Below are 144,179 nucleotides of genomic sequence, written 5' to 3' on the forward strand. Positions count from 1 at the left end.
CTCCGAAGCTACACTACCCCATGGTGCAAGGGGAGGGGCACATCGCCCCCCCCTCACTGCGATACCCCCCAGCAGGGAAGAGCAGCAGCCATTTTGGGGACCAGCTCGCCTACAGTTGCTATAAATCGCTTGTGCTCAGCTCTTGACTGCCCACCGAGCAAGGCTCCCCCCACTTAGCTCACTCTGACAGGGCTGCTCTCAAGCAGCCAGATACACAAACTATGCTCAAAACAAATGTTCCTACCTTCTGAGCCATGCTGCCCCAGGTAGGGGTGCAACCTGCCCCAGAATTGCACCCCCAAAATGTTACCAACTCTCAATTTTATGATCTGCCACAATATTAAGTGATTCTTAAAAGCCCTGTACTTGGAAGCTCATAGTTAGGTGGTATCTCAAGCTTTCATTTTCATTCTCATGGTGGCAGAGAAGAGCTTGAAAATGTGATCCAGGTGTGCCTTACTAGCTCAAAAAACAGAAGGCAAATAATCCAACATTTTTTATTTAATAATCATAAGGGGGGAGAGAGTAAAGCCTATTCATTTGGGAGAAGGGGTAGACTCATGATTTTTAAGCAGTTGGATTTAGCAATGCTGAAAAACCTGCTTCCCTGCAAGATCTAGAATTAGCTTGACCAGATTTACATCAAAGAACAGGCCACTTGTTGGAGAGAGAGGAAGGAGCTAGATTATAGGTCCCTGTATAGGAGAGTGTTGTGATATCAGTAAATGGGGAAGAAAGGGGAGGAAAGAATGCCAACTGCAGGTGTTCAAGAATGATGAGTCAGGCCCAAAACATAAGATTAAAAAACAGGAGATGTAGGATGTCTTATTTTGCTTTCTGTTTTTTGAAAATTTAGGATGGATGTAGTTCAGCTTTTCTCTGCAACCAGGAGGACTAGATTTTTTTTTAGATGAAACCTCAGCTTTCATTTAATCACAAGCCTCCAGGAGCTGGAGTTTTAAGAGAAGCAACAAATGAGTTGGCATCACCAACTGGGTGCCTATTCCTCCTTACTTTCAAGCCAGCCAATATTCCTTTTTGCCCATGATCACCTTCCCCCTTTAGAACAAGTTAAGTACAGGGTGTGGTGAGAGAAAATGGCATTTATGCCTCTGTATTTGCTTTTGTGCTTTATCCCAGTCCCAACACCTTTTCCATATTTTCTAGGCTGTATTTGCAAGCCTTTTTTTTTATTAAACAAACAAGTATTTCCTGGTTCAAGTCCTACATTATTTCTTACTCTTCTAGTTTTGGCTCTTCCTCTTGTTGCCTTCCTCCTTTATCTGCACTGTCTAGTCTTAAGTTCCTCTTTACATCTTTCACACTTCCTTTTGTCTATTCCTCCCCCTTTCTCTCATACTCCCTTTCCCATTCCCTCCTTATCTTGCTCACTCTTGCTGTTGTTTTTCCATCCGAGAGCAATCTCCTTTTTGTCCTCCTTACCTTGCCATTATCCAACACTCACCTTGGCAAGACAAAAAAGAGAAGCTTAGTCACCGGCCCAGGCTGCAACAGACACAAATTACAAACAGAGCATCTGTAGACTTACCATTTGCAACAGCAGCTAGAGACAGAACAAATAATATTTCAAATACATTACTATATTTATTTGGTGAGAGTCAGCTTGCTTGAGGACTTGTGCAGTGCAGGGTTCAAAGGGAGGGCTTGGAGGAGACATGGCAGCAGGACTGCACTATTGAACAGGCAATTTAGGAGGTAGTTCTTGAGGCTTTCATGCCTTTATCTGTTCCACTAGCTAGCAACTTCCTCAGATAAACAGATCCTGTAAGATCGGAGGAGAGGGAATAAAAAAAATAGGACAAAATATTTCTTGAAGATTCAGCTAAGTTGCTTGTACATTTCTATTATCTCATGACCACCAACACTCCTCCAGGTTACATGGTCGCTCACTATTCTGCAATTGACTTGAAGTTTCTCCCTGACAATCAGTCTTTCCCCTCTTCTGCCAAGGAAAGGTCATTAAGGAACTTTAATAAAAGTTCATTACCTTACTTTTGTATGACATTGCTTCTATTTTTATTTCCCCATTTCTTTTTAGTCCGTATTCACTCTTCCCATCTTCCACTTTCATTCTCTCATGTGAATAACTCTTCCGCACCCACTCAATTTTCTTTCCATTTTTGTAGTTCTTAGCACTTTAACCAAACCTCCAAAATTCCCCTGGCTTGAGGGCTCATCAGAACACTGCTGCTATTCCACTTAGAACTGGGTCCTGGGTCATCCTTTAAACAAGAATAGAAAAGAAAACCAAAACACATTCACAAAACAACAACTTCCTGCACCACCCAACTCTCCAGGCTGTATATCCAAAAATAATCTTTACATTATCTTCTGACAAGGTGGTTTAATCAAACAGTCAACCAAGATTTCCTCTGTTGGCAGGGTGATACCATAATCCCAACCCTCCTTTGTCTGGAGGAATAAAGAGAGAGATCCAATCTGTCCACAGCCTATGATTGTTCCTGACTGGAAAGAAGCTCTACTCTTTCTGAGTCCGCTGCACTCCTAAACATTTTATAACCTCCCTGCTCATGAGGTACAGCTGCTGGATGCAGCATCTAGCCATCTAATAGACCACAGGTGTTAGCTCCAATCCCTAAGTCTGACTCCTCAGGCAGTCCCAATAAGAAGGGCTTTTCTTAGCCCAGTAAAGAGGTTTAAATCCTCTTAGGGTTAAGTTATAGAAAGAATGGGCTTCACAAAACGACTTAGACACCATGATGCTCAGCATTACAACACCTAACTTTTAGGAACCTAGAAAAATCACAGGAACAACACTTTGTGTGTATGTAAAAAGATCTTCTACACTTTCCACAGTATGCATCCGATGAAGTGAGCTGTAGCTCACGAAAGCTTATGCTTAAATAAATTGGTTAGTCTCTAAGGTGCCACAAGTACTCCTTTTCTTTTTAGGAACAACACTGTGATCCACAAAACTGAGTTAGGAGCCTAAGCTTCCTATGTGAAAGGGGAGAGATAGGTGCCTAAGAATATGATCCACAAAAGCAAGCACTTTTGGCAGGGAGATGCCTAAACTAGCCAGTGGGAGATGCCAAAGAAAGGGGTATGTGCTAAGCCCCACCACTCTCTCAGAGATAGGAACCTGAGTCCAGGCTGCAGAGAGGAAACATGGCTCTGCTTAGCATTCCACCTACAGTGCCCACCTTAATGTTTTTATCCTAGTGGTTAGAGTACTTGCCTGGGATGTGGGAGACAGAGGTTCAATTCCCCTTTCTCTGCCAGACCTGTCAAAAGGGTATAAACAGGGCCCACCTACCTCTCAGCACGGTGCTTTAACCACTGAGGCTTTGTCTACACGATAAAGTTTTGTCAGCAAAAGCTGCCTTTTGCCGACAAAACAGGGAGGGGGTACAAACTACAAAGCTACTTTTGGTGGCAAAACTCTGCTGTTTTGCTGACAAAATAAAACCACTTCAACGAGAGGCATAAAACTTCTTGTGGCAAAGTTAGTGACAAAGCATCAGTGTAGACACTGCTGTTTGTTTTGTCGACCTCCAATGGATCCAAAAAGGATCCATTCCCAATCCAACCTAGATCTGGTATTTAACTTAATGATTTGAATAAGGAGGTAAACAGTGAAGCAGTAACAGTCACAGAGGGAGGGATAGCTCAGTGGTTTGACCATTGGCCTGCTAAACCCAGGGTTGTGAGTTCAATCCTTGAGGGGGCTATTTAGGGATCTGGGGCAAAAATAATTGGGCATGAGTCCTGCTTTGAGCAGGGGATTGGACTAGATGATCTCCTGAGGTGCCTTCCAACTCTGATATTTCATGATTCTAACTGGCTTCTACCAGTATCCCACAATGCCTGTCATGACCACTATGCTCACAGTTTTGATCTCCACTGCCCTGTAGGCTTTCGCCCCTCCCCTTTCAAAGTTCTGAGAAGTACAAGACAGCTGAGAGTGCTGCTCTGCTCCAGGAACAAAGAGCAAATCATTAATCTGGAATGCTCCTTTTCTACTCTGTTCTAGGAACACAGTGGCCTGCTGGGGCAGGACGACAAGACTGCTGTGCTGCTTTGACATTCCTCAGCACGGAGAGCTCACAGAGCTGCTCAGGATGCTGCTCCCCGAACTTGGAAGGAATTGCAGTACCGCAGGCAGAGCAGGCTGATTGGGAAAGACTGCTGTGCTGAGCAGAGCTGGGGGCTGACATGGGGAGGGGGTGTCCCCCTCCCTCTCTTTCAAGATAGGTCGGTCAGCCTACTGTCTCCCCCGCGCCAGACACACCACTCGCCTCTTCCTCCCCCCACATACCTCGGTTGAAAAAGCAGCTGACAATCTACTAGGATGCCCCTGGAATGATGGATTGAGAAACCTGCAACATCAGATGCTGTACCTGCCCCTTGAGAAATTGCAAATCCCTCCCAAAGCACCCTGCGGCCAGTTGCACAGTGAGGCAGCTACCCACAGTGCACTGCTCTGTGTCGATGCAAGAGTTGCTAGTGTGGATGCACTCTGCTGACATAAGGAGCTAGTGTGGACATGCGACAGCGATTTTAATTAAAGTGCTTTTATTAAAGTGGCATAACTTTTGCTGACAAAACTTTGTAGTGTAGTGATTTAAGGGATATTCTGATGTAGGACTCCCTCAATCTCTCCTGTTAAAGCTTATCCACAATTAGGGTTGCCAGGTATCCAGTTTTCGACCAGAACACCCGGTTGAAAGGCGACCCTGGCGACTCCGGTCAGCACTGCTGACTGGACTGTTAAAAGTTCAGATGGCGGCACAGCAGGGCTAAGGCGGGTTGGCTAAGACTGTGAATCACAGACAATGGGAGCTGTGGGGGTGGTGCCAGTGCATGGAGCCCCTGGCCGCTCCTCCGCCTAGGAGCCAGAGAGACATGTCACCACTTCCTGGGAGCTGTCTGAGGTCAGCGCTGCCCAGAGCCCGCACCCCTCACCTCCTCCTGCACCCCAACCCTCTGCCCCAGCCCTGAGCTCCCTCCCACACCCAAACTCCCTCCCAGAGCCTACACCCCAACCCCCTGCCTCGGGTGACCATATTTCCCAAAGGGAAAATGGGTCACCATGTGGGACTAGCCCTCACCCCCCTCATCTTCCCCCCATGCGGGGATGGTCAGAGACGCTTGTCTGAGCTCTCCCTCCCCTCACCCTGCAAGGCTGGGGTCGCTGCTTGCCCAAGCCCAGCATACCCCCCCACGTGCAAGACTGGGGCTGGCATCACTGCTCACTCGAGTTCTGCCTGCCCCCCACCCGAGCTCTGTCTTTGCTCCCTGCATGGGGCTGCCATCGCGGCTCACCCCTTGCACTCGATTTTTTTGACAGAAGTAGGCATTTGTCCCGTTTGTTCTTGCTAACTGATCAAGTTGGCAAGAGCAACCAGGACAAATGCCCACTCTTGCCAAAAAATTCCAGAGGGCCAGAACACTGCTTAAAAAAGGGACTGTCCTCGCCAAAACAGGACATATGGTCACCCTACCCCTGCCCCAGCCTGGAGCCCTCTCCACACCCCAAACTCTTCATTTCTGGCCCCACCCTGGAGCCTGCACCCCCAGCTCAGAGCCCATAGCCCTTCCCACGCCCCAACTCTCTGCCCCAGGTTGGAACCTCCTCCCACACCCCAAGCCCCTTGGCCCCAGCCTGGAGCCTCTTCCTGCACCCCAAGCCCCTCATCCCTGGCCTCACCCCAGAGCCTACACCACCAGCTGGAGCACTCACCCTCCTGCACTCCAACCCCCTGGCCCAGCCCAGTGTAAGTAAGCAAGTGAGGGTGGGTGAGGGACAGCAAGGGACAAAGGGAGGGGGGATGGAGTGAGTGGGGGCAAGGTTTTGGAGAAAGGGCAGGGTGGGGCCTCAGGAAAGGGGTGGGGCAGGGGGCGGGGCAAGGGTGTTCAGTTTTCTGTAATTAGAAAGTTGGCAACCCTACATGAGAAGTTTCCTCTGCTGACACACCTGACAGACTGTTTGGAGCTCCTATACCATGAGAAGTTTTCTTGCATCATAACCCAGAAGTGGAGTAAAATTCAGGCTGGTATAAACAAGATGCTGAACTAGAATGCAGCAGTGTAGCACCTCCCCAGATGTGTCTTTGTAACCCAAATCCCTTCCCCCCATGGCAGCTGGACCTGTATTTCCAGGAGACTTTATAGATATGCTCAGGACTTAATATCACCACAGACCATGCAGTGGACTTGGTTCTAAACCAGTCTAAATGCTGACTGCCTCTAAAAATGCTATCTTGCTTGAGAAAAAGCATGGTTATATGTGACTCCACAACTATGCTTGTCCCATTCCTGCAAGCTCTTGCTTTGAAGTACTGTAATAATCCCTGTTTTGTACACATGCAGCACTATACACCACTATAAGTCACCGCTTGCATGTTTAAAACATTTTCTCCCCTGCTTGGAATCTGTCTTGGACAGCATGTGCATGAGGGGAAGAGCGGAACAGGGCAATTCTTTTGTCCTCAAGTGAAGCAATAATATGCATTGTATAAAAAGCCTAGTCTCCAGCACGCAACATGTCTCACTCCAGAAAGAGATTGGTCCCACAAAGGTAAGGACAGCCCCCTTTTCTCATATTTCCTCACCCATAACACTGATGAGTCACTTCTTTACTCAACAGAGTTGATGCTGATTCCTCTGCTGTATCCTCCCCCATATGTTCTTCTACCTCCTCCCTGAAGAGGGCCTGAGAGGGCTGGATAAGGTTAGACAGGCTATACCTAGAAGTTGTGAGCATCTGCTCCACCCTCAGCTGAGATTAGCTCCAGTTCCTCTGGCTTAGCCCTTGACCACCCATGTACATTGCCCAGGACCCTTGAGATATGAAGGGGTATTCAGGAGCTCTATGTTTGAGGTACTGTTAATCTCCTGGTCCAGCTCCTCATAGAACAGTGATGTTCTAGGGGAGTTACCAGAGCAAGAGTTGTAGTCCTTTGCCCAGTAGTACAGGCTCTTCAGAGGTTTTATCTTTCCCTGGCAGAGGTCTAATGTAGTGGATCCCCTTGTCAGCTAGCTTCCTAGACATATCACTTATTGCTGGCCCCAGACCCAAAATCTTAGGTCTTGGTGGCCTCACGCCACAGGCTCACGAAAACATTGATAGGTTTCAGAGTAACAGCCGTGTTAGTCTGTATTCGCAAAAAGAAAAGGAGTACTTGTGGCACCTTAGAGACTAACCAATTTATTTGAGCATAAGCTTTCGTAAGCTACAGCTCACTTCATCGGATGCATACAGTGGAAAGTGTAGAAGATCTTTTTATACACACAAAGCATGAAAAAATACCTCCCCCCACCCCACTCTCCTGCTGGTAATAGCTTATCTAAAGTGATCACTCTCCTTACAATGTGTATGATAATCAAGGTGGGCCATTTCCAGCACAAATCCAGGGTTTAACAAGAACCTCTGAGGAAGGAGGGGGGGAGTTGGAAAACAAGGGGAAATAGGTTACCTTGCATAATGACTTAGCCACTCCCAGTCTCTATTCAAGCCTACGTTAATTGTATCCAATTTGCAAATGAATTCCAATTCAGCAGTCTCTCGCTGGAGTCTGGATTTGAAGTTTTTCTGTTGTAATATCGCAACTTTCATGTCTGTAATCGTGTGACCAGAGAGATTGAAGTGTTCTCCAACTGGTTTATGAATAATTCTTGACATCTGATTTGTGTCCATTTATTCTTTTATGTAGAGACTGTCCAGTTTGATCAATGTACATGGCAGAGGGGCATTGCTGGCACATGATGGCATATATCACATTGGTGGATGTGCAGGTGAACGAGCCTCTGATAGTGTGGCTGATGTTATTAGGCCCTGTGATGGTGTCCCCTGAATAGATTTGTGCTGGAAATGGCCGACCTTGATTATCATACACATTGTAAGGAGAGTGGTCACTTTAGATAAGCTATTACCAGCAGGAGAGTGGGGTGATGGTCACTTTAGATAAGCTATTACCAGCAGGAGAGTGGGGTGAGGGGAGGTATTTTTTCATGCTTTGTGTGTATAAAAAGATCTTCTACACTTTCCACAGTATGCATCTGATGAAGTGAGCTGTAGCTCACGAAAGCTTATGCTCAAATAAATTGGTTAGTCTCTAAGGTGCCACAAGTACTCCTTTTCTTTTTGTGAAAACATTGATGTCAGCCTCAGGCCAGCTAGTCACCCAGTGGGAGTATATGCTCCCAGAATAACAGGTAGATTATTTTAACCAAGGTAATTTAAAACACAGATTTTAATCATTATTTAAATCAGCAAACAGGAACCTTGATTTAAATATTTGATTTTAATCTTGTTTTGCATTTGTACTTATTTCCCTTAAGGAAAGTTGATTCTCATTGGGTGGTATCCATTAAAATGTTGTTTGCAAGTATAGCTTTCACACTAACTTTGGTATTTCTTTTGACTGACCTACACGTACATTGCATATATTTATACATATTTAAGCAATTATATAGTTTAACATGCATTTATCCGGATTTTTAATTTATATTTAGTATGTTAGAAAATGGTGAATGATGCATTTCTTATTTACTAGATTATTTTTTCACTCATGATTTGCATTAAGTTGCATCTGGATGGAAACAGAAATTAAATTAAAATTCACAAAGACAGCATTTTAAAATTGTTTATTATTTAAAACTTATTAAATAAAGGAAGCAACTGTGATTAGCTAGTTCAATTAATTGCTTCTGGTCATCCTATCCTTCAAGATTTTAGAACTAGTAGATCTCATCCGCCTCTATTTTTATTCACAAATTGAGAGAAGAAAACAAGCTTTCCTGGTTTTTCAACTCCCAACTAGTTTCTTAACTTGGAATGCGTTAGTCACTGACTTAAACTAGTTGAATAAAATGAAACGAAGGAAATATTGTGTGTCTGCAGAAGAGGCTACTGCTGTCAAATGTTGTTTTAGCACTTCAACAAGTTCTGGTTCCAGGTGCTTAGCACAGTGACTTCCACTAGTTCAGTAGTTTGACTTTCAAAGAAAGATCAGAAGCTACATGTACTCTTAATATTAACTTAAATATAATACATTCAGGCTCTAACATAGGTTGTCATAATTTCAAAGAGGTTTATCTTAAAAACAAAAGAATATAATTTAAATCAATCAGGTTTAAATAAAAAAAAGTTTAAGTGAATTTTTATCCACACTGCCAGATGTACTTGTTCAGATCAGATATCCATAAGAGTACTATATAAATATTACTAGTACAGAAAACTGCATGCTGAGGTGGGGTCTGAACACCAAAGCAGGCTATTTATACTGTCTGGAAGAAACTTCCAGTCCAAAACCAGGAAGTAGGTAGGTAGACAGACAAAGGCCCCGGGGACTTTTGAGAAGATAACTCTGGGGTAGAGGGCAGGAAGGGAGGGAGACTGTACTTAAGTGACAGGTTTCAGAGTAGCAGCGGTGTTAGTCTGTATTCGCACAAAGAAAAGGAGCACTTGTGGCACCTTAGAGACTAACCAATTTATTTGAGCATAAGCTTTTGTGAGCTACACCTCACTTCATCAGATGCATGCAGTGGAAAATAAGAGTCATTTTTCCACTGCATGCATCTGATGAAGTGAGCTGTAACTCACGAAAGCTTATGCTCAAATAAATTTGTTAGTCTCTAAGGTGCCACAAGTACTCCTTTTCTTTGTACTTAAGTGGACTCTATATGCATTCACACAGCATAGTAGGTTGAGCATCAGCAGCACCTGAGTTCAACCTATACTCCCTAGCTTGATTGATTTAAAGGCACCATCACTCAAGCCAGAAATTTTTGTATATGGACAGGAGTTCGGTTAGGGGCAACACTTGAGCTATAATTTGAGTTAACTTTGCAGAGAAGACAAGCTCTTAGTGAAGCATTTAGTCCAGGCTGTATGCAGTTTAATCGTGAACTGTGTGCTTACATTAGCGTTCCCACTTAATGAACAAGTTTTCAGTTACAAAACCAAACCAAGAAACTTAATTTTTCAAAACCATATTTTTATTTTTTTAAAAGGCAACTAGAAGTATTTCAGAACTATATTTCTTAAGCAAAAAAGAATTCACATCTCTTTCCATTTTGCAAGGTTATTAGTATGAGAAATAAAGCATTTGGGGTGTGTGTGTGTGTGTGAGTGTGAGATTTTTGCATCTGTTGTTGAGTTCCTAAACAAGTCCAGATTTAATTAAAAACAGTGATATCCATTATGGCTTAAGACACAGAATTACAAGATCACTGGACAGAAAGGCTTTCAGAAGACCCAAAAGTGACCAAAAGCTAGTTATGATAAACTTTCCAACATGAGCAGGAGGCAATGTTTAGTAAAGACAAAAAACAAATGGAAGCAGCAAGAACATACCAGCAAAGACACACTGTTCAAAGGATACCCATGCTGTAAATTTACAAAGTGTTAAAAAGTATGTGCCATCTGTGCCAACTAATCCACCTTCTCATATTGATCCCAAATCCCAAGAACCATGAATTGAACTGAAGTGTTGACCACTGGGACAGCATCATATTAAAAAAGAAAGTTAAAGATGGAAGACTGGGGTGTGCGATAGTAGGAAAGGACTCGACTGCTCTGACTGAACTGACAAGAGGACAGAGACAAAAGTTGAAAACTTTGGCCACGAGATTTCATCTGTAAGCATATTAGGACTCAGACTCCCTCAGAACCCAGAGTTGCTCTATTGTGGGATTTATTCTGCCTTTAACTGATAGTAATAGAATTTACACACCATGTTCAGGATAGCTTGCCCACTTAAGGGGACAGAGGTGATGGTAGGGACAAGTTTCCTTCCTTCCAATTTTCAAATGGATGAAGCCTGGCAAGAGTTGCCTCATCAGGAAGAGTACAACTAGTTAAAGACCAGCCAATCAGGGAAGATGCACTCCCTTATCCACCTGGACAGAGATAATACAACAGTATTACAAAAATATGTTGGACGAGAATATAGCAAGTAACTTACCTAACCTCAGTGGTATTTGCAATAAAATGTGTTTCATGCCAGAATGAGCAAAGGATAGCCACAGAGCAGGGGACAATCCTAAGTTTTAAACAGTGTTGGCAGTACTGCCAGAAGTTCCAGTGTATAAGTAGTTAGCATATTGGTGACCCTTATTGGTTTTGCTCTAATCACCATCTAAAGTCAGCCACATGTCAAACTGTAAAGCAAATAAAAGGGTGTGTAACAGAACCTGTGGACACCTCCTTCATCCAGTTAATACTTTAAAATAATTGTCCTCACCATACCCTCTCCTACAATTAGACCAATCTTCCTGTCCCAGATGGATAACACAGGATCCTGGTGTTACAATTCCTGCTTCTTTACTTGCTGGGAAGTGAAAGCCAGGATGACAGTTTGATTTAAAACGGCTTTTTTTGTTAAATCAGACTACCTATAGAAAGATTACAATCTATTATAAGCCTTAATTCAAAGGAAACAGTATTTAATACTTGTAACAAATGGTTGCAACTCTTGGGTAGAGAGGGAGGATTGAAAGTGTATGTTACTGGGTATAATTTGAGTAACTAAACCAATCTTTGCAAAAAGTTTGATGCATGGGGGCAAGAGGCGGACTCTCTTTAGAGCACCCGAGTGCTCTTCATGAGAAGATGAGAGGTACAATGGTTTGTGTTATTGCAACACCTGCATTTGTTAAGTAATCAATTCTTTTTTCCATACATTTGTGATTTTATTAAAAGGGAATTTATGGTTGACTTCCAAATTTGGCTGACAGTTTGCTGATGAGGTTCATGACCTTGGGGTTGTTCTGGTACTTGGACATGTTTGCTGGGTTCTGGGCAACATCTTGGAATGCGACCATAACTTCGGGATCCTGCAACAGCAGAGGAAAGATGTTATTGTAGCTTTACTCTAATACAAAAAGCCATAAAACATTTCAAGTAAATATAGCACTAGACTGACTGCTCTGGAGATAAGGAGTCACACCACCTTTGGCTTTAAAGTCTATCTAGTTGGGTCTTGGATGAGAGACCTCTAAAGAAAAATCCAGGTAATACAGGACGTGAAGCTGGCAATTCTTTAGGTAGAATGTGAGTCAGTACTAAGCTCATCTCACAACAAGGTTCAAGAGGTACCATATTTTGGATGAGATGAAACTGAGTCTGACTTGAAGATATTACAGACACCATGTCACTTGACATGGGTAAGGATGTCAAGTTTGACAGTATTTGAATTTTGGTGACTATGTTCTGACTGAATGTTCCCTCTGCAGTTTTATTTAGGTATACAGAACTTTCACTTTCTTTGCTGAAAAGTTCTTTAAGTATGCTATTAGACAAAATAAAACTCTTAGAAGTGGGAAAAGCAAAACTCTTCCATGCACATTAAGATTACAAATACCATGCTCGAGCTTACGTAAAGTATATACTTTATAAAGGCACTGGTGCAGTACAAGAATCACTCTGGAGGCCTCAATGAAGTCAGCACAGGAGCAGATTTTGGACCTTAACCTTGCATAGGAAGTGAAAGCCATCTATTTTAATGTCCTAAAGACTCAGGTACTCTGGGGTGTAAAACCCAGAGCACAAGGAGTTTGAAATAAATATGCAATCTAATGTCTTCATATTCCAAGGAGTTTGGGGTTAAAACACCCATATGAAGATAGCAAAGTTGGACAAAGTCTGTCTTCTTTCTCAGCCTATTCAAGAGCTGTGCAGACTTTCCCAGGGCACATTCCCCCATCTCTCCCCCAACTTCCACCTGGTAGGGCATCAATGTGGAAGTGTGATTTAAAACTTATGAGAAGTTTCATACTGCAATGATTCGAAACAGAACTTTCATATGCTAAATAGATTTTAGACCAATCAGTTCTATTCTGAGGTCTATTTGCATGCTCAGTTTGACATTTCAAAGTCTGCCTCAGATTTTTCCCTTACAGCTATAGGGATTTCCCTCAGATTTTCACTTTTGGGCTGAGATTGAGCACCGATTGTATCAGCCCAAGAACAAAGAGAAAGTTATGAAAAAAAGAGAGGGAATTTTATTAGAAGGTACTTTGCTATTTTAACTAGTGTGTTTACTGCTGAAAAACAAGATTTTTATCTACACCAATTTTAGCTTCACTGCTTAGCATGGAGTCATAACTAAGATATGTACATTTTTCTGTACTGAGTGCAACACCTTTGACATTTGCACTATTGGTCTAAGTGGCTCTTTTCACATTTAACTCTATGGTGGGCTTCTGAATGATGTTATTGAGCATCTGGGCAGGCACATATTACAGTATGTGGCTATCAGTGCTATGGTTGGAAAGACATTTCCATGATAAACTTCTTATACTTCAGCCATATCTGCACTAGACAACTGAACTGTTCTTAACTGAACTAGTGAGAACACCAGCTTAAATTCAAAAGCAGGAAGTGACAATGCCCAGATAGAGACAGTTAAATACAAGAAAATAGAAATGTGATAGCCACTCAAATATAGCTTCAGAAAAAACAAACATTAGGCAAGCCATTTTCCTCCCTTTCCCTCAACACCCATCTCAGCTGATTCTTTCAGAGACTAAAAGCTCAACAGATGTTGGCTAAATAAAGTTTATTAGAAACAATTTCAACAAGTTGAAACAGTAGATAAAAGGAAGGCTAACGCAGGCCTTGAAAAGATGAACACAGTAACAAGTTTGTGGTTTTGATTTTGTGTGTGTGAGTAAGGCTAATATCACTCATTACAGGACAACTTCAATGGAGACAACCCTAAACAGGACTGGACTTTAGGGGCTATTGAAGTTTATGACTTAACAGGAAACAGCTTCTATAAACATGGAAGACTAAACTCCTATCTAGGTGTCAATATTAAGTATTACCATTTGCTAAATGTATGCAGAGCCAGTCATTCCAGCTACTTTGCAAGTCACCTATACATTAGAGAAAGGCAGCCAAAGGCCTGCCATGTGGTAGTACTCAAAAGCCTAGGAATCTTTTCCCATTAACTTGCAGAGAATGACTTAAAAAATCAGCACGTGAAAGAAGACCATCACCAATAACTAAGGACATCAGGGCAAAGTTTTGACCTAAAAAAATTTCTTCCAGTATTATTCATAGACGTCCTGGAAGCCAATACTGCAGATCACACCAGTTCAGGTAAAGATTTGCTCCCAGGTATTGTGATCAGGAAAATTAAAGATGTCTGCATGGGCCAAAGGCATTGTACACATTTTCCAAGCTTAAGGCATTCCAAACAATGATTTCTTGCTATGCTTTTGCTTAGCATAGAAGGCTTCAAAAAGCTATGAAAAGCTGTTTCAGTAGGTCAGTGTGCCCAGGGTACTAAGTATTTCACGTCTGAAAGCCATCTGGGACTAATACCCAATTTACTTGTTTAAATAAAAAGATCAATAAGACACCTTTATACCTGCCCATGTCAACTTGTCAGAGTGTCTCAGTTTTGTTTCAGCCCCACCCATAATTTTTCTTCAACAACTGCCAACAGATTTACCCTAGGGCCAGCTAGTGGGATGCTTCTCTGAACTCCAACACCATAACTGGTTTAACAGGTATGGAATATTCTTAGCATGGGAAAAATGGGCTTTCATATATGGTAATATGGAATTTGCCAGATCAGTTCATCCAGCCCAGTGTTCTGCCTTTCAACAAGATTTATCCATACACATTCAAGAGACAACAAGCCTTCTCATTCACAACTGGGTCAGATCTAGTAAAAGTAGTGTAATGAGAGTCCCACAAAACCATGCAAGAGAGGGAGAAAATAGTTCCAAAAAGCTAGAGTGCATGCTGTACTGTACAATTCTAGGTTTGTCTAGAATATCTTGGTGCAATGGAAGGTCAGGAGTATTAACTAACCACAACCAGCTAGACAAATAGCCTACAAAGTCATCCCAGAGTGATGCCACCCACATTTTTAGAGTTTCATTGACTGCTTGTCATTTGTCTTAAGGGGGGAAAAAAAGCTCCCAACTTGGATAAGAAAGATTTTTCCTCTCCCTGTAAGTGAGAAGAGAACATATGTTGTGTCCTCATTGTGCATGTTTATGTTTTATGACTACAAGTCCTCACCTGCATGGCTGCAAGAACCTCTGGGTCGCTGAGAATTTCATTGAGACCAGGCATCCCTGCCATGCCTGGCATACCTCCCGGCATACCTCCCGGAAACCCACCTGCAAATAGAAAAAGACAAGAATACAGAAAGGAAAAAAGTTCAGTCATCTATATATAAGCACATGCACATAGCCCAGGACAGCCCCTGTCTTTTACCAGACCCGGTCAGGAAGGTGAACAAACAGGTCTTCCACAAGGCTACTGTTGTTCCCCCAACTAGAAAGTAGGGGGTTCATCACCTTCTCTTCCTGTGAATATATGCATCTCATTTCATCCACATTTTTGGAATCTAAGGCAATAAGAGGCTCATAACAATGGCTGCAGTTATTTCGGGTTTACTCACCAAACCAGGTATAGCCTATCAGCTCAAATTCAGTAGCATAAAAAGGGTTTAAGTGTCTGAGGCAGAAGTAATATGGGGCAGGAAGTCAGCAGTGAGACACCTCATGAACAAAGCACACTCAGTAGAAATCTTGGGCTGAATGCTTAGTCATATATTAACAAAATAAGCAAAGTGCCATAAGAGATGCCAATTTTGGACACTAAACCAGAATACATCATGTGTGTTGTGCTGAGCATGGGGTGGGGTTCCTGCCTATTCATCAATTTCCTAGCAGAACTGATTCGAAGCCAGCATGCACTTAGTGTACCCCACCTCCAGGAAAGTCTTCTCATGTACTGACACAGAAGTCCCAATTTCTCCCCAATACTCATTGCAAACAAAATATAGTGCCAAGAGCATGCAACTATTATTGAAGGCTTATTATATTCCAATGCTGGGAAAGAGATGGCTTCTCTCTGAATAGTACAGAAATTATGTCTTATTAAATGAATTCTACTACTCAATGAACCACAGCTCTCTCCCAGCACATATTTCCCAGTATTCAGTCTGAATTTCCCTTCACCAAGTCTCCTCATATTACTCTTCAAGAGAGCCCTCCAGGCCACCCTGGACAACTCCTTTCCTTCCTAAAAGTATTTTTACAGAGTTCTATTCCCCACTTCTAGCTGGCTAAGCAATACATTATATTCATATTCTTCTCATACACAACTCTCTTCAACCCAACGATCTTCACTGTTGAGCTCTGAATACTCTCACATTTATTTACTACACACCATGAGTCACTCAGTAGTTCGTAGAAAGAGTACCTCTCTCCTTCATCCCTCCAAAAACTAAAGTCTTCTCAAGTTCCTGATCTCACAGCCTTGTCCTTTCACTGAAGGGTATCGAGAATAAATGAAAGCTTTGGCCCTGCCTCACATGAAGAAGCCAACCTCCTTCTGTGCCCGATTAGGATTCCCCAAAAATGAGGTACCTGGAAAACCACCAAACTGAGCTCCTCCTGCCTGTCGCCGGGTTTCTTCCTCCTGCAAATGAAAGCACATCATTCCAGAAAGAGCAATGAAATGGCAGACAACCTCCTACTACCTAAATGGCCTTTTGTGAAAAAATGTCAGCTAAATTCGAGACACTTAAGAGCTGGGATAGTCAACAGGCAGACCGCAGGCCAAATCCATACTGCCAGATGCTTTTGAACGGACCACAAAATCTTTTATTTACTTATTATTGTAGGGCTTTGTTTTTTCTGTTTTTTAATTATTATTTAAACTTTTCTCTGGAGTCTGGACCCTGACTATACCTTGACCAAGAAATTTTGAACTAGCCAAAAAAATAATTGGACTACCTCTGCTTAAGAGACTAGTGATGAGGGCCCACATACAACAGAACTGAGAGGAAAACCAGATGGCAAGGTGGAGAGGAGGGTACGTGAGAAACTAGGAAAAAAAAAAGGGGGGGGGAGAGGAAGTTAAAAATTAGAATCATGTTCAGCAAAAAACCTTTGTGCTGAGATCCTACTTACTGCTGCTCAGCCGTGGATACGGGCAACTCATATGCTTCAGTTACTGTTAAAAGTTGAATTTTTAAGAAAACCCTTGCCCTGCTGCATGGCCAAAAAGGAAAGTGAAAAGTTACACGGTGGTAGAACTGGTAACTCTCATTCCAGATTCAATAGAATCCGAGGATGCACAATCCACCTCTGATTTCATTGTCTCAGCTAGTCAAGTAACCAAGACACAGCACCTAGCACAATTGGGTCCTCGTCCATGATTAAGACTCCTAGGTGTTATCGTACTACAAATACTAAAACTCCATTTTAAAAAAATATTCATGGAAGGGGTTACATACAATAGAATTTCTACCAAAAAGGTTAACCTTGCATCACTCCCAAGATTATGCAACACTTTTTAAAAAAAAAATCAAAAGCTCACCCTCTGTGCTCTCTCATGTTCCTCTCGGGCCTTCTTTACTCTCTCCAGCCTTTCCTTGATTTCTTTTTCTTCACGCTTTCGTTCATACTTCCTGCGATGTTCAGCAATCTTCTGAGCCTGAGGCAGGAAGAAACAGTGAGTATTCTTGTGCATTTCCAATAGAGCCATCATAATATGGAAGTTTTCCTTTGAGATACAGCATAAATTTAGCCACTGAACTAGTTTCAGTGAGTTTTTAAAACAAGTGTTGACGACTTCATCATGTAGCATTAATTGACTTTAGAGATTACATCTATCACATAGCCCTTACAAATACTGTCAGCAGTACTGGGGCCTAACAACATGGCTAGGCTAGTCAAAATATGCACTTCCCCAACATACTCCCTTTCTACATGAAGCTCTGGGATTTACCAGTCCCCCTATCATATCATCCACATCATAGAGCTCCCCAACCCAATACCCTTTGGCCAGCAAGAACAGGCAGAGAAAAGCCTGGCCTCTTCCACAGACAGTCAATACCAGTTGTTTGCCATACAAACAGGGAGCTTCCACAAGAACAATACGAAGAACATTTTTGTTGCTTCCAAAACCACCACCACTGTGCATGCAAAATTTGATCATTAGGGCAAAAGGTCACTTCCTGATTCTACTTTTGTAAAACGTTGGGCTTTTTGTCTTCTAGAGTGTCTTTATACGTAAAACACTTACATGAAGTTCCTTATTAAACCAGAGCTTCCCTGAACTCAAGCAGGGAAGGAGAGGTGGAAAAGAAGTTGCTTCTCACAAGCGGCTTGTTCTCCAAATATATTGCCTCTACAGAGTCCCACTGCGGAAGACTAGCTAGCAGTGATCTCCTTAAGGAAGGGAAACAAGTGAGGAGCCCTACAAGTGGAAAAGTAATTGAAGCACTGCCCTCCTGAAACCAGGTTCCTGTTTTAAGTCACTGAACTCCACATAACAACCCTGCAGATTTCAGATAATGGCATGTATCTATAATTTGCCTGAGGCGGTCATTCCTCTGGCTAAAAGCTCACACCCTGAGACTCAGGCACAAGAACACTACCTAGTACATACATGACTGCATATACTCTTATCCTTTTATAGAGAGCCCTTGAATTGAGATGGCTTAAACCTTATATTTCTCTCGAGGCCACACATGGTCAGCCTTTCTACACAGCTTAGTCCTATATAGTAAACATTCCCTCAGAATCCAGAGTACACAGCCTTACCTCTCCAGGGGTTTCTGGGGCTTTGACAAATACAGAGGCAGTAATATATTGATGTGGAATATGAGAATAAGTGTTTGCTGTTGAGGTCTGCCATTCCTAGATTCTCCTGCCATGGTAAGGACCATGAAAAACAAGGGGTAAGTTTTCAGCAGAACTTAAGTCTCATTTTCAGAAATGACAGACGCTTCGCCCCGGTCTACACAACGAGTTTAAATCAAATTTAACAGCATTAGATTTAACCCTCACCTGTCCACACAGTGAAGCCATTTTTGTTGACTTGAAGTACTCTTAAAATCGATTTCTGTACTCCTCCCTGACGAGGGGATTAGCGCTGAAATCGACATCCCTGGGTCTAATTTGGGGTAGTGTGGACACAATTCAACAGCATTGGCCTCCGGGAGCTATCCCAGAGTGCTCCATTGGGACTGCTCTGGACAGCACTTTCAACTCAGATGCACTAGCCAGGAACACAGGAAAAGCACTGGGAACTTTTGAATTTCATTTCCTGTTTCACCAGCATGGTGAGGTCATCAGCACAGGTGACCATACAGTCCCAGAATCACAAAAGAGCTCCAGCATGGACCAAACGGGAGGTACTGGATCTGATCGCTGTATGGGGAGACGAATCCATGCTATCAGAAATCTGTTCCAAAAGATGAAATGCCAAAATATTTGAAAAAAAATCTCCAAGGGTATGAAGGGCAGAGGCTATAACAGGGACCCGTAGCAGTGCTGTGTGAAACTTAAGGAGCTCAGGCAAGCCTACCAAAAATCCAAAGAGGCAAACGGCCGCTCCGAGTCAGACTCCCGGACATGCCACTTCTATGATGAGCTGCATGCAATTCTAGGTTGTGCCCCTACTACTACCCCACCCCTGTACGTGGACTCCTGAAAAGGGGGGGGGGGGAGGAGGAGGAGAGGTTGTCTCATGCAACAGGGATGAGGATTTTGGGGACGAGGAAGATGAGGAGGAGGAGGATGAAACCGTTCTCCCCGACAACCAGGAACTGTTTATCACCCTGGAGCCAATACCCTCCCAAGGCAGGTTCCTGGATCTTGAAGATGGAGAAGGCACCTCTGGTGAGTGCACCTTTGTAAATATAATACATGATTTAAAAGGAAGCGTGTTTAATGATTAATTTGCCCTGAAGACTTGGGATGCATTCGTGGCTAGTACAGCTACTGGAAAAGTCTTAATGTGTCTGGGGATGGAGCGGAAATCCTCCAGGGACATCTCAGCGAAGCTCTCCTGGAGGTACTCCCAAAGCCTTTGCAAAAGGTTTTGGGGAGGGCAGCCTCATTGCGTCCTCCATTGTAGGGCACTTTACCACGCCAGGCCAGTAGCACGTAGTCTGAAATCCTTGCATAAGAAAGCATGGCAGCGTATGGTTCTGGAGTTTGCTGGCATTCAAGCAACATCCGTTCTTTATCTCTGTGTTATGCTCAGGAGAGTGATATCATTCATGGTCACCTGGTTGAAATAGGGGAATTTTATTAAGGTGACATTCAGAGGTGGCCATTCCCACTGGGCTGTTTGCCTGTGCCTGAAAAGAAATCATCCCCGCTGTTAGCCATGCGGTGGGGGGAGAGGTGAAGCGATCATCCCAGAAAATTGGTGGGGGGAGGAAGAGAAGCGACCTTGTACTGAAAGCACATGTGCTATGTAATGTTAACAGCTTGGTTCACCATGAAAGAGTCTTCCTATTGTTCTCTAAAATGTGTCTTTTTAAATACTACTCTCTTTTTTTCCCCTCCCACAGTTGCAAATGTTTCAACGCTCCCCCACCATCTCTAGCCCAGAGGCTAGTGCAGATAAAGCGGCGAAAAAAACGCACTCGTGATGAAATGTTCTGAGCTCATGCAGTCCTCCCGCACTGAAAGAGCTCAGCAGAATGCATGGAGGCAAACAATGTCAGAGTCCAAGAAAGCACAAAATGAATGCGAGGACAGGAGGGATGCCTGAGAGGAGAGGTGGGGGGGGATCAAGATGATAGGTGGCGGCAGCGTGATGAGAGGAAGCAGGTTGCAATGCTGAGGCTACTGGAGGATCAAACGGATATGCTCCGGCATATGGCTGAGCTGCAGGAAAGGCAGCAGGAGCACAGACTGCTGCTGCAGCCCCTGTGTAACCAACCACCCTCCTCCCCAAATTTCATGGCCTCCTCACCCAACCACTCCACCCCAGAGGGCTGCCCAAGCAACAGAAGGTTGGCATTCAATAAGTTCTGAAGTGCAGTGTGGCCTTGTCCTTCCCTCCTCCACCACCCCACCCAGGCTACCTTGGCAGTTATCCCCCTATTTGTGTGACGAATTAATAAAGAATGCATGAATTTGAAACAATGACTTTATTGCCTCTGCAAGCAGTGATCGAAGGCGGGAGGTCCGTTGGCTTACAGGGAAGTAGAGTGAACCAAAGGGGTGGGTTTTCATCAAGGAGAAACAAAACAGAACTGTCACACCGTAGCCTGGCCAGTCATGAAACTGGTTTTCAAAGCTTCTCTGGTGCACAGCGCACCCTGTTGTGCTCTTCTAACCACCCTAGTGTCTGGCTGCACGTAATCAGTGGCCAGGCGATTTGCCTCAACCTCCCACGCCGCCATAAACGTCTCCCCCTTACTCTCACAAATACTGTGGAGCACACAGCAAGCAGTAACAACAATGGGAATATTGGTTTCGCTACGGTCTGAGTCAGTAAACTGCGCCAGCGTGCTTTTAAATGTCCAAATGCACATTCTACCACCATTTTGCACTTGCTCAGCCTATAGCTGAACAGCTCCTGACTACTGTCCAGGCTGCCTGTGTATGGCTTCATGAGCCATGGCATTAAGGGGTAGGCTGGGTCCCCAAGGATAACTATAGACATTTCAACATACCCAACAGTTATTTTCTGGTCTGGAAAGTAAGTCCCTTCCTGCAGCTTTTGAAACAGACCAGAGTTCCTGAAGATGCGAGCGTCATGTACCTTTCCCGGCCATCCCACGTTGATGTTGATGAAACGTCCCTTGTAATCCATCAGTGCTTGCAGCACCACTGAAAAGTACCCCTTTTGGTTCATGTACTGGCTGCCAAGGTGGTCCGGTCCCAAGATAGGGATATGCGTTCCGTCTATCGCCCCACCACAGTTAGGGAATCTCATTGCAGCAAAGCCATCCACTATGACCTGCACATTTCCCAGAGTCACTACCCTTGATAGCAGCAGTTCAGTGATTGCGTTGGCTACTTGGATCACAGCAGCCCCCCACAGTAGATTTGCCAACTCCAAATTGATTCCTGACTGGTAGCTGTCTGGCATTGCAAGCTTCCAGAGGGCTAAAGCCACTCGCTTGTGAACTGTGAGGGCTGCTCTCATCTTGATATTCCTGCGCTTTAGGGCAGGGGAAAGCAAGTCAAAGTTCCATGAAAGTGCCCTTATGCATACGAAAGTTTTGCAGCCACTGGGAATCGTCCTCTACTTGCAACACTATGCAGTCCCACCAGTCTGTGCTTGTTTCCCGGGCCCAGAATTGGCATTCCACGGCATGAGCCTGCCCCATTGCCACCAGGATGTCCAAATTGCCAGTGCCCGTACTTTGAGAGAGGCATGTGTTTATGTCCTCATCACTCTTGTCACTGCGCTGTCGTCGCCTCCTCGCCTGCTTTTGCAGGTTCTGGTTCTGACCCTGATCATACTACAGGATAATGCGCGAAGCGTTTACAATGCTCGTAACTGCTGCGATGATCTGAGCGGGCTCCATGCTTGCTGTGGTATGACGTCTGCAGGAAAGCAGAGTTGCAGCGGAAGCGGGAGCCCATGACAGCCAAACATGGAGAAATTTGCTACTGAGACAATAGCAGCACAGCAGAGTTGCAGCAGAAGTGGTGGATGACGACGGTTAGCACCGTGCATGTTTGCCGAGGAAGAACACACGTACCCGGGAGCCTATGACAGACAACATGGAGAAATTTGCTATCAAGACAAGAGCAGGAGAGCAGAGTTGCAGCGGAAGCAGTGGTTCAATGACAACGGTTAGCAGTCCTACTGCACCATCTGCTGAAAGCAGTATGGCGTCCACACGGAAAAAAGGCGCAAAACGATTGTCTGCCATTGCTTTCACGGAGGGAGGGACGACTGACGACATGTACCCAAAACCACCCGCGACAATGTTTTTGCCTCATCAGGCATTGGAAGCTTAACCCAGAATTCCAATGGGCAGAAGAGACTGTGGGATACCTACCCATAGTACTGTGGCCGTACTCCGGAGACTTAATGTGCTTAGTAGGGACACACAATCAACTGTATAAAATCGCTTCCTAAAAAAAAAAAAAAAAAAAAAAAACCTACCTAATTTCGTAGCGTAGACATACCCTTAGAGCCTAAATCTTGCACCTTCAGCCAGAAGTATTACTGAATGCAAGAATCCATGGCTCAAAAGGGCCTTTTCATGAATCTAGCAAATAGAGTCTAAAAAATCAATAGGATTTTAGATGAGAACGTACACATTTGTAAAATGTTTTGAAGTCTCAGGATTGACAGATGTTGTGGTCTCTTTCACAGAGACATAGTAAGCAGATCACCAGCCATGCTGCTGAGTAAAGGAATCTGAGATCCAGAAGCATAACCCTGTTTCTCTGCTGGGTGAAGGAACACTTGACTCATGAGAAGAATGAATGGACAGGCTGGAAGCTCTGAGAAATAGGTTTGCCATGTCCTGAATGACATGATTAAGACTACTTTCTCTCAATATGGTAAATGAGAGAAGACAAAGCAGCTTTCCCTTAACTCCCAGTGTAAAAGAAAGACATTCATTAAGCACTGTGGCTCCTTGCCTGCTCAAGCAAAACTTCAGACACTTATTGTACTGATTTGTAGCAAAGAAATCCATATCTGGATGAGTCCACAAGGCAGATAACAAGATGAGCCACCAAGACTTTGAGTCGCCACTGGTAATGATCAGCATCAGATGTACGCTTAAAAATGTAGCCTATAACCTAATAGGATAGAGCAGACAGGTTCTCTTCATTTTGGATGCTCAATTCCTACAGAAAGGCTGCCTCCTGATGGAGGCAACGACTTCCACTTTCTCAAAGTAATATATCATAACTAAGGCTGCAAGTCTTTCACAGAGGTCACAGATTCTGTGACCTTCTGGTACTTCTGCAGTGGCCAGTGTGGCTGACCCTAGGGTTGCCCAAGCAGTTGGGGTGGCCCCAGGCATCTGGTCCCAGGGGCCGCCAGAGCAACAGCAGTCCTGGGTTCTGCCTGGACCAGCAGCAGCAGGACCCTGGGCTGCTGACATCCTCACTCATGGAGTAGCAGTGGCAGGACCCTGCCCCTCCTTCCCAAGCAGCAGCAGCACCCCAAAGCCCCCCAAGATTTAGTCAGGAGTATTTATAGTACAAGTCATGGACAGGTCACAGGCCGTGATTTTTTGTTTATTGTCCATGACCTATCCATGACTTGTATTAAAAATATCTGTGATTCAATCGAAGCCTCAATCATAACCATGTTATCTGTAGGAATCTACATTAATTACCCTTCAATCTGTGGAAGGATAGATTTATGATAGAGTCTGATGGCTCCTAATTCAAGGAAGAGCATGTGAAGTTTCATTCCTGAGGCTTCCACACACCATGATTAAGTTTGAAGAGTGCTTTTAAGATCTCTACTGAGACGAGTCAACCAAGACTATTATCTGATTAATCATCCAATTAAAACCTTGAAGATTGCTGTGGGTAAATACTGCCAAAGAGTGAGTACTGGACTTTCTGAAGTGGAAACACTCACGTCCAACTGTGATTGTTTGGTTTTTACACCAGATTCAGCCACCCTTGCAAGGGTTGTACACCTGAAGCCTTGCAAAGTTGGAGACAAAAGTGCAGTAGACATCAGGCTCACTCAGATAATTTCACTGGGCCTTCTAATCTAGACTTTGCTACCTCCATTCTCTGGATGAATTCTTGGACCATTTCCCTAGGCAGTCAAGCTAGAGCTCACAGAAGGTCCCCTCAGATTCTGCAGGAAGACTAGCCCTTGAGCTGTAGCCAAGACATATTCAGTTTACTGTATAGATAAGAAGCAGCAAGGCACAGCATGGTAACTCTTGCCTTGCAGGAAAGACTGATCTTTTAGCAGACAGTCATCCAGGTATGGATATACCTAAGGCCCCCCCATACAGATTAACTGTGAACACTGCCAAGCATTTGGTGAATACCTTTAGGGGTGCTGCCAGTCCAAAGAGAAGAACCTTATATTAGTTGTTGCCGAAGATACTTCCTGTGCTTTTGCCTTATCAAGGTGTGGAAGGAGAAGTCTTCAGAGGTAGGGTTTCATACCAGTCTTGAAGATTGAGAGGATTATACTCCCCACAAGAGACAGATAGAATTTTGTTTTCCTTAGGTAATTTCTTCAATTTGCAGAGGTCTAGAACAGAGCCTTTCCCAGTATGGTTGCCAAGACCTCCTTTTGCAGCAGTTTCTGACAAGAATGCTTGCAAAAAATAAATGGAGTTGAGATATGGTATGGCTTGTAACTGGAAGGAATACCCGTTTATGGGATCTAGGACCCACTGATCCTCTTGCATACGCAGATTCTGAAGCAGAGATTTCAGGAACTTTTTGGATAAAGCCTTGTAGATATTCCAGCATTTGGCAGTGTCCCTCTCTGAGGCATTTCACGTCTATCTGAAGCAAGAAACAGCGTGTGCCGAGTCAGAGGAACCTACCCTACAGGCTTCCTAAGTGGCTCCATGACCTTAAGCAAGACCCACGGCAACTAAAATGTAACACTTGATCCTGGTCCATACCTATTAAAACAGCACATGAACTATTTACCACTATGTAAAAATAACAAAGGAGAAAGGGATAGAGTGGTCACAGAACCAACCTAACACGTGAATGAAAAGAAACAGAGGAACCATTAGACAAGATATTTATACCATCAATTTATGCAATGTCTAACTTGGAGAAATATTACACACCTTCCAACTGTTAACTACTGCTCAGAAATGGCTCACTGATCACATGACTCAGCATGGAATGTCTGCAGCGGTATTCTGCAAAGGCAAATTCATAAAGGAGAATGATATCTGCTTTTAAGGAAAACATATGCTGCCCCCCAGTGGTAGAATAGTGGAAGAAATTTACTATAGAAATCATGGGCTGAGAGAACATTGCTGCTGAATATTCACACTAGTGAGAGGAGTCCATGGTGTCTCTGAGCCTTAGGAACTTTCTGGAAAGCAGGATCCACTGCAGCTATCTGAGTGTCCTCCTCGATTCTGAATACTCAGAGCTGGGGTTACAAAGGGATGCAGGACTCCAACTGTCTCAGCTCTTTCTGCTAAACTCAGATAACTCCAAAGAACAAGAGGGAAAGTGACAGGTAATTATGAATATGCAGAAGCACCACACTCAAAGATCCAGTTACCCACAACTGGAAATGGAAAGAAAAATCAAGGCATTTAAACCACAGAGTTGTTTTAGAACCTCATCTCTGAATGTTTGATACTGCAAGAGCACTTATGTAGCCCCAAAGGAAAATGTCTGCAACCTTCAGAAGCTTCCAGAAGTCTAACAAGCAAGAGTAGGCAGAAGCTACCATGAAGAAGCCAATTTATTCCATTATCCCACCCTCACTTACTCTTGGCTGCACCTCCTTCAGCATGGCACTAGCCTCATCATCATAATCCAGTTTACATGCCAACGCAAGGTCATGTGCCGCCTCCTCCCAGTGACCGAGGAGTCTGGAATTGAAGACACCAATATGGGGTTAGTAGTGCTTGCTCGTCTCATCCTTCAATTCGCAACAGACAAGGTGGTAGTCAATGTCCCTTTACATGGATCCACATGAACCTTGTATAAGTGGACACACAAATGCACACCTGAATGGTCACAGAGAAGTCAAGACTTGGTGATAATTACTGTAGGTCATGGAAAAAGAGCCCCAGGAGCATGAAACACTTAGGGGATACTTCCCTGCTGCTTTATACTCCTACAACACAACTGCCACTTTTGCTTCAAGAGAAGCCAAATGGGTGCTGTGAAGCCAATTAGTGCCATTTCTCTGAACAGCAGAAAAGAAGTTGCTGTTGTGAAAAACAAGGTACTCCCTACCCAAAGTGGCAAGGTATTGTATAGTCAATTAAAATTTTTAAGTAAATAGTATCTATTGTCAAAGAGTTTGTTGCTTCCATAGGCTGAGCTGTACACCCGGCTAGGCCCTTGTCCGCCCACTCTGGTCAGAACACCTTGTTGATTTTGGTGGAAGTCAGAAATCCAGAAAAGCTTGCTTTTCTAGTTTTCACCAAAATCAGTATGGTTCTGATCAAAGCGGGGAGGGAGCCGAACGGGCCTAGCTTGAGGGGCTTTCAGCAACCTGATTTCCACTAAACTCAGGCCCACATAGTGTCCATTTGGTGGTGCAGGCAGAAGCAGCTCCCTAGCACCCTAACCACTATTTTCTAACCCTAAGGTCACTGCCTCACCACTATATCATGAGTAACCAAATGGTTATTTTAGTAGAAGTTAGGCTTTTTCAATTTTCCCCAAAATCAATACGGTTCTGCGCATTGATACACAGAGAATTTCCTACAATTTTGGAATTGTTCAGATGCAGTTTTCAAAAGTTATCACATTACATACCGACAGAAAGAGGACAGAGAAGTGCCATTAGTTTGAGTTCAGAGCCCTGAGCCTCGTTTTGCTTGGCCAATTATATTAAGGATAACACCACCCGACTCTTACACAGCACTTTTTGCCTATAGATCTTAACGTGCTACACAAAGATGGCAAATATCCCCATTTTATGGATCGTGAAAATGGAACTGAGATGCAATAACTTAACCAGCAGGCTAGTGGCACAGCCAGGAACCGAATCAAAGCATGGAAATTCCCCCACTCTATCAGGCCCTCTAACACTACTTCAGGGTGTATTAGAGTCAACCACATCAAGGAAAGTTTTAATATTCTGATATGTTAAGGGGAGAGCCTCCATGGTCTTGTAAGTAGTTCTTAAGTTAAAACATTGCAGAATGTGATCTGACCAGATCTCATAATTTAGCGTGATGCTCTTAGTACTGAACCAGTGCCCCAACATGATTCAAGGGAACACTGGAATCATGACGTTGCTAAAGGTGCAATTTTTAGGATGATGAAAAACTCTGGTCCTGATGACCAGAAATCCTTAAAGAGTCTATAATACACTTTCCAAAGAGCAGAGTTCCTGAATATTCATTAAATGAGAATACATAGTAGACATTTTCAAAGTCCTTTAGAAAACTTTGCTAATGTTTCATTACCAGTTCTGCAAATAGGATTGTTAGCCTAGTGATGGTCTGCTACCTTAAGCAGATACCATCCACGATGGACCCTGTTAAGAGATGTATTGTAGAACCGATAAGCTTGCCCAAAAGCAAGCAGCAAAACTTGTGCTTCACTGTTGTTTAAGTAGCTCTTTTAGTAACAGTTTAGTTTGTTCCGCCTTAACTGTTATACACCTCCAAAACAAGTTTAAAAACTTTAGAAGATCATCATTCTTGAGATGTGTGGATGCAGAGAGAATAAGACCGTTAACCAAGACAACACCATAGAAAGTAATTACAGAATTTACTAAACTTTGCTTAAAATGGCCAATTTTCACTACTTGAATAGCAAAACTCATTCTTTATCCTGTTTTTTAAAAGGTTGTCATAACACCTACCCATTTAATTGTTAATTCCTTATTACATTTAATACTTATATTACAAAAAGTAACTTAATTTACAAAAATTATAGTATTTCATTACAGGTTTTTGGACATTTTAGAGAGGAGCCTTCATTACTAGTCCTAAACAAATTTACTTTTACTAGTATAAAGTGTGTTAGGATTCTTTGGCATGAAAGACTAGCAAAATTCAAGTTATACCAGTTCATGATTCCAAATCACACAGATAAAAATCATATCCCTACAGTTAAGAATGTTCAATGACCAAACAGAAGATTTTGGTGATGGCTAATAAAAGGACATTTAGTACCAGAAACATTTACATTCCCATTAAATCATCTCCTTCCTCCCCACAAAACATCAGATAGGATAGATAAACAATTCACAATCTGTAATGGATGATATTAGAAAAAACAAAAATTGCCTCCCTCACTAATGAGCGAAGGGAGAGGTGAAACATGGCTGCAATTCTTTACCTGTGAGCTTTCCCTCGCCACTTGTAGGTCTGTGCTGAATCTGGGTTTATTTGAATGGCTCTGTCACAGTCTCTAATGGCAGCATTTGGCTTCTGTAGTTTCACAAAGACACTGACAAAAAGGACAAGATTTATTGTACATATTTAAAAACATTTTCCATTGCCAACACTCACAGGCAAGAAAACTAAATGGAATATATTTAAAGAATTCTAAAGACGAAAGATTTTGCACTGGTGAGAATTCTGTCTTGGTTACTGAAGTTTGCCATGTAGCTCCTGGACACGTGAATCATGAGAAAGGGTAGTGCAAGCTTTCATCAGTGTGCCTCAGTCTTGATCAGCAAGAATCACTTGAGGGTGGAAGGAAGACAAAGAAATACAAGGATGCAGAGAGTTAAAGTTCTATGTCCTGTGTTAAAAAGGTTTCCTAGTCCTAAACACACAACTCAGATGCACTGTAAAGTTGGGATCAGCAAGGGAAGAAATTTGTCAATTGGTGGTAGGAACCAGACAGAGATGGTGCGAAGGGCCAGGTCATAAAACAGTGAACTGAGAGGTTAACAGGGATGCTGGGTTTGAGGGTAGACTACATGGAGCACTGCCCAATGACCCAGACTGGACAGAAAGTTGTGCTTGGATGAATGACTTATGGTAAGTCAGTGTCCTTAAACTACTGATGTTTTCTATGTGGTTTTTATTCAGAGAGTAATTTCAGTATTCAAAAACCAATCTGGATTTTGTTTACTCTAATTTTTCTTCTGAAAGGAACCAGACCAAAAAAGCTTTTGGCAGGCCTATCCCAAAGAGGCAGAAAACCATTAGCGACGGAAACAGCGGGTATTTAAGGAATAAAGGCCTAATCCAGGTTGGGTACAAGAAATTAAGACTTTCAAATTGGTTTTAGTATTATGGTCTAGTTTCAGAACATGATAATAATTTATAGCTTGTCGCATCAGTTATAACTAGATGGCTGTGGACAAATGAAGGGCCTTATGACCAGTACTGCATGCGAAAAGATGTTTTTGGCTAAATGGACATACGATGGGACCAAATAGAAACCTTGAAGACCATGTAACATTTTGGGTCTCCAACATGGAAAACTGGGACAGAAACCTTTAGGCCAGAGGTGGGCAAACTACAGCCCACAGGCCCCTCCTGCCCGGCTCCTGAGCTCCTGGCCCAGGAGGCTAGCCCCCAGCTCCTCCCCTGCAGCCTCAGCTCAGTGGGCGGCAAGGCTCTGGCTGTGTGGTGGCATGGCTGCCTGTCCTGGTGCTCTGCACGGCGCAGCTGTAGAGCCGCCAGCCACCAGTGCTCCAGGCAGCGCAGTAAGGGGACAGGGAGCAGTGGGGTTGGATAGAGGGCAGGGGAATTCAGGGTGGTGGTCAGGGTACGGGGGTGTGGATAGGGGGCAGGGTGGTCAGACGGTGTGGAATAAGGGGGTTGAATGGAGGCAGGGTTCCCGGGAGCGGTCAGGGGACAGGGAGAAGGGGTGGTTGGATGGGGCAGGAGTCCCGGGGGGCTGGGCCACACCTGGCTGTTGCCTCCCCAAACCAGCCCTCCATACAATTTCAGAAACCCGATGTGGCCCTCAGGCCAAAAAGTTTGCCTGCCCCTGCTTTAGGTTATAAGTACATAGGATATTTTCAGCTATACCCCATAGGTAACATTTTGGTATTCTATAAACTTTAGCTTTGGGACTGCTTAGCAAAGCTTTTTGTAATATTCATCTAAGAGAGCACGTTTTATTTCACAATTTTTTCTGTTTCAATAGTTGCAATTTTGTCCTGGACACTGCTGCATAAGGACTATGACTGGAAGGTACCTTGGACTAAAAATGACCTTGGGGAAGGCAGAATCAAGAACATGCCAATGGCTACAAAATCCTTTCTTAGTGTCATAAGGAGGCTGTCAAGAACTAGTGCAGAAATGGGGAGAGCCAACCGTGAAAAGTAAGAAGTTCTCAACTGCGGTTGTTAACAGAAAAGTCATTTTCAAAAGCAGCAGCTTCTCCCTGTAGTCCATGCATCGTATAAAGCTTTAACCTTTATACTGCAGCCAGCTCCTATCCCTCCTCATAATCTACCATCAAGAAATTCACCAACTCCTGATAGTCTACTGCTACACCATGTAAATAACCACGCATTTTATAAAGTTTAAGTTTTATCAAATTAATTAGTGATTAATTAGCAAGGAAATAAGTTATGTGGTGTGACAGGGTTAGGCAAGAATGCTACAAGAAAGTAGGAGAAGGTAGATATATATTAGCCCCAGATTAAGCAGGTCCCTTTCCCCTGAGTAAGATAATGGCTGTTCCAGAACAATCAGGAAGTTGATGGAACCAATTAAGGCAGGCTAATCAGGGCACCTGGTTTTAAAAAGGACCTCACTTCAGTTGGTGAGGCACGTGCAAGGAGCTGGGAGCAAGACGCTGAGAGTGAGTAGGCATACTGCTGGAGGACTGAGAAGTACAAGTGCTATCGGACATCACAAGGAAGGTCTGGTGGTTAGGACAAAGATGGTGCTGGGAGGAGGCCATAGGGAAGTAGCCCAGGGAGTTGTAGCTGTCATGCAGCTGTTACAGGAGAGACACTATACACAGCTGCAATCCACAGGGCCCTGGGCTAGAACCCGGAGTAGAGGGTGGGCCTGGGTTCCCCCCATTCCCCTATTTGATATAAGAGGAGTTGATCTGGACTGTGGGGAAGGTCTCTGGCCTGTTCCCCAACCCATTAGGTGGGGCAGCAGAGACTGTGGGGGAGTGTTCTACTTTTCCCCATGCTGGCCAGTGATGAGGTTAGCCAAGTGAACAGCAGGTTTGTGCCACTAACAAAGGAGCCAAACTGAGGACTGCTGTAAACGTCTGAGGTGAACAAATCCGTCAGAAAGCGCAGAACCCACCAAGGCAGAGGAGGAACTTTGTCACAGTACTTATGAGCCACTTAAAATTTCCACCTCTCACACCATTTTATCAAAAGTGTTGCAGGAAGATTTTTAAAAATGTTGAAGAATTAAGAGTGTGTTTGAAGCTATACAATTCTGTGTGATACTGTAAGAGTCCCACATTTTCATAAGCTAGGCTGGAAATACAGTGCAAGCCAGATAGAAAAGGGGAGTTGCATTTGCCCGATCAAGATCTGGTCTCAAGCAATGAATTATGGACATACCTGGTAACCACTCCAGAGTTAATGACTGTATTCTAAAACAGGGTATAAATCCGTTTATTTCTCCAGAAGTAGGCAACCAAGTGATGTTAAGTTTCATACAGTTTTATATTTTCTGTGCAGTCTTTTTGTCTCATTTCTCTCCATAAATTTATAATATGAATCTGGGCCTTGGTCGAAATTTTTCCTTGTTTCTTACTTTTCATTGTTGACCAATCCAGACAAAGCTTGATAGAGGTGGATCCTGAGGATATTTAATGCAGCTAGTAGCTTTAAAAAACCCCAAATGCTGTATCTGGGGACATCTTTAGCAGCTACTCATGTTATAATTGGAAGTTTGTGGGCTACACACACAGACTTGATTGATACAGAGGTGTACAAAAGTGATTTTCTGAGGTAGAGGAGACTGGGTGCACAGAAGCCTGATCAATAAGGCTACGTCGATGTAAAACCTTCGGTCAGGAGGTACATTTTTCTGTCAGGTTTTACCTTACAGCAGGAGAGTTCACATGCAACTTCTGACACAATGGTTAATACACAGCTTTTGACAGACAGTATTCTTCATCTACTACCCACCACAAGTCCACCCCACACTTTGTAGAACCCCACCTACAACATTAAAAAAATATACAAGAACTTCATTGAGTAGTTAGGGTCGATACATCCACCATACCAGACAAAACCACCAGGGTTGTGCGTTGTGTGGTCTATAACATATTATAATGGCAAGACATGCTTATTGATGGATAAATGGAGAGTATATACTGTTAAGTTATTTAACTTCTAATTTATTTGGTTTTCTATAGCAATCTCAATGATTTCACAATGATGGGCCACACATACAGCTGTACACATGCACACAGAACAATGCTCAATTGGTCAGAACAGAAAGTGACTGTTAGCTGGACCGGATGACCCAGGAAGTAATTTTCATATCTAAGTGAGGAAAAAAAAATCTAAACAAAGTTAATTGCAGATGGTCTTCTTGTTAACTATAACACAAGAATCTTTAGATTTTCCTTAGAAGTAAGGCCCTACCAAATTCACAGTCCACTTGTCAATTTCACAGTCATAGGATTTTAAAAACAGTAAATTTCATGATTTCAGCTATTTAAATCTGAAATTTCAGGGTGTTGAAATTGTAGGGATCGTGACCCAAAAAGGAGGGGGGCAGGAATAGAAGGGGTCACAAGGTTATTGGGAAGTGGGGGGTTGAATTACTGCCACCCGTACTTATTTCTACGCTGCTGCTGGTGGCAGTGCTGCTTTCAGAGCTGGGCAGCTGGAGAGTGGTGGCTGCTGGCAGGGAGCCCAGCTCTGAAGGCAGAGCCATTGCCAGCAGCAGCACAAAAGTAAGGATGGCATGGTATAGTAATGCCACCTTTACTTCTTTGCTGTTGCCTGCAGAACTGGCCCCTTCATCAGCAGCCGTCACCCTCCAGCCACCCAGCTCTGAAGACAGCAGCGCAGAAGGAAGGGTGGAATGGTATGGTGTTGCTACCCTTATTTCTGTGCTGCCGCTGGCAGGGTGCTGCCTTCAGGGCTGGGTATCTGGCCAGTAACTGTAACTCTCCAGCAGCCCAGCTCTGAAGGCAGCACAGAACTAAGTGGCAATACAGCAACCCCCCTAAAATAACCTTGTGATCCCCAGCAACTCTTTTGTGCCAGGACCCCCAATTTGAGAAACGCTGGTCTCCCCTGTAAATCTGTATAGTATAGCCTAAAAGCACACAAAAGACCAGATTTCACAGTCCGTGATGAGTTACTTATAAGAGTTTGTTATCCTGCATCTTTCAAACTGGAAGTCCCAAAGAAGGCATATATTATCATGTTTCACAGAGCAGACAAGCCATTTCAGCTATTCCAGAAACCCTTCATATGGCTGCTCTTGCAACTACAAATAATGCATTTCCTCTTATGATTCATCCATAACCTTCCAACCACGTGAGGAATGGAAAAAATAGTGACTGAACAATGTAATAGGAGACAGTCTATCACATCTGGCTTGCAGTCCAATAACTCCCACGAATGATGTGAAACTAAAAGCTATTTTGCTCCCCCCCACAATCTTTACACAGATTCATAATGTCCTTTCCTCCTTAAGCCTCCCTTCAAATTATAAACAAGCTGGAATCTCAGCTTTCCAGTCCATCATGACCCCTTTAAAAAGACCAGGTTATATAGAGGAAAACAAATCCCTGGTCTATATAGCACTCACCTGGCTCGCTTAGCATACAAGATGGCTAAATGAGGATTCAACTTGATTGCTTCAGTGAACAAGTCAATGGCTTTCTGAAGTTCACCTGAAAGGCAAGTACCAGTAAAGCTTCAATAACCCCAGAGTGAGATAAAAAACCAGATTTCCGTCATCTACTGGGTGTTGTGTACCATCAACATAAGAAGAAAGTCACATTTGTCTTAAAGTTTACTGGTATTGCTGAAAACCAACACAACCCAAAATTACAATGAAAGAGATTATCTCAATGTACTTTGCACATCTGACTTTGACTAGTCATTTATTCAGTTTCCCCTTTTATTTATGTGGGTCTTCCACACAGCAACAGGGGAAAGAAAAACACTTAAAAATTGGAAGTGCAATGGTAAAACAAAAACACGCATGGGAACTCATGGATGGATGTAGTACACAAAACCAACTTGAAATTTAGTCAATTTTAAAATAAAAGTTAAATATATCCATTTAACAATTCCCTATGGAAAATCTAACGTCAGATGTTTTGGACAAAAATTAATAATCCCTAGAAAGACAGCCCAAATTTACTTTTAACCACTATTAAAATGGAGAATTTTAAATTTAATGTGTTTTTAGTAAGAAAGAAATACCTCCTAAAATACTCTTAAATTCAAAGGATCCCTTTAAATAAGACTATTTGCATGTAAGGCAACTTTGAGATTAGCAACAAAAACATTCCAAAACAGTGGAAGGCAGCAGAGCAAGGAAATCATGAAGACATCAAGATTCAGAGCTAAAGCATATGGACTGCCAAGGACACAACACATGCTGCTGTTAAAACAGACTTGGGCAAGATGGACACATGTTTTTTAAAATGGACATTCCATAGAACCACATCAGGATCCCCAACAGAACACAACCAGGCTGCAGAAATAGAGTACTCTCTTCATCAGTTTGACCAGTAGCAATTTTACCAGTGTGGATTTAAGAGCTTTGTTCTCTGCTGGTTTCCCCCCCATCCACCCCACCTTCTCTTCTTTTCCTGGGCTAATCCTTCATTTGTTTATTTAACTAAGGTGTTTCAGAATACAATTTATACAGAATCTTATATACAAAATGAAGTTGTGTTGTGCCAGGATACCAATGAGGGAGTGGAGAGTGTAAAACAAGAAGTTCTGGCAGGCAAGAAGAGTGGTATCCACAACCAAAAAGCAGGGTGTGCAAACCAGGGCTCCCCCATTGAACTTCAGTATTACCATGCTTCTAGGCATCTCTCATTAAGACAACAAATTATATCTGGAACTCAATACAAGGAATGAATTCCACCAGCAGAAGCTTTTAAACAATCCATTACCTAGCCCCACTCCTTCCTGCAGACTGGAAGGATTCCAGGATGCTTTAAGTCAGATTTTCCAGACTTGTCAGTGAAAGCAAGTGAAAACAGCAGACGATAACAGCTACACCCTCCAAGGTATGTGCTAAGGTACAGAACCCCTCACCTTCACCTAGGGCATGAATGCCCTCCATCTTCTTCTCATTGGCCTCGTCCATCATCTCTTCAGTTACCTATGAAACAAAGGAAATAAAGTCAAGACCAAAAGCAGCAAACTTAGATGGGGGTCAGGAAAGGGAACTAATGTTCTCTAACTCTAGGGTCTTCTGCCTAATTTGGGCTAAATACTCACAGTTAAGCAAGCAGAGACTCCCAAGTATATTTAATTCAATTTCAAAAAGGAAGGGAGGAGAGCAACACTGCTCATACGGAATAGGAGGACACTCAAATATTATTTTTCATTTGTTAGTGTGGGATTTCTATATTTAGTTTTCAAATCAGACATTTTAAAAATGTTTAGTGGCTCATTTTTATGTCCAGCGATGATTCTCAAAGATAATGGGAGTTTTGCTAATGTCTCTGATGGAAGCAGGCTTTTAATTAGGAGAGACCTTAACTTTCAATGGATGAGTTTCCTGTTCAGGAGAAGGGAAGAGGGAGAACTGAAGGCATTAAAAGCAATGACTGGCTGTCTAACTAATGTAGGTTTCCTATGAGTTTGATTTTCACTCAACTCCTCCCTCCCCCCAAAAAACACAAAACCAAAAATCATACAGAAGCAGCAACTCCTCCAATGCAATGGAAGTTGAAGATGTTGTGTTTACCTCCACATTTTCATCTCCCATTTCTTGGGGATCATCCTTGTCTGGTTCAATCACTCCCTCGTTATCAATTTCTGCAGAGAGAAAAGTAGTGTTCAAATCCTTAAATGTGGAAAATTAAATTCTTCCACCTACAAATACGATAGTGCTACATTCATGTTCAAATTGATGAATAGTTGCAGTACAGTTACTTCCTCACCCACGTCACTCTCTTCACTCTCAGGCTCTGGTGGCTTAACTGGCTCCTCTGGCTGCTTCTCCGTTTTGTCCTAATAAATGGAGGACAGAAATCTGTAAGTACATGTTATCTATGGTCAAGTACTCCTTTTCCAGGCGAACAATCCCAAGGCATCAGAAAACTCCACTACAAAGTCTTCAGCAGCTAAAGGATATCCCATGTATGGCTAAGGAGTTTTATTTGTAGTTTTAAAAGTATGACATAAAACCCTTCTCCTCACTTTCCTGCACTAATGCCAACTTCTGACCTGTAAATTGCTGTTTGTCAGACTTTCCTTCAGAGTTTATGTTTTAATAACTTTGAAGTAAGTTGGCCCACATAGTATCATCCACATCACTAGAGCCAACATTGCAATGAACACTAATTTGCCCCTTACTTCCAGTCTCAGCAGAACCAAGGTTTGAATGAACCACAGAAACTGGATTTCTCTTGCCCACAGATGTGCTGATTTGTGGTCAGAGATCCTCTTTCCATACTATCTAAAACAGCTTTTCCTATCCATCCGTACAGCTAAAACTCAGCTTGTGTCTCAATTACTGCAGCATCCTTTTCTATGTCTTTGACAGTGTAATCATGCTCCACTCATATCCATTCAGAATGCTGATGCAGAGATCATTTTCTTAGTCTGTTGCTCAGGCCATAACATCTTTTTTAGCATCCCTCCACGAGCTTCCCCCACTGCTTATGCATCAAACATAAGTTCTTTGGCTTCACTTTCAAGGCCCTTCATGGCCCATTCTCCACCTTATCTTTTTGTACACTGTCCAGATGTTGATTCCAGGCTCCACTGTGTACTGGTTACATTTTCCAACAAGCACCTTTGTGCTTTCTCCCACGCTGCCACTCATATTTGGGAAAAGCTCCTAATAAAAATCTAAAGCTACCTCATCATCATCCGCCAGCTCTCCTTTGCCATAATGCCTACAAAAACTTGATGATATGTAAGTCACTGGTGCACCGATACCACTATCTATCAAGCTGACCAACACTGTCTCATTGTGTCCTTACATTCCTGTATGTACTCATCTGTGGTCTCTTCTCTTATACTTAGATTGTAAGCTCTTTGGGGCAGGGACCATCTTTTTGTTTGTACTGCAGCTGGCACACTGGGGTCCTGGACCATGACTAGAACACCTAGGTACTGTGGTAATACAAATAATAAATAAGAGGTCAGGTACATTAGACAGAATGGGGTGTGGCAAGTCTGAAGGTACTTTTAACAAAAGGCACATAATAGCACCCTTCAACCTCTGAAATTGTCACAAGCCAGCACCAAATATACAAAATTCCTTGATGTTTCCAGTTACCTTCTTTGGAAGTTTTAAACAAACGCACTTGTCCCATTCTTCACGCAAATTCTGACAGCAAGTTGTTTTTTTTTGGGTGGGTGGGGGGGGCACAGAGTCCTTATGTTTATCTCTTACCTTCATTGTTTCTGCAGGGGCATCGTCCGGAGCAGGTGGTATCGTCCCTCCCATGCTTTTTTTTAAAAAAGGAGGGAAACAAAAGTTATTGAAGTGCAGCCTTTTCAGCAGGGTTTTAGTGAAAGAGAAAGGACTGTCCCAAGAAAAGCTGAAATGGAACCAACCCACCACTTAACATCTGTCAAAGGGAAAGCACCAAACAGCAAAAAGAAGATGCACACCAGCCCTTGTATCTACCTTAATGCAGCAAGTTAGTTTTGACTCAGTTAACCCCTGCATTTTAAGCTCTATTTAAGACACTCATTTTTAAAAAGAAATGCTGCTTTTTTTTTAAAAAAAAAGGCAGAAGTGGGTCATGCTGCTCTCTGACCTATAGATAAGTTTTGGAGAAAGTTGGATATAATTTTGTTAGATCCTTTTTGATCTTTAGATAATGCAGCATTTAAAAAAATGCTAGCAGTTTTCACCCATTAAGAACACAGACCTCCTGATGGAAGGAACCAGGTAATGAAAAACTAGCCATTTGAAAAGGGTACACTAAACCCATTCATGCTTTGCTATATAAAAAACCCTCAACCAAACAAAAAATCGTATGTGAGATGTCCATACAAATAAAAGAAACTAACAACAGAAATATTGCCATACACAAAATACTATCAAATGCAAATGAAACACTGGATACATATCTGCTAGAGTCCTCAAGTGTTTCTTTAACACTAGATTAGTAGTATTTACGTAGCATAAACACGCTGCATAAGACTTTGGATGAGCAACAGAGAAGGAGAACCAGTGTTTGAATGATCTAGCTCAGTGTTTCTCAACCTTTTTGTGCTGGCAACCCCTTTGGACTTAAAAAAAACAACCTGTGACCCCCCACCTCCCTGAAAAAACTGCAACCCCCTACCTTAAGCTCAAGGTGAAGGGCTTCTGCCCTGCTCAGGGGTCCAGGCTTCAGCTGAGAGCAGGGCTGAAACATGTAAATTAGCTATGCAAGTTCCTCTGTGACATGGGGATCTAGGCAATTGCCCTGCTTCCTACTCCCTAATGCTGGCCCTGCTTGTGACACCCCCCACGACCACCCTTGGGATCGCAACCCCCAGTTTGAGAAACACCGCTTTAGCTCAATAAGTAGTAATAGGGCACGTAAGTACATTATATAACAAACAGTACTGTATACAGTACTGGGGACAGGTATTAGTGCCTGGTGGTATGGGCCCCCGGTGAGGGCCTGAAACACAAATTGCACCTTCTTCAACAAGGAGGAGGAACAGCTCAGTGGTTTGAGCATTGGCCTGCTAAACCCAGGGTTGTGAGTTCAATCTCTGAGGGGGCCATTTAGGGATCTGGGGCAAAAATTGGGGATTGGTCCTTCTTTGAGCAGGGGGTTGGACTAGATGACCTCTGAGGTCCCTTCCAATCCTGATAGTCTATGATTCAGGGCCACCCTTAGGGAAAATGGCACCCTGGGTGAACTTGTATTTTGGTGCCCCTGGGGGTGTGGTGCCCCCCCATTACCCCAGCCCCACAAGGCTCCCGAGGCTGCCCTCCCTTCGCCCCAAAGGCTCGCTCTCCCCCCATCCCCCAACTCCCTTCATTCTTAACTCCTGCATCCCCCTCCTGCACCCACAAGGGGAAACTGACTTAGATGCATGAAGCAGCTGGCATTGCTGCTTGCCCCCCTGGACTGCTACTCCTCTGCCCCACACACCCCTACAGGGCTCTGAGGGGGGAGGAGCAAGGAGCAACACCAGGGCTCCCTGCATCCAGGTCACTTTCCCTGCCTGGGCTGCATAAGGAGAAGGCACAAGAGAAGCAGCTCCTGATACTCACAGCACAGCCCGCGTGGCGAAAGTGACCTGGATGCAGGGAGCCCTGGTGTGTATGTTGGGTCAGGAGAGACTGTGTGTGTGTGCGCACGCGCGTGCGGGAGAGGGAGGGAGTGCGTGTAAAAACAACTAACAAAAGCCAAAGCCGGCCAAAACACCAGCCATGTGCTGCTCCCACTAAAAGGGAAATATCACACTATTTCTCATATGAACTACCAGGGCTTGAATTAAATGTTTGTATGAAACTGGGGTGAATTTAAAAACTGTTTAAAATGTTTTAAAAATAAAAAATATGAAAAACTTAAATACATTTTATTTACAGTGTCATTATTCATACTAGTCTTGCTAGTCCTTTCCCACCCCTGCAGGCCGAGAGGCACACAGAGACAAGGATCAGAGCCAGCTGGGCCCCCAAAAGACCACGCTGACCCTCCAAATCCCTCCCCAGACCAAACTGAACAGGACCCGACCCACATCCCTCCCTAGACCAGGGGCACTGGTGGAGGGGAATGGGGCAGGGAGAACTGGTGGAGATCCAAACACCCCCAGGGGAACTGGTGGGAGGATGGGGCAGGGGGCACTGGGTCTCCCTTAAGGGTGCTGGAGAGAAGGGACTCCAGTTGCTTCATGGGGCCCAGGCAGAGGGGGCTCACCTGGAGAAGCAGCACCCACTGGTTGGGTTATCTGTCCACTGGGTGCCGGTGCTGCCTCCTACCCAGCACGATTTGGAACCCCCACACTCCCCAGCCTCCGCATTCGAATAATGGCAAGGATGGGACAGGCGCACAGGGCGGGGAGAGCTGCATGCACAGCACCCTCCCACCAGTGCTGCCCCAGGGCTGGCAGGGGCCTGACAACCCAGGGAGGAGGCAGGAACTGCGCCATTTGGCGAGCCCAGCTGTCTGCAGCGCACAGCAGCCAGAAACCCCCGGGGGCCTGCTGCTGAGCCCCTCCCCACCAAGTGGTACAAGCCTCTGGGGGAGAAGCTGGGGCTGGAGCAGGGCAGCAGCGGCTAAGGGCTCCCCTTCCCTGGTCACTGGCAGAAGCCCTCAGCTCATGGCCAGAGGAGCCAGGGGGAGAGGGGGCAGGGAGAAGGCAGCCCTTGGCCCACCAGCTGAGAGGAGCAGGCGGGGAGGGGCTGGGCTGGGCGGAGAGGAACCAGCACTGCGGCCACTTGGCAACGGCCAAGTGGAGCGCCAGGGTGGGCCAGCACACAGCACCCTCTTTGTGCATATACCCTTGGGTGCAACTACTTTGCTCATTTTATGTTGAGGTGGGAATGCAGTGCATATGGCAACAGTACCTTCTAACCGGCTTTCAGACTTCAGGTTCAACTTCTCTTCTAAGCATTTCTTTAAGCACAACCCAGAGAGATTTCACCATAACTCCCTTAACAGCCAACAGTTCAGCAAATGTGAGCAACACTAATGACTAGTTGAGGCTACACTGCATGTGCCTACAGCCCACAGGGACGCTTGCTTGCTCTTCTGCACAATCCGTGAAACAAAGCCATTAGTTGAGTTCTAAATAGCTCGAATAATTACAGCACCAACATGGACCACACCAAAAAATTAAGATCCACGTGCATCCATCTAATGCTTTTTACAACATTTTAATGCCACTACAATGCTTAATGAAAAAAGGAAATGTGTTAGAAACATTTTCAAAGACTGGTTCATTTGCTCAAAATATGTGAAATGCTGTAAAATGTAAGTAGTATACTAAAAAAATGTTTTTCATTTAGTCTTCTACATGTTATCTTAGATGTTACCTGTAAAAATAGTGGGCAAAATATTATCAGAAAAGAGTGTGCTTTTTAAAACTGTGTCTTTTTTACTTACTGACAGATTTCAAATCAATAATTCTTTCTTCCCTCTCTGAGGAAAATATCAGCAATGACTTATTTTCTTCTTCCCAAGTTCTTCTGTAGCATCAAGAGGGAACTAGCTGTTGGAACCAAATGGGTGCGTTCCATAGATAGATTTCTTTGTATGGCAAAAGTCACTAGACTTTGGTAGACCTTATATTTCTTGTCTTCTGTTTCCAAACAATCAGCACTTGTATTTTCATTGTGAGATGCACCTGTCTCAGATCCATTTTATTTCCAGCCAGATCTACAGTGCACACATACTGCACGTACCTTACTATGTGGAACCTAGATTGATGGTTGCAAAGGAATAAATCTGCCTCTTGCAAGGGGTACTGGGAGCACTTTGTATTGTAAACCACCACACACACTTTTGGGACTGTAAAGTCGGACCACTTGGGCTTTCTGAACCAGGAAGTGGACCGGTTTGGATGGTGGAGGACAGGTAAAGTTCTGGCCGTAGGAGCTGGGGTTTGAAGGAGTTTTAATATGTGCTATACGGTGGATGCCCCTTGCTGCTAGTTACTCTTGTAGCGCTGAACTAGCCAGTTACACCGTGGGCAGATTTTTTGAGCCAGACGGACAACTGCTGCAGCTACGCGGGGCAAGGCATGGGTCATCCCACAGCCCGGGTTAGACCCTAAGCCGAGCGCCCCGTGGCTGGAGGGAGGGGGGGGGGCAGACACGGCCAGGGCTGCTCGCCTTCCCGCCACGCGCCGCGCCCCGTTACAGCGCGGAAGAGGCCGCGCCCTGGCCCCGCGGCGCCCCGCCCGGCACGCGGCGCCGACTCACCTCTCCACCCACTCGCGCAGGAAGCGCAGCTCCTCGCTGTGCAGCAGGCCCGGGCTCTCCTTGCAGAGCTTCACAAAGGCCCGCAGCTCGCTCACCTTCCGCGGATCCATGGCCGGCCGGGCCCACGCAGCGCCGCGCTGGAACTGCCCAGCCCCCGCTCCCCGCGCAGCTCCGCCTCCCGGCCCCTGCTACTGCTACTGCGTCCCGCGGCTCCGCCTCCAGGGTCCGCGGCCCCCCGCCCCCGCCGAAGCCCCGCCTCTCGGCCCCTCCGCGACGCGGCTGCCGGAACCTTCTAGAAGGCGAACGTGTGACTGTCCGTTACATGCCCTGCCTCCACGCGCCCGTCCGACAACCCCCCCTTCCCCCTCTGTTACGTCATCAGCCGCCTCCTCGATTCACGCAAGACCCTGCTCGGTGTTGGCCGGGTAGCCGCTAGCAATCGCCTGAGGCACCTTCTTTATAGACCGGCGGCGGTTTGTGTGGCCACCTAAGGCTTGGAACACGCAGGGGAATGGGCGCTTGTAGATGATGTAATCATCCAGGGTCGTCGGCTCAGAAGGCCCCGCAATGTGTGAGCGGTCTATCCGAGGCGGCTGGGAGCGCTGCCACGTGTGGGGGTGGGGATGGCAGCCGCAGTAGCGCAGAAGATGTGGGGCGCTGGTTTCCGTACAGAACCAGGCATCCTGCAGTAGCGCGGTCCCGGCGCGGGGCGCAGTCATGCCGTGGCTCCCAGTTCAGAGGCTTATCCCGGCCGTGAGGGGCTTGTGCAGCTTATCAGGTCAGAGATTTTAATTCCTCCTAATGGCGAATCTCTCCCCCCTCCTGGGGGCCTGGCACTCACTGCTGCGAGGTGCCCGCCTCGTCGCTCGATAGCCCGTGTCTGTCTTCCCACTGCCGCCACCTTTTTTCCTCCATGCATTTAAGGACCCAGAGACTATTTGGCCTTTCCACTGTATCTTTAATAACCCAGTTCAACTAATTTGATTGTCATGGTAAAGTGTAAAATAGACCGCGGGGGGGGGGAATTAGAAATAATAATCACCAGATGCATTTACCAGATGTTCAAGATGTCATTAACGCACATGTTAATTCCCTTTTTGTGACTAATAATGTGAGTCAAATATTTGTTTTCTTTTTATTGGTAAAATTGATGTTAAGGAAAATACAGGTACCTCACTTCTGCTTTCAAAGTTGAAAATTTCAAGGTTTGTAAAGGTAGGATATCCACTGCAATACAAAACAAAGTGTGGCTGAAAGCTGTTTAAAAATGTATTTTACTTCCCATTTTAGAAGACGGTTAAAACCAAGTATCAGTTTTTGGCATACTCCTGCAGTTGCACATAGCTCCTTGAAGGATCCAGGCCTTACTTATACAGCACACGCATAAAAGGGTCAAAGCACTTTACAAGCACTAACAGGTTGCTGGCAGACCAAGAATCATATTTTTGAAAAATGTATAGATAAGGAAATGATAAATGTATAGATAAGGAAAGAATCTTAAATTAGTAAAACTGAAAGATTTTAAAAGTCAAATTTTTGTGTCCCCCCTTTATACTTTATATTTATGTACATATAGGTCCAGATCCTCAAAGGTACTTAGAGGCCTAACTCCCATTGAAACCTTTGAGGATCTGGGCCTTTGTTCTTAGCTTGGAGAATGAAGAAAGACTAGTTAGCTTTGCTTCCTGATACTCCCACTTGCACCATGAAGCAGTATTTAGTTTCCAAAGACTGGAGGAATAAGTCCAATCGAAAAAACAAAAGCTTTTCTTCCGGGGCGCAGCACAGTGTCAGAACAGGTAGGGACTAGCCTGCCTTAGTCAGGCAGCACCGCTGACGGGACTCTTAATGGCCCAGTCACCGGTACTGACCAGAGCCACCGCAACCCAGCGCCTTATATTCCGCGACTCAGTACTGCTCTAGGGGGCTATTCCAGCATAGCTATGTTGACGTAGAATCTGTAGTGTAGATATAGACCACATCTATACTGTGGGGTGTATAGTGGCGTAGCTACAATAGCATAACCCTATGGTGTAGACACAGCCTACAGTGAGGGAAGGTGTTAATTCACTGCTGTAGGAAACACATGTCCTCCCCCCTCCCCCGCCCCGCAAGCAGTAGTAGCTAGGTTGATGGAAGCATTCTTCTGTTGACTTAGCTGCATCTACATGAGGGATTCGGTCAGCATAGCTATGGTGCTTGGTCTGGATTTTTCAGACCCTTGAGCGCCGTAGTTTTGTGAACCTAAATTTTAAGTGTAGACCAGGCCATAACCAGGATTCTTTATACTACCCTAGCAGTATAAAAGGACCTTATAATGGGCACTGCATGAGGGCATGTCTACACTAGAAACTTACATCCACCTATGTTAAATCAACTTACAACCACAAGTCATTACTGCAGTGGTTCATGTCCACACTACCTTCCTTCTCTCAGTAGTGTGCATCCCCACCAGAAGTACTTCCCTGACTTAAGAGGGGTAGTGTGGGGGGCTGAGAGCCTGGGCTCTCAGCTCCTCAGGCAGCTCCCTGCTAGGAGCCTCCCCGCCCCAGCTCTCAGCTCCTGCTCACCCTGGGCCCTCAGCTCCCTGCTGCCAGGATTCTGGCTGCTCCTGGCTGGGAGCTCTGCACCTGGAGTCCAGGTGGCTCCCAGGCTCTCTACAGGGAGCCACTGGGCGGGCCATCAGAAGCAGGGTGGATGCAATCTGGCAGTGAGTGGGGAGACTGGGCGGCAACTGGCCTCTAGCTGGAGCTCCCACATACCCCATGGTGACAGCCCAGCTTTCTTGTCAATTTCACTGTTCCATGGAGTGGTAAAATTGACAATAATGACAGCTAACAGTCGATATAAGTAACCTGCAGTGTCTGTGTAGACACTAACTAAGCCCTACGTCTCTTGTGGAGGTGGAGTTATGATGTCTGTGTAGTAGGGCACTTGTGTCAGCAGGAGCAAGGGTGTAGTGTAGACACTGACATAATTAGGTCGACGTAAAATGCCTTGCTTCGACTCTGTGGTGTAGCTCAAGCCTGAGTGATGTAAAGGAGAATTAAGGTCAGAGGGTCTAGTTGCTGGGTGCAGGAGGTGGCTGTGACTGGGGAACTCAATTATTTAGTTAAGTCCCAACTAGCATTTGGCAGTCCTGTAGCCAGGCACCACAGCAGTTATCCAGTAGTGAAGGACTGTGATACAGACTTGCTAAAATAATAATTAAAAATCCAAATCTAGAAAGTTGTTTTGAGGATAAATAGATAAGGGATATTCAGTGATATTAAAATTATCATGTTCTTGTTTCTCTCTTCCTATGCAGTTCCCCAACCTCTCTACACACTGCTAGTTCTTATTGTAATTGTCTGGGCTCTTGGGATTGGGATAGGCTATGGAGACTTTCACTTCTGAATGACTAGTTCCAATTCAGTTTAGGATGATAGTAAATAACTTAGTTAAGTACTAAGAGGAGACTCTGAGGCAGCCTCCATATGAATACGTCTATCACAACAAATGTCACAATGACACTCGCTGCCCTTTCGTTGGCAGTCTTCGTACAAAGATTGATTGCAAAGGCCATAAAAACTAACTACCCTTTTCCCCCATAAGGTGGGCCTTTGAGTACGTGATCAAAGTATATTGGGAGGATGGTGGGGGTGGGGGAGGTTGGTTGACCGTGTTGGCGCTAGTGCAATCTTTTTTTGTGGGTAAATTAAACATTTCATTTTCCCTACATGGCATTGTACACAGATAGAGGAGATTAATCACACACAAACCAGCACAACTCTCCTCTTTCAAGCATGCAGTCACTGGTTTGTCAATGCCAATGTACCTTAACTTTATGTAATTTATTCATCTTAGTCCATGGTTATAACTGCTATATTTATTTCATCTGCAAATCATTATTTGAGTTTGTATTTTAATAGTTTTATAGTCAACTATGCAAGCAACAAGTTGAAAAGTTAAGGAGAGTTATCATTGCAAGAAAAGTGGGATGAACGGTGCTAAGAGTCAGATCTTTAGAGGGTATGTAAATTTGCTGTATGATACTTGGAAAGGTCTTTCATCTTCAAACTGTGCAATTCTTTTGCTTTAGGATGCAAGTCCTGTTTCTTTCGGAGATTATCCATCCAGCCTGCCCAGCAGAGGAAGATTCCAAACAGGTACCTGGGACAGCCCAGCTCCTTCACACATCCACACCTTCTCAAACCAGGTAAGGGCTCCTGAGCCGTTGGTAGTTAACCAGTGGCACCCCTCGTATGTTTCTCTGAGAAAGTACCTTAGTTGCCCACATCATATAAAAGGGTCTGTAGCTTGGCACTATCATTTATATTTACTTTATTCCAGTAATTTTATTCCTTGTGGAATTCTCTGTTCTGAGACAGCATCTGATTCCAGAGAGAGGCTATACCCTAATCACTAGATTCACAAATTCCAGATTTATTTTCCTTCCTGATGCAATCTTCCTCTTGCCACAGACAAAGTACTATAGACCATTTCTGTCAGTGGCACTTCCTTAGCTGGCTACCCTGCCAATATAATCTAATTCATTTTTAGAGTCCTTTGCACACTCTGTATCACAAAAATGTTTCATAGACAATACTCTGTGAATCAGAGAGAAAAAGAAGGTTTTAAGAAGTGAGATTTAAAGAGGGGATATGTCTCAGTAGAAGGGGTTGGGAAGCAGAATTCCAGATTAAACAGAGCAGCACACATTTAAAGAGCACTTCCCTCCTCTTCCCTCAATTATGGAGGGGTGTGTAGAAGGAAGAAAGGAAGACACCGGCATAGGTGACTCTAAAATTAGAGAGGTACAGTAGGGAACAGGAGAGCAGATTAAGTTAGTGCACCATTGTGAGATCAGAAAGGTGGGCTGGAAATCAGTGAAAGTGAGTAAGTCAAAGAAGTAAGGCATTAAGCAGATTTATAAGAGTAAAAATATATTTTTAATTTATTACATACAGTCTAGAAAAGAGATTATGAATAAAGCTAAGAATTCTGTTATTGGTTAACAGTTCCACATAATCAAGGCTGGTATTGGGGAAAAATAAATTTATCGAATAGTTAAGAATTCATAAAACTTATTAAAACAGCTAGGATTGTAAATGGGTATTGATTTATTTAAAATAATAAATGAAAATTTGCAGTCATTCTGAAAGCCTAAAAATGAATAGTTAAGGCTAAAAGAGTTTACAAACTCCGTTGGCACAGCCATAATGCTAGTGGAACTCCCAAATTACACCAGCCACTACAAACAACTTTTAAATGTCACCAGACCTGCAGTGACATATATGAAGCCCACTGGAATGAGATGGAGCATTCAGAATTTCAAAATTCCATAGTGGATAACTCCAGAATTCAGTATCTGACCATAAAAGAAATAGATTTGTGCCCTTTGCCTCTTCTAGGGCTATAGAATAAAACTAATATGAAGTTTCTTAGACCAAACAGGTTTTAAGATATGTTTTTATTTTTTTTTAAAGTTAGAATTTAATGAAAGTGAAACACTAATTTTTCAAAGTCCCTTTCCTCAGAAAAATAAGTTCCCCCAAATTCTTAGAAACCACAAATACAAATTTTTTTTAGAAAGCCGTTGTTGAAGGAGGCTGAGGAGTGAGCTTATACCTCAAAATGAGTTGCAGTTTTAATCATTGAGTCATTATAATATAGATCAGTATAGTATAGCAAATAGGAAAAGAATTATAAAAATAGACATTAGAATATGAAAAATATATATATCTCAAAATAGGAAGGACATTAACCAAAATACCCTTTAAGACCTGAATAATTTTAGTTTAAATCAGGGGCGGGTAAACTTTTTGGCCTGAGGGCCACATCGGGTTTCCAAAATTGTATGGAGGGCCAGTTAAGAGAGGCTATGTCTCCCCAACAGCTAGGCATGGCCCGGCCCCCAGCTCCTATCTGACCCCCCCCACTTCTCGCCCCCTGCTGGCTCCCCAGGGACTCCTGCCCTATCCACCCCCCTGCTCCCTGTCCCCTGACCACCTCCGGACCCCCCCACCCCTGACTGCCCCCTGCCACCCAATCCAACCCCCCCCCCGACTGCTCCCCTGGGACCCCTGCCTTATCCAACTCCCCTGTTCCCCGCCTTCTGACTGCCCCGACTGCTATCCACACCCCTGCCCCCTGATTACCCCCTCCACCCACCTCCAACTTCTCTGTTCTCTATCCATCCCTCCCTGCCCCCTTACCGCGCTGCCTGGAGTATCGGTAGCTGGCAGCGCTATGGCTGCACCACCCAGAGCACCGGGTCAGGCCATGGCTCTGCAACTGTGCTGCCCGGCTGCCCAGAGCATTGCGTCGGCAACGAGCTGAGGCTGCGGGGGAGGGGGAACAGCAGGGGAGGGGCCTGGGGTGAGCCTACCAGGCCAGGAGCTCAGGGGCTGGGCAGGAGAGTCCCGTGGGCTAGATGTGGCCTGCAGGCTGTAGTTTGCCCACCTTTGGTTTAAATCATAGTTAAACTAGTCTCCAGTATTTTTAAAATACTTAGGCTGTTCTTGTGTCCTCCCTCTGGTTTCAGTGACAATCTCTTGTTCTCTGTACTTCTTATTCTTTGCTAGTGAAGGTTGGTAAAATGTGAGGTCCCGAGAGCGAATTTGTATCCTTGGTATCATTGGAAGTGTAGCTCCTTTTTCATGTTCAAAAGATCCCACCTTATTAATCATTGGGAGAAATTAGGTCTTTTATGGAGGAGTTTTCTTTGCTCAATCAAATAGTCTGACATCATCCTGGAAGGCTTGGCTTGTTTCTAAATTGAGCCCCTTGATTGGTTAAATATTCAAGGACAATCTCTCAGTCTCTGATCTCATGTGGTACCTGTAAAACTGACTTTGCCTTTTACACTTTAGAATTAATTCATATATGACTTGACATGGCACCAGAATGTCTGTCCAAATACAACCTTATCTGCTGAAATTAACACTAGACTTAGCACCACAGTCTTCTGTTCAATGTCCAGATGCCATAAAAGCTGATGGTTTCCAGCAGAGTTAAAGTTTAGTTTGCTTTGCCACCACTTTTCCCCCTCCCCCGCCCAGTAGTTGTTGTCTGGCTTTAGTTTGCTCCCAGAATGCTTTGGGTTTTTGTCTAAGGCTGCTTGATCAAAATCTTTGCCCAGAAGTTTAAAGCAGAAAAGTTAATTGGTTTAAAAAAGAGTCTTTTTCCCTGCACAGTGTAGGAACAGAGTGAACCAAGGATGTGGATATCCGAGGTCAAAGAGGCAGGATGGAGAGCAGAGGAAAGTGGATTCTGAGCTCTGAAAGATCAGGGGAGTGGGAGAGCCGTGGAATGGGGGGATATGAGGTTAGCGAGCTAGCATGGAGTTTTAAGGAGAGCCCTGAGTAGGATGGGGAGAAAGTGATTATGAGATGAGAATGTTACTTCATCCATTTTGTTTTTCATTCATAGGGGAGGTAACACCGGGATTGTCACAGGTGGAATATGCTCTACGCCGACACAAGCTGATGACTTTGATCAAGAAAGAGGCGCAAGAGTGGGGTGGGGTGGACCACACAGTGATTCTGCTATCCAACCCCACCTACTACATGAGCAACGACATCCCATACACCTTCCACCAGGACACCAACTTCCTGTACCTGTGTGGGTTCCAGGAACCTGACAGCATCCTGGTGCTGCAGAGTTTGCCTGGCAAGACACTGCCATCCCACAAGGCCATGCTCTTTGTACCACGGCGAGATCCAAGCCGAGAGCTGTGGGATGGGCCACGGTCAGGCACAGATGGGGCAGTAGCTTTGACAGGAGTGGATGAAGCTTACCCCATAGAGGAGATTAGACACCTTGTAACCAAACTGAAAGGTAATGGAAACGAGATGAGATGGAACCCAGGTTAAAGGGACTGGATGACCCAAGATTGGGAAGCGTTCTCTGTCACTGGTTCCAACCAGACCCTGTATTGGGAGGCACATAACACTGGGAATGGAAAGAGATTTTTCACATCTAAGCTATGGATTGTAATCTGTCCCCAGTTTGGTCGTGATAGAAAAAAACCTGTCTGTGGCTCTTTAATGGCTTGTGGATTAGAGGTCTGTATCCAGATACTACTGAATTGATATCACTGAACACACAAGTGGTACTAATTGGTCCTTTGTTGTCAGTGTCAAGAGAAATTAAGTATTCATTGGGCCACAGAGACTGACCTTCCTCCTCTCCCCTAAATGTGGCCCTTCCATGTTACCGGGGCAGTACAGTACCACAGATATTGCCTGTGGGAAGCTTGCGCTGCTGCTGCCCATACTGTATTGATCTTTTACTAGAGGACTCCAATGTCTAATGGCTCTCAGCCCAGCATCTTCACCTGCATTAAATTCACTTTAAAAACCATATGTGGTGATACACAAACCCATCTTCACAATTCTTCATTTCTTGGATTGTGTGGTATATTTGCTGCGTTATACCAGATTCTGTTACACAGTGAAGCTTATAAAAAAGATCACTCTTGTTAGACAACCTCCTGTCTTAACCTCCCCAAAATGTGCCCAAATATATTAAGTACTTTTGCTCCACCTTTGTTAGAGCATCTGTTTTCAACTGGGATTCTGCGGTCCCCTGGCAGACTGTGAGCCCTTTCAGGGGGACCACAGGGCCCCATGGCTGAAACCCAGTGCCCCCGATCCCCGCCTCTCTCCCGCCCGGGGCCTGAAGCCAGGAATGGTGGGGCTGAAGCTGGGAGTCCCACCCCGGGGCTGAAGCCCCAAGCTCCCCCTCCCCACCCCAGCTGAAGTTGGGAGCAGTGGGGCTGAAGCCCTGTGTCCATGAGAAGAGTTGGGACAGCACAAGGTTGTTGCCCTCTCAAACTGCAATGCCTTACCCAGAGTGGGGCAGTCCTGGGGGCAGCTCCCCCCCACACACTTCCTCTACCCCAGCCCTCCTCAGGCCCTGCCCTCTGACCAGGTAGTAGGCAGGAAGCCAGAGCCAGGCAGTGTGGGACAGCTGCGTCTGTGACTGGTGATGGTATGGAATGGTCAGCTGTGGCATTTCCCCATCTGCTGCTGGTTCCTGGGGTTGCAGCTTCTCCTCAGCTCCCAGCCCCCTTTGACTGCTCATGCAGCTGGTAAGAGCCGCCCAACTAGCCTCTGCCTGCACCCTGAGCTACCCCCTGCCTGCACACAGTCCCTAGCTACTCCTCTCCCTGCAACCTGAGCTACCCCCTGCCCGCACACAGCCCCTGGCTGCCCCTGCCTGGACTCTGAGCTGCCCCCTGCCTGCAAATAGACACTAGCTACCACCTGCCTGAACCCTGAGTGGTTTTCAAACTTTGAACTGAGTTCCCCATTTGAGTTATATTTTTTTGGTTGCATCCCCTCTACGTCCGAGACAGGTGGGTGGCCTGGTGAGGTGAGTCAGGGAGTGGAGGTGGCACTTTCTCCCTGAACCCTGCTATGCGGAGATGGCCCAAGCCCCACCGGCTCTTGCCCCTTGAAGTCAAATTATGTCTACACCCAAGGGTCCTACCCCTTGCCTGGAGCCCCAAATCCTCCCTGGTGGGCCCTGGAGTTTTTATAGCATGTTGAGGGGGGCCGCAGAGATGACTATCTCTGTTAAGCAAATGGTTTTTGTTAGTGTCTTCTGGGGTCTCTACAGAAATGTTCTGATGAAGGTAAGGGGTGTTCCACCCCATCTTAACCTCTCCTCTTTTTTTTTCTCTGTATATAACATGTTTAAAAAAACCTGAAAAAAACAAGAGAAGAAAAATGGAACCCAGGAGGCAGACTAGTTGTCCATCTGGTCCATTGACAGTGGCCAATACCAGATGCTGCAAAGGGAGGTGCAATATGCCCGATAGTGGATTATCATAGAATAAACTGCACAGAGGGAAAATTTGTTGTAGGCCTCCCTTGTGCCCCAAAGCACAAGAGTTTATCTCTCTTGTATTTTTTTTATCCTGTCTAGTGTAACTGGATGGTTTCATTATCCATAATTGCTAGCTCTATTAAGGATGAACTTTTAAAAACTATTTATTATTCTACATTATTAACAGAAAACATACTTTAAAGTGACAAGTACTTTTTTGGAATTAATCATAGAATATCATAGAATATCAGGGTTGGAAGGGACCTCAGGAGGTCATCTAGTCCAACCCCCTGCTCAAAGCAGGACCAATCCCCAATTTTTGCCACAGATCCCTAAGTGGCCCCCTCAAGGATTGAACTCACAACCCTGGATTTAGCAGGCCAAAGGGGGTTGCTGAATTGTTGGACATGCAGAGATGAAAATGTGAGGTCCGGACTTCTCACTGTCATTTAAAAAAATCCCATTTCAAGAATGGAGTGCTGCTGATCCCAATATTCTAGGCAGATTTCAATGTGGATAATTACATTCTTCCTGAAGAACTTCACTTCAGCTGAAGGCCAGAGACAGGGCATTTCCAAACAATCCACCCCAAAACATAATTGCTATTGACCCCTGCCCCAGGTGGTCATGAACAAGAGGTGGTTTTGTCTTATGGGTTCTTTGGGATCAAACAGGGCATCTAAGCTCAGGAATCTAAATTCTCATTATGCAATCTTGCAAGGTTATGTTTTTGTCATGAAACATTTTCCCCCACTTTACTTTATCCGACTAGTGCAGCTTTCGCTCTGAAGAGGAAATGTATGTGGGGAAAATAACAAATATTTATAGAAATGGATATTTACTTACTGAGTATTCTTTTAATTTCATAAACTATTATTAAATTTACAAAAACCAGATAGACTTGTTTACTTGCATATTACTAACCTGCTAAGATATAAGGAGATCATTAATATCATGTTACACTGAGGTCACATGTCAGGTATGAGGCCATATTACAAATCTAGGGGAAATTACCTTTCAGATGACATGTCACATCTTCAACTTTTTCTAGTCTAGGCGGAGTTCACTCATACAGTGATCACAAAACATCTTTAATCTTAGTCTGTGTCTGTTTTGTTTTGTGTGTCTCAGGTGAATCGAACATGGTTTGGTATGATTCTGCAAAGCCAGTGCACACACAGCTCCACTCTGACTACCTGCAGCCTCTGGCCGAGATCAAAGCTGGGAGCAAAAACCGCATCCGATCTATTCATCATCTAGTGCAACAACTCCGGCTGATCAAATCCCTTGCAGAGATCGAGAGGATGAAAGTTGCCGGAAGGGTGACATCAGAGGTATGGGATGTGAACCCATCAAGGAAACAAAGGCAGTCATTTCTTGAGTGTGGGGTAGCATGGACTGGTACACTCATATAAAAGGAAACTGGGTCGAATTCAGCTAGGCTGGAGTGGTAACTTTAGTCTTGCCTGATCTCCCTTCATGGAGGCACAATTTCTTGACCTCTCTCAGTTAACCATACTCTACTTCCCTCCCCCATATCACAAAGAGTATGAGGCCTGCTGCTTGAACTGCTAGAGTGCTCAACCTTGACATAATTTCAGTCAAGACAACCAAGGAGTTGTTACATATCTGATGTCCTTTTAAAAAAAAAAAAAAGGATTTTTTTTGTGCTCCCGCCCTCTCCCCTGCTTCCTCATGCCATTCTTTCCCCTTCTTTTGCTACTTTTCTCTGGTTCTTGTATTACAGACCAGGGTGAGAAAGAGGGATGGTGCAGTTTCCTTCACATCCTTCACAACCTTGAATATTTTTGTCAAGGAAAGTGAAGTCAAAGGAGACTCTTCCCTCAGCTTCAAATCCCATGCTAATGAAAGGTCTATATTGTTGTTTGACAGGCTTTTATAGAGACAATGTTTGCCAGCAAATCCCCAGTGGATGAAGCATTTCTGTACGCTAAGGTCAGTATCTTGTTGGACTGTGGATGGTTCTGCGGAGGTAGAGAGGGCTGTGTATTGTTTATTTCTCCAGGAAGAGTAAAAGGATCTGAGAGCTGCCTATGGCTGATAAGGGTACAGAGCTGTGAGTGGAACCCAAGCCCCTTCTCACCCAACTTTTCTGGTTCCTTTGACATGCCTAAGACCTTCCCCAACAGCTGCAGCTCTGTCAAGCCTACACTTTTGAATTATGGCAGCAGAACATTTTGAAGTGTAGCATGGGCCATCAGCAGGCTTTCAACCCAGGACCTTTGATACTAAAAGCTGGATTTTTTTTACCCATTGAGCTAAAGGAGTAACTCCCTAAGCTGATAGCTGTAGTAAACTCTTAACCTCTTATGTGGACTAACCACTAGACAGCGACTGACACTGCCAGTGTGGGTTACACATCTGTCTCAGAAGGCTCTCTGTGTCAGTGTCTTTGCTTCAGAAGAGCAAGATGAATGGGGCTGCAGCTTCTGGAAAGCTTACTGCAAATCTAAAGGGTGCTTTAAAAAAAATACTTTTGTAAGGAAGCGCCGCACATTCTATAAACTGGATCATGCATTTTTCAGAACCTCTCATACGTTTCATAAAAATTGTCGTTGAAGCTACAGCAGCCTATCCCATTCCTTTAAAAGTGTAATAAGTATCGTAGCAGAGCAGAGAATATTCCTGGGTGTGACTTTCCCACCTGGGGGGTTGGGGTGAGATGCTAGTCAGTGTGGTAGTGAGGGAAGCAGCAATAAGGGGAGAAAAGGACAAAAAGATGCAATGAATAAAGAAATAGAAACAAATAAAGGAGACAGAAAAGACAGAGAGAAAGAGAGAAGAAAATAAAAAAGAAACAAAACAAAATAAAAAATGGGGGCTGAATCCAGAGCCTGTGGTGTGTGCTGTAGAGAAGAGAACTCACGGTACAGGTGGGTATAGGTGAATTGGGAGTGTGCATGACAAGGAGAATGTCCTAATACACTTCATCTAAGTAATGTGCGACTGGAGGAAAGTCAGCATAAGTGGAAAATTGTTGGGGTGATGAATAAGGAATTCTGGGATTGTGTCTGAGGCTTTAGTGAAGATCCACAGGCTCTTCCATTCTCTCTTTCTTGTGCAAGGTATGAAAAGCAAGTGATAGATCACAGCCATCTGACTTTTGTCAATTATGTGGAACTACTAATGGGGTTAGTATAGTATAGTACAGAGACGAGGCATTAGTGTTCTTTGAAGTATTGTTAACTATTAATGTCAGATGTAGTCTGCATCCTAATAATTGTAATATAGGGTGTCACTAAGGGGGAAAGGTCAGAGAAGAGCCAGAAATGTGTGGGAGAAGGAGGGAGAGAGCAGTGAGTTTTCCAGTGAGGAATAAGGCTTTCCCATTTAGGATTTCATTGCTCTCCACACTGATGTACTTCCTATTGTTGTTTTGGCTAAGAACTAAATTTCTATGCCTGTACAGCTCTCTTTGCGTGTCTGGAGAGATTAATATTGGATGTATACTACCCAGCAGTGCCAAGATCCAACCTCCACAAACTTCTGCTTTTACTCTAGATTCAGTCCTGGGGGATTCTGAATATTTACCTTCCCCCTACCCATTGCAAGATGTAGTGAATATCCAGTTTGTCCACTGGTCATGCCTTTTCTCTAGCATTTGAACCCAGAATATACCCAAATAACAAGTGATGTGATCTTAAATCTTTTTACAGTTTAGTTTATTAGCCCTCCCACATATGTACAAAATTCATCCCAAAATAATTACAATTACAAACTGCCTGCCACAGTTCTATGCAGAATTACAGTATCTTCTCTGAAATAACCCTCTAACATACATACAAAAAAATTAGACCTTTCCATGAAACAAATGCTTCCCAGAAGCATTTTCAGAAATACCTATAAAATACAAATTGAGGACTGAATCCTGCTTACTTTTCTCATCCAAATAGTTTTAGGGATTTTAGCAGGATTGCCTCTTTCAGCAAGACAAGCAGGATGTGGCCTTTGATGTCTGAGTTGAGTGGGGTCTGTCTGTCTGCTGATCAGTAGTGCAGACTTCTAGAGAAGCTGATTTAATTTAAGATGCAATTTAAAAAAACACCCTCCACCCAGAACTGTACTATACAATTCACTACCCAAAGCATTTAGATTGTGGGTACTGTGGGGCATTTTGTCCCACACAACTTGGCAAATTTTAAAAGATGTTTGGTAATGGTACTTTGTACTTGTTTAGCTCTTATGTCTGAGGACATTAACTAAATTCATCCTCACTCTATTATCTACTTCAGCATTGGAGGAAAGTGAGGAGTTGGGATTTCTTTCATGACTGTGGCACAAATAGTTGGGCATAACCTGTCTGAATCTGCTGATGTCTTCTGCTCTGACGTAAGATAGGGCACTCTTTTAATCAGGCAGTGAGACAGGGTCACAAAAATAGATATTGATCATAAAAGTTAGCAAAATCTAAAAATTTTGGTATTTCGGAATTAAAACACTCCTAAAGCTTGATAAAGAAGAACTTCAAAAATTTGCTAAGTTGTATGGGAAGTGAGAACAATGCTTTAAAAATGCACAAATCCCCACAAAAATGTATTAAAACATCATTAGTGTAGCATTTAGGAACTCGGACAGAGATAGATCTTCTATGAGACCAAACACTGGGTTCCAGACACTTCTGTGAAAAGTGATCATTCTGCGTCATCTTCTGCTGTTCTGTAGAACTCTTGGGCTGTTTTCATTCAGGAAATGCTGTTTTCGGTTTCATTTTCTTCTGGGTTACTGCCTTCTGCACAGACAGAGAGAATGGCAGTAGGGGCAGGAGCTATGGTTGCCCAGCACAGTTGCTTACTGTTCCAGAACTAATGGGCTTCTTCTCTCTGAATTGATTGTTCCAGTTTGAATTTGAATGCCGGGCACGAGGGGCTGACATCTTGGCTTACCCACCTGTGGTTGCTGGTGGCAACAGGTCGAACACCTTGCACTATATAAAAAACAACCAGCTTATCAAGGTAAATCAAATGTCTTCCATGTGTTTAAACTCCAGTGTACTGATACTGTGTCCATTTACCAGCCCCTGACCCCTGGTTACACCAGGCCTACCTGTACCCTCGTTGTCTCTGTAGTGGCAAGAAGTGCTGAAACGAATGGGGTGGAATGATTATTTACACAGCAATGGGAGATGGGAACATAATATAGTTGTTGGCAGTAAGGCCAACTTCAAATCCATCCTTACCTTTTCACTGTCTGTCTTTTAATGCACCCATTTCCATATTTTCTAAAGGATGCTGAGCTAATTTGTTAGTCTCTAAGGTGCCACAAGGACTCCTCGTTGTTTCTGCTGATACAGACTAACATGGCTACCACTCTGAAACCTCTCATCGGATTGCAAATCTGCTCCTGTATCATGCATTTCTGTAGTGCTTGTGCAGGAGTCTAGAATGCTGGGTGGGTTTCTGACATTGTAAAAGTGAGAGAATAGCACCAGTCACACTGAAGACAAAGTTGTGGTAACAGGGATGCTAGGGCCCCTCCTCTCTCACCTGAATTCTTCAGCCTTGCTTTACTTTGGTGCACAGTAAGCTGCAGCAGCAAATTTATGCTCTTTTTATGACAGAAAAGTCCAATTAAATCCATTTAGCGTGGTTGAGAAGGGAGGGCAAAATTATTTGGGGTCTCTTTGACTTGCTGTTGGTGAATCTGTCTGCCTTGTTTTCTGGACTTCGAACCATTGAGTCCTTCTCCAGCAATTCTGACAAAACAATCTTAGCTTCGTGCAAGTCTCTGGAGGAGGTTACTACGTTACTATACTATATCTAGGACTCACATTTCAGTAGAACCTATTATCTTGCCTCCTCATTTATGTAGGAGTGAGCTTCCTTCCTGGCTTAATCTTTTGTTGAAGAGAGAGTGCTAGTTGGGTCCTTGAAATATTCTTCTCATACGCATGCATCCATGATAAGACCAGTCACTGTGTTTAAAAAAGGCTGCCATTGTTACACTGCTGGTCAAGGTCAGGCTTGCGAGCATAACTCAGATGGTTTCTGATAAAGCCAGTTCAAAGCATTTTTATTAGTTTTATGAGGAACTGATTATCATGAGGATACAATCATTAGCAAAACATTTGTCCTGCTTTTCCTCTGAGATGTACCTTTTTGCCAGCTGACATGATATTGTGTCTAGCTTGGAAGACATCCCCCAGGAAAATCCTAACTCGTCGTGACACTTCCTTCTAGAGGACTTTCCTTTCCTGTGCGGAAATGTGATTGAGTCACTCTAGAATTAAATCCCACATTTCACCTAAATTTTTGGAGAAGGGTCCCCCTTACAATGGAGGAAGAAGGAGGTGGCAGTGTCAGGTAGCACGGTTAACACCTTGGCAACCACCCGTACAAAGCATGCCATTCCCACCAATTCAGATTAACTCAAAAATTGCCACTGATAATGTTAAAGTGTGGGTGGCTGCTCCCAAGTTAGACTCCACAATGACCTCTTGTTCCAGAGAAACTTCCCTTCCCATAGAATGAAAATTGTGTCCATTAAAAGATCCTATCATCTCAGACTGTTAGGTTCTCTTCATAGTGTCTTGGTGTTACTTCACAGAATAATTAAGTAGTGTCGTCACTGTCTCAGTCTGTAGAATACAAAGACAGGATGTTGACATAGTGAGACTGTCAGACAGTGGCCCTGCCTGGAGCATCCTCCAGCAGCCAAACAGGTGCATCTGCCTCAGTTTCCCCTCCTTCAGAATCCCCAATAACTCTGCCATGAATCTCTCACCCCATACTCCTCCTCCTTGGGGCTGGCTTGTTACAAAAACAGTGCAAATAGTCCAAAACAAAAGTCCCAAGACATCCCTTTCTCACAGTATATCATCCTTCAAATCCCAAGCTCTTTAATCCTCCCCTGTCCTTTTGCCAGGACAGTCACCCACTCTTTCCAGCGGGAATCCTCACACCCTCTCTGCTAGGAGTTCATCCTCACCAGGGGAACATCCCTGACTCCCCCTAGTTCCAGCTGTTCACTGTGGAGACATCTGTTGGTGAGCACACCAGTGCTCCCAGCCTTCAGTTGTCTCTGGCCCTCTCCTTCTCTCCAGGTTAGAAGTCATCAGACAACTCCCTCCGCTGCTTTCCAGCCTTCAGCCCTGTGACCCTGAATCTCTAGCTTGCGGAGGTCAGCCAGCAAACCCTTCTTGCTGCTCCCCTGCCTCCAGTCTTCCCCCAGGAGCCTCCTGCAGTTTCCTCCAGGGACCTCTTGATCTCTGGCTGTTCTCACCTATCAAGCTCTCACTCCCAGGCAGCTCTTGCCTGCCTTTTTTCTTGACTGACTCTTCCACCCTCTCAGTTTCTCCCTACTGATATGGCCAAGGTGCCTTCTCTTAATCCCCACTGGGAAGCAGCAGATGAGTCACTGGTGCACTGGCCTCTTCCTTCTTAAAGGGCCAGTGTCACCCTTTGATAGTGACATTTATAAGATAGTCAAACCCTGATCTTGAGTGTCTTCAGCAAAAAATTCTCCAGCATTTACTCAGTTTATTTTATTATTCCCAAGAAAACAAGCAGGGGATCATCCCACATTGAACTGAAATAATTAAGCCAGTTTCTTACAAGAGGTTTAAAATGGAGTCCAAATGGAAAGTCAGACTAGCAGTGAATCCAAACTACTTATGTAAATGTTCATAATATTTGTCAACCTATACTGATAGATGTTCCTGGTGTTTAGCTGCTAAGATTCTGCTTCATGGATTTCCCCCTAGTGCACAGAGAACTACACCCTCCCATTGACTCTGAGATCAATGGTCAGGAGGCCAAGTTCTGTGCTGGCTGCCATGCCAATGCCCATGCCATGCCAATGGGATGACACTTAGTGTAAGTCAATACAGAATTTGGCCCAAAGGTTTTACAGAACTGTTTGCTCGGTTGGCAGCCTGTTTAAGGAAGTAGCGCATGGCAGTTTCTCCATGCTTGTACCCTGGGCTTGCACATGGTTGCTTTCTGTGGGAGACACAGAGCTATTTGATGGGCACTGGAACCATACGGCTGAATTGGACTAAAGTGAATAGAAGGTAAAGTGGATGTGAATGTGTCCTAAAGTCTCGGCTTCCCATGACCTGATGCATCTCAGAATCTATCTCTGCACTGCTGTGGGCAGTCCCAGTCCCAGGAGAGAGCAGTGAAGATAACAGAAATTGTTTTAAAGTTTCAGTCCCACAATGCTGCTCTGTCCGAGGGGGAGTATGCTTGTTCAGTCTCCTGATATCTTGTAACAAGGATGGTTCCCTGGGCTAGAACTCGTCAACTGTCCCTTTTCGTCTCTGGAGCCCATGCACAAGAGGCACTGGACTTTCTCATCTCCTTCTCTGTAAAACCCTTTCAATCCTGATTATTATCACAGAATTCCTGTTAAAAGAGATCTCTCTATTGGAGACTGACTGGTATAAAGTGATGATCACAGACGCCAGCCCGTTTGAATAAAGATGGCTCCTTCGGGTGCAGAATAGTTCAGGGGAATAGAGCTCAGGCTTTCTAAGTATTGGCACCATTCAAGACTACCTAGCAGGGTAACTGAACAATTCAGCCATAGTTGCTTTTCTGAACATGTGGAACTGGAATGCTATTCTGTGAGAGGAGTCCAGTCTCCACTCCATCTTTGCAGAAAAGAATCCCCTTGTCCCAGGGGTCAGCCTCTCAGAGGAAGCCCCTTTCACAGAGGAAGATTAGCAGCTGCCCTGAGCCATGGTATATTTCTTCTTCTCCAGGATGGAGAAATGGTCTTACTGGATGGTGGGTGTGAGTCTTCCTGCTACGTAAGTGACATCACTCGTACCTGGCCCATCAATGGCAGGTAAGATGCCCACATATGGAAATGTGCTATGCGTTACCTCTGAGAGAGTGTGAGGATTATGGTTGAGTGTGGGCATAGATGCATTAATCTGTGATTAGCCATAAGCGTGTGTGTGTGTGCGCGTGATGTCTGTCTATGTAAGTATTTCAGTGCATGCATCACTAGAGTATCTCAGAGTAACCAAAATTACATAAAACAAACATTCAGGGTGAGGACCTGTATGCCTCAGCCTTTCCTTATCAGTCACTGTAAGAATGTACATGGTTAGTACTATTTTTTGATTTCCCCCCTCTTAGTGTATCTACCAAGACAAATCTAAGATTACAGAGATGGGTCTTGCCTTTCCTTGTGCAGGGGCTGACTCTGGGCCTGTGAGTGAGATGTAAGGGAACTGGTGTTTAGTCCATGTGTGAGTGGCTGCCTGTCTCAGGTCAGGAAGGTTCCGTTAAGTGTGCCTGTGATGGTTGGGTTGGTTCCAGTGTCTCTTTGCTCGCATACTTCCCTTCAAACTGCAGCTTTGCCTTGCTTGGCTTCAGGCCAAGGATTCCAACCAGGGGTCCACTCTCCACAGCAGGGAAGGAGGTGACCTCATTAGTACCTTGTGTGTCCTTTCATATTGACAGCCACTATGTTCTCTTCTCAGTGCTTCAGCACTGAGCTGTGCCTGACTCAGAACTGCGCCTGACCTGGGAACTTCCCATTTGAGATGTGACCACCTTCACTTTCCCCTGGCTTTCAGGTTCACTGATCCCCAAGCAGAGCTGTACCAGGCTGTCCTGGAGATCCAGAAGTCCTGCCTGAGCCTCTGCTCTCCTGGTGTGAGCCTGGAGAATATCTACAGCCTCATGCTGAGCCTTATGGGACAGAAGCTGAAAGAGCTGGGGATCCTAAAGAAAAGCACCACTGAGAACCACCTCTTCAAGGTACTTTAATTCTCTTCACCCTGGCATAGAATCATAGAATATCAGGGTTGGAAGGAACCCCAGAAGGTCATCTAGTCCAACCCCCTGCTCGAAGCAGGACCAATTCCCAGTTAAATCATCCCAGCCAGGGCTTTGTCAAGCCTGACCTTAAAAACCTCTAAGGAAGGAGATTCTACCACCTCCCTAGGTAACGCATTCCAGTGTTTCACCACCCTCTTAGTGAAAAAGTTTTTCCTAATATCCAATCTAAACCTCCCCCACTGCAACTTGAGACCATTACTCCTCGTTCTGTCATCTGCTACCACTGAGAACAGTCTAGAGCCATCCTCTTTGGAACCCCCTTTCAGGTAGTTGAAAGCAGCTATCAAATCCCCCCTCATTCTTCTCTTCTTCAGGCTAAACAATCCCAGCTCCCTCAGCCTCTCCTCATAACTCATGTGTTCCAGACCCCTAATCATTTTTGTTGCCCTTCGCTGGACTCTCTCCAATTTATCCACATCCTTCTTGTAGTGTGGGGCCCAAAACTGGACACAGTACTCCAGATGAGGCCTCACCAATGTCGAATAGAGGGGAACGATCACATCCCTCTATCTGCTCGCTATGCCCCTACTTATACATCCCAAAATGCCATTGGCCTTCTTGGCAACAAGGGCACACTGCTGACTCATATCCAGCTTCTCGTCCACTGTCACCCCTAGGTTCTTTTCCGCAGAACTGCTGCCTAGCCATTCGGTCCCTAGTCTGAAGCTGTGCATTGGGTTCTTCCGTCCTAAGTGCAGGACCCTGCACTTGTCCTTATTGAACCTCATCAGATTTCTTTTGGCCCAATCCTCCAATTTGTCTAGGTCCTTCTGTATCCTATCCCTCCCCTCCAGCGTATCTACCACTCCTCCCAAACCATCCCCAAACCAGATCTGGTCCTTATCTCCTTGCAGGAAAGACAATCTGTATGGCAATCCATGCACAAGCCCTGGCGACCTGGGTTCAGGGCTCACTTCAGTATATGACTATCTCATGTTGCTACAGCCCTGACAGGAACATGTCCAATAAAAATGTGAAGCAAGGGGAGGCAATGCCTGTTTCTCTCAGCAGGTGGCAGCACAGCCAGATCAGATTGCATCAGCAGTTCTCAAGAAATGTAAAGGGGATGGGGTGGGGAACAGGAGGTGGGATTAGATGTTTTCCTTCCTTCTTACAATGAGATCCTTAGGTGGGGGAGGAGATTAGGGTGGTGCAGTGGAAGGGTGACCAGATGTCCTGTTTTTGAAGGGACAGTCCCGTATTTAAGTCTTCCTGCAGGTGTCCTGATTTTCCTTAAAGATGGGCAAATGGTCCCGTATATTCTGTCTTTCTTCCCCCTACCCCCCAGAGTACTGGTGGGTCCTGCTGCTGGCCAGATCTCTGCCCACCCATCAGCGGTGAGTGTGGGGTGATCTAGTGGCTGTTGATGGGGGTGGGTGTGCAAAGCTGGTGGCAAGGTGAAGATGCAGCATGTGGGGCAGGCCACTCCCCCTGTTGGTCCATCAGCGCAACCACCGCTGCATGCCAGCTCTCAGCCAGCAGGGCCGTGGCCCGTTTCCAGCCAACACTGGCTGCGCACTGCGACGACTGGTTTGTGCGGGCAGGTGCCAGGCGGCGGCCGGTTACATGTCACCTCTTCTGATCACCCATCAGCCCTTTAAGTGCTCCCCCTCTTGCTGTTCTCTCCCTGCTTTGCCCCTCTGCCCAACCCCCCCATGACCTGCTGCTCCTCCATATCCCCACTGGTGGGACGCATCCTGCTGCTCCCAATGCTGTGCAGACAACCAGCCCCTGGTCAGAGTACTCAGCTCACCAACACCAGGCTTCTTCTCCTCAGCCCGGGGTGCTGGGCAGGAGGAGCTGAGCCCTGCATGTGCCAAAGCCCTGCACAGTGTTGGCATGGGAAGCGCCTCTGCCCCTCAGCTAAGCTCTGGAATGGGGGGGCGGGGGAGAAATGATTGCCAGCCTGTTCATGCCCTGAACCTGCAGGCTCCGCAGCAGCCCCTTGGGCAGGGGCATAGCACCCTCTGCACTCACCTCCTCCCACACCACCCTGGCTCCTGACCCCAGGGAGCATGGGGCTGCTCCGTCCCCATGGCACCCTCCTCTGCTGAGCCACCTCTCTGGCCAGGTTTGCTGAACCCCCTGCAGTCAAGTTCCCAGGGTCCTGGTGCACAAGGCATGCTTAGGGCTCAACCACTTCCTGCCTGCGCCATAGCCGGGGTTGGGAGGACAGGAGGCAGCTGGGTCATGTCGGTGCTGGTGGCCAGCAGCAGCCTGGAGGTGTTAACTGCCTTTCTGCACTGTGTGGGCAGGAAGGAACAAGCTGCTTCCAGACACAGACAGGTTGGGGGAAGAGTTGAGCTCTGCAAAGGCACAGACCGGATCATCCTCTGCGGCTGGGAGCAGCTCCTGTCCCTTCCCTTCCGCAGAGTGCCGAAAGGCTGCTGCTGGCCATGTTCTGCTGTGAGCCTTGGCAGAAATCTAGGGAAGGCAGTGTATGTGACCCTGCGTGCCCCCTCACTTGTTGCCTCGGGAAGATGTGGTGCCGGGTACCGGGAGAGGCAGGTCAGTCCCAGGGGCCCAGCCAGACATGGAGGGTGGGGTTGGTCGGTCACCCCCCACATGAGGAAGTTATGTGGGAGTGGGGGGTGGGTGGGGGAAGAGTGTCACCCCTCCCTGTGTGAACCCTAAAACCTTAAAGATAAGAAGGTAAATAAAAAGAATCCAATTACGCAGAATTTTTTTTAACGGGGGCTCAGTCAGCTTGATGTTAATTTGAACATTTGTACTGCATAGTTCTGAATGATAGCCATTGAACTTGCTTGAATATGAGTAATTTTACCAGGTGTCCGGTATTCAGCATAGGTAAATATGGTCACCCAATGCAGTGGGGTTAAGCATTGTAGGGAGGGATGAAGTGAAACCTGTACAGCATTCTAAGCCTAGTCCTTCGAGAACATTTTATCCACATCACAAAATCACTGCACGGTTTGCTGCAAATTGCTGGCCCTGTTGATGAGTGGTCCAGGCCTGGAGTATTCAAGGGATGCAGGTCAGAGCGGAACTATATTGGCAGAGCTGTTTGAGGGGGCCTAAGACTGAAGTATGTGGTGTGTGCAGGCCAGGAGTGAAGAGATTTGGCTACTCTATTGAATCCAGCTGGGAAGCTGTCTGCTCTAGGCTTGGCTCAAGCCAGCGATCATCATTTGTTCCCATGAGCACCCAGTTCCCCCGCAGGCTAACATGAAATGGAGGAAAGCCCCCAGTGATCCTTTGGGGATGAGACTGATGAGCACAGTCCTTATGACAAGCACAAATCATCCTGTTCCTATACATCCCACCCTTCCTCTCTTTTCTTCGTAATAAGTCTTCAAGTATGTAAAAGGTTGTTATAAAGAGGAGGGTGATAAATTCTTCTTTAACCACTGAGGAGAGGACAGGACAGAAAGACCTTAAATTGAAGCAGGGGAGATTCAGGTTAGACATAAAAAAACCTTTCTATCTGTAAGGATATATAAGCACTGGAACAAATTACGAAGGGAAGTTGTGAAATCTCTGTCACTGGAGATTTTTAAGAACAGGTTAGACCAGGGGTCAGCAACCTATGGCATGCATGCCAATTTTTAATGGCACGCTGCTGTCTGCCGGACCCCAGCAGACAGCAGCGTGCCATTAAAAGCCCGGCCCGGGCCGCTCTTCTCCGCCCCCACCCCCATGCACCACTCTCTCCTTGCAGGGCAGGCAAGCTTCCCCCTCCCCCTGCCTCTTCCCCCAGCATGCTGGGTTCCTGCCCCTCCTCCTCTCCCTCCCTGCGGCGGCCCTTGCTACAGAGGGGGAGAGGGAAAAGCGGAGTCCAGGGAACTTGCGGAAGGGGGTGGAATTGGCATATCTCCTCCAGCCCCCTGTCGTGAGCCGCTCAGGGTGGGGGGCTGGGAGTACCCCAGCCCACACCCCCTGCCCTGAACCCTCCTCACACACCGCAGCCCCCTGCCCTGACTCCTGCACCCCACACATATACCCAGCCCCCCCACACGCCATGCCCTGACTCTTGCACCCCCCACATCCCCACCCGCACCCTGAGCACCAAATGGGAGCTCCTGCACACCTCCCCACACACACACACACTTTTCCACCTGCACCCCTCGCACCAAATGGGAGCTGCCCAGGTAAGCACTCCACATCCAAACCTCCTGCCCCAACCCTGAGCCCCCTCCCTCATTCTAGCTCCTGGCCAGACCCTACACCCCTACCACCAGCCTGATCCTTCACCTCCAGCCCTGTTCTCAGCACACTCCCACCCTCAGCTCAGTGCAGAGAGAGGAAGAGAACGGCTAGAACCAGGGAGAAGGTAGGTACCCACTCCATGTGGACAGGGCCGGGACCCCAGACTGGCAGCGGGCTGAGCGGGGCTGGCAGGCGGGACCCTGGCCAGCAGGAGCCAGCAGATGGAACCCCAGACCGACTGTGGGCTGAGTGGCAGCAGGCTGAGCCGCTCAGCCCACTGCCGGTCTGGGGTTCTGGCTGCCGGCCCCGCTCAGCCCACTGCCGGCCTAGATGAATGGAACCCCAGGCCGGCAGCGGGCTGAGTGGGCCGGCGGTGTAAGATCAGCATTTTAATTTAATTTTAAATGAAGCTTCTTAAACGTTTTGAAAACCTTGTTTACATACGACAATAGCTTAGTTATATAATATATAGACTTAGAGAGAGAGACCTTCTAAAAACGTTAAAATGTATTTTTGGCATGCAAAACCTTAAATTAAAGTGAATAAATGAAGACTCGGCACACCACTTCTGAAAGGTTGCCAACCCCTGGGTTAGACAAACACCTGTCAGGGATGGCCTATAATAGAAAATACTTAGTCCTGCTTCAGTGCAGGGGACTGGACTAGATGACCTATTGAGGTCCCTTCCAGTCCTACATTTCTATGATTCTGTGTTGGGATGGAGGATCAGGGGCCAGGTTCAGTGGCTGTAGTAACAGTGTTTTCCTTGTTGCTAGGTTGTTCGGAAGTACTGCCCACATCATGTGGGCCATTACCTGGGTATGGATGTTCATGACACACCAGACATGTCCCGATCACTCCCACTCCAGCCAGGCATGGTGATAACCATTGAGCCAGGTAAAAGGACACACTTTCAACCCTGATTCACTCTGATGATGATATGATATAATTTGACATAGCTCCCTGGACATTCAAACCAAAATGCTTGAGGTGCTTTACAATGGAGTTAAAAACACATACTGTACTAGGAAAGCACAGTGAATTATTACCCTCCCAGCATATAACGAGAACTAGTTAGTTGCAAGGGTGAGCTCTTAAAGCGTATTCCTTAATCTTTACAAAGTAAGCATTCTGCTGTGACGCTTTCCTTCAGATCGTTACAGTCGGGCTTAAAGCCCTCAGATAAAAACTGGGCTCTGACGCGGACTTTCTTTTCTCTGCCTTCTCCCCCATTGCCCAGAGCACTGTCAATGTCCTTTTTCATATAGGCAGCACTGACATCAAGAAATGCAGAAAGGCTGAATGGAAGCATGAGGGTTTATATTCACATACAGGGGGTCTGTACGTAGCAGGGAAGTGCTGTCTTCTCTCCCCATCCTCTAGAAGCTGCCCCAAACAGTGGGGAATGAGAGAAACTTTCCTTGACAAAGCTCTTCCGGTTTGACCCCCTCCAGTATCGCTCAGTGCACAGTCCTGCCCTCATCACCATGTGAGCCAGTGAAGGAGGGGAGCATTCTGTAGTGTCTTCTCATCCTGCTCTTCTGAGGGGTTTTATTCCCTCCTTTCCCTCAGGCATCTACATCCCCCAGGATGACATGGCCGCCCCAGAGAGGTTACGTGGCCTCGGTGTGCGCATTGAGGATGACGTTGTGGTAACGGAGGACGCGCCCCTGATCCTGTCTGCAGACTGCCCCAAGGAGATCTATCATGTCGAGCAGATCTGTGGCCGCAGCCTGTGATCGCTCTCCTCTGCCTTATACACCCTCCGTGGGTTCCTCAGGAAATGTGCTCCCTCATAGGCATGCAGTGATATATATTTCTGTGAATGGACCTGGTTGTAGGGCAGTGAGGGTGGGAGGTTGGGATGGAAGTTGTTGCTGTGTGGACTCTGTAGTTAGGACAGGGAATTGGATTGTTAATGGCTCAGGTAACATGACTGTTAGAAAGCGAAGAAACCATTTATTTACGTAGTTAACATCTGTTCTAGTTAGTGCTGATTTAAAGATCTAGAATGCAGGAGGCGGATCTCTCCACTCCTGTTCTCGTGCACATGATCTGTTTCAGTTCTGTCAGCAGGACAGTAGCGCGCCTTTCCCCCTCTGCGCCACCCCCCCCCTTTCTTCCTTGCGGGTCCTTGAACCGGATGCAGTGGCTGAGGGCCAGGTGCCACACGTTGCTCTTTGTTGGCCGTTTCACACCAGCCCAGTCAGACACCGATGGAAGTGAAAACGTTAAAAAGTTTGTCTGGGAGAGGGGGCAAGTGGGTTGTTTTGGGCTTCTGTGGAGCAATGATAAGAGGAGTTTTGGGAGACAGAAAGATGGGGTCGGGTTGTGGGTAGTTTGTATTGATGCAGAAGGATTTTAGCATCTAGGGAAGAGAATACGTTAGGCTCTCTTTCTAGGAGGTTTGAGAAAGATTGGCAATAGGAAGGAGGGGTCATCTGAAGGCATACAGCAGTATGGGTTCGGAGTTGGGAGAGGGGACTGACTGGGTTCAGTGCACTTGGTGCATGTTTGGATTGCCCATTCATCCAGCCTTCTGGTCTCTTCTTCCCCCCCCACCCTCCCCAGATTCTCAGCTCCAGACTTCCACTCTACCTCCCCCACACCCTACCCCTAGTTCTTCTACCTGAGATCAACTTGATTGCACTGGTTCTCACTGATGAGCTGCTGTCTCTCTAGTTCAAATGTGTACATTAGTGTACAGCTGTGTCTGGGACAGTCCAAATCCCATCCAGTGCTTGAATGGCAGGTGCAGGCAACCACACCAATGCCCCTCAAGCAGCCCAGAATGTATTTTGTAACTTGTTAAGAGAGAAGAATAACCTCGAGTAGGGGGTTCCAGTAGTCTCCCCTTTGAAAGTTTTTTTGAACATATAGGTCACCTGCCTTTTGGTGATTTCCAAGTTTTGGTTTTTAAAAAATATTTTATTATTATTTTTTTTTAAAAGGTCTTTGACGTTATCTATGAGCCAGGTATAAATGTGACCCCTTGCCTTCAAGGGTAGATGAATGAATTTTCAGGCTCTAGAGAAGAGGATGAATCTTAATTCTCCATTCCCTTCCAACATTCAATCCATTTCAAACAATGGTAAATGTATCTATAATACATATATACTGTGTTTGGTTATTTATTGGTCATATTTTGGCAATTAGCTTTCTATTTAATACATTGTGAAAAATATCACTTACTACAATGTATATCCCTTGTTTTATTTACACATTATTTTGCTTCACTCCATTTTTTTTCCCCTCTTCTAAGGTAGTTCTCCCTGTATTTTCTCCTCTGTTGTTTCCAGTGTAGTTTTTTTTTATTTAGTTCTCTCCTTTCCCTGTGCTTGCTTTCTATCTTTCTTTCTTCCAAAATTTAACTTCCTAATCCCTGTGCTTCTCTTTTCTAATCGATCCCTCAATCTCTCCACCAACTCAGCCGCATGACTCTAGCAATTAACATATAGGACTGGGAGTCAGGACATCTGAATTCTCTTCCTAGCTCTCTGCTGATTTTGTGTGACTTTTGGCAAAACCTTCTGTACCCCTCTGTGCTTCGTTTTCCTCTTCTGCAAAACCTACCTACTTTCAGGTGGGTGTTGCAAGACTTGCTTAATTAGGGCCAAATTGTGAACCCTAGTGGATGTGTGCATCTCCCATTGCCTTCAAGGGGAGATAGGTACATGCATCCAAGGGATTAATTTGACCCTTTAAAGGCTTCTAACTTACCTGACCTGTTTTTTTTTTTGTTTGTTTGGTTTTTTTTTAAATAAGCAAGGGGAAAAAAGTGACGCTTTTAGTGAGTTTTACAGATCAATCTATACCTATTTAAAAGAATCTACTATATTTTGATTGTAATAATTTTGTTAAATCACAGATACTACAGTGACAAGTACAATATAAATTGTTAGAAAAAAGGCTCACTAAAGATATATGGAGATGCTTTGTATTGCTGCTAATGTGCTAACTGATAATCATTTAGCCTGTACTCTAAATCTGTTACACATAACGTTATTCCAGACATGCCTTTAGTGCTGTGCCAACCAATAGCTACAGGTAGTAACTTTGGACTTCGAATTTACATGACTAGCTGTGAATAACATTCACCTGTAAAGTTTTATATTTTCCCATGTACCTGTAACTGCAGAGTTGATGATTGTGTATCTATTTGTAAATAAAACTTTGAAATACAAAGTTATTTTTGAAAAAAGGATAATTTGTATTAAGTCATTTCTCTGACCATAAAGTTACATAAGAGCTAAGAACTTCCAATAAGAACTTTCTTTTTCAGGGAGATATAAGCCACCTGTAAATTAACTCCGAATGAATTAACATGTTGTTGTTTTTTTCTTGGACCAGGACCCCATTGTGCTACTAGCTATACAAACACAGTACAAAAAGATGGATTTATAATCTAAGTATAAGACAAGAGACAACAGATGGATACCGACAGACAAGGGAATACAAGTAAACAATAACACAGCATTAGTCAGCATGATAAGCAGTGGTCTTTTAGTGAATATTTTTGAATGCAGGCACATAGTAAATAGTTATCCAAGAAAATGGTGTGTGATTTTCCTTACAGAGGTGGTTCCTGGGAATGTTGGAGCTTAAATTTGTGATTTAGTACAGAATATAAATTGTTTGTTCATAGTTCTATTGAGTGAAGAGTAATGGATCTCCTAGAGTAAGGGTGGGCAAACTTTTTGGCCCAAGAGGCACATCTGGATATGGAAATTGTATGGCGGGCCATGAATGCTCACAAAATTAGGGGTTGGGGTGCGGGAGCAGGTGAGGACTCCAGCTGGGGGTGCAGGCTCTGGGGTGGGGTTGGGGATGAGGGGTTTGGGGGAACATGAAGGTATTCCGGGCTGGGATTGAGGGGTTTGGAGGGCGGGAGGGGGATCAGGGTTGGGGCAAGGGGTTGGGGTGCAGGAGGGGGTCAGGGGTGCAGGCTCTGGGTGGCGCTTACCTCAAGCAGCTCCCAGAAGCAGCAGCATGTCTCCCCTCCAGCTCCTATGTGTAGGCGCGGTCAGGAGGATCTGCTGCATGCTGCCCCATCTGCAGGCGCTGCCCCTGCAACTCCCATTAGCCACGGTTCCCAGCCAATGGGAGCTGTGGGGGCCATGATTGGGGTGGGAGCAGCATGCGGAGCCCCCTGGCTGTCCCCATGTGTAGGAGCCGGACAGGGGACACATGCTGCCGCTTCTGGGAGCCAAGTGGGGCAAGCCCCCAACCCCACTCCTCTGTGGGAATTCAAGGGCCGGATTAAAATGTCTGGAGGGCCAGATGTGGTCCGAGGGCCGTAGTTTGCGCCCCGCCCCCGGTCCTAGGGCCTGTGTGTCCTTCAGACAGTTGTAAGATTGTCAGATTCAAGTTGAGATTTGTTCTGGATTCTATATTTCTTCCATTTTGTTTAGCCATTTCTTCAGTATAGGAATTTCTTTAGGAGCCATAGCCCAGTAGTGCATTTGTATGTTGCTGCAATTAGTTTTTTGAACAAATGTTGCTCATTGTTGTTCTGAGTGATTAAGGAGGGTGTATCCCCCAGAACAGTGGTTCTCAACCAGGGGTACTTGTACCCCTGGTTGTACACAGAGGTCTTCCAGGGGGTACATCAACTCAGCTAGATAGTTGCCTAGTTTTACAACAGGCTACATAAAAAGCACTAGTGAAATCAGTACAAACTAAAATTTCATACAGACAGTGACTTGTTTATATTGCTCTATATACTATACACGGAAATGTAAGTACAAGATTTATATTCAGATTGATTTATTTTATAATTATAGGGTAAAAAGAGAAAGTAAGCAATTCTTTCAGTAATAGTGTGCTGTGACACTTCTTGTATTCTTACATCTGATTTTGTAAGCAAGTTGTTTTAAGTGGGGTGAAACTTGGGATACACAAGTTGAATCAGACTCCTGCAAGGGGTACAGTACCCTGGAAAGGTTGAGAGTCACTGCCGCAGAATATAGTAAATTTGGTTCTTATCAAACTGAATGTTGAAGGCTTTTTCTAAGTTATTGTGTATAAATAACCAGAAAGCATGATCTGAGGCTTAAATATAATTGATAAAGTCCTTTAAAATGGTGAGTCTTAATGCATTTATTAAAGGCTCCTAGTCATTTGAGACGAGGCAGCAGGGGGATTTAAAAAACCCATTGTCATTTTAAATTGCTGTCATCCATGGAACACTACAGACTCCCACCTCCATTAGCGTCATGACCTGGCCAATGGTGGGTAAAAAACACTTAATCAGCAGTCTTATACACCTGGGTTTACCATCTACGTGTGGTGTTGAAGACAGGGGCCTGGCAATACATTTTGTGAACAGAAATAGGTTTGAGCTTCCATATAACTATTTTCCATAAGCCCTTGGAATCTCCAGTTAGCAAAGCAACATGGTGTCCACTTGCTTGGCAGCGTTAACTGGGGAGAGGTTACTTTTGCCAATTACTTTGTCCACTGCCCTGGCTTCCAGATGCAATTGAAGGTGTTAACTTTGATCTATAAAGCCCAATATTTTTTGTTTCAGTTTTCACCAGAAAGGTTAGCAGTGATTGGATGACTAGCACAGTGAACATCAGAGTAAATGGGGTAGAATCTGAGGCTATAGTCGAGAAAGAACAATTTAAAAATTACTTAGACAAGTTAGATGTCTTCAAGTCTGCAGGGCCTGATGAAATACATCTTAGAATACTAAGAAACTGGCTGAAGAAATCTCTGAGCCATTAGTGATTATCTTTGAGAACGTGGGGTGGACTGGAGAGATTCTACAGGCCTGGGAAAAGGCAAATATAGTCGCACCCTGTGATTAAAAATAGGGAATTATAGTCCAGTCAGCTTAATTTTTGTACCTGGAAAGATAATGGAGCAAATAATTACACAATCAATTTGCCCACCCCTGTTCTAGGTGCTTACAAACTTTTTGGCCCAAGAGCCACATCTGGGTATGGAAATAGTATGGCGGGCCATGAATACTCACAAAATTGGGGTTGGGGTGCAGGAGCGGGGGAGAGCTCTGGTTGGGGCCAGAAATGAGGAGTTCAGGGTGTGGGAGGGGAGTGGGGTCCGGGTGAGGGCTTGGGGGGGGAATGAGGTGTTTGGGGTATAGGAGGGTGTTCTGGGCTGGGATTGAGAGGTTCAGAGGACGGGACGGGGATCGGGGTTGGGGAGAGGCTCATGAGTGCAGGCTTTGGGCGGCGCTTACCTCAAACGGCTCCCAGAAGCAGCGGCATGTCCCTTCTCTGTTGGAGTGCTAGAGGGGGCCATGGGAGCGTGTAGGAACCGGAGGGGGGTCATGCCGCTGCTTCCAGGAGCCACGTGGAGCGGCCCCTGACCCTGCTCCCTGGCTGGAGTGGGGCCATGCAGCTGCTTCCGCGTGGAGCGACCCCCAACCCTGCTTCCCAGCTGGAGTGCTGAAGCGCTGGAGCGGGGCAAGACCCAGACCCAGCTCCCCAGCGGGAGCTTGAGGGCCAGCTTAAAACGGCTGGTGGGCTGCAGTTTGCCCACCCCAACCTAGAAGATAATAAAGTGATAAGTAACAGTTAACATGGATTTGTCAAGAACAAATCATGTCAAAGCAACCCAATATATGTCTTTGACAAGGTAACAAGCCTTGTGGATAGGGGAGAAGCAGTAAATGTGATATCTGGACTTTAATACAGCTTTTGGTATTGTCTCACGTGCCCTTCTCATAAGCAAACTAGGTAAATACAGCCTAGAACAGGGGTCTCAAACACGCAGCCTGCTGGACTATTTCCTGCGGCCCGCCAAGCTCCCCGTGCCCCCCGCCTCACCTACCTCTGGACCAGTGGTGGGCAAACTACAGCCTGCAGGCTGAGATTGCCCCCCGGGTGTCACGAGCCCCGCGCTGCTCCCGGCACGGTCCCTGGTGGGGGCAGGGTGCAGAGGTCTCTGTGAGTTGCTTCCAGGCACCGCCCTCCGCAGCTCCCATTGGCTGGGAAGGGGTGGGCAGGGGTGGGACCTAATGGAATGGGTGGAGTGGGGGCAGGGCCGGGGCAGCGAGGAGGGGGTGTCAGTGATGCAGCCCTCGGGCCAATGCACTAGTCCTCATGTGGCCCTTGTGGTCATTTGAGTTTGAGACCTCTGGCCTAGACGAACCCGCTATACAGTGCGTGCACAACTGATTGGAAAACCATACTCAGAGAGAGTAATTATCAATGGTTCACAGCCAAGTTGGAAAGGCGTATTGAGTGGGGTCCCACAGGGATCTGTCTTGAGTCTGGTTCCGTTCAACGTCTTTATCAATAATTTGAATAATGGCACAGAGAGCACACTTATAAAGTTTGCAGACAATACCAAGCTGGGAGGGGTTGCAAGTGCTTTGGAGGACAGGATTAGAATTCAAAATGATCTGGACAAACGAGAAATGATCTGAAGTAAATAGGATGAAATTCAATAAGGACAAGTGTGAAGTACTCCACTTCAGAAGCAATAATCCACTGCACAAATACAATATGGAAAATGAGTGCCTAGGGAGGAATACTGCAGAAAAGGATCTGGGGGTTATAGTGGATCACAAACTAAATAAAAGCCAACAATGTAATACCAAAACATCATTCTGGGATTTGCAAAAAAACCAAACATCATTCTGGGATTTATTAGGAGGAGTGTTAGAAGCAAGATGTGAGAAGTAATTCTTCCACTCTACTCAGCACTGGAGTACTTTGTCCAGTCTGGGCACCACACTTTGGAAAAGATGTGGACAAATTGGGGAAAGACTAGTGGAGAGCAACAAAAATGATTAAAAGCTCTAGAGGAAATACAGGAAAAATTGGGTTTGTTTAGTCTGAAGAGGAGAAGACTGAGGGAGGGCATAACAGACTTCAAGTACATAAAAGGAGGTTATAAAGAGGAGGGTGATAAAGTGTTCTTATCCACTGAAGACAGGACAAGAAGTATTGGGTTTAAGCTGTAGCAAGGGAGATTTAGGTTAGACATAAGGTAAAGCTTCTTAACTGTCAGGGTGGCTAAGCACTGGAACAAATTACCTAGGGAGGTTGTTGAATCGCCATCATTGCAGGTTTTTAAGTGCAGGTTAGACAAACACCTGTCAGTGATGATCTAGATCGGGGTTCTCAGACTTCTGTACTGGTGATGCCTTTCAGCAAGCCTCTGAGTGCGACCCCCCCCCTTATACATTAAAAACACTTTTTTAAAAAATTTAACACCATTATAAATGCTGGAGGCAAAGCAGGCTTTGGTATGGAGGCTGACAGCTCGCGACCCCCCATGTAATAACCTCGCAACCCCATGAGGGGTCCCGACCCCCAGTTTGAGAACCCCTGATCTAGATAATACTTAGTTCTTCCATGAGTTCAGGGGCCTAGACTAACTTTCCAGTCCTGTATTTCTATGATTCTATTATTGGGGTTCTGGCTATATGAAAGATGCCTCTCACCAAGCCTTACTGTAGCCGCTGAGATCTGCTGAAGCACTCAAGCTAACAGTCCTGAAATGTAAACATCAGGGAATTCTGATGATCCTCAGAGAGTCATTAACTGTAGAATTCACTTCTGTTGATCTGTAGGAGCCTGAGTTTGATGACCCCTAACTTTAAGGATTTTTGCTCAGGATTTTGGTTGAGGGAGGACTAGGGAACAGGTGCAAGCGTATGTGGAAGAGAGCTTTTTGTTGAAATAATGGAACAAGTCTTAAAAGGAGCCAAGGTATAGATAAAGATTCTCAAACCCATGCAGACAATCACAGAGAAGCTTTCTGCATTCCATAGTCCTGAAAAAGGCTTATCTTCACATTCCCATTCTACCATCCCACAGAGCAGTCCTCTGATTGGCAAATGGATGGCAGCTATTTCAAATCTAATAGTTACCATACAGCCTGGCCTGTGCTCCCAGCCTCTTTTCCAGGATTGTGTTAGTATTATGGAGGCGCACTGGTCACAGTTCCATTGTTAAGGTTGAGGTGAATTTTGCACTTATCCATGAAAAATACAGCATATCTTCCCCAAAATTACAGCATGTATTTTGAGAAGAATGTAGGGGGTGCAAATGGGAGTTGCAAATCGAGGGAGAGACAAATTGTGATCTGTGCATGCAAGGGAGAGCAGAGAACAGGAGAAGTGGAAATTGTGGTGTATTTGTGCAGGGGAATGTGGAGGCCAGCTGTGTTCTCTGGCTGCTCTGTGGTGTTCTGGTGACGCAAAGCAGCTTATAACCTGGTCTAATTGGCCAATACACTCTGGCTTCTTTGTGTTGCTTCAGAGTGGCAAAAAGCAACGATAGTGTACCAATGAATCTGGTCCTAAAAGTTAAAATTCAAAAAAAATTATTTAAGGCTGATATTATTAATCTTCCAGTCATTAGAGATATCCTGGTACAATTCTCTGTAGTTCTTGTTCAGTATGTTCATGTATGACATTTTTAATTAAAAAAAAAAGTATATTCCCAGACAAAACCTACATTAGGGTGGAGATAAGGTTGAGAGTATCTATCGGTAATCTGGGTAAAATACATTTTAGGGATCATAGAAGTGTAGGATTGGAAGGGACCTCAATAGGTCATCTAGTCCAGTCCTCTACACTCAAGAAAGTACTAAATAATAACTTGACCATTTCTGACAGGTGTTTGTCTAACCTGTTCTTAAAAACCTCCAGTGATGGCAGTTCCACAACTTCTCTAATGTGGATGTTGTAATTATATCAGAAACTAGCATTATAAAGCCAGCAGATAAAAAGTGAAGGTTACACTTAGAAGAAATCCAAATATGTTAAGGTATAGAAATGTTATGTGTGTGTGTGTATGTATGTATGTATGTGTATATATATATATATATATAAAATACTCTCTCTCTCTCTCTCTCTCTCAATCTTACATCCACAAAGACTCAAATGCTTTAATGGTAATCTGATATTGCACAGTGTCACTACGGGTCAGAGTTAAGGTTGTTTGGCTGCTGTAACTGTCCATTTGCATACCTTAAAATATTTGGATTTATTTTAAACTGTGATTTTATTGTATTATGGTTATGTGTCTAGAACCTTATATAGGTATCTTATTGTTATGGCTATCTAAATGAAATTAACTTGAGTTTATAATGTTTGTTTTTGAAATAATTACATCATCTATGTAATGTATTTTACCTAAGTTACTGATCTGACTTCCAGCCTTAACTCAGTCTTAATATTGTTTTGTTTGGGAATTAATAATAGCTTTCAGCAAGAAGGGAATTCATTCCTATCTGGATAATTCTGCTAACCAGAGCTTTGTGCAGCGAGAAAGCTGAAGTAAGCAGGCACTAAGATACAGTTTTTTGACCTTCCCAGATTCATGATAAACACAGAAGCCATACAGAGCCAGGGAAGACGATCAGAGACCAGGGGTGTGTGTGGTGGGGTGTGACACTTCCTGGGGATATCTAGGGTTGTGAAGCACCTCACTACCACCTGATCTTAGCGTGAGGAAGCCTTGTCCGGCTGCCACGAGTTAGCTTCCCTACTCCACCAGCCAAGGGCAACACAAGCACTTCCATTTGAGCCTGCGTAGGCTTTTTTGTCTCTCTACAGGTTAGTGAAAGGCACACTCCAAACCCTGAGCTCTCTGAGAGTCCCACTGGAGTGTCCAGCCCCTGGTCCACTGGATGTTCACAGTATTCACAGATCTGCTGCTTCCAAGTAAGAAACAATACAGCCCCAACTTGCCAGTTACACCTCAAATCACTGCTCCCCTTAACACAGGGTGCTTAGATATGTTTATAGTGAAATCAGGAATAGGTTTAATAAAATACAGCAATTCAAAGTCATAGCAAGTAGAAGTATTGGAAATAAATGGTTATGTATAAAATTATAACACATTCTAGAGCCTAGACTTAATTAACAAGAGACTCTCTTATCTAATAAAGTAGTGCTCACCAAAGCTTTACAGCCAGGCTGGCTGTGATCCCTCTTTCATGAGACATAACATGCTGTCAGCTTGCCTTCTCAGTAAAGGGTCCAGGGTGTTAATTGGCACCACTAGGTATATCAGAACAATCCTTTATCCTTATTCATAAACAGGACCTCACTTCCACTGATTGTTTCTTCCTGTGGCTTTCCTCTCTTGTGGATTTCTCAATCTCTCAAATGGCGTCGGGGTCAGTATGCAGATAGGTGTACACTGTGAGGCAGACAAGGCACATATCGGACTAGGAGAGAAGCATCTGTTACGACCTGCCTGAAAAGAACATTCCTGAGCTATGTCCCCTCCTGGTGATCTGCCTTAATCCCAAGTCTTTAAGAACATACTTTTCAGTATAAATACATCACTTCTTAATAATTATCTGTACAGGCATTTCCCAATGATGATGACCAGACTGCTACTGGCTCACAGTGGAGTCCTTATATGCCACCCTTTGGTGAACTAATGTGCATATAAACCCTGTGCACCTCGTGTGCTCTCCGCCAATTGGCTCCAAGGGGCCCTGGGTCACATGGAGGTGATAAGGTTACTATCAGGTACAAAGTGTTCTTTTCACAGGAATGTTAACGAAAGATGAAGATTGGTACCTTCTTGTTCTTTTTATGACACAGAAATAAGATCCAGTCTCTATTGGAGCCTATTAGGAATGTTGATCTTATGCACAGATCTGCTCGAATGGACCATAGCTCATGGGACTTTGACTACTGCCAATCGTCTGTTCTGCAGGCCCTCCATACTGTGGAGAATCAGACTCGTGCCTATGATAGCACGCCTGCTGCAGTTTGGATAAATAAAGCAGGGCAAATATGAACAACCCTGCACCAGAGAGAGGCTTAGAGCAGAGCAAGGTTCCCTTTCTGTGTTCTGCACATCAAGGAGGAGATGAACCCCAAAATTTACTGGTTTACAGGCAGAAGTTAGATTAAGCAGAGTAGACCCAGCAAGTAAGTGCAGTGAGTTTGGGGAGGATATGCTGCATTCTTCATATATAATACAAAATGTTGAATCCCAGCTTTAAGTGCAAGGCTCAGCGCCACCATATCTATTGAGCTATGACCAGCACCTCCATAATTAGTAGGGTTACATCCTAATCTTTGATGTGCGCACGTTACTGCATATGCTCAGCGAAACCACAACTGTAAACATTTGTGGACTCACAGGGGCAGGTTTTTGAGCCATGGTCAGTGTATGCCAGATTCAAGACTCAGTTTATAAAAACAGAGATTTTTGAAAAGCGTAACACTTTTTTATCTCTTCCTGATGAAGTCTGGCCATTTAGCAGCCTTGGTTTAATTCTCAGACTTAAGTCATTGATTTACACTGTGCCACACAGTTACCCTGATGTGCTATCATGCTCCTGGTTGACCTCGTTGCTGAATATTTATATATTGTTGCCCATGGGCTTGACAGTGGTTGATTCTAGGGCCTTGCAAGAGGTGGAAAGAAACTAATATAATGGAGTCAGTTCTGGCGTAACCTGTTTATTTATACCATATGCTTATTGACACAATGCATGGGAGCCCTCTTACTCTTGATCTGAGAGAGACCCAGCTACACATAGGCAGCTCCAGAATTCTCAGCTCAGTCACCCTGAGCTGCCACCAGAAACAGCTGCCTCCGTCACGGAGTCTTCAGGTCTCCAACCATCCTCCCAACTACCCCAGACCTTCCCCACATGGCTGCTCTGTAGCCTCCCAAGCAGGATCCAGAATAGCAGAAGCAGGTTCATCCTTGGCAGATTCATCACTGATCTATTCTTGGCTGGAAGATTCATTATAATATCAGTGAGGCTCCTATCGTGCTGCTCTCTGGTATGTATATTGCTTTGTATTTTTTTTAAACCCAGGAGATGTCCTGGGGGTTTTGTATGTGGGTTGTTGTTTTTTGTGGGGGTGGGTGTGTGGGTGTTCATGGTTGTATGAGTGTGACCATGATGAGTATAGCCATGCAAAAAACATGTAATTACCATTGAGGTATTTTAAAGTTTGTGGACCAACATTAGATTAAACTGATTTTTAAAGGCACTCCTCCCTGCCCCTTCTCCCTCTGTCCCTCCCCAACCTCCTATGGTGTCACTACAGGGCCGAGTTAAGGTTTTTGCTAAGGATAAATTTTTAGTTATGAAGACTAATAATGGGGAAATTTATCATTAATCTTAAAAACTATGTATTCAAAGATTGCCTATGCAATGAGTTTCAATTATTAGGAAATTCTGAAGAGTCTCTGACAGGGCAGAGTTAAGGTTGCTTGGGTGTCCTGTGTGCATTTTTATACCCTATCATCTTTGGATTTTTCTTAAGTTTAACCTTAACTCTGAATTTCCTGGATTTATAATGCTTAGTTTTTGGATAATTACAACATCCCTGTATTTACCCTAAATTACTGCTAAGTATTCTCAACTTTAACTCCATCTTAAGGTAAATTGTTCTCAAAGAATTTTACTAAATAATGCATGTACATTTTGAGGAGTCTGCTTGCTGTGATTTTTAACCAAAAGGGTGCCCCCAAAAAGGTGAGACATGCTGTCTGAAAAGATGTGGATTAAAAAAAAATGCTGTAGTTTAAAAACTATGTAACTTTTGAACCCAAAAGTATTTTTGAAAATACAAGCCTGCTAAGATTTATATTTCCAAATGTTTTTCAAAAATGACTGAAGACTGAACAGCTAGAAAAGAATACAAAAGTCCAATTAAAAGGAAAACTATGGGGCAACCTTAATTATGAACTTACACTGATGTCTCCAAAATAATCATAGCAGTGAGATACAATTACTAATCTTCTTCCAGTGTAACCTGTGCCCAAGATTTTAATGAGTTTTAATTACGTGGTAACTTGGAAAACTGTTTGTTTTATTCCATCATTAATTTTAGGACAAGAAATGGCCTGGCACCAAATGCAAAATTTCTTAAAGCACCCATTTTGAATGAATGTGAATTCTTAAACTAATAAAGAATTACTTGTAAATTCTCAGACAATTCATTCTATACTCTATTCATAGTTTTCATAGAGTGCACGGCTGGAAGAGACCATTAGATCATATATCACAGGCCATTAAATTTCACCCAGTTACCCCAATAACTTGTGTTTGACTAAAGCATATTTTCCAAAAAGACATCCAGTCTTGAAGACATCAAGAGATCGAGAATCCACCACTGACCTTGGTAGTTTGTTCCAATTGCTAATCACCCTCACTGTTTTAAAAAAAAAAAAAAAATTATGCCTGATTTCTCTTTTGTCCTTAAATTCTAATTAAAGGAAACTTCTCTAATTTTGGGGAGGATACATTGTATTCTTCCTACATAAAAAAGAGGTTGCCTTATGTGCAAAACTCATGACTGGCATCTCCATAAAAAAGTGTAATATACTGAATTTAATCTCTGGCCCCAGTCACTTATGTTACTCCAGTGTTGATACCATGTCAAATGACAAGGCTAAATATCTTTTTAAAAAAATGCAAATAAAACATTTTCAACCAAAACCAATAACTAACTAGTCTAGCTGGCTATTAAAATACACAGATTGAGATGTCTAGGATGGAGGCCAGGGTAGATGACCTGAACCTGTTTGTCAGATGAGAGGATTATTTTGACCCTTATTGGACATTGGTCAGGAACTACTACCTCTGAACTTTGCTGACTTTTTGATCACACAACTACTTCCTTTTCACAAAACATTTTTTACTGCAGAGGACTGTCCAGATGCTGAGGTGGGTGAGCCACCTTGAGCCTTTGTAGTTTTTCATGATAAGTAACTGGGTGGGCATGACACCTACTTGATGCCATCAATTGTGGTCACTGTGGCTGGCACAAAGGTCCTTAGTAGGCTATGGATGTTTGATGATGGTGAGCATGTGTTCCTTCTGTCAGTGTAAAAGCACTGTCTGTTGCACTCTGGATGCCACTAAGAGAGGACTAGTATCCTCCTTTGTTCTGTTCCACCTATAGGACTGACCCTCACCTCAGGGTGGTTATAATGTAACCTTTCAAAGGGTCCACTGTTTCAAGATGATGCCTCACCTGGGTTTTCTCTGAACTTTGTGGATCATACCTAACTGAGATTGGGGGTGGGGCCAGAAGAGGCTGTTGAACAGCCATTCTGAGAAATTATTTCAGACTCAATCCAGGGGGCTGAGGGAATGGCACTATGATGGCTGTTTCAGGACAGTAGCCCACCGTATGTGGAACTGAATGTATATGGGGTGCTGGAACTTGGGCTGCTGGGGGTGCAGGAGCACCCCCTGGTGTGAAGTAGTAATAACCAAATACTTGGTTTCTACTTTCAGCACCCCCACTATAAAAATTGTTCCAGCACCCCTGATTGTATATAACTTTGTTTACATTCATATTGGTGTGCATGAGATGCCATTTTCCCCTGAACGGTTTTTATTGCACATATGACAAGAATATGTATATAGCTAATGTTTGCCTTCTCTTTTCTTTCCAGGGATAAATCTGCACAGAGGTGGTGATATAGCTGTATAATAATATGCAATGGACACAGAACCATACAGTTGGGGTAAGTCTCTAGTGTTTATTTTGCTATAATCAACTGTAGTTTCCCGCTCCCTTTGAATTGGTCTGAGTTCTGTGTTACTCTTGCTAGTGCTTGCTCCTTTATGAGCTTTACTCTGATCAGGGCCAGGTATTCAGCCTGTGGTGGCCCTGTTGCGATGCATCCCTGTTGCCAGGACTGCATATCTGGCCAGGGTTAAGCTAAGCACTCATATCCATCTAATAACATTGCAAATTGTTAGCAAAGCCAAAGATACGCCATTGCGTAGGAACAACAATTTACAGCGCCTCCTTTATTGTGTGTATTACTTCTGGCCAAAAGGTTTGTGTTGGTGGACATGACCATATGGCATGAAAATAGAAGGAACCTTGTAATTTACACTTATTGCAAATGCTCTTTTGGGCATATTGTCTCGTAGTTTAGGAGAAATAAAGCTCCTAAGGCCTATAAAGATCCTGGGAGGAGGCTGAAGTTGATTCCTTTGTCCCCCTTCCTTATTAAAAGGCACGCTTTTTAAAAAAAACAAACAAACAGTACAAGTGTACATCTTTAGAAATTTCACCAAAATAGTGAGATTGACTTGTATAACAATATATATTCATGTTATTAAGAATATACTTTTCTGAGATGACCCCAAACCTCTGTAGCATAATTGCCTCTTAATCTGAATAACTATTTGAGATTTATCAGAAAGGTATGATAGTCTGGATCTGTAAAAGGGGCAAAGAGTCCTGTGGCACCTTGTAGACTAACAGACGTATTGGAGCATAAGCTTTCGTGGGTGAATACTCACTTCGTCATGACATGCATGCGACAAGGTGGGTATTCACCCACGAAAGCTTATGATCCAATACATCTGTTAGTCTATAAAGTGCCACAGGACTCATTGCCGCTTTTATTTGAGATTTGAAGATGTGTAAATGACAAAATCCTTCTCGGGTCTTCCCAAGTGACTGACTCTGTGACTGTTAGACTGTTCTGAAGTCGCTGGCACAAGCCACTCCCTGCCCCCAAAGTGTTATTTCTGCACAGTATAGTGCCACATGTCACACCTCAACTCCACCATCATAGAAACACCAGTGGTCCGTGTTACCAGGCTTATGGAAACGTGAGTTATCCCAGCAACTTTATAACTAATGACAGGACCTTTACTTAATTAAATTCTTCTTTTTTATGCAAACAATTCTGAGGTCCTCTATTAAACTAATCAATATTTGAAACATTTATTTTAAATATTGTTACATTCTAGTTACATGGAAAAGAACTTCTGGCACTCCTGTGCCCATCCCTTCACTAGTTCCTTTCCTCCCGGTGAATGTTTTGTGTAGTAGTTGGTTGTGTCAGGAAAACAGATCATACAACCTTCCTTATGGACAGGTAGACAACACCAAGTTATGCAGGAATTCTAGACCATGATGAAATTTCCGTTCTGTGCAAAGCACAGTCTTCTGATGTAAATTCTTAGGAATGTGTCAGGAACAGTCAGCACTAACAACAAAACGAACAAGTCCTCAATTAATATTCTGTCTTATATTACTAAATAAGTGCATCTTATTTTACAGTTCCAGCATCAAAGCAAACAAGTGCAATGGTTTGTCAGTTGAGTAAACATCATTTAATTCATGGTGAATCAGGCATCTTTCACATTATATTTGAAGTTGAGTCTGGTCCCAGAAAAACTGAATGATTTTTATTTGGACTTTGGCTATTTCCCCTGGAGACTTCTGTGCATGATAAAGAGGTAAACTGAAGGAAAACAAGATGCAATTTGTTTATTCTGTCAAAGTACTGGATTGCATCTTTTCAAATACCGTTCGGAGAATGAAATGCCCAACCCCAGAAAAAACTGTCATCTGCTTTCTTTGTTCTTTTCCATGTCATTTGAATGTAGCATTAATATTTAAAATAAATTAATAAATAGTCATATATAATAATAGAAGTATTTACTTGTATACTTGGCCAGTCTAAGACAGATTCTTGTTCAAAAGAGAATTTGCAGAATGGAAGATGGGATGGAGAGTGTCATGTGGCACCATATTGTGTAAATATAAAGCTTTGGGTTTAGGAGTGGCATGTGCCAGCCATTTCAAAACAGTCTAATAGTCACAGGGACATGTCACTTGGGGTGACCTGAAAAAGATTTTGTCCTTTATAAATATAATCAAATCTCAGTTACTGATTCAAAGAAAGAGGCAATTTACACGTGTGGGACAGGGGTCTTGCTTTCATCTCAGAAAGGCCTGTCTTTAAAAACACGCATATTGCTATAAAATTCAGTCTTATTTATTTTCATGAAATTTCTAAAAATTAAAATTTAAAAATTTTTTTATTGTGTACCTTTGAATAAGGAACTGGGAAACAGGAATGAATAACCAATTTAAGCCTTGCAGATCTGGGTTTGCGTAAGTGTTTTATTTCTGGAAATACAGTATGTGTTCTATATAGCTTCCAACCATGGCTTTTGGTTAAATTTGGTGTTTAAATCTTTATTCTGAAGGGTGATTCCAAAGTATCATTGTGATAGGTTAATTTGTACATTATAAGCTGCTGATATAAACCTTCATGGGTTGTATTAAAAAGCTGATATTACAACACTTGTTCCTGTAGGCCTTTGTTAGTGTTGAAATGTTTTAAAATGTGGCTTCTGAGCTGTAGATAGTGTTGCTTGTGCTTATTTAAAATCCCATGTTGTTGTATATATGGGCATTCTACTATTTGTGCTTTTTATTTTATTCCATAGTGCAATACCGTCTACGGTCTAGAGTTCCAAATTTGTCCATGTTTGGAATGCAGGATCAATTTGTCTTTGTGAGAAACCCAGATCTCCTAATACTGACAGCACCCATGAAGTTTTATATCTTATTCAGAGGCCTTTCTCATCTTGTTCCACATCTTGATTGTACCTTGTATATAGGGATGGTTCACAGCTGGAACATACAAATAATCACTCTTACAAAATCCAGTCTTTATTAAAGCAGCTGGGGGAGGTGTAAGTTATTTTATTCCCAGTCAAGTGCTATCCATTGGCTCTTAAGTCTAATGTGCAATGTATTCTAGAAGGATCGCCTAAAAGTACTTTTTGAAATCAGCCCAATATCACCCTTCTCTTTTGGACAACTGAATTTATTTATAAAACAACAGCAAGGCATCCTTGTGGTACCTTAGAGACTAACAAATTTATTTGGGCATAAGCTTTTGTGGTCTATAACCCACTTCAATAGATGCAGGACTCCTCATTGTTTTTGCTGATACAGACTAACATGGCTACCCCTCTGAAACCTGAATTTATTTAAAGCAACATGTGATTTCTTACCCCTCCATAAGAAATCAGTGACAATTCTATAAAAGTTAACAAAAAGATTGTTATTTAAATTAAAAGGATACATCTGGATGGGATATAATATCTTGGGCAGGATATTACAACTATTCTACCCAATAATGATAGAGGGAGTTTTCCCCATATAATAAGGTATTAACATCAATAATTATTCTGTGTAATTTTATATGAAAAATTGGCACTATCAAAACCCTCTGTATAGCCTATTTGGTAATGTAAAGCTTGGGCTTACATGAGTTTTATGAAGAAAGTGTATTCTATTTTGTGCACTATTATGTCACATCTGAATTCCTGAGAAGTTATTCAACTATCTATAGTAAATGGTTGACCATACCAATATAATGATTCCTCAGCTATTAAGTCATTCAAAAAGCTCCTGATTAAAATGTACATGTTAAATATATTGTGAATATCTGCACCTGTTAAACATTGAAATAAACTCTCTGTAGCCTGGTACAACCAATATTTTCATACTTTTATATATCTGACCAAAAATTAATTTCCACCTGTCCAGCTATTCTAAACAATACCATGATGCAAGAAAAGGCCTGAAGTCAAATTTGGAACTTCCCCATGCTGAGTGAGAAAAATGGATATGATTTTGAACTAAAACAATTCCCTGTGGAAAGATTAAATGTCAGGGAAGGAAGTGAAATATATGAAAGCTACTGAATTTAAATATTTGCTTTCTAAGTAATGCTAAAAATCAACCACTGGGTCTGACAAGAGGAGAATTCTTCCACCCCATCTCCCTCTTCTACTAGAGAATGGACCTACTGATTTTGAGTCAGAAATGTATCTCCCCTTTACAGTCCATATAATACTGCTTATGTCTAAATATGCTTTAAAAGTTCTCTGTAAACTTTTTTTTAATTATACACAAAGCCAGTTGAAACTTCATTAATCCAGAACAAAGAGAAAAGATTAGCACAAAACTTTTAAACATGATTCCAGTTAAACCAACTAGAATGGAAAGGTAGATTTTTAAAGATCTTGTTCACTGTCTGATGGCCAGCCCTTAATTTTTCTGGAAGCTGAAACTACAATGAACAAGAAAACTGGGCTCCAGAGGAAAGACATACTAACTAGATGAATGGCAGGGGGAGGAAGACAGAGTTGGGGCATCCCCAAAGTTCTCCTTTGGCTAAGACTATCTAAAAGTGAGTTTTGTGGAACTGGGCACCAGAACTGTTTTGTGGACTTGGACTGGAAGTGAATGTGTGCTGAAGTCTCAGCTGCCCATGACCTGGTTGCACCTCAGAATCCATCTCAGCGCTGCTGAGGGCAGCGTCTCAATCACAGGAGAGAGCAGTGAACAGAAATAATAGAAGTTGCTTTAAGGTTTCAGTCCCCACAATGCTGCCGTGTCAGAAAGGGAGAACGCCCGTTGGGTTTTCTGATGTCCTGAAAACAAGGATGGTCCCCTGGGCTAGAGCTCTTTAGCTGTCCCCTTTCCTCTCTGGAGCCCACCAGAAGCACTGGACAAATCCCTTCCCATTTTCCTCTCTGTAAAACCCTTTCTGACCTGGTAATTTTCAGAGTCCCTCATTAAAAGGGATCTCTCTATTGGAGCCTGACTGATGTAGAGTGATGATCACAGAAGCCAACCTGTTTGGATGGGGCTGGCTCTTTCAGGGTGCACAAAAGTTTAGAAGAAATGATGTCTCTGCTCCTGTCACTATTGGGAGGAGATTATCAGGGCACTTAGTAAGTGGGCAACAGTTAACTGCTATTTTTTTAAAAGGAATGTGCCAGTTATAAGAGCCCCAGGTAGACACATTGCTCTCACCTGGAGACACTTTGGTCCATTCACCAATCTTCCTTTGATCCTCTGAGCTCCATCTTAATGTGACTGTCAATACATAGATTTTATCTTGGTTGCCATAGTTTCCATGAGGAGGGCTCGGGAGGTGGCTGTTGTATCTATATAATTTTTTCACCCATGACCTTGGTGTCTGGGCCTAGCATCTCGTCACTTCCTTGGTGTTTCACCAAGGCAGAGTGGTTTTAAGAATGATTCCTTCCTGTGATGGGGTGCTTGATGCACCTCAAGGATGGCACCTCCTCCTGGTCACTCTGGGAATAGCTGGTGATGTTGACACCCCTTGCATGCTGTCTCTCCTCCTCTCTCTCTGGGTCTGCAGCCCCTCTTTCGCTCCATGAGTTGCAGCCTCCTCTTTGTGACTCAGCCCCCCAGGCAGCTCACTATCCATTTCCTCCTTCTGGAGTATCAAAATCTTCCTTCAGCAATCCTGGGCAGTAGTCTTTCCTAACCAGGAGTCTCAGGCAGTCTTCCCAGTCACTGCTGCATAGTGCCACTCCCTCAGTGGCTGGCAGGTGAACCCAGGCCTGCACTCTACTATGGGTTCCAGCTCAGGGACCCTCTAACCAACAGGCCAGACCTGTTCCCCCTTGGAGCTTACTACCTTTCCCTGAGCCCTTTCCTTACCATCTGGCTCCCCTGCCCCGGTTTGCTAGCTTCATCACTCCCTCCTCCCCAGCCATGCCTTCCAGGGGAAGAGAAAATCCCATCCTCCCCAGCCCAGCTGGGACTAGCAGCTGAGCCCAGTGCAGGGTAGAAGCCACCAGCCGGGGCATCTCCAGCTCTGCCCCCCACTGCCAGGATTTACTTCTCTGGTAGCAACTCCAGGCACCAGAAACAACATGCCCGAACTTCTGGGGAGGAGTGCATGATCACTCTTGCAGCTTTCCTTTTCTTCCCCGTCAGAAGTCATTTTTCTGTGGGGAAGCAAAGAAATCTGTGGGGAACATGAATTCTGCGCACATGCAGTGGTGCAGAATTCCCCCAGGAGTAACTGCAAAACGACGGGGTGTGGACCTAAGTCACAGTGGGACTCTGGCTCTGACCCACCCTCCTAGAAAGGTACTAGGATCCGAGTCCTGAGTGCTTGCTGACCCAAGTCTGACTAACTTGTGTGTGGACAGGATCAGGGCTTGGGCTCAAACCTGAGTCAGAGCCCGAGCTCAGTGAGCAATGTAGATATACCCTCTGAGTATAGTGCTGAGAATAGTCTCTCTTCACTAATTTCCAACCCCTGTTCTCTCAATGTGAGACTGCTGGAGAGAGTGCTGCGTTCCAGACCAGCATATAGGAGTTGTAGGTATTAGAATATCTCTAAACAGTGTTTTAGTATCTCCCACGCACCAGTCTGGAATGGCTTCCCCTTGTGTTACTGAACAGACATGGACTTCTGGAATCAGTAGGAGTTCATTGATTTTAGTATGCAGAAGCATTTGTGTTACTACTTCAGTAGCTTCTACAATTTTTACAGTCAACCTATTCGCAGATTATCCATTTGTCATTCAGGGACCAGAGTACAATACATGCTTTTTACTAATTTAACTGAATCTTTTTAACACTCTTCCTATTAACCTTCTTCTTTATGAGGGCCATGAAAACTTCTAAGCCTTATGGGAGGCACATGTTGGGAACTAGAGTCCTTGGCACCAAAATATTCCTTCAGTGTGATTAGTGATGCTGTGTCTTAGTCCTGTGATGTCACAAGACTCCTCATCGTTCCCTACTCTTGTATTGGAGATGCAGAAATACTGTTTTCAGGTAAAAATTCTAACTTCCCAGATTTCTGTCTTCCTGTTGTTCTCGACTCCAGACCCCTTCTATCCAAACTAAAATTCCAGCCTGTCTCTCTGACATTTCTTGGATGTCTAGCCATCCGCTCAAGCTCAATATGGCTAAAACAAAGCTCATAATTTCACTCCCAATGTCCTTTCTTGATCACAACACTACCTTCCTGTCTGTCATTCAGGCCCATAACCTGGCACCATCTTCTACTCAGACCTCCTTCTCTGTCCTCAGATTCAGACTATATCTAAATATCACAGATTCTTTAAGAAAAACATTTTCCTATCCACCTAAGCAGCTAAAACTCTCATCCAGGCTCTCATCATCTCACTGCAACATCCTTCTCTCTGACCTTGACAAATGCAATCCAACCCTGCTTCTGTCCATTCAGAATGATGCTGCAAAGATTGTTCTCCTAGCCTGTCACTTTGACCAAGTCACCCTTCTCTTTGCATCCCTCCACTAGCTCCCCCTTTTCTATTGCACCAAATGTAAGATACTTGTATTCACTTTCAAGCCCCCTCATGGCCTTTCCCCACACTACCTGTCACCTCTCATTCACTGCTGAGCTGTCAATTTCTGCCTCCTATCAGCTGCTTGTTACATTTTCTTCCATGCTGCCCCTCATACTTGAGGGGAGCTTCCTGTAAATAGCCACAAAACTAATGCTCTATCCTCCTTCAAATACCTCTTTAAAACTCCCCTTTGCCATGATGACTACAAAAAAAATTGACACCATTTAAGTCACTTCTGCACTGTCTGTCATGTTGGTTAATATTGTCTCATTGTTTCCAGGTACTCCCCATCTAGCTGCCTGTGTCCGTTTGTTGTCTCTTGGCTTATACTCACGTGTAAGTGCTTTGCGGCAGGGACTTTTTCTTCTGTATCTGTACAGCACCTGGCACAGTGGGATCTTCGTTCATGACTGGAGTTTCTAGGGGCTTATTGTAATAAAAATAATAAATATTACTGAGGGATATTTGCGTAATGACACAACCGCTTGTGCTCTGGCTGCTTATTTCCCTACATGATGTCACATGTCGCTTGTGACATGGCACGTGGTTGCTGTAGAGGTGTTTGTTTGTCTTCTAAATGGAAGACTGAAGTATCATGACTTGGTATTCAAATTGGGCAGTCAAGGTTTAATGACCCTGGCAGACAATCAGACCACTGACCCCTCCACTCCTGAACACACACTAAATTGGCCCTGTGAGTAAAAAATGAAACAGTAGGATTTGGAGAGCAGTACACAAAAGTACCTTCAGCCTGGTTAAAAGAGGCATGGAAAGACTGTCATCATGACCTTGTTGTAACATAACTGCTCTGTTGCACATTATGGGGCCTATGTTTGAATCCCACTGTGGTTTTCTTCTCTAGCACCATCCCCGAGACCCATAATGGCAGAACGCCATAGCACTGGCATTCATGGTGGTCCAAATTATACAAGGAAAGGAAGGAGGAAATGTGCGCTTGCAGTATGTTGACCCCCTATTAATTTGTGGAAGGGGTCTGAAATACTGGGACCATATTTGGGAGGTCTGGGTCCCCTCCTTGGCTAGGGGAGATTGGCAGAGCATGAAGAGGGTTTGATGGGAGTCAGCCTCCAACAGGAGCTAATAAGCAATGACAACACATCCTGAGGAAAAGTTACTTTAGACACAGTTTTACTTGCTGTCCCTATATGTGCGTGTGAGATTCTGTGCGCACACACACTATCTCACGTACACACACACACACCCACTATCTCACAAATATCATGCTGGAAAAGAGGTGGGGAGGAGAGAATCCCTGACCCTTCTGCTTTTGGTTATGGAGAAATTATTGGATGGTGAAGATGAGCATGCTCATCTTCTACTTGAGTGAAATCACCTGCATCTGGTCCAGCAGAGGCAGGCAGGATGCCCATAGTTAGTAATACACCACACACCAGCTTGCAGAGAAGGTGAGGAATGTGTACATGTGTGTTCATTTCTGATTAAGCTGTGTGTGCACATGCAGACTTACTGTCTAGGTAGTTTTAACGTACGTAGATAGACTTTAATGTATATAGATAGATTTTAAGGTTTCTGTGGTTATTGTTTTTTGATTTCTCCCCTTAGTGCAACTGTTGGGGGTAAATCTGAAGTTACAGAGATGGGCCTTCTAATGGGTCAATTAATCAGGAAAAAGATCTTGGAGTCATTGTGGATAGTTCTCTGAAGACGTCCATGCAGCGTGCAGTGGCAGTAAAAAAAGTAAACAGGATGTTAGCAGTCAATCATTAAAAAAGGGATAGAGAATAAGATGGAGAATATCTTATTGCCCTTATATAAATCCATGGTATGCCCACATCTTGAATACTGCATACAGATGTGGTCCCCTCATCTCAAAAAAGATATACTGGCATTAGAAAAGGTTCAGAAAAGGGCAACTAAAATTATTAGGGGTTTGGAGCGGGTTCCATATGAGGAGAGATTAAAGAGGCTAGGACTTTTCAGCTGGGAAAAGAGGAGACTCAAGGGGGATGTGATAGAGGTATATAAAATCATGAGTGGTGTGGAGAAAGTGAATAAGGAAAAGTTATTTACTTGTTCCCATAATATAAGAACTAGGGGTCACCAAATGAAATTAATGGGTAGCAGGTTTTAAACAAATAAAAGGAAGTTCTTCACTCAGCGCACAGTCAACCTATGGAACTCCTTGCCTGAGGAGGTTGTGAAGGCTAGGACTATAACAGGGTTTAAAAGCAAACTGGATAAATTCATGGAGGTTAAGTCCATTCATGGCTATTAGCCATGGTGGGTAAGGAATGTTTGTCAGAGGGTGGAGATGGATGGCAGGAGAGAGATCACTAGATCATTACCTGTTAAGTTTACTCCCTCTGGGGCACCTGGCGTTGGCCATTGTCAGTAGACAGGATACTTGGCTGGATGGACCTTTGGTCTGACCCAGTATAGCCATTCTTATGTTCTTATGTCTTGCTTTTCCTTGTGCAGGTGTTGACTCTGGACATGTGCGTCAGGTATAGGGGAACAGGTGTTTCGTCCATGTGTGAGTGGCTGACAGTCTCAGGTCAGGAAGTTTCCAGTAAAGTGTCCCTGCGATGGTTGGGTTGGTTCCAGTGTCTCTTTGCTCACGCCCTTCCCTTCAAACTGCAGCTTTGCCCTGTTCGGCTTCAGGCCAAGGAGTCTGACCAAGGGTCCCCTCTCCACAGCAGTGAAGGAGATGACTTAAATAGTATCTTGTGTGCCCTTTCATATTGACCGTTGTGTTCTCTTCTTGGTTCTTCAGCACTGAGCTGTGCCTGACTCAGAACTGCACCTGACCTGGGAACTTCCCATTTGAGATGTGACCTCCTTCACTTTCCCCTGGCTTTCAGGTTTGCTGATCCCCAAGCAGAGCTGTACCAGGCTGTCCTGGAGATCCAGAAGTCCTGCCTGAGCCTCTGCTCTCCAAGTGTTAGCCTGGAGAACATCTGTCCCAAAAGGCTCAGCATGAGGCTGTAGAAGTTGATCCTAAAGAAAAGGCACCACTGAGAACCACCTCTTCAAGGTACTTTAATTCTCTTCACCCTGGCATCCCCAGACCAGATCTGGTCCTTATCTCCTTGCAGGAAAGACAATCTGTATGGCAATCCATGCACAAGCCCTGGCGACCTGGGTTCAGGGCTCACTTCAGTATATGACTATCTCATGTTGCTACAGCCCTGACAGGAACATGTCCAATAAAAATGTGAAGCAAGGGGAGACAATGCCTGTTTCTCTCAGCAGGTGGCAGCACAGCCAGATCAGATTGCATCAGCAGTTCTCAAGAAATGTAAAGGGGATGGGGTGGGGAACAGGAGGTGGGATTAGATATTTTCATTCCTTCTTACAATGAGATCCTTAGGTGGGGGAGGAGATTAGGGTGGTGCAGTGGGGTTAAGCACTGTAGTGCGGGATGAAGTGAAACCTGTTCAGCATTTTAAGCCTAGTTCTTAGAGAACATTTTATCCACATCACAAAATCACTGCACAGTTTGCTGCAAATTGGCAGGCCCTGTTGATGAAAATGGTCCAGGCCTGGAATACCCAAGGGATGCTGAAGGTCAGAGCAGAACTATATTGGCAGAGCTGTTTGGGGGTCTGAGACTGAAGTATGTGGTGTGTGCAGGCCAGAAGTGAAGAGACTTGGCTACCCTATTGAGAACAGTAGGGAAGCTGCCTAGTTGCCCCACAATTTATCATGAAATGGAGGAAAGCCCCCAGTGATCCTTTAGGCATGAGACTGACCGTCACTCCTTTACAGACAGACATAGCAATTAATGCTGGTGTAATATTGGCTCAAATCAGCAACAAGGCAGAGCAGCCTTACCTGGGACACTACAGAAGAGGGGTGACAATGATCAGTAATGATCCCTAGAATGGTGCAGCCTGCTCCCCTCTCTGTGTCCCCCCCTGCTTTTGTGGCTGTTGTGGTTGAGGGGAAAAAAAGGCCCCATCTTTCTTCACCTTTTTGTGATGGATTTCAATCCCAGCGGCATTAGGAGGAATAGCAAACATGCCCATCTGCTGCATAACATGCATGATGGGAAGAAGAAAGGATGTTTGCAGAGACTGAGGTACAGTGTGGCCTATAACCTACTGAGCAACATAATCCATAGAATCTATGTCTACCTCTTTAGTCCTGTGGTTAGAACTCTGCCTTCCAATGCAAGAGACATTGAGTGTATGGCTCATTCCCTGGGGTGGTGGAAGGCTGGGAGTGCTTCAGGCAAGGCCCTTTGGCTTATTGCTTAAAAACACAGCAGTTTTGTGGATGCAAATAACTGCTGACACAATTTTGACCCCATTATTATTTGTGGGATTAATGTGCAGTGCTTCGGCATCGGAATAGCAGATTGTACCTGCAAATCAGGTACTAGTACTGTAACTCCTCACTTAATGTTGTAGTTATGTTCCTGAAAAATGCAACTTTAAGTGAAACAATGTTAAACAAATCCAATTTTCCCATAAGATTTAATGTAAATGCGGGGGGTGAGGTTCCAAGGAAATTTTTTTGGGGCAGACAAAAGGCATTATATACTGTACAGTACCGTACTGTGGTTGGGAGGTGCCCCGGCTTACCCCACACAGGCACAGCCCACTGCAGGCAAGGACACTAGGGAGCACCTTGTACAACAGCAGCGGCAGCTTCCCCTCAGAAGAACAGGCGCCAACTTTGCCGGGGGATGCTCCAGGCCCACCTCTTCCCGTCCTCACTCCACTACAGGCCCACCTCTTCCCACCCCCACTCCACCTCCTCTCCAGAGCATGCTGTGTCCCTGCTCCTCCTCCGCCCTCCCAGAAAGCCCTAAGCACCGCCAAACAGCTGTTTGGCGGCTGGGGAAGCGCTGGGAGGGAGAGGAGGCGGAGAAGAGGAGCTTGTGCAATGCTCCCTAGTAAAGTAGCTGCTCTTCCACAGAATCTTACAAGCAGTGGACAGAGCAGGCCACCAAACGACGTTATAAGGGAGCATTGCACAGCTTTAAATGAGCACGTTCCCTAAGGGAGCAGTCACGTAACTTTGAAACAATATTAAGTGGGAGATTGTTAAGTGAGGAGTTACTGTATCTTTAGCTGGCCTCAGCTGCACCAACAGATTATGTATGCAATTTGGAGCGGGAATCCTCCAAAATGTTACACTTAATGTTTACAAATTAAACATGTTCCTTAAACCGTGACACTTTCCTTCTGATTGTTACAGCTGGGTTTGCACCCATCAAGTGAAAACTGGTCTCCAACACTGGCATCTTTCCAACTTTCACTCCCCAGAGCACCATCAAAGTCATTCCTCAAGCCTAGTCACCAGCAGCAAGACAGCCAGCTGGAATAGTGAGGGTTTATATACAGCAGGGAAGTGCTCTCTTCCCTCCCCTTCCTTTATAAGCTGCCCCAAACAGTGGGGAATAAGATAAACTTTCCTGGACAAAGTTCTTCCGGTTTGACCTCCTCCAGTATTGCTCAGCGCACAGACCTGTCCTCATCACCATGTGAGCCAGTGAAGGGGGAGAGCATTCTGCAGTGTCTTCTCATCCTGCTCTTCTGAGGGGCTTTATTCCCTCCTTTCCCTCAGGTATCCATGTCCCCCAGGATGAGATGCCATCCCAGAGAGGTTTTTCAGTCTCAGTGCGTTGAGGATGATATGGTGGTGATGAAGGATGTGTCACTGATCCTGTTTGCAGACTGCCCCAAAGAGATCTGTCATATCGAGCAGATCTGTGGCTGCAGCCTGTGATTTCTCTCCTCTGCCTTATACACCCTCCTTGGGTTCCTCAGGAAACGTGCTCCCCCATAGGCATGCAGTGATATATGTTTCTGTGAATGGACCTGGTTGTAGGGCAGCGAGGGTGGGGGTTGGGATGGAAGTTGTGGCTGGTGTGGGGACTCTGTAGTTAGGACAGGGAATTGGATAGTTACTGGCTCAGGTAACATGACTGTTAGAAAGCAAAGAAACCATTTATTTACATAGTTGACATCTCTTCTAGGTAGCACTGATTTAAAGATCTAAAATCCAGGAAGTGGATCCCTCCTACCACACAGATCCCTCCACTTCTGCTCTCATGCCCACGGTGTAACACTCTTGTTCAGTTCTGTCCTCAGGATATTAGCCTCCTGCCTTGTTCTTCCTTGCGGGTCCTTGAACAGGATGCAGCGGCTGAGGGCCAGGTGCCACACGTTGCCCTTTGTTAACCAGCCTAGTCAGGTGCTCATTTTCAAAGTGAAAAAAGTACATTTTTTCAGGGTAGTTGCGCAAAGGTGCAATCGTTTTGCCAGCAGCAGAGGAGGGGGTCAGGCTGGAAGGAACTTATCTTTATTGGGTGTTGAGACGGTTTTAGCATTTGGGGCTAGTGTGTTGGGGTCTTGTTTTAGAAGGCATGGGAGGGTTCAGCAATTGCGGGGGAGATCAACTTGTATTGAGGCGTGGCAGAGGTTAGCAATTGGGTGTGGGGACTAATTTGGTTCAGGGCACTTACCATGGGGTTTGGATTGCTCAGTATTTCTGCGTCCCCATCTCCTCAGCTTTGCAGTCTCCTTTCCTTTTCCTCCTCATTTCCCTGGTGATTTGAAAAATGATCCAATCTTAAAAGCATCAGTGGTACTTTTGACTAACAATGTTTTATTTCTTCTTGGACTGATGCTTCATGAAGCAATGGCCTGTCTACTTTGTGCAGCAGCCAGTGCCACCTTCCTCCCTCTTCTGATAAAATAATAAACAACCTTAAAGAGGGGACTGGGCTTCTTCATAGAAGGAAGGAAATTAGATGGGGCACCAAAATGAACTGAAAGTAAAGTTGAATCATTTTTAAGTAGATCAAGACAGATCTACTACTCTCTCAGCGTTTTACAAAGTGAAGGATGGTTAGAAAAAACCCACCAATTACACTTTGTCTGTAAAGCACTTTGGGATCTTTAAATGAAAGGTGCTATCCTGGGTCTGTCTATGTATATATGTAGATATACAGATTATATATCACACATTCCATTCAGCACTGAAAGAAATGATGCACATCTCTATTTAGTATCTCAATATTGCAATGCCTTTTAATAAAGAGATCTTTTTTAAAATTACCTTTTTAGTACAGCAGGATTCAGTTAAAGATTTTTATTGCCACATCTTTTCCTTCACTGCCAGACACTGGATCATAAACCCAGACATACAAGACTGTTGATTGCATGACTTTTACCCATCAGCGGCCACCTCCCTATAATGACATCAGCTGAGATTGGAAGATTATAGTTTTCCATGGTAATAGTAATTTTAAATGAATTTAAAAATTCCTCCAATGCATGCACCCTAATGTATGTTTTCATGTCTCAGATGTGCAGGAGTCTCATTTAATATTACTGAGACTCGTTATTTTAAAGGGACATTTGTCAACTGGATTTAGGATTGAATTCAGGTTGAGTAAAACGAAGGGATTTGGCAAACTTAATATGATAGAGCTGTTTTCATGCATGGAAAATACATTCTCAAAACTTTTCCCCCTTTTCTCTGAATGATTCCCTTGTGATGCCTAACACAAAACAGCATTAGGCTAGTGGTATGAGAACAAAGTGAAAGTGACTATCTAGTTTCACTGTTCACACTAAATGTTGTGCACATAAATGAATAGCATCAACGTGGAAAAGCAAATTAGACAGTAAATATTTTCCAAGTGGATAATCTGAGGTATTAGTGTTAATAACGCAGATAAGGCTTTTAATTTATTACGACTTTTTTCTTGACTGCCTTCTTGTAACTTGTAGACTTAGGCCCTGATCCTGCAAACACTTATGCATGTGCCTAACTGTAGACATATGACAAGTTCTCTTGCTTTTCAACCCTTGTTCCATTGAAAGCAGTGGTAAAACGCCAATCTGTTCAATAGGACCATGATCTTGCCTTTAACTGGAAGTTTATGTATACCTGACTAAACGCTTCCAAACATCCTGTCCCAGCAAGCACTGAGTCTCAGTTAAAACTTGACATGAATGCTGGAGGGAATGGGGGAGGATATATTCCTAATTTTGGTTGTTCCACAGTCCTGGTCAGAAAATTTTAGAGGGGATATTTTCCAGGACACTACATGTGTGTATATGAGGAAAAGCTTCCTCTATTCTTGTGCACCCTCACTGTGCCCTACTCCTTCCTGCATCCAGGCAGAAACCCACAGTAGAGTCCCTGAAGGGTTCTGGGCCTTTGGTGTCATGGTGGATATGAGATGGCAATGTCGCCTAGTGGGTAAAGCATTGGTCTGGGATTCCAAAGACGTGGGTTCTATGCTCAGCTCTATATCTGGGTCACGTCACATCACCGTTCTATGCCTCGGTTTCCCCAACTGTAAAATGTAGATAATGGTGCTGACCCTCTTGGTAAGATGCCTGGAGATCTATGGATGAAAAGTGTTACATAAGAACAAGGTGGTGGTGTTTTCAGTGCTGGCCCTTATGCCTGCCGTTCTCATATTTTCGACTGAAAGAGGGGAAAGAGTTTGTGCAATGCTGGCAACTTAAAATCAATGCTGGTTCTAACTGTTGTGTTAATATTATGATATTGTATATTCAAGACTAACACACTGTGAGGTCCTGTCCACTAATTAAATTATTACAATTAGAAAAAAGTTTTAACTGCCAATAAAGGATTACATTGCAAAAATAATGTGTACAAGCCTGAGCTTGTCTGAAGGGAGGTGGGGGGAGGGTGATAAGAAGAGGTTATGATTAAGGAGTTAGCTCCCCCAAATTCTGCCCTTGGATCTGCACAGGCAGACTTCAGTGGGGCTCACGCAGGCCTGAGGATTCACCTGTTCAGAGCAACTTGCAGGAACAGGATCTCATTTGGTAGATTTCAGAGTAGCAGCCGTGTTAGTCTGTATCCGCAAAAAGAAAAGGAGGACTTGTGGCACCTTAGAGACTAACGAAGCTTATGCTCAAATAAATTTGTTAGTCTCTAGGGTGCCACAAGTATTCCTTTAATTTGGTAGAGATTCCATAGCTGAGGATCCTAACTTTCCAATAAAAACATGAGTTCCTTTGGCTCTGCTATGTCCTACATTTAGTCTCTGGGCAGAAGTGAACCTTATCTACAATTAAATGATTGATTGATTAAAAAGAAGGAAATTCCTACAACAACGAAAAGTCCAAGGTTAAGGCTGAGAATTTTAAACACAAAAAGGTCAGAACAGTCTCAGTTAATATTTCAACACCGCACTTAAGGCTGCCACTTTCTACAGCTGCCCACCTCTCCTGGCATGGACCAGTGCCCCCTCCCCATTACATTGCTATCCAGCCTCCAGGTATAGACTTGAGATCCCTTCATACCACCACTCACACTTCAACTATAAGCTGAAGAATCCTACGTACTGGCATTCAGCCTGCGTCTGTAGGTCACAGCATCATTCCCATTGCCATCCACTGTATACCCTCTCAATATCCCATAATCCCCCTCTTCTCTTTTGATAACTTCCACCTCTTTCTCAATTCTTATAAATATTAATGAAATCCCATCTGCTCTCCCTCTATGAAGTGAGTGATTGAGTTTTCTTATGTAATAAAAACAGTAGCTGTGCATAAATGTAAGACAACTAAGGCTTGTGTGGTAATAGTGTGTAGGATATGGTCCGGCCTTGGCCTATATGCAGACTTAGGTTAAGGTTAGCCTGCTTTGGGAAGATGAGCCTCTGGTTCTTATTGGGAAAACAGGTTGCAAGAATTCAGGGGAGAGATGGGAGATGAGTCAAAATTGGCACTGAAATCTTAATTGAATAATTTAGAAATTTTGTTTAAAATTTTCAGCCTTTACTTTGTGGTAAGATTGGCTTTGCTCCTTTTCTGTATTTGCTACCACCCTAATTTTATTATTTATACACCGTTTTCTTACCATCATAATGGGAGCTTCCTTCCCCTACAGTCAACAGTTGGAGATAAGGTAGATTGGTCATGGAATGGCTGCAGAATCTGAGTTCATGTTGGCAAGTAACTGATGGCAAACAGTACAGAGGACTAAGATTACCCTATCCAGAGGCAATTATTTAAATCACCAAGGGTGACCCTCTTTTTTGCATCCTACTTCCCTAACTCATCCTTCACTATCTCTTCCCACAAGACCACTGTGACTGAAATCCATACACTTGCTACATAAGCACATCCCTCAGCTGTCAGCACAAGGAGAGGAAGGATGCTATGTTGCATTTATTCCCCTCCCTTTACCTGTATACATCCAAAGGCATTCTCTGCATTCCTGACATAGTCCTGATGTTTCCCCACTGCCAGGTACCACAACAGTCCCTGGTCTTCAAGGTTTGCCAGCCACTGCTGATTCTTTATGGATGTGTGCCAGTAGCCTTAGCTTCTTAAAGGATCATCCAATTTATTTCAAGAACCACAATGCTACAGCATATATGATTACAATATACTGGAACAGCAGGATAGCATTTGTGCTTTCAGATCATAACAGTGAGTGGGGACACAGCATTGTGATGTGATTTTTGTCCTACAGGATAAATACAAACTACTGGCAGCTCTTTAGCTTCTATCTTCCCAGCTAAAGAGAAGTGGCTGGGGTGTCATTCAAACACTGCTCCTTAATCAGTAGGAGAAGTCATTGCTGAGCTACATGAGGGGCAATGCATCGTTCCTGGTGGATTTAAACAGGTTGCCTCCCTCAGCATTCCCAGCACTCGCTTAGCCAGGGAACAGGAACTGAACAGTTTTCCTGGCCCTGGGGAGAGTGGGCAATAGCCTCAGGTCACCCATGTGGGATTTTCCTGTTGAAAAACATGCTTTGCAAATGCTTGTTATGGACAGAATGAGCCTTGGGGCAGGTCAACACTTAACGGGTGGAGGCATCACAACTGAAAATGAGTCCGACGAGACTGGTTTCAGAGTAACAGCCGTGTTAGTCTGTATTCGCAAAAAGAAAAGGAGTACTTGTGGCACCCTAGAGACTAGCCAATTTATTTGAGCGTAAGCTTTGGTGACCCACAGCTCACTTCACCGGATACATACTGTTTGACAAGACTCAATCTAGTCTCAAGCATGGTGGCTCTGAGCGCCAGCCACCCCGCACTATCCCCTGCTGCCCTGACAACTAACACCTTGAAAGGCCGGTGCATTTGTTTGGAAGGAGACACTTAGTTTGAATTTCTGTACAGGGAGGCACGGGGCCAAGTCCAGCCTGTGGCTGCCTCAGTGCAATGTCCTGTCGGCCCCTGGGGGCCACCGCCATGGAGCAGAGAGCAGCAAACAGCCTCGTGTGTGCGGCCGGCCTGGCCCGGGCTTTACCCGACTCTAGCGGCACCGGCCGGAACGGGGCAGCCGCGCGGGGCTCGGCTCCGCCGCACGAAGCCCAGGCCGGTTCCAGCCCGAGCCTCTGGGTCGAGCGAGGCCTGCAGCGCGCCCGGGCTTCGCGCACCTCGCGGCCTCGGGCCCGGGCTGCGGACGAGGCGCCGCGGGGCCGGACAGGGGCCGCGCAGACTGACTGACGGGCGGGGCGGGCCCCCAGCAGCACTCCGGCGCTCGGGAGGGAAGTCTTGCCTCTCCCTTTAAATGCTGCTGCTGGGCCCGGCCCAGCCCCCCCCGCGGGTTGCGCAACTCTGTCATGAGGGCGGGGGAGGCTGACTCTGGGCTCCGCCCTGGCCGGCGCCTTTAAGAGACCAGTGTCGTGTGACGCTTCCTTGCTTTCACCCCCCTCCCCCCCCACCCCGACACACCTGTTTGCGTGCGGGGCGGGGGGAAGGGAAAAAGGAGGCTGTCGCGAGTCTGCGTCCCCTGTCCCGCGCATGCGCATTAAGGGGACCTGGAATCGTGTATTCAAAATGGCGGCGGCGATGGATGTGGACACCCCGAGCGGCACCAACAGTAGCGCCAGTAAGAAGCGCTTCGAAGTGAAGAAGGTGTGGTCTCTGGGGGGCGTCACCCTGACAGCTGCGGGGCGAGATAGGGGCGAACGGGCCGGTCGCTCCGGGGCGAGGACGGGGCCGGTCTTGTTCTCCTCAGGGGCCGGGTCTCCGGTTCCGCGCTATTCAGGAGAGGGCGGGGCTCTGGGTTTCTGGCGGAGTTCGGGGCCAATAGCTGCGGCGGGGCCGCTGTATGTGGGGGATGGAGGGGCCAATCAGCCGCGCTGTTGTTGCCGGGTGACAGCGGCGTGCGGGGAGGGGCGAAGGGGTGGGGCTGTGTCAGGGAGGCGCCTGCTCTCTCACGGGGGCCTGGGTGGTGGCAGGCGGGGAGGGATGGGGGCGGGGCGATGCCTCGGCTCAGCCAACTTTGTCAGGATGATGCTGCGCGGCCTGGCCGGGGTGGGGGTGTGGGGGGACGCGCGGGGGGCGAGGTAACGCACCGGGGACACGGCTGTATGCCGGCTGCCTGGGGTCTCTGGTGTGGCCCTGCCCCAACACGGAGCCACCCGTGACGGGGCCTCGCTGCCACTTAATTTGGTGATGTCAGGACGTGGGAGCCCTCTCCTGTGGGGGGGGGTCTGCTGACAGGCGGAAGGCTCCTTCTTCCTGACCCTGATCTAGTCTTTAGGGTGGTGCAGGGGACCCGCGGACAGTGCTGCTGCGCCTTTGCAAGTGGCCTCGGCTCCTCGTCCCCACCCCTTGGATTCTGTCCCGAAGCTGGCTGGGGCCCATCCAGGAGGAAGGACATCTTGTCTCATTTCCTTCTTTCATTCAACCCCCAAAACGAAGGGTCAGGGAGCCAGAGGTGCGCTGGCAGCCCAGGAGCGGGCCTTGCATGATGAAGATTCTCTTGTCAACCCAGCGAGAAGTTTGCCCATGGAGACATCCACTGGGCAAAAGTGAAAAGGGTGCTCAGGACCTCTCATAACCTTCCTCAGACACCTGAGTGACAGAAGTAGTGGCCGCCGCACTCCAGGAGTGTGTGTGAATGTGAATTTGATTGTGGGTAAGACTGGCTCATGCTGAGTGAAGCTTGTCCTACATGACCTCCCTGGCAACACATGATGTCAGAGATCTCGTGACTCCAGTCAGAGCTTCTAGTCACAGGCCAGTTGGTTTCTCCAGCCTTGCCCAGTGGGCATGAATACAACATCACCAGAAATGAAGACTCTCTAACTGTAGCGTAGTTGATTGGATCATCTTCTGACTTCCCCTGTAGCTATATTGGCTTTACTGATCTGACAGAAGTAAAATAAGTAATAAAATCCTGATTTTTATCTCTAAATTTAATAGCTGTGACTTGGATACATCAGGTCTCCTGAGTAAGAAGGCTTTTACAAATTTACATTGTTACTTCTCAGTTTAGAAAAACACTTTAATGGTAGCAGTGGTCAGAAATCTGGACCTGCAGTTTATGCAGCATGAAAACACTGAGAGGGGAGGAAAAGTAATTTGTACAAAGAGCTATAATGAGCAAGTAAGGAGACATTTAAGACAAGTATCAGGAAACGCTTACTAATGGTGACATCTGTTGGTAGGTGAACTCTGAGAAGACGTGATGGAAACATCACTTGATATGCTTGTATACAGGAAAATATATACTGTGGAGAACAATCACTTACTGGAAAGGGAGTTAGACAATAATCTCTAACTTATATTGCTGTGACATAATCGGTCTAGAGTTATATTTGCCACCCACAATGTCAGGCAACCAAGTTCTGGTATCCTGTGTAATTATGAAGTGTCTTCTAATTGAATCTTTTTGGGGGGCAGAGAAGGGGATGGGATGCACTCTGTTACAATTCTGTATCATTTGGCTAGGAGTTCCAATCCTGTGTTAATTTTTTTTTCTTTCAAATATTGTCCCCTTAAATGCATAGTAGACCCTCTTCTTATAGGCTTTTGTGATCATGGAAGTCAGTCCCTTTTTTTGGGGGGATGACACCTCAAATCTCACCTTTTAAGCGATTTTTTTAGCTCCCCACCCCAAAAAAACCCAACAACCATTTATTCAGTTACCCATATTGGATCCTCAGATGTGCCCTGCAGTTCTTTGTGCTATCTCCTATTGTGTTTGAAAAAAGGGACTTCAGTGCAGGGAGGCATATAAACTGTCTCAAGTAATTGGTTCCCATTTTTCTGCAGTGGTGACTTATTGGTAGGGCTGCTGCTAATGGTGGTAGTTTCTGTTTTGTCAAGGATATCTGGATTGGACTTCCAATAAGGTGCACGCTTTCCATCCATTCCATCAGTGCTAAGGATGTGGCTTGGGGAGCGAAAGACCCACCTGGATATGGGATTCAGATCTCTTGAATAGAAATATGAATGGTTGCATTTGTTTGAGTAAAAATAAGGGACTTATATTTAAGAGTGACTGGCTTATGTAGGTAAATGAGCCTCTTTCCTAACTAGGAGTCTGTTTTATATTTATATTTCTTGTGTAATAAATAATTTCTGCTGTTTCCTGGGTTGGCAGGAAATGCTTGAGTCTTGGGGTGGATTCAGGAGTGTCTCATTACTCCCAAGCAATTCTAACTTTTCCAAAGAGTGGTGGTGGTAGGTTTTCAAGGAAATCTCCCTATCCTGTGCTCTGAAGAGCTGGGATCTCAGGAATAGTGCAACGGGGGGTGGGGGGGAAGGAATCCTCTGACAGATATTGTAATTTCAATAGAAAATGTGTTCTTCTTTCTTTTTGTAGTGGAATGCAGTAGCTCTCTGGGCCTGGGACATTGTGGTTGATAACTGTGCCATTTGCAGGAACCATATCATGGATCTGTGTAAGTAAATGGAGTGGGGGGAAATTACAGGCACTATGGCTATTCAGACATGGCAGTTCCCTCACAGATGTAATGTACAGCCAAAATCACCTCTAGGAGTGAGGTTTTTTTCAAAGCCCAAAATTGCAAGCTTGTGTTTTGGTAATGTTTAAAGGCCAGGATCTAATCTCCTTCACCACCACATTTCCCTTTTTTCCCCACTTTAAAAGAGGGACAAATTGAAGAATTAAATTGGTATCACACTGCTACACAGGAGGCAGTGTTGGCTGGGCAGGGGTTTGGAAAGAAGTGCCAGGAGGTGGAGTAATGATGAGGGGCCAAAGGTGAGATGAGATTATTTAGGGGTGGGAATCATGTATAAACTGAACTAATTAGAAAACCCAAATTGATTATTGACTCTTGCATTAAACCAGTGAAGATTATGACACACAATACTTATACAATTACTGACAGACCAAGAGTCCAGTCAAACCACTAACCTCAATTTGTATCATTCCACAGAAGATAGCATTAGCTACCTCATGCTGGGTATTATAATCTGGAATTGTGTGGTGGCTATCCAGAGGCATATGGATTGTTTTGTTATAGAATAGACAAACCAAACAATCAAAAATACTTGAACAATACAAACATTACCCTTAAATGTCTGTTCTGCTTTATCTGGGAACACTGTACAATAAGCTTAATTTTACAAATAAACATCAAAACACTTACTCCATATGAAGAGTATTAAACTGGAGTTCAGTTTAAAAAATTTCTAACATGAAGTGTACACGTGCACACAGATCAGTCACTCGTATCAGTTCTGCAAAGAGTTACAAAATGGGTACAAAAACAGATTCTCAGAATTGAGTGTTAGCAGAGGCACAAAATCTAACTGCCTACCCTTGCCTTAGTATAGATGGACAAAAAATATTTGGCATACTCTAGGTGAACCCTGTGAGAACAGTTTTCCAAGGCTGGTCTTGCTTTGTTCATTATCTTTAGTCTTGTAAAATAAAAAGTACACCTGTGGGGCATTTAAACATTTGAGGCCCTAGTTAGAATATAGGCATGAGCAAATCTTGGTCCTCAGAGAATCCCATAGGTTAACATAATTTTTAATAATTCATGGAATAAATTCTGTTTATATAAACCAGTGGAACTTGGTGTGACTTAAGTCAACTGACCTACCCCCAAACTATTTATGGTCTTCCATACCAAGACCTAACATGCAGTATTTGGTCAGGTCTGACATTTATTTTGAGAAATCATGGAGAACTGGGAAAGAGTGGAGAAATTTTTGCGGGGGAGGGAATGGAAAGAATGATCCTGGCTGTTACTATCTTGGTAAGTCTCATGTCAGCCTTAATAAAATAACGGACCAAATACTAAGAGGAAAAAATTACATCTAGAAGATAAGCAGCAACAGGTTTAGAAAAACTCACACCACAGTGGATTGGTTTTGGGGGGAGGCAAGTGAGGGATTGTGCAAGTAGAATGACAAACAGTGGTTGAATGGAACCTGATGTAATAACTTGATTTTGGGGAAGCACTTAATTATGTTTAACAAATTTTTTACTTGCTAAATTAATTCATATTGGCTTGGATAGGGGCACTCTCACATGAAAATAGGCTGAGCTACAAACAAACAGTGATACTTGTACAGAGTTGGGGAAGTGTCTAACTGGGTGCTGTAAGGATTAGTGTTGGTTCTGGACTTATTTAACATAATTAATCTGGAAGAAAGTAAACAGCATTTTAATTTTTCATATAGTAAACTGAGAGGTCAGAAATCATTCAGAAACTGAAATTAATATCTGCAGGACCACCAAAATGAGACTTCTAAAAAATGCAAGGTAATATACTTGGGATTAGGGTATGTGAAACAGAGATTTAATGGCAAGGGAAAACCTGGAAAGCAGGAATGTTGAAAGAGAGCTATGAGTAATAGGAAGCAGAATATTAAAATATTATACACACAAACTACATTAAAAGAACATTTTGGCTTGCAAAGTCAAGCACTAAAAAATTAGGAAATGCCAGAAGTCTATCCTGTGCACTGAATGAGGCAGGAGTCCTCTGGGGTGGAAAAAAGTACATGATCAGGTAATTAAAAGCTGTATCAGAGGGCTGAATTAAAGGTTGCACAGATAGGAAAAGCCAGAATGAAGGCTAACTTTTGAATGTTTAGCTCTGCAACCTTAGTGTTTTAACAATTTTGTGTGTCACTTTCTAAATGTTTTAATATGACAAAAATGTATTTTTCCTCTAGCCTTGTTCTCAAACAGCTGAACCATTTTGGCTAAAATTGGGGGGGGGGGGGGAAGAAGCACCCTGAGGTAGACACCTGCCATGTAAAATTTCAGCTCAAATAGGTAAGGTTTGGCAAAGTTTAGAGGCAACTTGAAATATAAGACATGTCTGGCAATCTGAATGATATGCAGTATTACCAGCCTCCTCCTGTAATGAATTTGCAATGTAATATACTAACAAAAAAGACTAGTGCAGTCTTGGGCTGCATACATTGAGCTATTAAAGAAGCCGCTGTCTGGTCAACTCTGGTGACGCTGCACCTGCAATACTGTATTGGTTTTGGCCATCTCATAATCACAAAAATATATACGAAAAGGATCGAGTCCAGAGAAGAGACACACAATGCTTAAGGGATTAATTTGAGAAGACTAAAAAGTAATTGTGAATAGCTTGACTATGTGATGACTAAGCCTGGAACATAACTGTCTACAAATATTTGGACGGTGTAAACACTAATGGAGGAAAGAAATATGGTACAGGGGATTATAACTAGAAGTGACCATATGACCTTGAGCAGAAGAATGAAACTAAATATTGAGACAATCCAATAGAAATATATAGTATTGTAAATATAAAGTACTGGAATAGTCTTCCAAAGAGCATAGTGGAATCCCCTCCTGTGCCAAATTTTAAAAACTGGACTGGGGAAGCCCTAGAAAACTTTGTAGGAAACAGATCTGCACTAGCGGTAAGGTGATTAGTTGACTTGATTGTTTCTTCCATCTCTGACTTCTGATGCAGTACAATACTTGAAGCCATGAATAATTCTAGAAGGCAACTTTGCAGGGAGAAAGAGAACACCATGTAGTGTGTATTTTCACAATACTGTTGCTCAAAAAGGAGCCACTCAAAATAATAAAAGGAGGGGGGGAAAAAAAAGAAGAGTCTCCTGGGTAGCCACACCTTAACAAGTATTAATTTGGAGGTCCATTAATATAGCTGCAAATAAAGGAGAACCATGCCTTATTTTCTGTCAGCAATTATTAGAGAGAAAATTGAATCTTAGGTTGCTTCTCTTTCCATATTAACATACCGAAGGCTGCCAAAGTAGTGGAGGAAACAAAAGGGGTCTCTTACTGGAGAAATGCTGAAATACATATTTACTGTGGGATCCTGACCACTCTCCTACTGCAAGACATTTGGGTGGCACTTCTTTCAAATACTACAGATAGCTCATGCTTGTCAACAAGACTCCAGGTCTCTGCCACACCCCTTCTGCCTTCACTTCAGATTCTCTGCCACTAGCAAAGAGAAGTAGTTAAGCACTCCCATGTTATCTACTACAATCTCTGCTTTTATAGTTTAATTTGGGGCAGCAGCCAGCACATCTCCCCTGCTTGGGGGGATGGGGAGAGGCAGAGGCAGAATTTTCAGGATTTGCTCCCTGAATGAGGCCACCAATGGAGCTCCTTCTCTCCCTTTGTTAACCCCTTGTCTGTCATGGTGGAGCTGGAAACGTGGAGAAGCAGAAGGTCAAGAGGTGATCCATCTGCAAGGATGCTGCCTTGGGAGCTAAAGAATGGGCGTATGTCTATGATGGCCTCCAACCTGCCAAGACTTGCCCTATCAGGGAAGGAGTTCAGTCTGGATGGCTCATTTGGGGGCCTTTGCATCCACCAACACCATCCCAGGGCTCCCCGATAGATGTCTCTGCAAACGGTCTGACCTCTTAAGTGTTTGGGACTCTGCAGTATGGACCATACTTGCTGATGAACAGCTCTTCAGGAATAAGTCCAAAACTCCTTTTACACACTCAAATACATACACACACTCTAAAGTGAAAAGTCTCCCCCTGAAGAGAGAAGCTCCAGGGTCCTACTTCAGGTTTTTTAAGTGAGTAATTTTATTTGCCAAGGAATCTGGTGTCCTGTCTGACTCATCTTATTCCCAAGAGGAAGATCTGGACACTCAGGGAAGCTTTCCCCTACGCTTCCTAGTCAATTCTAATATTGAATGATGCGGACCACCAGAGCTCAAAACCTACACATCCCTACAAATTAACCTGAGCCAGAACACCAGCTGAGACAGAACTTTGTAGATAACCATGATCATCTCAAAATGGCAAAAGTGTTCTAGATCCTAATCACCTTCCACAAGTTCTGACTTCTCCTCAGGAGCAAACAATCATAACCCCAAGCCAGAGAACTAGTATAGATTCTTTCCTCTGTAAATATTTGGAATGGCAAAGAGGAAGGAAGAGGATGTCAAGATCAAGCGAGCAAAACAAGACAAACAGGCTAAAACCAAGGATAAATATCTCCTATCCAATGCTAAGGAGGAGTTTGCCACAAACTACAACAAATCAAATGAATTTTTATACTGTGTTCGTGTTGATGGAACCCTGGACTGGGGCGGGGGAGAGGGGCAGACATGGGGAGGGACACAGAGAGCTATGACAGCTAATTTAGTGGGCAGGTGTCAACTTTGGTTTAAGCCCTGGACAGTGGATAACTATTCAAAGTAAATTCTTTGTGCCTTAGAATTATCAGGTGGAATATGTTGAGAGAGAAGCTTGATGTGTTGTACCCAATACTATGGACATACCAAAGCATTTTCTCCTCGCTTTTCAAAGTCTGGGAAGGAGCAGAAGTTCTTTTAATCCTTACCCATCGCAAAGGTAGCAGGGAAGGGATGACTCATCCCTGTTCTGGGTCTAGGTATTACCTCTGAAATGTCTGAGGGAAGCTAGTACAGCCCAAACAGTAAGTATGACAAGCGCCATCTTACCTCCATGCGGAAATAGGATTAGGGCAAGATATCCTACTTCTCAGAGTCCCATTTGATTTTGAAGAGAGGTATGGGTGATTGTGCAGTTCAGAGCATCAGGCTCTTCCACATACCTTCACTTAATTTTTCAGTCTCCGGAAGTCAGCATACAATCATCCTTTGAAGGTAATTTCTCACCTCCTATAACTATGGGTGATTGAGCTCTTCCTCTCGAGATGAAAAATGCTCTGAGATCTACTCAGTATCCATAGTAAGAAAAATCTCATGGAATCTCAGCCATCTTAGACCTTGAGAGACTAAACAGTTCCACTAAGAAGATAAAATTCAGGATGGATTCTGCCAGATTCCCCAACATAAGGGGTTCTTATGGAGACACTGCATCAACAGACTATCTGGAATGGTCCCCAACCCCCAAGAAGTAGACTAACTGATATCCAAGCAACTACATTATCCCTTGCTTGACTTATTAGTATCAAGCAGGAATGCAAAGGCAAGACTCTTCTGCACGAGGGAAGCAGGTCAAAGATTAATAGGAACAGACACTGGCTCATAGATGACTGAATAAAGTCTGTGGTTCCCCCTTCTGCTCCTAGGAAGAATGACTGATTACAATGTTTTTTAAATTTGCCACCCCAAATTGGCCAAAGAAAAGTTGTTGCAGCTGTCTGTTCCTGTCCCAGGATGTGCTCCTGCTTCCCAATCCTAACTATGTAAAACTGAGTCTGGGCATTGAAATGATGAATTCCAAACCAATGGGCAATTCTCCAAAGTAACAAAGCTCTGTCAGCCTCCTGAATACCTTCCACCTTCTTGAGTAACTAAAGAATTTGGACACAGTTCCATTGGTGTCAAGATTGAAAGCAACAAGAACCCAGGTGTTCAGCTATTCTGAATTTCTTATGCGATTGCCTAGATTTTGAACCCAAGACTTTTGTGAAAAGATGTGACTCAAAGTGTGTGACAAATGAAATCTTACCTAAATCTGTAGTAGATTACCTGGTGGTATTGAAAATCCCTAGGTATAACTTGGTATGGATAGTTGCTCACAACCAAGGTTAACTCACCTTTTCATACCTCATGAGAAAACTGTTCTTCTTCTTGTTTGTCTAATGCCTGAACACCTGAAAGAAAATGTATGATAAATCTGAGAAGAGCAATTAAAACAGACTTCAGTAGAATAGATCAATGCAGTAAAACTTCATCTTTCTTAGTTTCCACAATAAATGCCTAGGCTTGAAAGCATCCAAATCCTCCATGGTTTGGTGGGTCAAATTCTATATCCCTGAAGTGTATTCAGACACAAACTAACTTCAGAAAGTACTGTAGCGTATTCAACTTCTTCCTTGGTAGGAAAAAGATCTGTCCCCTGGTTACCTATCAAAATTGTTAATAACAATGTGGGCTTGACTTCTACTGCTTTGTCAGGGGAGTGCTTTAAGCATTGGCATCAAAACCGTATAATATTGATTTTAGGGAAGGGGCGGTACTTACCTTTATCTCGTCCTTACTGCTTATTTTATTTCAGATTACACTCTAATTGGAGGTTCCAGAGTAGCAGTCGTGTTTAGTCTGTATTCGCAAAAAGAAAAGGGGTACTTGTGGCACCTTAGAGACTAACCAATTTATTTGAGCATAAGCTTTCATGAGCTACAGCTCACTTCATCGGATGCATTCATCCGATGAAGTGAGCTGTAGCTCATGAAAGCTTATGCTCAAATAAATTTTAGTCTCTAAGGTGCCACAAGTACTCTAATTGGAGAGGTCCAACTCTAGAACGGAAAATATGGGGCTGACCTCTTCCTTCTTTTTCCCCTCCCTTCTCCTTTAATGCCACCTGAGAAGTTCTTTGGGCATTTTTACGACGGTCTTTGCAGGTTCCCTCTCAATATAACACCTGAATAAGAGATTACTGTTAAGTAATATTTAACATGCACTGTACCATGTAGCTTTGGAAGTGCTTATCTGGTACAAGGCTACAAAGATGTGGCCAAGGTCCATGCTACATGAATAAATTTGCACAAGCACTGATTGTTACAAACCAAATATCTTGAATGAGGGCAGTCCCAGATAGATAATCTTGTATAGCAAATCTTCCTCTTAACTAAATCTTTCCTCACAATTTTGATGCAATAATCCGTAACAATAATAACTATAATAAAAACCCTTCAAAGGCCAAACAGACTTTGGTATGACCAAATTAGAAATATTTATCTTTACAATTTGGCAAGCAGACACATTTCAGTGACAGATGATATAGGTACTCCTACACAATTCCCCCCTCATACCCCCAAAATAATCTAAGAAAGTGAACAAAAAAATCTGTCTTCATTAATAACTAATTAGTTCCTCCCTCCCCAATTTGAAAAAAATCTTACTTAAACCCAGTGATTTCCAACACTGCTTGCTTGTAATAAGTCCAACAAAACAAAGAGCTTGGGTATTTTTCCTCATTTACTGTAGTAAAGAGGATTGTTTGTTACAAGTAGAAAGGGTCCCACTTCTGAATGTGTTTAATCTTTCTCTACAGGTATAGAATGTCAAGCTAACCAGGCATCGGCTACCTCTGAAGAGTGTACTGTCGCATGGGGTGTCTGCAATGTAAGGCAAACTGCTTTCACTAACCAGCTATTATGAAAAAATTAGGTCCCCTCTTTTCTATTACTCAAAATCAGAATAGAGAAAGTCAGCTAATCAATTAAGATGGTCTCATAATTCTTTACTAGGAAAGAATTTTCAAACCCTGGATGCTTACTGTGACGTAGAGAGATGACGAGAAGAAGGGAAGAAGAAAATGGAAAAATGAGGGTTGAGAATATGTAGAACAAGACAGGTTGGGAGAAAGAGAATACAGAAAAGGAAGGGGTAAAGGATAGAAATACCTCTGTACCTTGTTGCTTGGCAATATTGTAGGAATTTAATTTTGAAATGTGAATATCTCTGAATATTCAAGGGACAGGCTCATAGCTGGGAGTTATCCCATCCTCAGAAAACAGTGTTATTGTATGCCAACACATCGATTTCTCGATGTGCAAGCCTATGTGAAGGGTCAATTTTTTGACTAGAGGGTTTGTTTCTGTATTTAAAAATTGTTCCAGTTAATTTCAGATTTTCCCATTTTGCTGAGGCATCGCTGCCCTTCAGACAGGGTACCAGCCATGTCTCTAGACTCAAGCATGCAAATCAGCATTTCCCCACCACCTCATGTACCGGCAAGGGCATACTGTGTGTGTATGTATGTATGCATGCATTGCATGCCCGAGGACTGGTTTTACCTGCAGAATAGTTCTGGGCAGCCCCTGAACATGCATGAAGGATTCATTTTTTTTTTTTTTTTTTTTTAGAACTAAATGGCATCCTGCACACAGTGTGATCACATGTACACTGTATGTGTTAGGTCACAACACATGCAGGATGCCATTTTGCCTGGAGGTTTGGCATTGTTTGCTTGACTAAGTGTCATGGCATGCCACTGTGTCCAGGGTAACAGTTAAAGGGTTGCATAAAGAAACTACTCTTGCCAGACTTGGACCTGGCTACATTACAAAAACTACTATGTGGTGGAGCCATGTTACAACAAGATAATGCCTCAACAAGGCTAAAAACAAAGTTGTATCTGTCTACAGAGGCAAGATAAAATCATGGCTTTTAGTGTTTTACTTAAGTGTTTGGAACTGGGATTCCCAACATAAGCCTTTAATGGGACTGATAAGTGGGACCCTAATTTTTAAGGAGCTAAGGGAGGACAGCATCTGCAGCAAATATGTAATAGAGCTTTCTATCTGGCCTCCCAAAGTCACTTGTATTCAAACATCATTTGGTTCAGAGTACTTGCAGAATGCTTCCTTCAGCCTCTACCTTCATCTCCATCATTCCTGCCCTTCAGGACGTTCTCTGGTTCTTCAAATATTTGTCCACTATGAAATGCCTCTTCTTGGCTTCATAGACATATCTCTATTGGCCTCTACTCTGCTAGTACTAACAGCTGCTGAATCCTGCTCTCCCTCCTTTGTCAAATCTGTGGTTTGCCTTAGCATCAGCTGTGAAACAGCCTCTTCGCTGCTACTTCATTGATATTTCCCTTCCTTTTCTTAACAGATCAAAACCATCCTCTTCCTTGCCATTTATCATTGAGCTCAGTCAGCTCTCCACATCTCCTTGTTTACAAACGCTCAGTGTACCCTTTTTTATAGTGACACTTTCATTGCTTTAATTTCTCTGTATTAAGAGATTCATGAACAGCACCTTATGAAACTATGTAACTTGTACCTTCTCTTTCAGCATGCTTTCCACTTCCACTGCATCTCTCGTTGGCTTAAGACTCGCCAGGTGTGTCCACTGGACAACAGAGAATGGGAGTTCCAAAAGTAGGTATCCTGTGCCTTTTCCAACATGGAACATGCTATTGCCCATCCATTGGCTCTTGTGATGAGTGCTAGGCAATGTTAATCTCTGCTAGATCTTGCTGATAGAGCACCCAGGTATCTTTCTCATTTCGGGGTTTGGCCGCATACTCTGTTCCTACTAGGAGGAGTTTTCTGTGTCACTGTACAGTGATCTTTGCTAACAGAGTTTATGGGCTTTGAAGGGTGTCCAGATAGTCCTGGTGTAAGTGAGAGCAGTTATAAACTGGAGCTCTACATCGACATTTTCCTCTAGAGAGCATAGAGAAGCGAAATTCACTGATAGCAGAGCCCCACATGAGTGACTTGGGTTCAGAAACTAACCTGGGTTAAATCCATTGCTCCAAAATCTGGGTATTGTGTTTATGTCAAGATGCCAAAAATTGTATCAGGTCACTCTGACCTTGCATTGTTGAGATTTTGTTTTAAAACCCTATTAAGGTTACAGATGACTAAAACTAACTTGGCTGGTGGATGTTTGCTTGCAGTGCAGAACCACTAGGCAAATTAGCCAGACTGATGGCCTTGCATAAAGACCCATCATTAGAATAGCTAGAGAAGCTGCTGATTAGTATTGAGGGGCACTGACCTATTTATATGGGGGTACAGAAGTGTGATACTAGGGAGTATTGAAGGTTGGGTTTGAGATGCAGTAAGCTGAAAATGGTATCAGGAAGCTTACCTAGCACCCGCCCCACTCTGTGCCTGGTTTAACGGAATCATTTATCTATTAACCACTTACTTTGCTAGGTACAGATTCACCCAGATTTTTTTAAAAGAGCATTCTCTTTAAACTGTCCTGACTTCTAAAGCAGGAGTGTTAAAATTTCTCAGTCCCATATTTGGGCATTAATTGGCACTCAGTTGTATAATGGCTGCTTCTGTGACAACTTCAGCACTGAAGTGCAGGATTTGAACATCTTAAGGCAGCCATAATTGAAAACTGGACTCATGGGGCAGCTATTCTGTTTGGCTAGTGACTAAGATGTTTAGGTACCAGTATGAGACATGAACTGGCTTACATTTTACACATGCTTAGTAGTGTGTAAGGGGTAATGATATACTCCAGCCTCTCTATACCAAGGACAGACTTGAGAAGTGGAGTTCAGGCAGGAGATTGTGACAATAGGGTCACAAGTCCATGAAATGATAAGCTAGTTAGTCTCCCCCAATTAATCACTAATGTCTGGGAGAATTAAGGAAAAAGTTAAATAGGTACCTTTGCTTTTTGGTATTTCTACTGAGGTTGAAATACATATTTGTATGTTGCATGTTAATTGGATTAAATATTATCATGAGAGTAAAGCTGGTGCCAAAAAATCAACATTGGTATTCAGTATAAAAATAACAAGCACGGTAACATAACAAATATTTGTATTTTCAGGTATGGGCACTAAGGAAAGATGGTCGCCAAGTTTACCCTTCTGTCACCACCATAATTGGCTCCTCTTGTTAGTGGGTCTGTTTTAGGAATTATGTAAATCAGTTATGTCTTGTTTTTTGCTTTAATCTTAATGCTGCCATATTGTATACTCTTAAATAAAATATTGTTGGAACATCCCATCTAACTTTGTTTTGTATTCATGAATGAAATAATTGTGAACAGGGTGGTATCCTCTTCAAAGGGAATCCAACTGGGCTTTTATTAGTCAATTTAGTGTTAGTGACAGTTCTGGGGACTACCATCCTGTGTTCTACAAGACAGAACTTCCCATACAACCTGCCTTGTCAATATGCCTGACGTCTCACCAAGCAATTTAAAACTACATCTTTGCACTTACTAAATTCTGTGAGAGGTCAATGGGAGGAGGACCTGGCCCTTAATTCTGGGCCAGCAGAGGGGTTTTAGTTGTGCTGACAGTATTTTTAAGATGGACACTTTTCTGCTAGAAGGCAGACCGTGATATCAGTTGATCATTTCATACAAATTCCCTATTGTCATCAGATGGAAATTACTTTCCATTGCTTCTGATATGAAACTCAAGTAGAACAGATGATTTACAAGGAGAAAACCTCGTTAACAATTCCCAGTTCGTTGAACCCATTCAGCTTGGTGGTGTTGAGCTGAGTGCAGGTTCTCAAATGTTGCTACTCCTAAAACACTTCTAAATAAAAGGTACAAATAAGGTCCCTGCCTCAAGTAGCTCACATTCAAAATTGTTTTCAAAGCCACAAATGGGGCAGTGAATGAGCAAATTAGAAGTGAAGGTCATCCAGTTTTAGATTCCCAGTTCAAATCAAGCCTGGGGTTATATGACCCAAAGTCATTACCATCTGATCACTACGTAGTGGTCTATATTAAACTTGGTCGGTCTGGTTCCCAGTTGACAACCATCCATATAATAAAATCATCCTAATGTGGCATCTGTATTCAGTCTCAGCAGAAAGGCCAAGGACTCTCATGACCATAAAGATAAAATCTTACCACAAAATATGGTCCTACCTCATTAGCATTAAGGCATGTTGTGGTAATTTTGGAAAATTAACATTGCTGTTGCTTGCTATACTAAATCTATAAATGAATGACTTTGGTTTCTAGGGCTGTCAGTTTCATACCTTTCCCAAAGTACTAAATTCCCACTAAATCTCTTATTTTAAATTGAAATATTTTTAGTGTCTCAATGCTGCTTTAAAAAAAAAAATCCACTGCAGATCATTGGCTTCTTTCTGATTACTTATTCTAGTGTAGTAAAATTAAACTATTGAGTCTCTGTTAACAAGTAGCTTTGGCATGAGGTGTTAGTTTAATCATTGGTTTCAGAGTAACAGCCGTGTTAGTCTGTATTCGCAAAAAGAAAAGGAGTACTTGTGGCACCTTAGAGACTAACCAATTTATTTGAGCATGAGCTTTCGTGAGCTACAGCTCACTTCATCAGATGCATACCATGGAAACTGCAGCAGACTTTATATACACACAGAGAATATGAAACAATACCTCCTCCCACCCCACTGTCCTGCTGGTAATAGCTTATCTAAAGTGATCATCAAGTTGGGCCATTTCTAGGTTTCCACAAATCCAGGTTTTCTCACCCTCCACCCCCCCCCCCCCCACACACACACACAAATTCACTCTCCTGCTGGTGATAGCCCATCCAAAGTGACAACTCTCCACACAATGTGCATGACAATCAAGTTGGGCCATTTCCTGCACAAATCCAGGTTCTCTCACCCCCCCCACCCCCCTCCCAAAAACCACACACACAAACTCACTATCTCGCTGGCAATAGCTCATCCAAAGTGACCACTCTCCCCACAATGCGCATGATAATCAAGGTGGGCCACCCCCAGCACAAATCCAGGCCTTCTCACTTTTCCAGCAGGAAAGTGAGTTTGTGTGTGTATGGAGGTGGGGGTGGGGGTGAGAAGGCCTGGATTTGTGCTGGGGGTGGCCCACCTTGATTATCATGCGCATTGTGGGGAGAGTGGTCACTTTGGATGAGCTATTGCCAGCGAGATAGTGAGTTTGTGTGTGTGGTTTTTGGGAGGGGGGTGAGAGAACCTGGATTTGTGCAGGAAATGGCCCAACTTGATTGTCATGCACATTGTGTGGAGAGTTGTCACTTTGGATGGGCTATCACCAGCAGGAGAGTGAATTTGTGTGGGGGGGTGGAGGGCGAGAAAACCTGGATTTGTGGAAACCTGGAAATGGCCCAACTTGATGATCACTTTAGATAAGCTATTACCAGCAGGACAGTGGGGTGGGAGGAGGTAGGGAATCATAGAATCATAGAATATCAGAGTTGGAAGGGACCTCAGGAGATCATCTATCCAACCCCCTGCTCAAAGCAGGCACAATCCCCAATTTTTTTTTTTTGCCCCAGATCCCTAAACGGCCCCCTCAAGGATTGAACTCACAACCGTGGGTTTAGCAGGCCAATGCTCAAACCACTGAGCTATCCCCTCTCCTTATTGTTTCATATTCTCTGTGTGTGTATATAAAGTCTGCTGCAGTTTCCACGGTATGCATCCGATGAAGTGAGCTGTAGCTCACGAAAGCTCATGCTGAAATAAATTGGTTAGTCTCTAAGGTGCCACAAGTACTCCTTTTCTTTTTAGTTTAGTCATTGGAAGTAACCATGTGTACAGTAGATCTATTCTAGTTGAGCTACCTTGGGATCTCTACAAATGCTCTCTGGCCAGTTGTTGAGGGTGGTTAAGCTTAGTAACTAATGTGCTGCTGAGTGCTAAAGCACTGGTTCTCAACTAGGGGTACATCAACTCATCTAGATATTTGCTTAGTTTTACAACAGGCTACATAAAAAGCACTTGTGAAGTTCATACAAACTAAAATTTCATACAGACAATGACTTGTTTATATTGCTCTATAGAATATACACTGAAATGTAAGTACAATATTTATATTCCAATTGATTTATAATTATATGGTAAAAATGAGTCAGCAATTTTTCAGTAAGTGTGCTGTGACACTTTTTTGTATTTTTGTTTGATTTTATAAGCAAGTTGTTTTTAAGTGAGGTGAAACTTGGGGTATACAAGACAAATCAGACTCCTGAAAGGGGTACAGTAGTTTGGAAAGATTGAGAGCCCCTGCACTAGAGCCTTGTAGTGCTAACGAGCAGAAGGTTGCAAAGAAGTGACGCGTTTTTCAGTGTCTAAGGACTTTTTTGAATCAGAGCTGAGTGCAGATGTGTAACAGAGTGGCAGAATTGTTTGTCAGCAGGTGATACCTTTCAAAGGAAGAGGTTACTTACTCCTGACCTACTGGGGCAGGTATGGACACTAGATTGATTCCACCCTGGAGGAAAGGAAGAGAGCGGGAGTTAAGGTCTGAGATAGAGGGTCCAAGGCTCCTAAGAGAAGCCACATCACAGAATTCATATACTGTTTTGGAAATCTTTTTTTTTTTTCCTCTTAATGGGATTGCGGTCTTTGACTTTGAGAGGGTAGATTTGTGTTTGCTCCTGTGTAATGACTCATTTGAGAGCAGTTATTCTCATCAACACCGTACCCCACCTCCCCAGATAGAGCAATGATCTAGGGCCAGTTCAAACTACTAGCACCAGGAAACAGACAGGGAGCTTTCACACCAGGGACATTGTGGTAGGATAGCAGAAATCGCATTATGGGCCCTACCATTGCAAAGTAAGTCTTCATGATCCCTGTGGATTAGTTCTCTGGTCCCTCTGTTATACTATTCTTCACTTGCAACTTAGGGAGTAAGAAGTTTCTTCCCCCATCTCCCCTTCAAGGTTGATTAATTTTAACCTTGAGGAGAAGAGAATGAGTCTCACATTTCAGTAGGTGAAAGAAGGCTAGCTATCATTGTTCTTGGATTAACAGATAATTGTTGTTGACCAACCCATATTGGGCAAGCCTGCCAATTCCAGCAGTTGCTGCTAAAATAGCTGCATTTCCTCCTAAAAAGGCGTATTTTGCCACCTTGACCCTGAGAGTGTGTGTGTTGTGAGGAATCCTTCACTGGTTGAGGTTGCTAGGAGCCTCCTGCCTTGAAATAATTAAACAATTGTTAATTATGTAATTGAACGCATACATGGCTCTTTACTAACCATTAACTAACCAGTCTCTTCTCCCTGCACTACCCATGAGTCCCCATGTTGTTCCCACATTACAGATGATGAAATTGAGGCATTGTTGACTGTCAGAAGAATTGAGTTTGTGGGATTTCAGGAGGTGGATTTGTGAAGGATCCTGACCAGGTGGAGAAGCTCTGTTTTGTTTTAAAAGCCAGAGAATGGAAAACTTGAAAGCAATTTTACAGACAGATTGAAGTTAATAGACTTCTTTAAAAACAAAAAAAAACCTTTGAAGCACATAAGTTACAGTCAAAGCCCATTTGTGGAGTAAATGACTTAAGGTGAATACAACGTGGGATTGGGGCTGGATGCTGGCATGAAGATATAAAGGGAAAACAGGAAGGACCTTGGGACCAGGAGAGGAACCAAATATATGAAGTACATGGCTGTTCTTAACAGGCTGGCTTATCAGAGGGCCGTGGCTCCCAGTTACCTGGGAGCCTGGCTGAAAGGCATTCCTTAAGAGACAATGGTGAGTATCTAAGTTTCCTTGCTGGTACTGCACTAATTGGGGGAAGCATTTAGTGGTGGTCACTATCAAGGTCCTGACATGTAGACACTTTTGTATAGAAGACTACACAAGGTGAATGGAGTTTCCAGGGCCCAGAGTCACTAAGGTATTTAGACTCCTAACTTTGAAATTGGTGACAGCTAGGAGCCTAAATACCTTTGTGGATCTGGGCCTAAGTGAATATCTCCTTTAATTCTTTGGACATAGTTTGAGCACTTCAGCAGGCACCTTGGAAACTCTACATTCCACCCCATCAGCCTTAGTCACCAGCATTTTTCTGATCTAGGTGGAGCAGGTGGCTGTTCATCTCATGATTCTTCCTCCTATGTCCCCTTCCAATATCTGCTGTTCTGCCTGCTAGTCAGCCAGTGGGAAGAAGGGTTGCCTCAGACATCCATAAATCATGTTCCTCCCACAGGTGCTCCCACAAGAGACCAACAAAGGAGGATGACAGCACTGACAGGCTTGTCTGTGAGCATAGGGATCCTCCAGTAGCCTCCTTATGACCTAAAAATCTCCCTGCAGCGATTGATACCAAGGGTGGTCCAGAATTGTTCTCCTATCAGGTTTCTCAATTCTGTTGTTTCTTGCAAGGTGATGGGGATGGAATAAAAGGAGATGCCCCTCCACCTAGGTGAGGATGCTGATGCACCAAATCACCCCTCCACTTTAGACACATGGGAATAGGGTTGAAAAGACTTTGTAGAGGCAATTTACCAATACAAAGGTAGAATTATTAACATCCATGGGAACATTCAAGAGTCTGTAGCTTCCCTGCAGGAGGACTAAACAGATCAAAGTAAACATGAACCAATCAGTCAACTGAACTATAAGGCACTTGTTGGCTTTGCTTCAGGAGGTTTCATCTTCCATGCTTACTTCGGTATTGGCTCCCATTTTGCAGATAGCTACCAACAGGGGATGTCATGCAATAGCCTCCTTATCCCCTTTCAGTCTTGATTCCACCATCCTGAGACTGATGATCCAGAGATGCAAATGTATCCTATGTGTACACTTGATCTACTCCCCCATGACACCCTTCTCTTCTTCCAGGAGCATCCTTTAAGCATCTCTGCCCTTGGCTCCTACTCTTTCCACTGACTGGGCAGTGTTGAAACCTCAAGTGGAATGGATACTTGAGGAAGATACAACAAGTCCTCAGACAATGGCATTATTGTAGCATCTCATAAACAACAGCAAAAATGTTTTGTTGTGACCTCTTTTTCAGCCTTTACTCTTTCTCAGTTGTGTAGCTGATGATGTATTTTTGTGTTTGTATGTATAACTGACCGTGCTGTTGGCAGCCTTTTGTGTCCCTGGGGTTGGGCCCATTGGTTGATGACTCTTCTCCCCCAAAGGATGAAAACCACCTGCTGGGAACTTGAACACACTCCTTCTGTCTCTCCCCTCAGTAGCTCTATCTCCTTGTGCAGCTCTGAAAAATTGTAATGCGTTTGGTTGTCTTTTAATAAGTGTGTTATGGTGTCTTTTTCTGAGTGCTGCATCTTTGTGAGAGGTGTTTAGTTCTTCCTGAAGCACAGATAGAGCAGAAGTCCCTATTTGTGTGTGATCACTGTTAGAGCTTTTGAAAATTCCACATGAGTGCCCATGTGGGAGTGAGGAACAAAACGGAAGGACAGAGGTGTGGGAAAGGGCATGGACACTCGGGGACCCTGGTGGTCACTTTCTGAAAATGCTACATGTACCCAGAAGAGTCGTCAATCCTTTTTATACACCCAAACAATCATTTTCATCTGCACAGTCTTTTGAAAATGTTATCCTTCGCTTCTGTCTCAGCTGTCTCATTTATACAAGGGAGAAAATAATATATACAATCTCATGAGGGTGCTGTTAGAATTAGCCAATATTTTTATAGTGCTTTGAAGATGAAAAGTTCAATATAAATATTTATGGGTAAATGTAAGTGCTTTTTGTAAGTTTTGTTTTCTAAAAATCAGTGCCTAATGAAAATGGCTTAAGAAGATGAGACCGCTGAACTGTGAAGTTCCTGTGGTGAGTCATAAAGAGATCAAACATAATCTTTCTATAACTTCCTGTCCTCCAGATGTCCATCCTGTCCAGACACTTCCTGTCCCACTGACCTGATTCAAAGCCCTGTGTGGCAACATTCAGCATCTTCAGGGCAGATTGCATGTGATTTCACCCGCTCTCTAGAAGTCAGGAAGATTTTTTTTTAACATATGTATTCATTTTTTTGGTGAATCATGCAATACAAGAGAGATTTATGCCGTATCTAAACTTTATGCTCTTCCATGAACAATTTGTACCTTTTGAGATTTAAAATGAATCTCTACAAGAAAAACAAAATGCAGGTAGCCACCATGTCACATTTGCTGCCCTATACTCTGTCTCATACAATGTTAGAAACAAATTACAGGAATATTTGGCACCACTGAAAATAGCTAAAATATCTATGATCTGTACAAATCAATGCTACATGGTATAACTGGAATTTTGTTTAATGTTTTCTGGGATTATCCATTCATAGTAATTCTGCCTAAAGATATTAGTGATGCAAAATATTATGTGTATTGCTGTTCTGTTCATTCCATATTGGGCAGGTATGGCTACCATTTGCAAAAATATTTTGTGGTCTCAATCCACCACTGTTCTTGGATTCTTAGGCAGCAGTGGGGTCCTAAAGTGTTTTCCAGCTATGGTTCATTTAAGAAATTGCAATCTTTCTTCCTTACAGTTGGATTAAGGCATAGGCATTATAGGGCAGTGCCAAGGCCCCAGCTCTTGGAATCATCTGATGAACTCAGAATCTTAATTCCTTTTTTTTTTTTAAAGAAATTAAAATGTCAGTCCTTATGGTTGTGAAGAAAAGCTTGAAAACACAATCCAAGTGTAAGTAAAGTAGAGATGTCTGCATGAGCCTGCAGCTAGCCTGAAACAATAGCTAGGAGAGGTATGAGCTGTTCCATGTATCTCAAAGGAGACTGAGTGTTAACTACAAGATCCAGTGCTCTACAGGCCTCCTGCAAACACTGTGCCAGCAGAGGACCCCATGTGGCAGGAGGAGCACAGTAAGGAAACCTGTCTTGCCCATCGAGCAGATAACGCCTAGCTGTTGGGGTAAGAATACAAGCAGATGTTCTGCTCCCCCTGTTCCTTCATACAGACCTTGACACAATTATCAAAATCTTTGTCATCTCCAGTCTGGTCTACTGCAAAGCACATTATGTAAGACTTCCCTTGAAGACCATCTGGAAGCTATAGCTAAATCCAGAATGCAACTCTCTGCCTGCTTAAGGGGGTAAGTCCCAGGAAGCATATAACAAAAGGGCTGGATTCTGAGTGCAAGTTCACGAGAACATAAATCTTGAGGTTGCCCCAAAAACTCACGAGAAGTGTCAGGTGGTTGGTTTTTTTTTTTTTTTAAACCTGTTCATGTTTTGTAGTTATCTTCTAACTCCCCTCTGTTCCTCTGCCAATGTGTGTGTGGTAATTTCACGGTGATAAGTCGATCTTTAATGCACACCTCTCCCTGTCTGCTCAGGTGGAGACTCCACTTACCCTCTCCTCGCCCCTAAGACTGGGAAACTGCCATCTATTTCTTATTGCTGTCTGGGCCCGGCAGCAGCTTTTCTCTTCCTGGGAGCCAGTGGCATCACTTCCCCAACTCCCTAGCTCTGGGCCGTCTCATCTGCCTGTGCCCCAGCAGCACCGCTGCCCTGACTCCTTCCTCCCCTGCCTCCTGTTGCCCCAGGGCCCGTTCACTCTAACAACTCCAACTTGCAACTTCTGGTGCCTAAGTTCCTTTAAAGATATGGTCCTGGGTGCTCCTAGGAGAGGGCTCTCGCTGTGGAATTCAATTCCTCTAACTGGATGTCAGAGCATGGGTTCTTCAGCTTTCAGGGCCCGGTGAAGGAGCAGCCATTCAAATGGCAATGCTCATTTTGATGGAACCATGTAATCAGAAAGCAATGGCTGTGGTGATTCATTGAGTTATCCAGTTGGGATCTGTCTGGTATTAATGTTCTGGCACCCAGGTGCTAGAAAGGAAGGTGATTCAGACATTTCTCAAATAAACTAACCCGTTTTGGACACCACTTACATTTTCTTCACTCCCTCTTCTTGCCTTTTTTTGACCAAGTGAAAGTAATGTATATGCTGTGGTGAGATGTATTTTGCCTACCATTTCCTCATGAGTGACACCATGGAGTTGGATCGTGAGGCAGTTGGGGACTGGGCCACATGTGAATATGACATGGTGCCCCACGCAGGGTTAGCTAGTTGAAGAATGAGGAGTGATAAACACAGTGAGCTAGATTCTGTGTTACAACTTTTAGGAAGCAATGCACAGAAGATGCAGTCGAGAAAGGGGATGAAGATGTCTTTAAACCCTCTATGTGCCTCCTGGATTCTGCCTGCCCTGGGAGTTGATGGACTCCTAGCGTAATTTGGAACAGCCCTGGGGACTGCAGTAATTTATGGCACCCTCCCCACTACTGCATGTGGGCTGATCTGCAACCCAAAATAGCTCTAGTGCAAAGTACTCTGGGTACTCTTCCTCCATGCCTGGGAGGCCCACTCTCACCCTTGGCAGGCTTTTATTCTGGGGGCAGCAGGGAAAGGGGTAACATAGGACCACCTTCTCCCTGGAGCTGCTGCAGCTCCTTTACAGCCCTTATATATGCTGGAGTAGGGGCCAGAATCTGACCCGGTGACTCCATCTGTCACAGAGTGGAAAATGAGACACACTGCATGAGGTGACTGTACAGTAAGGGGTTTTTTAGACTACAGTGGTTTACTAAATTACCCTTTTTAACATCTGCAAAACCATGCAACAAGTTTGGTGACTTCTCAGTCTAGTTCCGGGGTGGCCAAACCATGGCTCATGAGCCGCATGTGGTTCTTTTATAGTTAAAGTGCGGCTCTTGGAGTCCTCCCCCGGCGTTCTCTGCCTACCAGCCTGTTTTGGGGGGCTCAGGGATTCTGCCCTGCAGTGGAGTGGTGGGGCTAGAAGTTTCTGCCTAGCAGGCAGGGCCAGGGGGGTCTTGTGGCTTCAACTCCGCAGGAGGTGCCTGCCGGGCCTTGGTGCTTCAGCAGGAGATGGGCTGAAGCCTTGTGCCCTGGCAGGCATGCCCCGTGGGGCTGAAGCCCCTTGACCCTGCAGGGCAAAAGCCCCTGAGCCCTGGCAGGTGCGCTCTGAACTTCTGAAGATTGTGTGCGGCTTGGAGGGTCAGGAAGTTTCTCCCCACCCCTTCCCAGGGGGAATTAATGGTAAAAGTGTATCCATGTAACTAAACTACAGCATAATCTTGCATTTTTGGAAAACTGTTGCTCTGAAGAGGCTCCAGCCTGGAATAGCATTATGTACTGAAGGCTGGGATTAAAGGGCCCAAACAGAATTGCATGGAGATAGCCCTTCCATTCCATTTTCAGGGGAACATTGCAGAGCTTGACAGAAGTAACAGCACAGAGCAACACTGTTTTTCCTCTAATGCTGTTCAAACAGCAAACAGAACAGAATGTTTTGAGTTGTGTCCTTTTTAGGGGCAGGAATGGAATATTGGTTTCATGACAGCTGGAAGTGGGCAATTCAGGGAGAGCAGAAGACAACTGAAGTGTAATGAGGGCAGCAGGACCCCGTTCAGGAAGAGAGAGGCAGGGACCGCCAGGGAGAGCAAATTAGGAGGAAGATGGCTAAAATGTCTGAGAGAACAGCACTCTAAGAGGAGGGAATGTGAAATGAAGCACTTGTCTCTAGCCAGCCCTATTGGTCTCTCACTTTTGTGAGCATCCTGGTCATACACACACACTTTGGTCCTATCTACAACCATGAAAACTGCCATCTTGAGTGGCTCGTTTACAACGTGCTTGTCTGTCAACGTGACTAAAAGGTGGCTCTGTAGTAGTGGAGATGAAGTATAACAACGTTGAATTTGAGTCCTTAATGATATCAAAGGTTTTGATAATTGTGTCGAGGTCTGTATGAAGGAACAGGGGGAGCAGAACATCTGCTTGTGTTCTTGATATGTGACCATGATATGTGACCATGTCTGGTTGGTTTTGTAGCGGCAGATGGGCTCTTTTTAACAAAGAAAAAGAAAACAAACAATTGTTCAGTAATTAATTTGGCCCTGGCACTAATTGTTGCCCTTTCAAAGCCTTAAATGGAAAATAAGTATCAACAGGTATTTCCAGACTCCGCCCCCCACCCTCTTTTATTTTTTTTAACTGGCTCAACCATAGTAGTGAGGATGCTAGCGGTGCTGGCCACTATACACTCAGCTCTGTCACGCAATCAAGGAAAATTGAGATGATTAATAATTCCAACATAAAACAATGGATTGTAGAGCTGCCTGACCAAGAGATGTTATGACATGTGCAGTCGCAAATTCACACACACTGTCTCTATACTTCAACTGCTCTAACAGTTTCAAAGGTGTCAAAAATCAATCTTTGTCACAATAAGAGATCTCTAGTCTTATTTGAATAAATGTCCCTTGCAAAACTTTTCTAAAAGTGGGGAGCTATGCACAGATTCCCAGCACTTCTGCAGCCAGGGGCTGGATGGGGGGTAGCCTGAAAAGCACCCACATGCCCTTTGCTTAGGATTGTGATCATGGTGGAAAGGAGTCGGTTTTGCTGGGGATGCCCTGAGTGGATTTTTGTTGTTGAATGAAGCTGCCTTTTGTGAGGAGCAGTCGTTTAAGTTCTTTGTACCAAAAGCTGGGATTTCTCCTGATGCTAGTAAACTTGTCACTAATGCCTACAGCCGGCTGAAATGTGTGGAATAGGCTTCGCTTTTCAGTGACACCTGTGTCCGCCCCAAATGTTTCTGGGTAGTTTGTAAGTTTCAGGAACAGCTGCCTCGCCCCCAAGAAAATCAGGACTGTAGTACAAAAATTGGGGAGAGGTAATCCCTCGCTAGATGGCTGCACATGCCGTGCTGCGGTGGCATACAGCTGTGCCACCGCAGCGTCTACTGAAGATGCCCTATGCTGACAGGAGAGCGATCTCCTGTCGGCATTAAAAAAAAAAAAAAAAAAACACCCCTGCAAGCAACATAAGCTCTCCCGCCAACGTAGCGCTGTGCACATTTAGCACTTATCCGTGTAACTCATGTTGTTTGGAGGGGTGGAATGCTCACACCCCTGAGCGACATAAGTTTTGCCGACATAGGTGGTAGTGTAGACATAGCCTTAGGGTGTTCTCATCAGGACAAGCCCAGTGGTACACAGAGGTCTCGGGAATCATCAAACCAAGAGAGATACTTTGCACCCCATTTGAGAATGTGAAACTACCCTCACTTGAAATGCTTCTTCCAGTGATGGCCCTTGAGACCTGGAGGACTTTTATAGTTAGTTTCCCACAAATGTGCTGGGCCAATCCTGTCTCTGATAGGTGCCTAGTTAGTACTGTCACATTTTTGTCTGTAACATCAAGTAACTTGCAGGCAGCGTTTTCTGTCACTTTAATTGTAGCAATGAAGAAAATCTAGGGTATGTCGTTTCAGGAACAATTTTTCTCAGGTAGTCACTGGCCTTAGTGTGAGGTGTGCTATAATCTCCCAGAAATGTTTGACTGTTCCTTGTTTTATTGCTGAAATGTACAATCTCTTTTCCTGTCAAATTCCAAAGGCACATGAGGTGAAATAGATGCAATTTTGGTTTACTATTTCCAGGCGAGTTTTCTTCTGTACATGCACAGACTAAAGGGCTAGCTTCCACTGAATATTTCTCCATTGGTATAAAGAACCAACAGCTTGTTTTATTAGAGGAGCAGGTCTTGGCAGCCACTAACATGCAATTAACCAGCTCCCTCTGAGAGTGTAATTGGAGCTTCAAGGAATGAGCTGGATTGGCTGAGACTGAAATCACCAGTGAGCCAATTGTCTGGGAGTGAAATTGCTTGTAAATGGATTGGCTGTGATGAAAAGTGGTAAATTGCACTACCCTCTTGTTTCTTCCTGCCTTTCAGAAAAAGCCACTGGGAAACAGAAGCACATCTGCTTCCCCCAGTGATCCATGTAAGCATGATATGCCTCTCACTGCATACACATGCAGCACTGGGAGGGAAGTGTGTGAACAAGGTGAGTTTACCAGACTTTACATAGAAAAAGAATGATGCAGGTTGACTGAACAGAGCTTTCTGATTCACTGGGTGCTGACTGCAACTTCTCCCACATACACACACCCTTCGTGATTACATAAAGAGAGGAGTGTCCATTTTCTTAAAGGGACACTCTCAAATAGCTTCCCTACATGTTGGTTTTGCAAATAAAAGGAAAGGCTTTGACAAAGCCTGGTATTAATAGGTTTGTTTCTTCTAGGATGTACTTTTAAATGTTGATCGTTTTATGTAAAAAAATCCACTACACTTTAGAAGACCCAAATCCAGAGTACGGTGCTAGTGACTGTAAATGCAAATATTTAGAAACAGAAAATGAAACGAATTAGATGTAATTGTCCAAGTTCAGTGAAGCCCAAAAAATAAACACAGCGTAAATTAATGGTAAAAAGTCAATTCGATTTTTTTTAAAAAAAAGAAAGGACTTTTGGTTTTTAATCTGCAGTGTTAATGTAGTTCAGGATGATATTCACAAATCATTTTTCTCTTGATCACATCTCTTTACATGTTTATTATAATTACGTGTTGCCATCTTTTATTATATTGCAAGCTTATATTGCTACACCATATGTTTTGTTAGTAGTTGCTATGTAAAAGAATTAATACCTTGGCCACAAAGACTTAACTCCTTGGTATGACATGTTGCATTCAGGTCTCACGTTCAACAGCCGTTAACTATAATAACAATTATATATAAAAAGCGTAGTTCTGCTCTGACATGAGACCTCTGGGGCTACATGTTTACTGTACCTCTGCTTCTGTCTCTCACATGTTCTGTTTACTCCCTACTAGCCCTGTAAATGCATCCTGGGCTTTGAGGCCAGAACTTTTGATAGAGCTCAGTGCCCATAATAAGGCCTAGATTTTCAAAAAGTTCAACACATAATGTGTCTTTTGAATGCTGAGAATGTTTGGAAAATGGCCCCCGGGAGTCAAACTGAGTTCTTTTCACCTCATCCAGTCTCCAGTAATAAGGGGACAATGTCACTTGTGCAACCTTATTCTCTTCAGTGGGTTTGCATGGCTGTAACAGACTGGCAGATAGAGAGCAATTCTGTTGATGAACTAGACTCCAGCTCACTCTTCCTAACTGTAGCCAGGGTTAACAAAAGTAAAAAACAATGAAATCTTAGGCCTTGTCTACACTACCAAGTTTTGTCACCAAAAACTGCCTTTTGTCGGCCAAACAGTGCGTGCATACACACTACGATGCAACTTTTGTCGGGAAAGATGCCCGGATTTGGCAAATAAATATATCCACCCTGATGAGAGACTTACGTCTTTTTCCTCTACATTTTTCTCCACAAAGTGCCAGTGTAGACCTAAGTTCCCTGTAAGTTGCGTGGCCGCGCAGCAGCCTATTAAGCGCCGCACAGGCGCTCAGGGCGATGGCGGGGGGGGGGGAGAGGCGCCTCTCTTCGCCGGTCCCAGCCCAGCCCGGCCAGTAGCGGGTTTATAATGGTGGTAGGCCCATGCTCAGTAGGGGCCCTACCTGCTTGGTGCTCCACTTCACTGGCTCCTCTCTTCTCCTCTCCGGCCCTTCCCCAGTGCTCCTCTAGGCCTTTGGGCCCAGGGCTTCTCCCCAAACCATCCCCCCACTCGCTCCTCTCAGCTGGCCAGCTGAGGGCTTCTATCTCCACCCGCACCCTCCATCACTGGCAGGCAGCAGCTGCCGGCTGCCTGCCAGTGACGGGGGATGGGGGGCAGAAAGGAGCCCCCTCCTGCTCCTCCAGGCTGCCAGTGACGGATGGTCCATCGCTTCAGGCTCCACAGGGGAGCCCAAAGCTGCGGATCATCACCAGTGGCCCAGACTGCGGACGGACCTGCCACGGCTGGGGGAGAGGAGCCCCTCCCCTGGCCACAACCCAGCCCGGCCTGGACCTGCAGCAGCTCGGGGAGAGGTGCCTCTCCCCCACAGCCCAGGTGCTGCTGGGGGCAGAGAGCAGGGGGGAGTTCTCTCTCCCTGCTGTAGCCCCAGGGCACCCTGCACGCCAAACCCCTCATCCCCGGTCCCACCCCACAGCCCGCACTCCCAGCTGGAGCACTCACCCCATCCCGCACCCCAACCCTCTGCCCTGGACCTCGACCCTCTCTTACACCCTGAACTGCTTGGCCCAACCCCGCCACATGAATTTTGTTATGTGCACCAATATGAAGGTGATGTGTGACACATCACCTCCATACTGGTGCACATAACAAAATTCATTCCACACATGCATGGGAAAAATTAGAAGGAACACTGCTGTAGACACTATGTTTGATTTCATCGCTTTAATTGGCCTCCAGTAGGTAGGCGGTGTCCCATAATGCCCATCATGATCGCTCTGGTCAGTGGTTTGAACGCCACTGCCCTGCAGCCAGGTAAATGATCATCTGCCCCTTCCCCTTAGAAGCCCCAGGAATTTTTGAAATTCCATTTGCTGCTGGCTCGGCTTGAAGAGCTCACATTGCATCTTCCCAGGTAACCATGGCGGCTTATTGCACCAAATGCTCTCCTGCTTGGACCACTGCAGAGCTGTTGGTTCTTCTTTGAGTGCTTGTTCAAGTCAATTCCAATCAGCTGTGTGCGTGCGCACGTGCACAGTAGCCAGAAGATTTTCCCCCTAGCAGCAACCGTAGGGTTGGCCTCTGTGCCCTTTGGAGTCGCACCTTCATGGCGCCCAATATGGAGCCCTACCGACCCCCCTCAGTTCCTTCTTACCACCAGTGATGGTAGCTGGAACTTACTCTTGCTCTTCTCTTGCTTCGGCAAGTGGATTAGCAGTGCTTTAGCTGTCCACTGTATATAGTTTAGTTTAGTAGTTCTTTATAAGTTTCAGTTATGGGGGGTTCCCCCCATTCCACCCCCATTTCTCCCCCTCATTCATTACTGGGGCATACTGTGATCCCCGGGCCTTAATACTTGCCAGATTTGAGCACAGTGCATGCCAAAAAGTGAACCCCACACCTCCTGCTTATGGTGCCTGGGTGAGGGTCACCAGAAAGACTGCTGCAAGATCTGTCGGGAATTCCAAATGAGAACCATTAAGGAGAGGGAGCAGCGTCTCAGAAATTCTCCTTATGGAGGCAGCTTTCTGATCTCAGTCAGACCCAGCCGGGGATCCTGCTCCAAGCACGTTGTCTTCGGCACGAAGTCTTTGAAGGATCCGGCGCCAAGGAAAGATGCTGGCAAGGAAGCTCGGCACAGGCATGGAGCCTCTCGGGGACATTCCAGCCTTTGGCACCGGTCCCAATCGCTGGCGCAGAAGAAAAAGAGGTCAGAGAGAGTCTGATCTCCCTCGGCAAGACCCAGGGAACAGCCACCAGTGGCACCTCAGTCGGGCCATGGCTCGGAGACTCTGAGTGGGGCCACGTTGACTCCTGCCCAAGCAAGTCTGGGCCCATCTCCCTCACCACACCCATCAGAGCATCTACTGCTCCCGTCCATCCCAGAGGCTTTCGAAGCAGCACAGGACCTATCAAGGATCACAGCGCCGTTCTCGCCGCCGATACAGAAGAGCGTCCCAGTTCCACAGGTTCCATCCCAGCACCCCATGCAGGTAAACGGGAAGCCGGCAATGATGGCACGCTGATCCCCATCGCCTTGGCCAGGGGGTGAAAGTAAGTTAAAGGACTTACTGGTACGCCAGAGTTCTGCGCAGGGGGCGTGGCCTCAAACAGAATAGGCGTGGCCTCAACCGGAAGAGGCCGGGCCTTAAATCCCCGGGCCCTTTAAATCTTAATTCAAAGGGCCTGGGGCTCCAGCTGGGGTAGTGGTGGCTGGGAGCCCCAGGCCCTTTAAGTCACCCCCAAGCTACCAGCTGCAGAGGTGGCTGGGAGCCCTTGGGCTCGGAGGTGATTTAAAGGGCCCAGAGCTCCAGCTGCTGCTACCGCAGCAGAGCCCTGGGCCCTTTAAATCACTGAGGAGCCCTGGGGACCCGGCTGCCACTGCTACCCTGGGGCTCTGGGCTCTGGCAGAGCTTTAAAGGGCCTGGGGCTCCACTGTGGTAGCGGCTGCCAGAGCCCCGAGGCCTTTAAATGCCCGCCGGAGCCCCGCCGCCGCTACCCCAGGGCTCAGGCAGCACGGCTCAGGCGGAGATTTAAAGGGCTTGGGGCTCCGGCAGCCGCTAAGGCCCCGGCCCTTTAAATCCCCACTGGGGCCCCGCTGCTGCTACCCTAGGGCTTTAAATTGCTGTCTGGGAAAGCCGGTCCGGGGCATACCGGCTTACTTTCACCTCTGACTTTGGCACCCTTCTACTGCAGCAGCGCCATCCAGGGAGTGCAATCGGTCCCCTGCTTCTTGAAGCTCTACCTCGAGAGGAGCAGCTCCACCCTGGTGGTTCTACTCGGAGTCAATCGGACTCATACCACTCTGACTATAGCAGGAGCAGAAGATCCTCCTTGCAGCACTATAGGTTGTCCCACCCGCAGCAGTGGGCCCCTCAATGGCGAAATCTGCTGCAGTGGCTCTTTTGGATTCCATGGGCTTTTCATCAAGCCCAAGGTTGGAGCCAAGAGTCCCGCCTGGGTGCAGCATCAGCGGCGTCTGCAATGTTCATTCCACCACAGTTGGCACCGGAGCCAGTGCCTCAGTCGTTCACACCAGCACCGACGCCACCTCCATCCTTGGCACTGGCTGTGATGGTGCCTACAGGAACCAGCGTGGGGCATGATGTCGGCACCGACACCCTCACCTTTCACAGCACCAGGACCAGGCCAACCTACCACAGTTCCCATGGGGTCAAGAGATCCCTCAGGTGGGGATGGTAGGGAGCAACCACCTCCCCTGGTGGTCTCCTCCTCCTCCCCCTCACCAGATGAGGCCCTAGCAGGCACTTCAGTAGCACCAGCTCTGCGCCGGGTCACCCAGGGTCTGGGCATTAAGGCGGAGGAAGTTGTGGATGATGCGGACCCTATGGTGGACATCCTGTCTCCCTCTGGCCCTGCCCATATTGCCTTACCACTGATAAAGGCAATCATGGACATGATCAAGACCCTTTGGCAGACCATGGCTTCGTTGCCACCTTCATCCAAGTGCAATGAGCACCAGTGCTTTGTGTCCTCCAAGGGCGATGAACTATTCCCACCCTCAGCCTGATTCCCTGGTGGTGGACACTGCTAACCAGCAGGAGAAGCAAGGATTTCAAGGCCCTTTGCCCAAGAATAAGGACGCCAAAAAACTAGACCTTTTCGGGTGAAAGGTCTACTCCAGGGGGGACTGCAGCTCTGAATATCCAACCAGCAGGCCATCATCAGCAGGTACTCTGACAATACCGGCTCAGCAATGGCTAAATTTACGGAGTTGCTCCCCTCAGACTCCCACACTGAATTTTCTGCTTTGGTTGAGGAAGGGAGACAGATCTCCAGAGTGTCCCTTCAGGTGGCATTTGATGGGGCAGATGCGGCAGCCAGAGTTATGGCTACTGGAGTGGCCATGATAAGGGACTCATGGCTCCAGGTTCCTGGCCTCCCCTCTGAGGTACAGCAAACCATCCAAGACCTTCCCTTTGAGGGTGAGACTCTCTTCTCAGAGAAAATGGACAAAAGGCTAAACAGCCTGAAAGATTCCAGCACCACTCTCAGGTCGCTGGGCCTCTATACTTTCGTCCGCAATGCCAGTGCCATCAGTGGTTCAGTCAGCAGAACCACAAAGACGGGTCCAGAAGGAGGAATTGGAACAGCAGGAGAAGGCTGCATCAACCCTCTGGCCAGGGTTTGGGACAGCCCAAGCCATCTTCAGGGGCCAAGCCGGCCTTTTGAAAGCCCAGTTGTTGACCTGAATTTTATGGGTTAATTGTTATGGCTCGCCACTGATCACATCCAACCAGAAGATTTATAGGTTTTTGTTCAATTCAGACCAGCGGTGTATTAATGCCTAGGCCGGCAAATTTGCAGGGGCGGCAAATTTATAATGGCAGCTAGAGGCTGCTTCCCCCGATGCCAGTTCACGCCCTCCGCCCCCAGCCCTGCCCCAACTCCACCCCTTCCCCGCCTCCTCCCTGCCCCTATTGGTCCCCTTCCCCAAATCCCCGCCCCGGCCCTGCCTCCTCTCCTGAGCGTGCTGCGTTCCCCCCCCTTCCCCTGTCCTTCGCAAAGCTGTTTTGCGCACAAGCACTGGCAGGGAGTGGGGAGAAGCAGGACCCGGTGGCACGCTCAGGGGAGGAGGTGGAGCGGAGGTGAGCTGGGACGGGTTGGGAGCTGCTGGACCTAGGGGCGACAAAATCATTAATCTACCACTGATTCAGACTACAGGGTCCGAGAACTCAGAGAGTTCTATATCGGGAGAGGACTTTCGGGGCACTTGGCAAAAACACTTGCACTGAGGACAATAACAAATTGATAAAAACTTTTATTGAGATTAACAAAAGAATAATAAATGCTATGAAACTTATGACTGCAAAACAGTAAAAGAATTCCAAAACTCCTGGTGGGAACATTCCTATTATAAATACCTTAACCTAACATACTCACACCCTTCCTTGAGGACCCAGTAATAGTGAAGGACCAGCCTTACTCCTGGCATGCCCGATAACATGATGGTTCTGGCTTCCCCAATAGTTATGAATGCTGAGTAGTTATACTATACTACACAAGCTGAGCTGATAGAATGATAGTCTATAGAGTATAGGAGAACAAAGAAAAGAAAAAAGCTCCCTAAGATATCCTTACATGATGTTTTATAGGATCCTGACGCTATGTAATTCATGCCCAACCTACTATACCCAAATCTTATTTCCATACCCTCAGAAATTTATGGGTACCCTTATCCTATAGGTTAGTGGATTATGACATTTACTCTCTACATATTAATAAGGATTGACTCACTCCAAAAACTGCCAACCTAGACTCTCTTGGCGACTTCCAGATTTGTGGTGTACCCTGCGGTTATCAGCCGCTTTCAGACACCGGATAAACCTGTTCGGTGCTGTGTGTAGTTCCTCCCTTCGGGTCCCCAAAGTTCAGGGACCATTTCTATCTATGCCAAAGGTTGCCATCGTTTATGCTGACTTACTCTTAACTGATCAGATTTTAGCTAATCTTACCAGATACAGGCCGTAGGCTTCTTGCATGTCAGCAAAACTTATTCTATGTATAATTATCAGGAAACATATATCATATGCCTCAACACATCCTAATTTCATAGGAATTGATACTGATAAAATATAAGAATCCTATATGAAATGGATTAATTCAGAAAGAGAAACATATTATTTGATATGGCTGGCTGGATTAGTAGGATATAATAGCTAGCAAAATAATCCTATGGGCTACACAGTCCTGTGTCGACAATGGATCCCACCCTGCCTTACCTTCTCGTCCCGACTATCCCCTTTCTACCATGCATGGTCCCATATCACCTCGGCCTGATGGGTGCTCTGCATGGTAGAGAGGGGATACTCCATCTACTTCTGTGCCCTCCCGCCCTTCCACCCCCCTGCCTCATCCTCTTCAGGGACCCTTCTCACAAGCAGCTCCTTATCCAGGAGATGCAGTCACTCCTATCTTTAGGGGCAGTGGAGGAGGCTCCTCAGGAGCACAGGGGCAAGGGCTTTTATTCATGGTATTTCCTAATACTGAAAGCCAAAGGCGGCCTCAGGCCCATCCTGGACCTGCAAGAACTCAACAAGCTTGTGAAGAAACTCAAGTTCCGCATGGTCTCTCTGGCCTCCATCATTCCCTCATTGGAATCAGCAGACTGGTATGCTGCCTCAACTTGAAGAACGTGTACTTTCATATCGCGATCACCACACAGGAAGTACCTCAGGTTCATGGTGAACAACACCCACTACCAATTTACAGTTCTCCCATTCGGCCTGTCAACAGCACCTCGTGTTTCCACCAAGTGCATGGTAGTCATTGCTGCATTTCTGTGCAGGCACCGGGTACAGGTGTTTCCTTAGCTCGATGACTGGCTGATCAAGGGCCGCTACAAAACCGAAGTGGAAGCTCAGGTCAGATTCATCAGATCCACCTTCGACAACTTGGGTCTCCTTCTAAACGAAGTGAAATTGACTCTGTCCCTCACCCAGAGGATAGAATTTATAGGAGCAATATTGGACTCTACCTAGGCCAGGGCATAACTGCTGCAAGCGAGGTTTCAGGCACTGACCGATATCATTCAAAGCCTCAGATGGTTTCCCACCACCACAGCAAGAAACTGCCTGAAGCTTCTCGGATACGTCGCTGCCTGTACCTACATGGTGCAGCGTGCCAGACCCAGGCTTCGACCTCTTCAGTCATGGCTTGCATCAGTTACCGCCCGGCCAGGACAGCTTGAACAGGATAGTGACCCTGCCTTGCCTGGTCCTCGACTCCCTTCTGTGGTAGCTCGACCCTCAGGAGATATTCTCTGGGATCCCCTTCGCCAGTCTGCAGCCATCTTTGTCACTAGTGATGGATGCATTAGCCTTAGGTTGGGGAGCACATCTAGGAGACCGCAGGACTCAAAGTCTCTGGTCTCAGGCGGATCTGGCTGTCCACATCAAAGTCAGAGAGCTGAGACTGATGCGCCTGGTATCCAAGATCTTCCGGACATACTTAACAGGACAATGTGTATCAGTCAGCACGGACAACACCACATCAATGTTGTATATCAACAAACAGGGGGCGCACGCTTTTCTCCCCTGTGCCAGGAAGCCCTCATACTGTGGGACTTCTGTGTAGAACATTCAATACACCTACACGTGTCGGACCGCCCTAGAATACAGAACGAGCTGACGGACCACCTCAGCAGGTGATTTCATGGCCATGAGTGGTCCCTTCTCCCGAATGTCGTGATTTCCATTTTCCAGAGGCGGGGTTTTCCCCAGATAGACCTGTCCACCATGCAACAGGAAGTGCCAGCAGTTCTGCTCCTTCCAAAATCCTAGCCCGGGCTCCAGCGCAGATGCATTCCTCCTCCACTGGGGAGGTTGTCTCCTATACGCCTTTCCGCCCATACCGCTCGTTCACAAGGTACTCCTCAAGAGCTGGAGGGAACGAGCTCAGGTCATATTGATAGCTCCAGGCTGGCCCCATCAGCACTGGTACCCATGTCTCCTAGACATGTCCATGGAAGTTCTGATCACCCTGACACTCTTTCCGGACCTTCTGACACAAGAGCACGGTCATCTTCAACATCCAAACCTTGAGTTGCTTCACCTCACAGTGTGGAAGCTCTATGGTTGAACCCGATGGAGCTTTCCTGTTCAGACCAGGTTAGGTTTTCCAGCAGAAAACCCTCTATGAGATCTACATACCTTGCCAAGTGGAAGAGATTTTCAATCTGGTCGGCGCAGCGCCAGTCGTCCCCAACACTAGCATCAGTGCCGCTTATTCTGGACTACCTCCTCCATCTGAAGCAGCAGGGACTTTCGTTGTCGTTAATAAGGGTGCACTTAGCCGTCATCTCAGCCTTTCACCTGGGCGAGAAGGGCTGCTCTGTGTTTGCTAACCCGATGGTCAGCCGGTTTTTAAAAGGGCTCAACAGGCTATACCCTAACATCTGTCAGCCTGTCCCTGCCTGGGACCTCAACCTGGTCTTCTCTAAACTCTTTTGAGCCCTTGGCGACATGCTCCCTGCTCTACCCTCTCTTACAAGGCGGTGTTCCTGGTGGTGATAACCTCGGCCAGGAGGGTGTCTGAACTCAGGGCCCTATCCTCAGAGCCCCCTTATACCATGTTCTATAAGGACAAAGTGCAGTTAAGACCTCATCCGGCTTTTCTCCTGATGGTTGTGTCACAGTTTCACTTCAACCAGGACATCTTCCTCCCAGTGTTCTACTCTAAGCCGCATTCTACTGGTAGGGAGCAGAGACTCCACTCACTGGATGTCTGCAGGGCGCTGGCCTTCTATATCAAGGAAACAAAGCTGTTCAGAAAATTGGTCCAGCTATTTGTGGCGGTGGCGGACAGAACGAAAGGCCGACTGCATAGGCGCCGACTGTGTGGGTGCTTCGGGGCTGGAGCACACACAGGGAAAAATTAGTGGTGCTCTGTGCCCACCGGCAGCCAAGCTCCCCTCCCCCCACAGCCCACCACCTCCTCCCCCGCTGAGCACACCACATCCCCACTCCTCTGCCTACTCCCAGTGTTTCCTGCCTGGCCGCTGCCAAACAGCTGTTTGGCAGCATTGGCACACTCCGGGAGCGGGGGGAGGAGTGGGAATGTGGTGCGCTTAGGTGAAGAGGCAGGGAAGAGGCGGGGCTGGGGGTGGGATTTGGGGAAGGAATTGGAATATTAGCAGGGAGGAGCAGAGTTGCGGTGGGGACTTTGGGGAAGGGGTTGGAATAGGGGCGGGGAAAAAGCGGGGCAGGGACAGGGCCTCCTGGAAGGGGTGGAGTGGGGGTGGGGCAAGTGGTGGGGGGGGTCGAGCACCCACATGAAAGAGGGGAAGTCGGCCCCTATGTTACCCGTGTCATCGCAACGCATTTTTTCATGGATCACATCCTGCATCTGCAAATGCTACAACCTGGTGCGGATTCCCGCACCCCTGATCACTGCGCGCTCCACCAGGGTGCAGGCTTCATCAACAGCATTCCTGGCACAGATCCCTGCTCAGGAAATCTGCAGAGTGGCGACATGGTCTTCCATCCATACTTTCACCACACACTGTGCGATTACTCAGCAGGCCAGAGACGATGCGGCCTTTGGACAAACTGTGCTCCAAATCAGTGGAAGACTCTGACCCCCCTCCTGAACTTGGGCTTGTGAGTCACTTAAGTGGAATTGACATGAACAATCACTCGAAGAAAAAAACAGTTATTCACCTTCTCGTAACTGTTGTTCTTTGAGATGTGGTGTTCATGTCCATTCCAATACCCAACCTTCTACTCCTCTGTTGGAGCAGCTGGCAAGAAGGAAATGAGGGGGTGGCAGGTCAGCAGGGCTCTATATGGGGCCGGGCACCTTGAAGGCAGAACTCCAGGGGGCACCCAGACCGACCCTTCGGTTGCTGCTAGGGGAAAAATCTTCCCACTACTGTCCATGTGTGCACGCGTACACACCTGATTGGAATGGACGTGAACAACACATCTCGAAGAACAACACTTACGAGAAGGTGAGTAACCGTTTTATCTGATCAGTATATGGGGAGAGGAGGCTGTGCAGTCCCAGCTGCACTTGAGCCATAGGAATTGGGATACCTACTGGCACATTTCTCGAGGCTTGTGTGAGAAGGACTGTGATTGGGGGACACTGCAGTGCAGAGCGAAGATAAAGGAGCTGAGGCAGGCGTACCATAAGGCGAGGGAGGCAAACCATCACTCCGGTGCTTCACCTAAGACCTGCTGGTTCTATAAGGAGCTGGGCACTATCCTTGGTGGCGACCCCACTTCCACTGCCAAGAGCCCTGGAGATACCTCAGAGGGAATGGAGGTGGCGGAAATAGCACTTAATCCGAAGGATGAAGTTATTGATGAAGTGGTGGAGTTAGATGAGGATGTGCAGCTCCCAGCAGGGTCGCCCAGTGGAGCAGGCAGCCAGGAACCCTTCTCCACTCCAGAGGTGTCTAGCCAGTCTCATCAGTCGCTCTCCAGGGAGCAAGAAGCAGGAGATGAGATGCCGGGTAAGTGACTGTGGCTTCTGTAGTGTGGAGGTGGATTCAGGGTATAGAAATGTGGGAGGCTGGCTGTGTTTCTGTGAGGTGAACATTTCCCCGTGTAGCTAATTGGTACGGCAGAACAGGGTGTGGATGCCCTCCGAGATCTCACGGGAATCCTTCAGAGAGATCTCCAGGGAAGTCTCCTGGAGGTCCTTGGCAACCCTCTGCCAAAGGTTCCATGGCAGAGCAGCTTTGTTCCCTCCCCCATTGTAGGAAACTTTCCCACGCCATTTGGCAATCACTTGTACAGGGACCAAAGTGGCACATAGGCAAGCAGCATGGAGACCAAGACGGAAGCCACAAGCATGTAGTAGATGTACCCTCGTTTCCCTGCTTACTCTCAGCAGTGAGATGTCTGCTAGAATGCCTCCTGCCTGTGGAAAAGTGTGGGAGAATTTTAGAATTGTTTCCATAGAATGCTGCAGCATGACCCTGGAAGACAGCATGTGCTCTTTTCCCCATGTGGAGCATCGAACCCCGCCCCCACCACGACCACCACCAATATTCACCATGCTTTGTCTGTTCATGGAGATGTGTGCATGGCTAGGGTCAGTGAGAAAGTGATTGCAAAAGGTGTATTTATCTGAAATGTTACAATGCTGTGCATGAATTTAACAATTCCCTTTCTGTGCATTGTCCCCTGTGCTTCACCAAGTGTGGCCTTCAGAAACACCCCATGCACCCTGGCTGAGCATCTCCGCCAGATAAGAAAGCGCCCAATACACAGCAAAGAAGACGTGTTCCGGGAGGTAGTGCAGGGCTCCAAGGCAGAAAAAAGGGAACGTAAGGAATGCTGGGAAGCCGTATGGCAGGACAGAAAAGAGAATCAAGTGTTTGTTAAGGACGCAACTGAGAGGATGATGAAAGTCATGGAGGAGCAAACGCAGATGCTGCTGTCCTTAGTAGTGCGGCCGGCTGAGTGGATCCGTGCCCACCCTCCCCTGCAGCACATTCAGAACTCTTTTCCATGCCCTCCGAAACTCTGCCCGCACATTTCTTTCCACTTTCCAGGACTTCTTGGTTTCCCCTTCACTCCACCCCCTCGGACAACTTTCCCAATGATAGCTGGACCTACACACAGTTGTGAAAGTCTGCCCTTCCCTGGTTCCTCCTTTCCCAGCAGTCATCTGTGTGTTTGTGTGTGCTGTTTCTTGTTCCACAAAAGCAAAGTCTTTTAATGATGAATCACCTTTATTTTTTTTTCTACAAATTGAGATTGCAGGCTCTACCACTAAGAATATAAGAACGGCCATACCGTGTCAGACCAAAGGTCCATCCGGCCCAGTATCCTGTCTTCCAGCAGTGGCCAATCCCAGGTGCCCCAGAGGGAATGAACAGAACAGGTAATCATCGAGTGATTCATGCCCTGTCGCCCATTCCCAGCTTCTGGCAAACAGAGGCTGGGGACACCATCCCTGTCCGTTCTGGCTAATAGCCATTGAAGGACCTATCCTCCATGAACGTATCTAGTTCTTTTCTGAATACATACACAGGCATTGTAATCATTGTCTTACAGGAATTTAAGGCCCCAAATGACACCATTGCATCCTAGGAAAACTAACACCAATGACAGAGATATACATTACTGGTACTCATTGTCAAAGTGCTGCCTCAAAGCCTCCCTGACTCGAATTGCCCCCCTCTGGGCTCCTCTGACAGCCCTGGTATCTGGCGGCTCAAAATCAGTGGCCAAGTGGTCTGCCTCCCCACTCCACCCCTGAGCAAACCTTTCACCCTTAGCTTCACAGAGATTATGCAATGTACAGCTTGTGGCTATGACCATTGGAATATTACCCTCATTACGGTGTAGCTTGCCATAAAGGCATGGCCAGTGCACCTTTAATCTGCCAAATGCACATTCAACTGTCATCCAGCACCTACTCAGCCTGTTGAACCGCACCTCAGCGCTGTCCAGGTGTCCCAAGTAAGGTTTCATGAGCCACATTTATAAGATGTACTCAGGGTTTCCCAGGATCACTATGGGGATTTCAACATCCCCCACAGTAATCTTCTGGTTTGGAAAGAAAGTCCCCATTTGCAGCTTTCTGTACAAGCCGGTGTTCCTGAAGATGCATGCGTCATGCACCTTCCCGGAGCACCCTGCGTTGATGAAACTCCCTCGGTGATCCACAAGCGCCTGCAACAACATGGAGAAGTACCCCTTCCTATTGATGTACTCTGCTGCAAGGTGATCTGGTGCCAAAATGGTAATATGTTTGCCATCTATTGCTCCTCCACAGTTAGGGAACTCTATTTCTGCCATCCATTATTTCGTGCACATTTCCCGGAGTCACAGTCCATCATAGCAGGATGCGATTTATTACCCTGTACACTTGCATTAACGTAGCCCCAGTGATCGACTTCCCCGCTCCAAATTGATTCGCAACCGACTGTAGCAGTCTGGAATCGCCAGCTTTCACACAGCAGTTGCCACACGGCGCTCTACTGAGAGGGAAGCTTTCGTTCTGGTGTCTTTGCGCCGCAGGTCTGGGGCGAACTCTGCACACAGTTCCAGGAAGGTGGCTATCTGCATCCGAAAGTTCTGTAGCCACTGCTCTTCATCCCACACCTGCATGACAATACAATCCCACCATTCAGTGCTTGTTTCCCAAGCCCAAAAGTGATGGTCTACCCTATGCAGCTGCTCTGTGAATGCCAAAAGCAATCTCAAGTTGCTCCTATCCATGTCACTCAGAATGTCGGTGCCTGGGAGTCTTCTTCAGTTAGGAACTTGATGATTAACTGCACTGCCATCCGCGATGTCTTCATGACAGTTAACGGAGCATAGGGGAGCAGTGCGGGGTCCATCTCTTCTCACAAATATGCCTGGGTGAACAGCAGAGAATGGCTGTTGCAAAAATGCCACGAAAGAAAGCTGGAAGCCCATGAAGTGCTGGGACACAAAGCAATGCATCCCAGGACATTTAGCCACATCCCAAGATGCACCGCAACCCACTCCGCCTTCTCACAACACCTAGTGACAGAAGGTGTTGAGCTGGACAGTGGGATAGGTACCCACAGTGCAATGCTCACACTGTCGACGATGGTGCCCCCATCTGTCCCGTGATCTGCTGACAGAGGGAACAAGTATGAACATGAAATTCCGATTTTTATTATGTCGCCTTTTGGGTGTCAACATCACTTTTGTCAACAAAAATTGGTAGTGGCCTTATTTTTGTCAGGAGATAGTATGGTGAATACACACAGGAAACCGGTCTGTTTGGTCAAAAGATGTCACTTTTACATATGTATGCAGTGGTGGTGTAGCTATGTTGGTCCCAGGGTGTTAGAGAAACAAGGTGGGTGAGGAAATATCTTTTATTGAACCATCTTCTGTTTGTGATGTTCTCACCAACAAAAGTTGGTCCAATAAAAGATATTACCTCACCCACCTTGTCTCTGTGTTGTCAGTTATCAGAGCAAAAACAATCCAAAGTGCATTGAGCATGTAAAAAGTGCTGGCCTATTTGACTTCTGTGGAGGCTGAGGGTTCCACCATAGAAACACCAATGACCAGTCTCCCTTTTGGGGGGACTGTGGGGGAGCACAAAGGAACTGAGGTTTATGAAAGCCTGGAGGCTAATCCTAAAGGCAGGGGTAGGGGTGGAGATTAACAAAATGGCACCAGTGTGGGACACTGAGCAGAGAATCCCAAATGACACCCACTTCTCCAAGAAGGGATGCGTGGAGTCAGTGGAGATGAAAAGTGTCTGTCTGACAGCCCCAGAGACCAAAGTCTTCTGTTTATCCCCAGAAAAGGTAAAGCAAAGGCAACAGCAATGTAAATTACACACACCCATTCTGCTGATTTGCCTCTCCCCTTCCCAAAAGGTAACATCAGTAGTGCTGGGCAGGGAATTCAGTCTCAATCCACTTCCAAGTGTACAGGTGTCTGCATCTCCCTCCCAAAAACCAACCAACCAACCAACCAAAAACAACAACAAAAGCCCCCGGTTGGTACTGTCTAGCCCTAGCCCTCTTGCTGGTGTTCTCAGCAGAAAGGCCCAAGGATTGAATGAGTCATGAAGACTAAACATGCCTCTCAGCCTAAAAGTGGTATCTCAAGGCCAGACCTGAACCACATTGATCTATGTGCATGTTGCTCCTATCTTGTAGGGCTAAGTAAAGAATTCTCTTTCTAAGAGCTGTTGCTCTGGAACCTACATCAGCACAAATTCCATCCAGCTTTTTTTGTTTGTTTTTTTCAATAAAGTGATGGAACATGCAGGTTTCTTAAAGTTATTGTTGTAGCGTATCAGTATTCTCCTCTGCCACTCTGAAACACCTAATAAACTATGAGTTGAAATAACTACAAATGTAAAGC

General features: G+C 45.1%; 3 protein-coding genes and 1 long non-coding RNA gene across 7 annotated transcripts; 3 read left to right on the forward strand and 1 right to left on the reverse strand.

The window, feature by feature from the left end:
• Window positions 1–9,962: 9,962 nt before the first annotated feature.
• ST13 (ST13 Hsp70 interacting protein) lies at window positions 9,963–42,594 on the reverse strand. The gene is made up of 12 exons (XM_084616176.1): window positions 42,375–42,594; window positions 37,890–37,944; window positions 36,427–36,496; window positions 36,231–36,301; window positions 35,573–35,639; window positions 34,101–34,185; window positions 28,723–28,833; window positions 26,186–26,288; window positions 17,339–17,455; window positions 16,384–16,435; window positions 15,026–15,126; window positions 9,963–11,823 (listed from the first exon to the last, which is right to left on the reverse strand). Exons 1-12 carry the CDS (start codon window positions 42,482–42,484, stop codon window positions 11,695–11,697), a joined length of 1,071 nt encoding a protein of 356 aa, XP_084472302.1. The 5' UTR covers window positions 42,485–42,594; the 3' UTR covers window positions 9,963–11,694.
• Window positions 42,595–42,715: 121 nt separating this feature from the next.
• XPNPEP3 (X-prolyl aminopeptidase 3) lies at window positions 42,716–70,346 on the forward strand. 2 transcript variants are annotated; one of them, XM_084616157.1, is made up of 10 exons: window positions 42,716–43,152; window positions 46,456–46,572; window positions 49,788–50,195; window positions 53,322–53,524; window positions 54,084–54,146; window positions 57,050–57,163; window positions 60,913–60,998; window positions 61,738–61,921; window positions 66,946–67,066; window positions 67,742–69,111. In XM_084616157.1, the coding sequence occupies exons 1-10, from the start codon at window positions 43,092–43,094 to the stop codon at window positions 67,906–67,908; spliced, it is 1,524 nt and encodes a 507-aa protein (XP_084472283.1). In that variant the 5' UTR covers window positions 42,716–43,091; the 3' UTR covers window positions 67,909–69,111. The 2 variants fall into 2 exon arrangements, with proteins under 2 accessions (XP_084472283.1, XP_084472284.1); XM_084616158.1 differs by lacking the exons at window positions 66,946–67,066; window positions 67,742–69,111 and adding an exon at window positions 69,121–70,346.
• Window positions 70,347–82,518: 12,172 nt separating this feature from the next.
• Window positions 82,519–98,646, forward strand: LOC311523586. Of its 2 annotated transcripts, XR_014712377.1 has the most exons (4): window positions 82,519–82,614; window positions 89,358–89,528; window positions 90,348–93,083; window positions 95,255–98,646. It is a non-coding gene; the product is annotated as an uncharacterized lncRNA (long non-coding RNA). The 2 variants fall into 2 exon arrangements; XR_014712378.1 differs by lacking the exon at window positions 95,255–98,646 and having other exon boundaries at window positions 90,348–93,337.
• A 3,120-nt stretch (window positions 98,647–101,766) lies between these two features.
• Window positions 101,767–115,689, forward strand: RBX1 (ring-box 1; the record flags this gene model as incomplete). 2 transcript variants are annotated; one of them, XM_084617964.1, is made up of 5 exons in its annotated part: window positions 101,767–101,924; window positions 104,626–104,704; window positions 112,254–112,324; window positions 114,005–114,090; window positions 115,511–115,689. In XM_084617964.1, exons 1-5 carry the CDS (start codon window positions 101,811–101,813, stop codon window positions 115,521–115,523), a joined length of 363 nt encoding a protein of 120 aa, XP_084474090.1. In that variant the 5' UTR covers window positions 101,767–101,810. The 2 variants fall into 2 exon arrangements, with proteins under 2 accessions (XP_084474090.1, XP_084474091.1); XM_084617965.1 differs by lacking the exon at window positions 115,511–115,689 and having other exon boundaries at window positions 114,005–114,094.
• Between the last annotated feature and the right edge of the window lie 28,490 nt (window positions 115,690–144,179).

Source organism: Lepidochelys olivacea (genome assembly GCF_965140295.1).
Source record: "Lepidochelys olivacea isolate rLepOli2 genome assembly, chromosome: 1".
NCBI lineage: Eukaryota > Metazoa > Chordata > Testudines > Cheloniidae > Lepidochelys > Lepidochelys olivacea.

Bases quoted from the DNA above. Each gene is read 5' to 3' on its own strand.
- ST13 (XM_084616176.1), bottom strand. From the start codon at position 42,484: ATGGATCCGCGGAAGGTGAGCGAGCTGCGGGCCTTTGTGAAGCTCTGC. The intron at 36,302-36,426 runs GTGAGGAAGTAA...TTCTCTCTGCAG, and splicing joins GAGTGAAGAGAGTGACGTGG to AAATTGATAACGAGGGAGTG. The intron at 16,436-17,338 runs GTGAGCTTTTGA...TTTCATTTGCAG, and splicing joins AACATGAGAGAGCACAGAGG to GAGGAAGAAACCCGGCGACA.
- XPNPEP3 (XM_084616157.1), top strand. From the start codon at position 43,092: ATGCCGTGGCTCCCAGTTCAGAGGCTTATCCCGGCCGTGAGGGGCTTG. The intron at 60,999-61,737 runs GTAAGATGCCCA...CCTGGCTTTCAG, and splicing joins ACCTGGCCCATCAATGGCAG to GTTCACTGATCCCCAAGCAG. The intron at 67,067-67,741 runs GTAAAAGGACAC...CCTTTCCCTCAG, and splicing joins GGTGATAACCATTGAGCCAG to GCATCTACATCCCCCAGGAT.